Source organism: Phytophthora ramorum (assembly GCF_020800215.1).
Source record: "Phytophthora ramorum isolate Pr-102 chromosome Unknown Phyram_PR-102_s0001, whole genome shotgun sequence".
Taxonomy (NCBI): domain Eukaryota; phylum Oomycota; class Peronosporomycetes; order Peronosporales; family Peronosporaceae; genus Phytophthora; species Phytophthora ramorum.
Window position 1 is genome coordinate 208,937 of NW_027150647.1, and position 118,363 is coordinate 327,299.

Here is a 118,363-nt window from a genome sequence, read left to right on the forward strand (position 1 = left end):
CCTTTGTAGCGCTTGAACTTGTCGAGTTTCTCGTAGTCGGACCTTGTCACGATGACGTTGCTGTATATCCCCAGGCATTTTCGAACGTAGTCGGTAGACCTATCAGCCTGAGCCCACACTCTCAGGAGGACATCCATCTCTGCGTCCGTGCTGGGAGTGTAAGCCTTGTACCCACTATGGTAAACAGCGCCGTCGTATTTCCTAGCGTAGCGCGCGTAGATCTTCAGCGCGTCGCTCCCCTCGCGCTGAGTAGCAGACATTGTACCCAACCCCAGTTTGTTCCAGATTGTCGTCGGATTCAACTCATCAAGTGCCCAATTGTCCATCTTGACTCCTTGCGCCTTGTACAGATATTTCTGGTAGTATTTGTACTTGGGGCTGGCCTTCATCGCACCTTTTGTCAGTCCGTCCAACTTGAGCGTCTTCTTGACGAAATCGTCGGATTTCTGCATCTACGCCCAGTACGTCGTCTTCACCGCCATTTTGACACCCGTCAGGATTCCTCTCTCTTCTTCTGCGGGCGAATTGCTGACGCGAAGTTGCGTTGTGTTGTTCTCCTCGTGGACTTGCCTGGCGGTGATGTGGAGAAGGCGAAACTAACGTTTCCAGGTGGAGTACGAGCGTGGGCTCTCGCGAGGAGGAACATACGAAGTGGTGACTCGTGGGTGAAGACATGCAAAGCTAGAGTCGATCTCTTGATGTGCAAACTGTACCAACCAAGATGTAAATTCGATTTGTGCTGACATGGGACGGAGCCTTGAAAACTGGCTAAACGTTGCTGCGTGTCCTGTAATCGTCCCGTCACCGTATATATGTACTAAACGCACAGAGCCCAGCGTGGGTAGCATACTGACGACGAGAAGTCAGTTCACTGTGGCTCTTACTTTAACTGCTGGTTAGGACAGTTAAATGTACCGAGAGCAAGACGTACTGTATGTGGTGGCGAACGAATGCCTATGCAACCCCGCGGGTCAAGCCTGAGTAGGTTGCATACTGAGTAGACAGGGCGCCGAAGTGTGCGCCCGCGGCTTCGAGTCGAGTTTGGATCGTCGCGTCTGCGATATCAAGCGTGTACCACTTCGCGAACAATTGTCGGGAGTAAGTGATGTTCTTCGCCATCCTGTCCAGATAATATGTTTCTCCAAGCACGTTCTCTTGGTTCCAATCTTGCACCTCCATCATCTAAATAACTGGGATGGTAAAACGAGATCTGATGCCTCCGTCAACAGAATACCAGCCCCTCTTTGACTCGTTCTCAATCCCAGTATTGTAACAACCGAAGGAATTGTGCGTTTGGCATTGCCCATTAAAAGCACGCGACGCACGTCCGCATTTCCAGATGGGATAGAATGCTGGATCGGCGGGTGAGTAGTCACTTTCTTGGTCCCAAATACATACCTTACTTGGACTGGATTAGTGTCGCGAGCAGCTGCTGGTATTGTACTCCTCAGACTTTTTGGCCCTGCACGTGATATACTAACTATGTGTACATGTGCAAATCGTACTCGGTATTGTGCCGGTGGTCTCAATGTAGCGTGCGTTTGAACGTGCATGACAGCAGATCCTCGTCAACATTCTGGGACAACGCCAGAGAGAAGGCAATCTTAAATCCTCTCATCTTGACCCAGCATCCCTGGCCCCCACAGAGCACCCATGCACGTACTACAACTTCCTTTGCATCAGTACCGCTCGCTCAGCAACACCTACAACGCTCGCAAGCCTGTTCGCAAGCGTCCAACATCGATGCTCTGACCCAAGAAGATTCTACCATAAACTCGAGCACCTGTGTTACGCAATAACAACACGCACAGTACATGTAGTGCGCACACCGCAAGCGATGCGTCAACATGATCGCCGAGCGGTCCCCAATTACATGTGGGATCTGAACATCAGTGATTGTACACGTGCACTGTAATTTACATGCAGTGCAAGCACCCCCTTGCAAAGTTCGGGAACCATTGGTCTTTTATTCTTACGAGAACTGCCTGCTTTTGGTCGACTTTAATCTCATTCTTCAATTTGCTCTCCACCGCTCCAAGGTCCACTACTTATCAAGCCTCTGCCCGAGTCCAGGCGATCTACAATGCGTCTCTCTTACGTCCTGCTGGTGGCTACTGCGACCACCCTCCTCGCTAGCGGCAACGCGCTATCTGCAGCCACGAACGCCGACCAGACCGCGGACATCTCAGCGATGGGGTCACCGGACTTGGTTACCTCGCTCGAAATTGGGAATGGCGCTGGTGACGAAAAGAGGTTCCTGCGGAGCCACAGAGCGGAGGAGGACGATGACGACAGCAACGAGGGCGAGGATGACGAGGACGAGAACGAGAACGAGGAAGAAGAGAGGGCTGGCGGTGCTAATCTCTTCACGACTTCCAAGCTCAACGAGATGCTGAGCGGGGTTAAAACGTTCGACCGGTTCGCGAGATGGAAGCGCGATGGATGGATCCCCACTGCCATTTTCAACAAGTTCGGAACCAAGTCAAAGTACAAAGAACTCGCCTCCATGTACAACAGAAACTACGATACCATTCGAGTCAAACCCGTGAATGCTGGACGATAAAAAGGGTGGTGAAACAAACGTGGCGTTAATACATGTATTGCTGACAAGGGCACCCATCGGTCACGGGCATTGTATGGCGTTAGGTAGAGCTAACTGACGTTAATGTACCTCACTTCTACTTGGAAACTAGCATAGTTTTTGTTTTGTTTTCAGTGAGGTACATTGGTATGTATCACTTAGCTGCACTAACGATGTCCTATGTCCGTTCTAGCTACCACCCTGAAAACTAGCATTGCTAACAACAAATCTCACTAACGTCATTGAAAGTGAAACAACCTGTGCGTGCAGTTGATGGCTTCTGAACGACGACTATGCGAAGGGTTGGAAGCTGCTGAATCAAAACGCGGTGGTCGTGTCCAAGACCAAATACCACACGGAAGAGCTCAAGGACACAGTCTGGAAGCACACGCTGCAAACCATTGAAGACGTCATGAGGCAGTGAAGAAGAATGGCCACATGGTGACAATACATCATGACCTACGGCCTTCGAGCCCACTTGTATCTGGAATGTTGCCTCTCTCTCCGGCTTATTCGGCGATCGATTTCCCTCTTGCGTGTCCCCCCCCCCCCCCCCCCCCCCCCCCCCCCCCCCCAGTGCATCGGAATATCGTCGATGGTCTTGAGTGTACCATGCAGTCTTGCACTGGGTTGCGGGTAACTCCTGCTCGTTTTGGTCGAGTAACGTACAGCCGGTTGCGTAGTTGTCGTTGAGCAGTGCCTGCACCATGTGCTTGGCGCGCGCCTTGGAAGTGCGAACGAATACTGCTGCTGGTCGCATGAAGGAAGCGCTCGGCGAAAGCTCGAGCCATCAGGTCGCTGTACCATAGCAAACGACATGCTAACAGACGCTGTTCAAGTGGAGAAGTGACATTAGTCTACTTCGATTTCAGGAAAACAAACGTACGAGTATTGCATCGTAGCCAGCGCGCAGCGTTTGAGGTCGTCGACGTGGTGCACCACGATGACCCAACATGTCGTAGATCAGCACTTGCGAACTTGTTGCATCAACGACACGTCCAGTTTCTCGTGAACTACCTCCACGTTCGGGTCCTCCCTCTTGATCGTCTCCAACAGTGCCGCTGGGTACGACCTCGACCACAGTGTACGCTTGGCCACGAACAAGGACTTTTGCAACACCTAGACCAGTGCGGAAGATGCACCGTGTACTTGGCGGACAGGGGCCATTTCTTGCTGGAACTTAAGTTTGACTTGTGGCCTGGGTTTGGTGATGGAGTTAAAAATGAGAGAAGGGAATGCTTGCCGAGCAGCACTGCAAGTGCGCAAACAAGAACAATTTGCCTGACTGACATATGTGCGAGTGGAAAAGTCAATGCAAAGCAAAACCAAGGAGCCTTGCAGTGATTTCTCGACCGTTTCCAAAGAATATATACACCTGGCACAGATTGGACTGGCAAACACGCATACGCCCTAGAACCCTATAAAACCTATACAGGTTGCATGTCTTCCTGGACGCTGCGGGTTCTACAGGTTTTCACGGATATGGGTGTTGGAGCCTTCGGCCTTCATACTCGTCGTGTTCGTCATCTCGGCGGTGAGGTGCGATTGAGCGGTGCGAGAGTGGCCGAACCTCGGGTTTACTGCTACGAATCCGCTGCTGTTGTTTGTTTTTCAGTGAGGTACATTGATGTCACTTAGCTATGCCAACGACTTCCTATGTCCATCCTGGCTACCGTCCTATGTGCGATGGACCTTCATCGCTAACGGGAACGCAAGGAGTAATACAAGACACCGCGGACAACGTCGGCGGCGACCAATGTTAAGCCGCTATCGGAAGTCGATCAGCGACCAGGGGTATGATGGTGATCCGAGCAAATACCAACCCAACCTGGGACGACGAGGGAGTTTCTGATGTCAATTCCGTCTAGCCGGCATGTCATCACGCTCGAAACTCCGTCGATGCAGGGAGAGCCATTCATTCCGACGCACGCGAATTCTTAGACGTCAACAAACATGAATGTTGTTGACGTTCGTCAAGTACGTTTTTTTTGACAAGGTGGTTTCTCCATCCGCCATATCCAGCATTTTAACTTTAAAAACACCACTCAGCAGGAAACTTTGCCGATGGTGTATTCCTTTTGACATCTGAGGGGTGAATTTCTCTGCTGTGGTCACGGCCGTTGTTATTAATACATGTACCGGTAGGCACAAGGGACGGACTGAAGCGATTTCTAGAGCTGCCAGCGGTCCTGTACAGTGTGTCGGAAAATGTGTCCGCGAGACGGAGTTTTGGGTTTTGTGCTTCAGCGCGGGGGCAAACTTGTATGCATTGTCCTAGCCAAACAATCTCCGGACAGTGTGGAGTATTGCTCGCAAAGACAGTGTTTAATAAGCACGGGCCGGTTTTGAACTGCACGAATTCGCACGTCGACTAGCACACTTGGCAAAACGTGAGGGTGTACTCGCCGATCAATCAGCAAAAACAGTCCTTTTAGGAAAAATGTCTCTTATAATAGTAGAATTGTGTAGAGTACTGATTTGCCGTTTTAGAAACGATTTCTAAACGACTTACCCAATTACCAAAAATGGTTCGTCAGAGTAAGCGCTTGCAGGTGGCCGCCTCCAAGGCCGTGACGGCCGTGGCGGCGTCGTCCCCCGCCAAGAAGCGCAAGACCGTCGCTACCACTGTCAAAGCGTCCTCCGAGATCTCCGAGACATCCTCCAACGCGCCCAAGCCCAAGGCGAAACGAGCCAAAGTGTCGGACGCCAAAAGCGCATGGGGGGCCTTTTTCGCTGGCCAAAAGGGCACAAAGACCCAAAATGTGCGCCCGATGGCGGCAGCGCCCATTTCCGCCGAACTTCAAGCACGAATTGATGCGTTTCCATCTTTTGAGGACGTATCGAAACGGTCGGAGGACGCTGACATGAAAATCGTCGCGTGGAACGTGAATGGTCTCCGCGCTGTCCTCAAGCGGGACGAAAGTGTCCATCTCCGAGCATATGTGGCCCAGGAGGACCCCGACATTTTGTGTCTCAGCGAGACCAAAATCTGCCGCGACGAGCTGCAGAAGCTCGAGGACTTTCTGCCGCAGTACACGCACCAGTTCTGGTCCTGCGCCGTCAAGAAAGGGTACGCCAGCACGGCCATCTTCAGCAAGACCAAGCCGCTGAGTGTCAAGGACGAGATCGTGCTGGGCGTCCACGAGTCCAAAGGAGCGACCAAGGAGGGCAATGGCGGCAAGGACCAAGAAGGACGCTTTCTGGCGCTCGAGTTCCCCCAGTTCTGGCTCGTCCACACGTACGTCCCCAATGCTGGGGGCAAGCTGGAGCGTCTGGACTTCCGCACCAGCCAGTGGGACAAGGCCATGCTGCGCGAGATGAAGGAGATGGAGAAGACCAAGCCCGTGATCTGGTGCGGGGATCTGAACGTCGCCCATCAAGAGATCGACATCCACAACCCCAAGGGCAACCGCAAGAGCGCGGGCTTCACGGACCAAGAGCGAGAGAGCTTCGGTGAGATTCTGGACAGCGGGTATGTCGACACCTTCCGTCGATTGCACCCGGACAAGGTCGAGTACTCGTACTTTGGCTACCGCAACAACATGCGCGCGAAGAACAAGGGATGGCGGCTGGACTACTTTGTGGTGTCGGAGGCGCTCATGCCCAAAGTGGTACGTTGGTTGGACGCTTTTTTGGATGGAAGTGGTTACTTACAGTTTTGCTGACATTGGGATGGTGTTGCAGCGGTCCTCGTACATCCGCAGCAGTGTCATTGGGAGTGACCACTTACCCGTCGGTCTTGAGCTTGGAGGTCTTTGACCTGGGCAAAGCAGATTTGAAACGTGTGGAAGATGAAAGCCTCGAGATTTTGCTCTCTTGACTAGACTTGTCTTGGAATCTTGACAATGTTATGCTACTGTTTATCTCTCTAATCAGCAAGGGCAACTCATATTTATCCTTGCGTCACTGTACAGTGTATATACGACAGATTGTTGTGAAGTCGAGCGTGGATCTGATTCAAGTTTCAACCTCGTATTGGGCGATTCTGACGGGGCGAGCTTCTTTTCATTGATGGTGAGAGCATTTGGCTGGAGTTGTAGAGATGGCAGGCATGATGCAACAAACATGTTCGTGGGTGGAGGGAGCTGACAATGTTGCAAGTGGAAGGATTCACGATTCTCCGAAAAATAAAACTGGATGCCGAGAAACTCCAAAATCAAATTAGGGGATGCTTCTCACCACAGTTGACGGGGGGTGTTGTGGGGGTTGTTTGGCATGAATGGGTGTGGACTGGATCAAGGCTCTTGTCCTCGTTTTGTTGTTGAGCAAAAATTGAGTCGCTAGGACCCAAATAACGTATTACTTTAGCACCATGTACTCCGCCTGACCAATTTCTCGAATTATCTACGAATTGGCTTCAAAGCAAAAAAAACTGAACCTGTACAGTTGGTCAAGCACGTTTCCGATGCAAGGCGGACTACCCGTCTTCACTGTAGGCATACATGGAGTCGAACCAGTTGAATGGCAGCTCCAGGTTCGGGTTTTCAGTTGGCAGGTCATTGCAAATAACTTTGTCCTGCACGAGTTCAGGCGAGGTACTCGAGCAGTACGGCGTACCGTGCATGTAAATCTCTTTCAGGACGTGAGTCTGTGTCCACGCAGGTAGAGCCGTGATGTTTGTTCCTTGGAGGTATAATCTCTCGATAAAATACGACGGATCTAAGGTGTCTGGCAACTCGTGGAGCGGATTATCGTTCAACTCGAGACTATGAAGTGTCTGCCCCCGCAACATGTTGGACAAATCCGGTAAAGTCTCGAGGCGGTTGGCTCGTAGAGAAATCATGTACGATTGCAAGGACAAGAGCGACGCTGGGACGGTTGTCAGCTCATTGTAGTCAAACCCGACAATCGCCATGTTCTGGTGCAGCTTGATCGTGTCAGGGACTGCGGTGAGATTTGTGTCGCAGAACTGAGCAGCGTATAGTGATGCTGGCTTGAGAAGACCCTCCGCAGCTTCTGAAGACACAAGAGACCGAACGACCCCCAGTACCAGCAGGTATGGGTTCGAGCTGCCGCTCTCTTCGTTACCCCAAGAGACCACCGTCGAGTTGTACACATGCAGTAACACAAGGTTTCTGAACCGTAGCAGTGCTGGAGGCATGGACAACGCCGAGAACTGGATGAGTGAAAGCGTACTCAGAACGGAGCCATCAATCTGCTCGAAGATTGTTTCATTCACGGATGCCGAGCCCTGTTCATGGCAGTCGACAACCAAAGTGGAGCAAGCCATCCGACTCATGAGCCATGGACGTGTTGACGCTCGACACCCATTTACACCAGAATATTGCGATAGAAACTTGGCATGGAAATGGAGTGTAAGAATGACCACTCCCCACAGACAGAAAAACATTTTCATGGCGTTGCTGGCCGATCCAACGTGTGTAAGACCCTTGCTCGAGGAACCTTTGGGCACCTTTGTCCGGTGAGGTGCTTTTCCGGTTTCTTTGGGCAGTCTAACGGTGCTCTGGAGCGATACCGATGTTAATTTCTGTGAAGTCGGGCTTTTGTGGCACTTTCGAACCACAAGTCCGCTGATACTGACGAGGGACAGGTAGATTGCGCCGTGTGGGATAAGTTTCGCAATGAAATCCATCAAGCTCGTCGCCAGTATTAGCTTGGCATCTAGTATCAATACTGCCACGAAGGTCGGGTCATACAGCGAGACGGAGGAGTTGAATCTCTGGTGCGCCAAGTCGAAAGCTGCTACGTATCGTGCAAACAGCACGACTGGGACCCCAATAACCATGGCAATGCAGATGAACACGTCCACAAAGAGTGCCAGGACCCGCTCCAGCGCCGGGGATTTACGCAGAAAATGATGCACAGCCAGCGTCGACCAGCAATTGATGACCAGCAAGGCCACTGCGGCGTCGTTGAGCCACACTCGCGGTAAAAAGAGACTGAATCGATATGCTTGATACGTCTGTGTGGCCACTTTCACGATCTCTCGCACCAGGAAAATGGTAAGGAAGTGCCGACCTTGCGGTGCGTCGAACGAACTGTCAAAAAGCGACTGCTGTACTCCGTCAGCTTCATCTGATGATGTTTGTTCCGTAGCCGGCAGACAATACAGAGACGATGACAGCACGTTTCCAGACTACAGCCAGTATTGCAGCGCTAATTCTTTCTCCACTTGCTAGTGTGGCCACAACGTAAGTACCCATTTCAGAAGGTATCTAAGGAATTGCTAACTTTGTGATACGTTGTACGGGAAGGTGGGTGCGGTTGTATTACGTCCAGAGTATGACTCTCGTGCTGGTAGCACTTGCGGTGAGTTTACTGCAATTTTGGGGAAAGTGAGGTGTAAACTGACGAATGTACGTGCTGTCATTCTGCCCCTCAGTCGCTGCTCCTGTCGTTCTCGCTCACCTCCAGACCGATCCTGAGCATGGATATTTTTGCGTAAGCCATGCGTGGAAACTACCATTTTTTGGATCGGGGAGTATTGCATTAACAATCGTGCATGTGGCCCTATCCATTTGCGCAGCACTTCTCGTCCACATATTTTACCTGGTTGGGTGTGCGTACACGCAGACGATGCTCTATCTGACGCTAAAACGAGCTGGAGGCACGCCACAGAACGCGTTATCCTACAGTAATGCGACGTAATGTTTGTGCTTTCCAGTTTGGCTCACTCTTTTGTGTTATCATTGTAGACGTGAAGTACTCGACGAGTTTTGTGCGGCGCGTGTATCAATGGAACGGTTTGGCTACACAGTTGGGCGTTATGTCTGGAACTGCAATTGCATTTCCGCTGATTTTCTGGTGCGAAAGTTTGTTTACCGAGTAAGCTGCGTTGGCAAGCGACAAAAAACTCAATTCTGTAAATAATGCCACGTTTCATGTTGGAAGTCGGTTTTTCTTGAGGTTTGAAGGAACAGCCACTTCCCAAGCTCTTGCACTTGTTTCACAATAACTTTTCACTGAGATGGAAATTCTGGAAAGTGAAAGCACCCACGAAAAGAGCTCTTTTCTTTTACACTGTTCTGTATACTCTTTGGAGCCACGGCCGCGATTTGGCGTGAAGGACCAGTTTCCTGCTGTTCGGAACAGTAAGACCAATTTCCGACCCGGTGGGGTTATGGCATAATTAAAGCAAGTAATGATAACTTGTTACACCCATGACTCGCTGTTATGCTGTGGTCATGGTGGTGATACCTGTGAATCGGCCGATAGCAATGCATGAGTGGCATGTCCTATTTCACTCCGTGAAACGAGCAGCTGCACTGGGAAAGCGAGGCGTTTGGGTTTTATTGGGACAAAGTCCACCACGGGTGGCGTGGGTGGGCTTCTTACAAACTGAGCAAGAATTGCCAGGAGTTACAGTGACAGCACGGATGATATTAAGGGCAACCCGGTAGCTCAAGGAAGAGACTCTCCTGTCTACGGTAAGGCTTATTGTACAAGGGTCACAAGTAGACATAAAGCCTGCAAGAGCGAACCAGAGCATCGGAGCAATTGTGGCGGATACTGCATCGACTGTTTGGAAAACCACACACAAAACACTACAAAAAGCGGTCGCAGCATTACTCAAGTCGCAAAATATACGAAAGAGGTGCTCCGCCACGACAGCGTACCTACAACACTTCGGATCCGCATCCAAGACGAGCTGTTGAAAACTAGCAGCGACAATAAGCCACAGAAAGGATTATCAATAAAACAAAGCCTCCAGCGATACCAGGACTCTATAGTTTCTTAGCTAAACACAACTTGAGGACCTCTTAGCCCCCCCCCCCCCCCCCCCCAACTCTTCGTCGGGGTTTCGTTTTCACTATACTCACCAAACAACAACCATCAATTGATAAAACATAGACGACTCACGACAAGGTCGTTAAGTGACAATAATGCACCTCTAAACTATACGAAACGAATGTGGTGCCACAGCTGATCCAATGTCCCACACGCCACTTCCCTTGTTTGGTGCAAAATTTCAACTTCTTCACCAACTCGCCGGGTCCGCGGCATCTTAGATTGGGAGCTACGAAATTATCCCACAGCACACAAGCTCCAATTCACTGCCAGACGCTGCCACACTCTCTTGATTAGGTGAACTGAAAGTAGTAGCCACTAAATTGCGTCCTTTGTGCAGTGTGAAAACTTTGAACACCCGGTGTTCTTTTGCGTGAGACCTTTCGTCTTCTCCACGATTTTGTTCGTGATGGACACAGCTGAAAGACGAGTCCGGGATCCGAGGTAGTTCTTAACCGCTTTTTTAGTCCAGGAGAAGAGAACGCTGGAGAACACCCAAGCTCGCACGGGGGGGGGGGTTGAGAGCCTGTTGATAACCGGGAAGGATATGCGTCGTCTTAGTACTAAGCATAGCAGACTAACAGTTACTAATTGGCACACTACTATCACACCGTCATCAGAAATTCGCGAAGGAAGTACAAGCACATGCACTCAAACATCGAGTAAAAGGGGCACGCGATTCACAGCAGACTACATGGAATGAAATGATGTACATTATCGCGTAGCCAATTATGGATGGGCTAGGCTCAACTTTGCTACTCGGCGGCGTGTCCGTACATGTCGAGTCTCTCGATTCATGTGGCAGTGGCGTAATCGGAGGCAAAAGACGCTTCCACTGTCAATGGCGATCCGTCGTAGGTGCTCAACGTCTTGTCGAGTTGACAAGGCGGCGGGGGTAGCGGATGTTCAGCACGCTGCGGAGCTGGCGCTGGTGGAAGCTTTCGAGGCTGAGGAGTTCCGGAGTCGAGAGTACCCAGGTGCCGCAATTGTACAGGAGTGCAGGTAGCATCTAGCAGTTGTAGAGTCGGACAGTAGACTACATGTACCAGTATTAATAATCAGGCTGTATCTATGAGTCTACATGTTGTGTCTACTGGTGTTTAGTCACGCACTTCTATAGAAAACACATAAACATCAAATAGAAGGCCACTTACCGCAAAACTCTTATCAAAAGGCACCCCTTGCAGCACCAGGGATGCCGAATGCATGGGAAGAGGCATCTGCAAATAAATAACAGCTGCATCACTCGGAATTTATTTATCAAGGATATTTTCCTGAATAGATTACGGCCACCTCGCTGGTTCAGTTGGTGAAAGCGGCTGTCGGTACGCCCTCACGCCTCAGGTCCCTTATCCAAAAGGTTAGGTAGTCCTCCTCCGCCCGAGGAAGAATGCAGCCGACGCTAGATCGTTGTTTCTCTGCAGAGGTGCCCGTTGCCTTGGGCAACTTGTTTGGCGATGTCATCACGGGCTTCAAACCACTTGTGCAGTTGCCTCTTCTTCCGCTTTCGGGCTTCCTCTTGGAGAGAGGGATAGAAGCGTGTTACTGCTGCTGCCATGCCGTTCTGCTCGACGAAGCTATTAATAATATACTTGCGCTGGTAGCTGATAGCAGTGCGAAGGCACTGGCTTGGCGAAGCCTCGAAGCCTTTCACGCGTGGGCGGCTTCCTCGGGGCATTCTTGCAGACTGAGTAATGGCGAAGTACAGAGCTGATGAATGGCTAGCTCGCTGCGTAACCTATCGACTGGTGGTAATTTATCTCCGGGGTGCCTTTTGATATGTCATGATAGATGATCAAAATGGAGTAATCTGATAGGTTGATATTTTTCAACCGTCGCCTGCAAGGGGTGCCTTTTGATAAGAGTTTTGCGGTACCCCATGGTGTTTAGTCACGCTGGACAGAGTAAGTCCCATCAAAAGTTTCCTCGGACGAGCTATGTTAATGATTCTGTCCTTGCAGATCATCGTCACTATTCTAAGAATGACAAGTCAGTTGTTGTTGATATTTCTCTTCTCTCGATCGACTCCACTTCACAATTGTCCAAGTAACCCTCGCGTTGGCGCCTTACTGCAATGCGTTTCTGTCATGCCTTCCTGGCAAGTCTGTTGATCCTTCTCGCGATCACCGTGACCGCGGAAAAGTCTACCCGATCCAGCAGCATTCCTGACGTCGGATACAACCGAGGAAGGCTACTGCGGAAGGCTGACGCTGCTAAGGCAAGTGCCATCGACACCGAAGATAGGGGTGCCTGGTCGTCCATCAAGAATTGGGCGAAAATGGAGTATTGGATCACAACCAGCAAGTCTGACGATCAGGTCAAGAAGGCATTGAAGATGGAAGGGTTGACGGGTGCTGCTTTGAAGGACCACCCGAACTACAAGAAACTAGAGGAGTTCTGGTATAAGCTCGAAGGTCGTGGGATGGACATTTCGGTTCTGTTTGGAACCCCCACGTATAAGTTTTGGCACCAGTTTGGGCTGGGACGAATGAACGAGGCGCAACGCCAGAGTAGCAACAAATTCAGAATGTATGTGCGTTATGCAACCAAGTACGACAACGCGATGTGGAACCGCAGGAACAACATTTTCCATCCCCCGAAGATCTACGAAGTCGCCCCAGATGAGATGAGGGTGATAATACAGATTTGGGTCAAGGCGAAGCGGACGAATAGCTACGTGAAGAAAGTGCTGGGGCTGGACGGTTTGTCCAAAGCTGAGCGACAAGGGGATTTGAACAATAGGTACTTCCTGGAATTCTTGAAGTTGACGGAGCGGTCGGAAAGGTAAATGGCGCTCCTAGTCACTTTTGTGAGGAACAATCGCCATGACAACGAGCGGCTTGGGAATTATGGAGTGATCAGCTAGATTCGTGTTTCTAATAAAACGGGTTAAACACGGTTTTTGTCAGTTTGAAATGGCCAAAACGTTCTCTAGCCATTGCATCCAGTTGGAGTTCATGTACGCAACAGGTGCTACATAACGAATGAACAGCGAACACGACAAGCCTTTCAAGATGAATTCATCAAGGAGCTGCCACTGGACTAGCAGGCGGACCCAGGAGTCTCTTCCTCGCTCTGACTCCGCCAGCTTGGTACGCCCGTTGATCTACGTAAACGTTTTCCTTGTGAGTATGCCAAGTCGCTGGCGACCTTCGAGTACACGCGTAACAGCATATATGTGCTATTGCGCCTTGGCTTCACGTATGAAACAGCAGTGTTGTAAAACTTTCTTATCGATGGCACTCTTAGTGCATATCAGCGCAACCAACAGGTCAAACGATCGTATCAGATATTTGTATTAGTTTGAAACGCGAGAATCTGGAAATCACCATTCCTTATTTGGGAATGCACTTCAATCCTGGCCACGAATTTCGCTGTTGGCACCTGTCGACTCATTCTCACCTTGCTTTGGAATTCCAGGAGGTACGAGTCTACCCAGTAGGGTATAATGATGTTTAGTCACGCTGGACAGAGTAAGTCCCATCAAAAGTTTCCTCGGTCGAGCTATGTTAATGATTCTGTCCTTGCAGATCATCGTCACTATTCTAAGAATGACAAGTCAGTTGTTGTTGATATTTCTCTTCTCTCGATCGACTCCACTTCACAATTGTCCAAGTAACCCTCGCGTTGGCGCCTTACTGCAATGCGTTTCTGTCATGCCTTCCTGGCAAGTCTGTTGATCCTTCTCGCGATCACCGTGACCGCGGAAAAGTCTACCCGATCCAGCAGCATTCCTGACGTCGGATACAACCGAGGAAGGCTACTGCGGAAGGTTGACGCTGCTAAGGCAAATGCCATCGACACCGAAGATAGGGGTGCCTGGTCGTCCATCAAGAGTTGGGCGAAAATGGAGTATTGGCTCACAACCGGCAAGTCCGACGACGAAGTCAAGAAGAGTAGCGACGAACTCAGAGCGTATGTGCGTTGTGCAACCAAGCACGACAGCGAGTTTTGGAATGACAAGAACAGCATATTCCAGCCTCCGATTCACTGCGAAGCCAGCCCAGCGGAGATGAAGGTGAACGTACAGATTCGGGCCAAGGCGAAGCGAAGGAATGGGTATGTGAAGGGAATGCTGGGGATGGATGATTTGCCCGCAGCTAAGCGAAAAACGTATTGGAACAATACGTACTTCCTGGAATCCTTGGAGTTGACGGGACGATCAGAAAGGTAAATGGTGGTCCTAACCACTTTTGTGAGCAATGGTCACCATGACAACGAAGCGGCTTGAGATACACTTCAATCCTCGCCACTGAATATTGCTGCTGCAGGAATTTCTTCTACGTCTTTGCTTAAGCTCGCATCTTGAGTTGCATTGCTTGGTGTTATCCACTGCGGATCTCTCACCCTGTTACTAAACGTCCAACAGCATTAGGACACGCCCGTCTTTCTACTGTGACAACTACAACTCAAGCGGCAACGTGTGGCCACCTTTCTTAATTTCCTCATGCGCAAGTCGTTCGTGTATAGAGTTAAGTGACCTCACTGCAAACCGGAAAGGATCAGTGGATTCTGCCTACGAATATAGTCGGTCGCCTTCTTACCAAGCACCGATATTAACACAGAACCTGAATTCGTTCTTCTTGGTGCAGTGGGGAATACCAGCTGGATCAGCATTCAAGGCGGCGAAACCCATGGCAAAAGCAAACACAACAACCAGCTACAACATCCAGAGCACCGGTGGATCGACACCTAGCAACCATGTGTAAACATCACAGCAGCTTCTTCACCACAGACAAAGCGTCAGCAAAGCCTATAGGAGGATGTTTTGTTTTTCAATGAGGTACAGTGACGTCACTTAGCTATGCTAACGACAAAACCCAACGACGAATGACATACAAATACATCTCACTACATGTCAGGCTTCTATAGGACAATAATATAACACTCAAATAGAAGGTCACTTAACCACCACCGGGTGCCTTCTTACCAGGCGCCAGCGTGACGTCAAACTCCGATACGAAGATTGGACTCGATTTCCTCTCGTAAACGTCGAGCAGGACGGATTCGTCAGCAGAAACCTCGACTCTCGAAGCGAGTCCGACACGGCTGAAGCCTTTGCCAGTTTTTACCCGAGTCATCAGCCAAGCCGCCGCAAGGTATATACAACATGACGAACAAGCCGCTCCGCCTGGAAGAACAAGTTTTCAATGTGTAAGTTTTGTATTCCCATCACAAAATGAAATATATGCATGTACCGCTCATGATTTACGACCAAAATATGTGAAGTGGCATCCCTTCGACAGCCAACCTGCATCCTCAAAGTAAGCGTTAAGAAGGCACACACGTTCAACCACATTTGAGACACTTCATTGGGGATCATAAATGTGACGGGAGTCACACAACACCTTGCTTGAGGAAATATGTTTACAAACTCCAAGCGAACGGCAGTTCACTAACTCCTGGTCTTGGGGGAGCTATTCGTGTAAAAAGTGTAGATTTAAGGCTGCATATATTTATAGGTGGACCTTAAATTGGCCTGCAATTTCTAAGTCACCCATAGTTTAACCTATATAGTTTGTGCATTGAACCAATTGGATGGCTGTGAGAGGCGATAACGCAGCAGTTGTGTGTGGCATGCCACCACACCCGCCTAGAGTTGCAGAGAACTTATGGAATACGGTACGATGTGTTGATATGTATTCTGCCTTTCATCACAGATCCGGCAGTGAGTTCTTTGTGATAAGGGGTAGGTTGAAACATCCTTTCAATTCCGATGTATCGCGAATTATCCCACCACTAAATAATATTCAAATACGGTTCGTTTCGTTCTCAGTGGGGTATGTGGTGTTGTGATCCACAGAACACTTCGTTAGTGCGGCTTTCACGTAACAACACAACAATTCGCCGAGTCAGGTCGGCGTTGTTGGGCTTGCGCTGGATTCTGTTGGTTCCCTTGGCGGTTAGGCCCAGTCGGGTCCAGTCGAGGCTCCGCTCTCGCTGAGTACAAATCCAAAAAGCCCCAGAAGCTCGCCTGAGCGGGGCAGTTTCCGTTTCTCAAATCTTGTGATCTCCACCAACGGATGGACGTCGGCGTGCGAGCAGTTTTACAGGTCACCGAGCGCAGAATACGCTCAGCTAGAAGATTGCGGTGTCCTGTGTTGTGCAGACCCACCGACTCGTCGATTCGACGAGATTTGTCTTCGCTGGTAGCGAGAAGTACCTACCCCAGGCCGACCTTGATCTCTTGGCGCTACCAGTCGATTCCCCTACAAGCTATGCCTCTCGGGGGACGACGGCAGACATCATCCAGCCCACGCAGGGACTTACCAGAAAGCGTACGCTGTTCTTGAACTTAAAATATTCTGCTCTATTTTGATATATCGCTGTGTCTTCAGGGAGTCCCTTCGGGCTCCCTCCATTGGTCTCCTATCGATCGTATACAAATATCTAGTGAAATGGAGTCGTTACAGATCTCCCTGCGACTCTTCGCTCAGCTTCCTAATGTATCGTCGTCGAAATGGGTCGTTATGGATCTCCGCCGACCCTTCGCTCCGATCCCTGATTTATCCTCTCCCACTTGGAATAACTCACAAATGGTATACGCTCGCTGAGTCCTGCCGCTCGCTGAGTCTTGGTACTCGCCGAATCCGATCACTCACCGAGTTCGCCGCTTAAGTGCGAACTTCGATTAGGTACGATGTGCCCAACTGGGTCAGACTGGGTGGTCTACCCAAAATATGAGTTTCCCTACACCACAGGTACATGGATGTTATTTAGATGTGTTTCTGCTTCTAACGACTTCATGTGTCCGTTCCTTCGGCTGACTCTTAATCAGCCATCGGCTGAGGACCCCGTCGTCTTCCCATCTTTTTCGACAGTCTCCTTCGGCGCTCCCTACGGTTGGTCGTGTGCTTCTCCTGTCGAAGTCTCAATTCCATATTCGAGTAGCCAGTACCCTACATCACCATCCGCTGCTGCACTTGTCTCCATGTTCCCGCTTGTTCCCCACCTCTCTCCATATTGACCTGATTGCTTCTATTTGATTTCATGGACTAACTAGCAAGCCAGTTAGCCATTTTTGCTGAATTCCTGCAGGTGGTGTTTCCAGGACAGCACCACCACTTTTGCAATGGCTCGTTGACATTGCCAGTATAGCGGCTTCATGTGGACTGCTTTGGGCTGTTATGGTGGAGTGGATCTAAGATTTCTGGGGATCCGATGTTCATACACTGTGCCCAGACGCCGAGTAACGGAGGGGGTAACTCCGATAACCGCGTACTGCTGATAGGTTCATCTTGTGTATCCGTCGATAGACTGGATCTGCTCTCTTGTTGACGTGAGACGCACAGCCCCAATACTAATAACCAGTGTTTATACCTCCAATCAAAATCGGCGCTGCTTTATGCTATCATTTTACTCCCTCTGGTTCTATCTTTCCAGTCGGCAAGATATCGTCCTGCCTACTGGCCCTCACCCCTGCTTGATTACCCTAGCCTCTGCTTCAATCGGAGAGGTGGATCCGGCACTATACTGATCGGGTCCGGTACTACCTACTGTTAAATCTGCATGCGAAACTACAGGTTCGTGTCCCATCTTGGCCTACCGAAGTTTTGCTTGGATCTGCCTCAACTCACTGTCTGACCCGATGCTGCCTTATAAACATCGCACTGTAACCGACGGCATGCACTGGAGGGTAACCACGGTTTATACACACTATCAGTCCGGTGTACAACCCCGTATTCTCTGTCATGGTGTTGGCCATTGTCATCGCAGCATAAGACATGCTGCCGGTCCATAACAGTTAGTGTATGCCTGATGCATACGCTTACGGTACCCTGGCCCCCCAGGGTACCTCCGTAAAAAAAGAACAAGATATATGTTCTCCTAGCGCTCACTTCTGTCTTCAGAACCTGCGTCACCACCGACGACGCCGTACTCAGGCCCTCCGAATGCTTGGTCTTGGAAATGTGTTTGGTATCCGATCTGTAGTTGGTCAGCTGGTGCCTATGCGTGATGCTGTGCTGTAACATTGTTCAATTCATCAAAGTGCTGCACTCTCCACCTTCACGTTTCATGGAAGTACAGCGCCGCCCCAAGTTTCCAACAGTATTTGACTAGTTGGGTGATGAAGCCGTCGAGGCATATAGCGTCCTTCCATACCCCTGGTTCCCTGTCAGCCGCGAGATCTCACAATTCCCGTAGGGTCAGCGGTATCCGTAGGCCAAAGAATAATCATTTTCATGTGTGCGCGAAAATCGCCATCAGCTTGCAGCCCGCCAGTCAGGTGGTATACGTCCATATTTACCAAGTGGGCGCACTCCGCATGCGAGCAGCCTAACTTGCCATTCTGAATGTCGTACATGGAACAAGCCCAGGCCTCCATCCTATAGAAGAGTTGCTGGAAGCCGCACTTCAGCCGTGTCGTATCGTCGAGTTAAAAGCAGCGGGCAGTTCGTTATCATCGCAATGATGAGCGGTGCCAGATCTGGTCTGGTCCTTTGACTTCGGCTTCAAAGCTTGTTGTGAGCCGTCAACATTCCCTGACCCTCGAACCGCCACGTGCAGATGTCTGCGAGCAGTTGGTGTCTCGTGTCTGATCCCACCATCCAAGTAGACGCCGGCAGAAAACAGGCATCCGTGTGATATAAGTATAAGGCCCCAAGTTCCACCGCCTCTAGCCATTCCAGGCATTAGAGGCCGTCCGCGCTACCAGTCACCACCGTCATTTTCAGATAGAGCGATCTGAGCAAGCGTGACACTTCCACACGGTACTGATCTCACTCCTCCGTATTGATTACGCCTTCGAATGAGTCGGCCATAATCCACATGTCATTATTCATATCTGGGCGACCAGCATGAAGAATAGTACCTCTAACGCGCTAGAGTTACTTTCTTTCGACAAGTCACCCACATCATGTTTATGCTCCGGTATCCTGTCGATGGGTGAGATGGAGACAAAACGTTATGCATCACCTACATCTTCCTCACACTCGAACTGCCCGTAGCCGCGCTGAGAACATCGCCAATACTGTGCTGTGCCCAGGTGCCTTCGAAGGTCCGCTCAGTTACCACAACAGCGGGCATCACTAAGATTGCCACTCGCAGGTCTGGCATCTTCGAGCCCCATTGCGTCATCTCTAGGACCGCGAAGCCTGCATCTAACAATGCTCGTGCGCCGCCCGCCTCCTCTGAGAAAATACGTGGCAGATGTAATGCAGAGTTTTTTCTAAAGCTGTTGGTGATGCCTGTAGTTGGCCAGCCGTACTGAGCGATATATGTGAGTTTCAGCATGATGATCGTCGCCACAATCATACAGCGTTGGTCAGCGGTGGTGGTCTTTAAGCATGCCAACTTGAGTCGGACCCTTAGCTGTGAATCGGCCACCTCCTATAGTCACCCGTTCTCCTGCTGGATCCCAACCTGAAGGCCAAGGTATCACACAGCTACCTCATATGTTTGGTACTCGAGGGGATATGGAAGTGTCCCCTCTTTAGGTTTACCACAAAGTGCAATGACTATTGTTTTGCAATCCAGATGCCTTTCCAAATTGGCACGTGCTGTCTCGCAACAAACCCACCTCTGCTGGCGATCGGAGGTACACCACCGTGTCGTCGTCATAGCCTGCAACCCGTAGTTCCAGTTCACCCTCATTGTAATGGGTCTGCTTAGACCCACTACTTAAGCTTACACGTGTGCGCACGTGTATGAGGAAGCGTAGGAGTAATTTACTTAAGTTTAGTATACTTGTATCCACAAGTATACTGAAACCTAGATAAAGGAACCGAACGATAGCTTTGGTGCCAAATGAGAACTGTATTGATTGTAAATGGGGTTTCCTCCTAAAACTGATATTTCTAATGAGAGGTTCTGCCATTGGATGGCTGGCAGAACCCCTATCTATTGAATGACTCTCATTGGTAGAAAGGTGTTACTTTCTACCAGTCATATGCCTTTTGCTATGAATGTGGACCACCCTGTGGTGGTCACCTGAATGTATCCCTTAGTGCATGTTGCACTAAGGTAGGAGGTGAACCGAATGTGTAGCCCCGCTACAATAGGACTGTATATTGAGTGATCCGGAAGTGGTTTTCCTTTTGGATATATTTGAAAGTTATCTTCTGGAAGGAGTTATAAATCCTCCTTACTGGAAGTGGTGCGCAACAAGGGTGCATCTGGAAGTGACCAGTCTTCCAGGTGAAACACAAGTAGACTGGTGTACGGACCCACTGCTCAAGGGTCCAAAAGAATAAGTAGCAGCTGTATATTGTGTATAACTCTCTGTATTATTTGGTCATCTGGGAAGGCTTTGCTAGTGGTCTAACCCCAGCTGTACTAATTGCGTCGGGAAGTGAACGTACGCACTCTGTATTCTTGTATTCATTTTGATTGTGTAGGAACAACTCATCAGGTGGAGTCCGGTCTTCCGAAGACAAACGACACCTATAGGGATTACACAAGGTCACACGCCAAGCTACTTCCGGAGGTCCCGTACTTTTGGAGGTAGTCTGACCCCATTGGGCTTTCCGAAAGGCGAAGTTTAAGCTTCCTGATCGGCCGAGTCTTCTGGCGCGCGTGCGCTATACACCCTGGACGATAAAGGCGTTCACCCGCCTCGCCTCACTTACCCGTTATGTGGGTCTGTGTTCACTCAGTTGGGGTCCCTCGTGTTACTGTGCCACACCAGCGCACCATCGGTAGTATTCATCGTTACCGTCGTCCCTCATATTGTCGTGAGATATCTTTTGTCGATCTCTTGTTCTTGCTCGGAGCCATGTTCATCCGAGCACAGTTCTATCGTTACTATAGCTTTCCGCGTAGATCAGCTTGTACGAGATCGGCGCCTCCCCCGTGTAGTTGCCACCCGCTGTGCCGACAGCGGCCGTGTCGTCGATACTCGTCATACCTTCTGACATTGTACATGTGCCTCATCATTTCCTTGTACTTGTAGTATAGTTGCGTCCCGTATGCAACCCATTCTTCCTGCCGCTGTGTTTGTTGTCATCGATCATCCTCCGGTCATCGATCAGCCTTCAGATTTATATTGTACCCTTCCTTGAAGCCTGAACGGATGCGATCTTTGTTGTGACCCTTGGGAAGGATCGCTTGGATCCCCACCCGCCTTCCTTGGTGGACAAGGACGCAGCTAGTACTTGGTGTGGTCGCTATATCTCGGCGGATTTGGATGTACATCCTTATACCGTGCGGGTACCGGCCTTCCTTACTCTTGTCCATTGCCTTCCCGAGGGTCAGATTGTACACGACATCCGCCACTCCATGTGGGCGGCCAAGGGTGCCGCCACTTGATTCCCTCCTCGGACACCTGGCGGTTTCATGTGATGTAGTGATTTCAAGTTTCTGTCCACGCTGAGACCAGGGTAAGCCTGAGGTGTGCTCAACTGAGCCTTAGGACCAGAAGTTAAGTCTTCGGACTGGTGTTCCATGGGTACAAAACCGCTGCCCCGCACGAACTCGACAAATATGTCTTAGGAACAGTGTTACACGGTACGATATCAGTTCAAGACCCATAATCGTCTGGGTGTCATTATCCGGACAGCAACCGAGTCTAGAAGACGTTAACACAGTTGACGCGTCTCGTTAAGTGTAAAAGAAAATCTCGCCAAAATCGACGAGTCGGTGCTCCGAGGCCTGGATGCCGTGGCATTTCAGTCAAATAGGTTATGCCTCGACCATCGGTAAAGTTCTAGCGCGCCGTCAGCAATCCTTTGGTTGTGGGCACAAGATGACGTGAACGGCGCCAGCCAAGTTCGGTAAGTATTTGAAAGATTCGTTTTGACTGGCTTGGTTAGTCGATGCTCGACGGAAGCACGACATCTACATGTTGCGAAAGGGCGGAGCCGTGTGGGGATCAACCCAGCGCAAGCCAACAGCTTCGATTAACGCGGTAATTGTTGTGGCTGTGAGGAAGGGATCCACATCTGCCAATTCCCTATGTTATGCAACACCACATTCACTTCCGCACCTCCTGGTACTTGGGGGAATAGACCGCAGCACACACGCTCTTTGATTGGATAAAACTGGAGTATGTTGCTTCTTTGATTGGTTGTAATTTGAATATTATTGTCGAGACGGATGTCCAACAAACGCGTGGACAACACAATTAGGAAGCTGGACCCGGTGGAGGGGCTCGTGGGGTGCACGAGAAGGTGGACACATTAGCAGACGCCTGGAATCTCGTGCTACAACAATTGAGAGCGAAACCGACTGACAGTGAGGACGTGGTGGACTGAATAGACTCACCGGATCAACCCACACGTGACCAGAACGAGCTGGCGGGCCCGATCAAGGACGACGAAGGTAGTACTGTCATACAGATCAGCAAGACCACAGGACCTGATCGTCTGAAAACCGACTGGTATCTAAAGTATGTCGATAGTGTTGCCCCGATGCTCACGCTCCTATTGGTACAGCGGTACAAGGATGGTTGCTTCCCAGACTCATTCTTAAATGCCGGCATCTTTTGTCTCAAGAAGGGCAGCGGCCAGAGGGAACCGCCAATCGACAAGCCTCTAGCTTTGTTGAACACTGACTGCAAGGTGCTTACGCGCGCCTTAGACGACTCTACCGGACAGGATCCACCCAAAACGGACTCGGGGCGGTCGATCCACGAGACACTGTACCTATATGAAACCGTCCCGAAGATGGTGCTAGCCGATCCTAACCAGACAGAGGCATTAGCGCTGCTCCTTTACTTCAAGAAGGCATTTGACTCACTACACGCAAAAATACTACTGAAGCACGAGTACCCAGAACTGTTCACTCTGACCGTATTGGAATTGCACGGCGGGACTCAAGCGCGATTCCTCGGGAATGGTGGGGAATCACGCAAGGTAAGATCACGAGCGGCATCCGGCAGGGATGTCCACTCGCACTTATGCTGTCCATGTTAGCATTGGATCCCCTATATCAAAAAATTGACTGCCACTCTGGACTCAAGAGAGTTGTCATACAATTGGATGAGTGTAGCGGGGCTACACATTCGGTTCACCTCCTACCTTAGTGCAACATGCACTAAGGGATACATTCAGGTGACCACCACAGGGTGGTCCACATTCATAGCAAAAGGCATATGACTGGTAGAAAGTAACACCTTTCTACCAATGAGAGTCATTCAATAGATAGGGGTTCTGCCAGCCATCCAATGGCAGAACCTCTCATTAGAAATATCAGTTTTAGGAGGAAACCCCATTTACAATCAATACAGTTCTCATTTGGCACCAAAGCTATCGTTCGGTTCCTTTATCTAGGTTTCAGTATACTTGTGGATACAAGTATACTAAACTTAAGTAAATTACTCCTACGCTTCCTCATACACGTGCGCACACGTGTAAGCTTAAGTAGTGGGTCTAAGCAGACCCATTACACCTGGTAGCACTTTGTAGTCCGTCCAACGACTGACTAACACGTTCGTATGGAATACGAACGCGGGGCTGAGAACCTGCCCTCGGACAGTAACATGTCCGTGGGTAGCCCAAACACGTCTGCAACGCATGTTGCGCGTGCAGACTGCCCCCACCTGTCGGAACCAGAGTGGGAGGCCCTCTAACGACTGTCAACAGTCATTGGGGAAGCGGCGGTAGCAACGATGTTGCGAACGCTATCACCGACGGAGCAACACGGTGTTGCTCTGGGTTTCATCGTGAAGGAACAGCGTGAAACCGCTGCTCGAACTTCGGTGTCGCCATCGGCCACACCGCGCGTGGAGTCATTAAAACTCCACGTAAGCAGTTACGTTGGAAGAGAGGGCGAACCTCTCCTCCGTTGGCTTGTCGAGGTCGACACTGCCATTGCGGCTCGACGTATCGTCGACCCGTTGTCGAAGGTTGCGTTCGCCATGTCATGTCTTGGCGGACGAGCAAGGAGTTGGGCGTACGGACGCCGACTCACAGACCCTACGTGCTTTAGCACGTACGAGGATTTCAAGGAGGAGCTCAAACTAGCGTTTGAGCCCCCGCAGAACGAGTTCCGATCGAGGACGGAGTTCCTCAATCTGCAACAGGGCAAGCATGACGTGCATGCTTACGCCCAAAGAGCACGGTACTTGGTCTCGAACATCGTGACCAACCCGATTGACGAGGTGACAAAGGTCGTCACGTTCATGAAAGGCCTTAGAGATGGGCCTGTGAAGACCTATCTCTTCCGAGAATATCCCAATACTCTCGAAGCTGCAATTGCGCTCGCAATGCAAGAAGAGTTTAGCCTGCGGCAGGCTAAACTGCATGTGAACGCCCCGCGGCTGATGCCACGACCGGTGGTAAGGCCGTCGGGAGGTCCCGAACCAATGGACCTCTCGAGTGCGACCGCTGCTGGGAACCAGCAGCGTCGTGGATCAACGAATGTGCGTTGTTTCCGCTGCGGAAACATCGGTCACTACGCCCGCGAGTGCACAGCACCTGTGCACGCGGCGAGGAGCCGTCGTGGCGATACTGGGTATCGTCACGGGCAATAAAAAAACTAAAGGGACCAGCAGGCGCGGGGCGCCCTGCTGGTGATGCGATCGAGCGTGTCGACATCGGACACGCTGCAATGAAGATCGCTGCCCCCAGTGAGAGTCAATCTCACTGCAAGAAGCAAGATGACAAGCCGAACCTTGTCATCCTGAAGGTAAGCTCGAAGAGAGAGAAGTCTCTTCGTGCTCTAGTGGACTGTGGAGCGTCGAACAACTTTGTTCGACTGCAGAGCCTTCCAAGGCTTGACTTCGAGGAGGTGGAAACACCTCGAAGTCTATTGGAAGTGAGGCTAGCAACGGGTGTCGGTGTTAGAACCGAGAAGCGTATCGTACGCGTACGCTTCTCTTATCAAGAGAAGGAGTTCGTCGACGAGCTTATCGTCCTGGAACTGGACGATAAGTTCGATATGGTGTTGGGCATGCCGTGGCTTGCACGGCATGATCCGGTGATCGACTGGATGAAGCGCACGATCGTGCGCTTCGGGAGCAGCAGCAGCGCGACAGAGAGCGAAGGCCCTGTCGGCGCAGCACATGCACCACGTGGTGCATGCGGCCCTCCATCAGAGACAGCGCGGAATGCGGCTGTCTCCGGTCACCCGAAGCGAACGCCAACGACTGCGAGAGTCGTTGGGAGAAGATGCGGACCGAATCAGCAGGGCCTGGTTCAATCCGATTCGAGAGGGTCTCGAAGCGTCCGGGGCGACGCGGTAGTGTCGACAGGTAATGTCGACACACAATTGGTCGAAAGACACTCCGCCGTTAGGCGTAGAGGTAAAGAAGACGCGTCGGCTCTGGGAGCCGACGCTGCAAGCAGTGCGGACGGTTGCAAACGTCCCGCACCGGAAATGCTTGCGAGCTCGCGTGCAGCCGGGCTGCACGACGAAGCGGTGCGCGATCAAGCCGGGCTTGAACGCGTGCGCCCGCGGGTAGAACCGCCGGCGAATACAAGGAACAACTGTCCACGGCCGGGCCTGGACAAGAAGAAACTCGCGGAGCCGGGCTCCGCACGAGAAGTGAACGGCGCAAGCGAGAAAAGCTGCGCAAGTCTCGGTCAGGGACCGAGACGCTACAAGCAGTGTCTGCCGGGCAGACACAGGAGTTGGAGACGACCGTCGAGATATTGAGTGTCTTGACGCGTACGAGTATTGGTCTCCAATACAAGAAGATGAGGCTGAATAATCCTCCGACGTTAGCGTCGGAGTTGATGTCGCTCCCAGTCACAAGCTGGAAGCGTTTCGCTCGCGAACTGCACGATGGACGCATCGAGCAGATCTGCATCCTCTCGGACGTCGAGAGGATGACGTGTGAAGCAGAAGAGCTGAATCAGCTCATCTCTGAGGGCGCGGACGCCCTCAGCGCGAAGTCGAAGAAGGAACGCTTCGACGAGCAAAGCTGGGACTCGCTCAAAGCGAGCCCCTTTTACAAGGTCCTGCGTGAGTACAAGGATGTACTCCCGGACGACATTCCTGCGGAGTTACCGCAGGATAAGGGTGTTCAGCACGAGATTGATCTCGTGCCGGGAACGAAGTACTGCGTCACGCGACAGTGGCCACTGCCGCGTGAGCAAGTCAAGGCAATCGACGACTTCTTTGAAAGTCGTCGCAATGCAGGACAAGTGCGGGAATCGAAGTCCCCGCACAGCGCGCCTACGTTCTGTGTGAAGAAACCACAGGGCGGGTGGCGCATCGTTCATGCGTACAACAAGCTGAACGATGCGACGGTACCGGCGCAAACGCCGATACCTCGAAAAGATGTGATCATCGATTCGATGACCTCGAGTACTATCTTCAGTACTCTGGATCTGAGAGACGGGTTCTATCAGATCCTCATGCGTGAGAGTGATATCCCTCTCACGGCGGTAAGCACTCCGAGCGGCATGCTCTGGGAGTGGCTCGTGATGCCGCAGGGGCTGAAGAACGCCCCAGCGACGTTCAACAGGTGCGTCACGCACTTGTTGCGCTCGGTGCGCGACTTCGCACCGAGCTATTTCGACGACGTGTTCATTCACAGCCGGGCTGTGAATGGAAGAGCGGCTGTGGAGATGCATACAGAGCATCTCCGCAAGTTGCTTGAGCTCATGCGAAAGCACAAGCTCTATGCGAACCTGAAGAAGTGTATCTTCGGGGCGACCGAGATACCCGTACTTGGGTGTCTCGTGGGGAAGAACGGCGTACGCCCTGACCCAGGAAAGGTCAGAGTGATCAATGAATGGCCTACGCCTTCAAACGTAAAGGAACTGCGGCAGTTCCTTGGACTCGCCACGTACTTGTGCAAGTACGTGAGCAACTACGCGGGCAAGATTCGCCCGCTGTCGCAGCTCTTAAAGAAAGAGGCTGCATGGGAATGGACTGCTGATTGTCAGCAGGCCTTCAAAGCAGTCAAGCAGGGCTTGACTGAGGCGCCGATATTGGCGGTGGCCGACCAAGATCGCCCATTCCACGTTGTGTGCGATGCATCCGATTTCGCGATCGGATGCGCACTGATGCAACTCGATCACGAAGGTCGTGATCGTGTGGTTTACTACCAATCGCGCCAGCTGAAGCCAGCTGAGCGCAATTACCCGGTACATGACAAGGAACTCCTTGCCATGAAGTATGCACTCGCAAAGTTTCGAGTGTATCTACTTGGGAGTAGACCATTCGTGGTCTACACCGACCACGCATCGTTGCGTACGGCGATCAAGTCGCCGCACATATCACAAAGAATGGCACGGTGGCTGTCATTCTTTGCTGAATACAACTTCCAGGTTGAGTACAAACCTGGAAGGTTGAATGTCGTGGCCGACGCGCTTTCGCGTCGACCAGATTATGTGGTGCAAGAGGCCGACGCCAACGCAGTTGGCGTCGTCAGGACGACTACACCCTCGTCGTCCTTGCTGGACGAAGTGAAGGCCGCATACGCACATGATGCGGATGCGAAGCAGTTGTTGGAGTACTTCTCCACACCTTCTGACAAGTCTCGTCAGAAGCTGGCCAAACACCTTCGTGCCCGTGTACACCGTTATCGTGTACACAATGGTCTGCTGCTATACAGCGCAGTCGACGACAACGCAGATCGCATTGTCGTGCCGGATGATCATGAGCTGAAGCTCAAGATCACGTACGAGTACCACGATGCCCCGACATCGGGACATCCTGGCCGTGAGAAGACATACTTGCTTCTCACGCGTGACTTCTACTGGAGTCACCAGTACAAATGGGTAGGCAAGTACGCTCGTGCTTGCGAGGTATGCCAGCGCGTGAAGCCTGCGCCCAACTCGCAGGCTCCGCTTCAATCACTACCGACTCCGTCGGAGTGCTGGCAGTCCATTTCAATGGACTTTGTTTTTGGTCTTCCGCAAGACAACAAGCGGAGGACTGGTATTGTGGTCTTTGTTGACCGCTTCAGCAAGATGGTGCATCTTGCTGCAGTACCAGCCGAGGTGACAGCCAAACAGACGGCATGTCTGTTTGTTGACCTGGTGTTTAGACACCATGGTATGCCACTCGACATCGTGTCGGATCGGGATCCGCGCTTTACAGCGCGATTCTGGCAAGAAGTGTTTACACTTCTTGGGACGCAGTTGTCCATGTCGACTGCGGATCACCCGCAGACCGACGGACAAACCGAGCGTGTCAACCGCGTGCTGGTTGACACCATGAAGAGCTACGCGCACTCGTTCCATCAATGGAGCGACTGCTTGCCGATGGCGGAGTTCGCCATCAACAACTCGGTGCATGTCTCGACAGGACACACACCGTTCTACGTGAATGCCATGAGGCACCCACGCGTACCGAGCGTACTCGGTGCGGTAGCTCCTTCCTTAAGTGGGGGAGGGTATCCGGTTAATTCAAAACAACCGGATAAGCACGCTGATACGAGCAATGTATCAGCTGTGACGACTCGCGCACGTACTGCGCACAGTCATGACGACAACAAGACAGTGTCTACGACGGGCGTAGACACTTTAAACGACAACGAACATCACGCGCAGGCCGGGCCTGCTGCGAATAAGGAGCACGAACTGAACCAGGGGTTCAGCTCGGATGCAATGGACTTTGTCCAGCGTCGACAAGCCGTAATTCGGTTTGTCCAAGATGCAATAGCAGCTTCTGTCGATCGACAGAAGCTGAATGCCGATAACATCGGCAGGGGAAACACAAATGAATTCAAAGTTGGTTCATTAGTTCTGTTAGCTACGCAGAACCTAGCTAAACATGCAGTTTCCGATTTCGGAGCAAGCTTGCTTGCTCCGCGCTTCATTGGGCCATTCACCGTGTTGGCGAAGCATGGCAACGCGTACACACTGGACATACCGTCCAGCATGCGCCTGCACCCAACGTTTTACGATGGGCGACTGAAGCCGTACGTGCAGCACGAGTCACCTACGTCTGGTGACTCGCCAAAGCGCTCTCGAGCGCGGCGACGCGCTTCAAGGCGCCAGAGAGCCTCGTCCCGACCTCGACCTTTACGTTCGAGGTCGTCTGCGCAACCTCCGCGAGCTGAGCCTTCAACAAGCTCAGCTCCTGACGCAGAGCAGCGAACTGCGACGCTTGGAGACGCTCAACAGCCTCCAAGCGAGACTCAAGGTTTGGTTGACCAAACCCGGGGCGTCTTCCCCACCCCCGTTGCGAGACGCACGCGGGGCAACTCGCTGGATCGTCCAGCGAATTGGTGGTCATCGGAACCAGACCCGAGGTCCGGTTCATTTTCGTATTCGTTGGAGAGGATTTCCTCCCCAACACGATACGTGGGAATCACGGAATGTCCTGATGGAGGACATTCCGGAAATGGTGACGGCGTACGAAGGCCGCCACCGCCACCTCCGCCGAAGGGCGTAAAACTTGGGCGAGCGCTGTAGTCGCCTACAGCACTCGGATAAGTGCTGCGATTATCCGCAGCACTAGAGGACGCCTGCGCCTGAAAACTGGCGCGCAGGGTCTTGAGGTCGTCAGGTACACACATGGACGTGTACCCGTTGACGTCCCGCTCGGTGATGCGTACTGCTCCAGGGTAGCAGTACTCACAAGCAGTGTCATAAGGCACTGCGCAAGGAAATCCAATACCGACTGCACCATGGTGCAGTCGTTCAAGTTTACCACGCTTCGAGAACTTCTCGTAGCGCTCCCGCGCCTGGCTAATCCGGTCGCGATAGCCAGCGGGGTTCTTGTTGAAGTTTTCAACAAAGGCACTCCAACTTTGACAAAGTGCCTGCCACTCGGGCACTTTGCTTCTGCGAGAAGTCTTCTTGCTCGCAAACCATCGGAGCTCATGGAAGAGCCCGATGTAGTAGTCGCGCCTTTGATTCGTTAACGGATCAAAGTGTACTCGCTTCGCGACGTCATCGTCAACGATGGCGTTGCACGAGTACAGCGCGTACAAATTCGGTGGCGCGGTCGCACCGAATCGGCTGCCGATCTCAGACTGAGACGGCATCCACGGCTCGCGCACTGGCTCAGTGTGCGAGGCCGCAACAACAGCGGATGGAGCAGAGTCATCTCCATCCCGCGGAGTCGTCAAGGCTCCAGCGGCAGCGAGCGGTGTTCCACTGCCGCTGCGCGAACGCTTCGAGCTCGAAGCGTTCGAGTCGTCCTCGCGTGGACGACGTAGACCCACATTGGGGTCAGTGTGGCCCGGAGACAAGGTGTCCTTGTCTCCTTCGAGTTCCCCCTCCTCGACTTCGCTTCCGTAGTCGAGGGGAACTCCCTCTCCACCCGGAGAGTAGATGCCCACTCCGGTTTCGACAGCAATGATCTTGCCTGTCTTGTTTCGGATGGCATGTTTCTCATGCCATCTCGAGTGGTATCCAGCAACAGAGAGGCGACTCTCTGTTGCCGCGCTTGTCGGCATCGCCGTCGAGGCGATGCCAGTAGCGGTCGTGGCTGAGGCAGCGGCCGTCGTCGCCTTGGAGGCGACGACAGCACTTGCTGTTGCCGAAGCGGCCGGCGTCTTAGACGAAGACGTCGTTGGCGTGCTCATTGGGAATGAGCACGTGTTCTCCCGAAGAAAATCCGGATTGACGTGTCGAGACCGGCACGTCAAATCCTAACGGGGGGATGGTGTTGCCGGGCTACACAGTCGGTTCACCTCCTACCTTAGTGCAACATGCACTAATGGATACATTCAGGCTGACCACTCCACAGGGTGGTCCACATTCATAGCCCAAAGCGTATGACTGGTAGAAAGTAACATATTTCTACCAATGAGAGTCATTCAATAGATAGGGGTTCTGCCAGCCATCCAATGGCAGAACCTCTCATTAGAAATATCAGTTTTAGGAGGAACCCCCATTTACAATCAATACAGTTCTCATTTGGCACCAAAGCTATCGTTCGGTTCCTTTATCTAGGTTTCAGTATACTTGCGGATACAAGTATACTAAACTTAAGTAAATTACTCCTACGCTTCCTCATACACGTGCGCACACGTGTAAGCTTAAGTAGTGGGTCTAAGCAGACCCATTACACCTATCACACAGCAGTCTATTCGATCAAATTCCGGGGGGTGACTACTAACAACCTCCTGAAACGGCAATTACTATGAAATGGGGGGGTCTAGAGGACACACTCCCAACTGAAATATGAAATAGGACAGATCACGTACGAATGCGCGTCACTCGGTCATCGCCTAATTTGGTCTTGAGCCTTTCGGAGTGTTCCACGGCGGTCTTCGCGATCACGACGCGTCCAAACGCAGGCTGGGTGAACCCGGGTCCCCGGAAATACATGGCGGCTTGTCCGGCGTTATCCCAGCGTGCTTCTAGGCCAACTGATAAGGGCCCTGGAAAACACTTGCGCCCTTGGTGGCAAAACGAACTCTCTGTTATTTTTAGTCTCTGCTAGAAGTCTTCTGTCAAGGTCTCTGCTGGAAGTCTTCCACATGCACATTTGTCTTGGTTTCACTATAGGGTTCTTTGGCGTAATCAGCATCCGGGAGGCTGACACATCCTGGTCGCAAGCCGGCTCTTCGTGCATAACATATCCGGCTGGTCGTCTTGGTCGGTCGCTAATATATTGGGCTTTGTATACTGGAAAATTGGAAAGGTCTTGGTGGGTACAAATCAGGAGCGTCTGGTCAACCTCCGCACCCACAACGTCTGGGTCATCTGCGAGTCACATCAGGAAGGAACTTTCGGAAGGCACACGTGACTTCCGGAAGTAACTCGACATTGGGAGGACTTCTGGAAGTCACTTGGTCTCAGTATGCTGTGGGAACTTGTACCAGTTCTCCGTTCGTCCTCGGTTTTCCCTGTCGCGCGCACTTCTGGACCAATCATCACTGCGAGTGCTTCCATGGGAAAATGGGAAACGACGCTCGGACATTTTACGTCCAGTCGCCACGTGTCATAAGTGTGAAAACAACGCACTAGAAATATGAAAGCAAGATGTACCACATGGATAATCAAACACATACGAAAACGAGGCCACAACCGACGACAGCACGCACATGACTGTTGCGCATGCGAGTATGAGAACCCAGGGAACACCTCAAACCGTATCCATGAGTTGCTTTGAAAGAGAAAAGGTACGTTTGAACCGCTAGGAGCTTCTGCACAGACCACGTGTATACACGATCCTGACAGACGGCTATCTGTACGATTTCCCGTCATCTGGGCGACCACTGAACGCAACCGCATTGGCATCGGTGAATAAATGAGCGAGAATCCGACATAACTAGGGTAATTTGCCGATAGATATGAAGAGCATAACAACAAGATTAACATTGGCTACAGACACTGGTAGTGAACACGCAGACGACAACCGCCCCCTCCCTCGGTTGACTGAATGACACACATGGATATTATAGCACCGCACGGTGTGCGGAAGACTAAGATTGTGACTATGAATGAAGAGTGAATGATTGGGACAAGTGGAACATTTTAGTAAGTGCACCAAGGCGACAAAAGATGAAGTCATTGAACTGACACATGGGATTGTTGCTCACATTAGATCAGCTGCATAGACACAAGTGAGCTGTGAGCGGCTCTGCAGACGCTACAGGTTGTGCATAACAATCTTCCATTTATCATGGGCAAGTGGGAGGAATCTTGGATTTTGTTGGCTGCTGTCACTAAATGCAAATTTGTAGCTGTAGTCAACCGCAGGTCGATCACGCACTCGGTCATTGAGCTCTTTGTTTTCCCCAAACGGAAGTTGACTCGCTTTATCACTGATAGCCGACTCCCAGGTATCAAGCGTTTGGTGATGGTCGCTGACTTCTGGGCCCCCAAAAAAACAGGCACACAATTCCTTGAGATGCGTGTATACTTCATTACTGTTGAATAGGAACTTTTTTCAGTTCTCTTGGATATTAGACATTTCCAACCGTTATATGGCGAGCGCGAGAGCAGCATTTGAGGCCCTGTCAAGCGCTAGATCGTTCAAATGTTCAGTGACTTTGGGCTAACGGTTGTCAATTTATTTGGTTAAACTACTGATGGGGCCCTAACGTCCAGTACATGATGAAACCCAACTTGACGTTTTCGTGGGAATGATACATACATGTTGTGCTTTGTCCGAGTTTCGGAGCTTCGAGCTCGGAAACACAAGCAGTTCTCGATCGCGTAGCTCTCTAGTGTTATTTCAAACTCGTCCCAACTGTCAAGCACTTTTTGAGGTAGCTCCGGCACATAGTTTCTGACTGGTAAATGGGATTTCTTCATCTTCTCACGGGCTTCCCAAGGTTTTGCTCGACTTGTTGACTTTCGGACACATTGGCACGTGTTGTTGCTTTTGTGTGGCATCTTCGCCATTCGGGTATCAATATCCGTCTCGTCGAGCAACGCTCTCGTTCTTTTTTCTGTGACGGTTTTGAGCACACTGATCCTTTGTCTCGTTTTAATCCAGTTCCTAGTGCTATAGAAAGAACCAACCAACGAGACAGCAAAATAATCAACAGCATAATCAAGCAACATACGCAAGCAATATAATAATAGTAAAATGAGTTACGGGAAACGGTACCCTCCGTAGCAGCACCACTCGTATCTTCATGATGGGCATCCGCCGCAGCAAGCAGCATCACCATTCGGGTTTTCGTTATCGAAGCAAACAACACAAACACACAACATAAGCAATAATACAGTCAAGCAACATAACCAAATCAAAGAAACTTACGGGAACTGGTCCCTCTGCAGCACCTTGCCCTCGGTTGTCTACGATACCAACCGCAGTGTCCACGGTAGCGTCGTCAATCAGTTTATCGTGAGCGTTGTGGGCAGCCGTAGCGCTCACGATAGCGTCATCATCTAGTCCACCATCCAGTTTATGCTAGTAGTCGTCGTCGCTTTCAGTGTCCTTGACGAACCCATGAGCAGCGGAAACGTAGTCGGTCGGTTTTTACACTCGAAGTGACTTGCGTCACGCTGCAGCAAACATTATCAGCATTAATCTCAATAATGATAGGCGCGTTAGTGCTCATAATGTACCAGCTCCTCCCTCGACCTTGACTTCTTCCGAAGGTGTGTTCACATGCGCCTTCTTCGTCGTTCTCGGTATCTTCTTCGCACCCTGGTTCCTGTGCTGGGTTCTGTGGGCGTGCGGCTCACGCGCGCCTTTTTCGGCGTGCTCGGCATCTTCTCCCCTCTCCCTTGGGTCTCGTGGGCGTGCGCGAAGCGGGTGTCCCTTTCCTCGGTATCCTAGCTGCTTCGCTCCCGGTTCAGGCAAAACAAAATGGGGGGGGGGGGGGGGGTCGTTTTTAGTTAAATTTTAAAATCCCACAAAATTTCGAGATTGAGTGAGAATTTATTATAAAATAAGGTGGAAATTAAAGTGGAATAAAATACCCAGTAACACAAATTATTACTTGTTGTCCTGCTGCATCAATGTTGCAGGAACGACTTCGACCTTGATCATACCCAGCGGAAAGTCCTTGCGATGGTCCTTATTTAATCGAGCCTTGCAATGAGCAGTGTACTGATGAGACTCTGCAGCAACATTCGCCATGTAGATCGTCTCAAAAACCTGCTTCTGTGTCATAAAGGGAGAGAATAAACTGTGATCCCTCCGGGCGAAGGAACTGGTAGAAAAGAGAATGGGAAGCCCCGTGATACTTACAGGAAGATAACGAAAAATTCCGAGGTGGTACTGCTAAAGGAACTGGGGGGTCATCGCGAAGCAAAATCGTTCGGAAGAACTACGAGGTCTGTGACGTAGAATTGAATGCTGATTAGTGAGACTGGTAATGTTTGTAACAGGCAGCGCCACGATGGATGTTGGATGCAATCCAACGGAATTGTAGGCAACCACGCCAATGGCAAAGCGTGGAGGGTGCGCTGGAACCGCGATGGCGCTCGGTCCATTCCAGTCCCCAAGAAAGGAATGTACACATGCAAATTCTTCAAATGTCTAAAACATTGAGGAGTTGTCGGCATTTGCAGTGTTGGACTATAAGCGAGCGTAAGTATACATGTAGTCAACGCTGGATCAAAGTTGGCCAAAGTTATTCACTCCATATTGAGAGCGTGATGGCGAGTGTCTGCTGAAAGACTAATTTATTCGCTTGAATAGATCGATAGACGAGCTGTAATATTCGAAGAGCTCCATCAATCGCAGAAACTGCCGCTACATGTATTGATAGTGGTCGAGCGCTCACCAGTCGTAGCTTTCCTATTCCAGTTGACCAAAAGTCAACATGTTGCGGTACCGAAGGTGCTGAAGGCGCTGAGTCGACAACTTCAGGTCGAAGCCACGACTCAAGCATTTGAACTGCTGTAGGCAATCACTTCATGTGTGTGGGAACGTTATAAACGAAGTTGAAGCGGGATTGAGTTGCAGTGCACGCAGGGGGCCAATCATGGACCGTGTGGCACGTGCAAGACGCGTGCTCAGGTCCCCCCATCATATTTGACCCTTCGGTTAATGTCCGCACGATAGAAATAAATCTTTAGTGTGCGGACTTATCCGAAGTGCGTCAACAAGCTCGCCATCCGTTTACTCGACTCGGAATGGAACGGATTTCGATCTCTCACCGTCTCACTGCAGAGCTCTCCGTCGACTGCCAAGAGCTAAGCAGCAGCCTTCGAGTGGCAGTCGGTTGCTACACGATGGCGTCGGACGCCTACGAACCAGAATCAGAGCCGAATGTCCGTCGCAAGCGTCGACAGTCGTGGAATCTGTGGCGAGTCGCACTCTCCACTGCGTTGACAGCGCTCGTGGTTGTTTGTTTCGTGGTTTCCATTGCAGGCCAAGCTGCGTACGTGACTCCGTTGTACCGGAACCACTTGCAGTCGATGGTGGCGACGTGGTGGGGGGCTCATGAAGAGATGGTCGATCCGTCCTATCTACTTTTGGTTGGGGTGACACCCACGCTGCTGTGTGCCGTTGTGCTGCAATGGCTACGTCGGCTCCGTACGCAACGCGGAGTGTGGAGTGTTGCAAAGTTTCTGCGTCGGAGACCGTCAGTCCACTGGCTCAGCTACGGCGAGCTGCTGTTCCTCCTGGTGTTGGTCGGCGGCAACGCGCTCGTGTTCTGGTACAAATTCACTCAGCCCCACGGCCACAGGCCACACTTTACGGGCGATTGGCCGCTTCCAGAGCCACCAGGGCCGCAACCAGGTCCTCAGTACATCAAGATGATTGGCAACGCGTTGGGGTTTAACTGCGTCTTCAACTTGGCTCTGCTCTTCTTGCCGGCTACGCGTCATAGTGTCTGGATGGACTTCATGGGCATTTCGTACGCGAACGGCATCAAGTATCATCGATGGATGGGGGTGGCTGCGGTGCTCACGGGCTTCGTCCATTGCGGTTGCTACTACTGGTGCTGGTTCCAGGACGGGCGGTGGGCCCAGATGGCGCTCCCGTGCTGGGACTGCTCGCTTCGTGAACGCACGGGGCGGAGGATTTGGATCAACGTGTTCGGTGAGCTCGCGCTGCTGTGCTTCCTGCTGATCGGCGTCACGTCCATCCCGTGGGTCCGGCGAAACCTGTACAACGTGTTCTACAACGTGCACCAGCTCCTGTTCGTGGCCGTGGTCTTCACGGCGCTGCATTGGGCTCGAGCGCTGTGGTTCCTGCTCCCGACGTTTGTCGCCTACCTCGTGAGCCGCGTGCTCTCGCACTGCAATGGTGCTACAGCCGCGAAAGTCGTGCACTTCTCGGCGCTGTCTGCTACACTCTGCAAACTTGTAATTACCCATGCATCAAGCGAACGCGGACGCTACCAAGTGGGTCAGTTCGTCTACGTGAACGTGCCGGCAGTGTCGCGCCTGGAGTGGCATGCCTTCACCATCGCTTCATCGCCGCGGGCGGCGCTTTACGACGAATCCTCGTGCAACACCATGACGATACTCGTCAAGGTGCTGGGAGATTGGACGGGAGCGTTGATGCTGTACGAACAAGCGTGCAGACGCGACTCTGTCGAGCCTGAAGTGCACGTCGACGGCTACTACGGTGCGTCTCTGGCTGACGTTTACTTGGCCTACAACACGGTGGTCTTGGTTGGCGGTGGAGTTGGTATGACACCGATGCTTGGTGTGCTGGAGGATGTCTGTGTCGCAGCAGAGAACCGTCAAGCCCAAGGGCGGAGTCCTTTTCCTAGACGAGTGGCTGCTATCTTCGCGATGCGAGAAGTAGAGCTGTTGAAGGAGGTTTACCCGTTGCTGGCGCGTGTCCGCGACTTGGACCCTCAAGGGCGCTACCTTTCTGTGCACTTAGCGTTGACAAGCGCACCTCGCCCCGACGAATTGGACTCGCCGCTTTACCCCAGCACGAAATGGTCGGCAACGACGCTGGCGTCTTACAATTCCTATCAAACGCGAGCTGTTAGGCACACAGCAAGCAAAGGCTGTCCGTTCGGGGCCACGTTCGACCGAAGTGGCATGTGCATGGTTCAGTTCGCCACCTTTGCCGTCGTTGTGGGCCTCGTGGCGGTCTTTCAGTTTGGCAACGGCGAGTTGGTCGACGGCTTACAAGACAGTATCTGGGTGGTGCAGACTGCGGTGAAGGTTTGTGCACTATTTGCTGCGGGGATCTGCGTTTACAGTGGCGTCCTTGTGATGAAGTGGACACGCAACGCCCACGAGAGCTACAAGCTGTGGAGAACGCGATACTCTGTCGAGGAGCAGAGTCTCAAACAAAACCTGCTACCGCCAAAGGGAAAGCATAGCTTCAGTGCTGGCGTATCGACATATCGTGACTTAGTTAGCGAGCTCCGGGTCAGCGTTGGCCAACGGCCAGACCTGGCAGCGCTTCTACGCAGTCTGCACGCAGGACACCATCAAAGATGCTCTGGCGATGGATCTGTCATTGGCGTGCTGGTGTCCGGCCCAGAAAGCCTGAAGACTGCGACGTCCAAAGCTGTTGCTTCCATTGGAGCGAGCGACTTTGACATTCACGCAGAAGAGTTTGAATTATGAACGAAGATGACCTACACTTCCTACGCCTCAAAGCTCGAACTCCTCCTCAAAGACGTCGAAGTGGCTCGTGCCGATGTCTGTGATCGCGTTTTCCATTGCATGTTTCAGCGGCGCAGGTCCAGAGAAGAAGACGACCACCGAGTTGCCGGCAGTGGCAGAAGCCGGGTGCTCCTTGGTGAACTCTTGGTGGCCGTCGAATACCTTGTGCATGAGCTCCGAGATGTTCGCTCGGTGGCCAACCGCCACGTCGTACTCTGAAATGAGGTCCTGGAAGCTGTGGACGTCCGCAGGAAGCGCAGATCGAGCTCGGGGCGTCGCACTCGACTCAAACGGACGACTGGGGATCGAACTCTGGCTGCTGTTCTTACTGTCCAGCTTGGCGCACGCGTACACCGTCAGCGTGGCCACGACAATGAGCAGCGCGATCTCCACCAGGTTCTGGATCGGCCACAGGTTCTCGTCGTCGACCTGCACCTTGTTGCCGTATTTGACGAGCGTCACGACGATGAGCGTCACCAAGAACGACGCGCCGTACATGGCGATCCTGCTCGAGCCAGAACGCAGCGGCTCAGTAAACGGTCGAGGCACCTTGGACGTGACGGCCGTGTCATAACGGGTGGCCGAGACGTGGGCCTTTCCAGCGAGCCGTTCGTGGTCGATAGGCTGGTCGAGCTGCTCGTCGGTCGGAGCACGCGTGAGGCTGAAGTGTAGGCTGAAGTAGTGCTGCTGCGGGTCCAGCTCCTTGATCTGCATGAGCAGAGGGTGGATCTCCTCCAGCAGCGACAGCTCACGGAACGTGAAGATGAAGAACACCTTCTGACGCAGCGACCCACCGTGTTGCAGCTTGGCCACGATGTCTTCCAGGATCGCGAAGAGCGGAGTGACACCGATGCCGCCCCCCACAAGGCACACGGTCGAGTACTCGTCGTACATCTCGAGGGAGCCGCCGTAGTAGCCGTCCATGTACATGGTCGGCAACACGTTGTTCTTCTTGCAGTCCTCCGAGTACCGGACGAGGTCGTCGGTCCAGTCTCCGAGCGACTTGAGGAGGATCGTGAGCGTGTCCGGACTGGTCCGTGGCGACGAGGCAATGGTGAAGGCGTGCCACTGCAGCTTGGAGATGGCCGGCACGTTGAGGTACACGAACTGGCCGACCTTGTAGTTGCCGGCGGGGGCGGTGGAGCGCGACATGACCACCTTGACGACGTCGTGCGAGAGCGTCGTGAATTCACGCACCGCCACGGGGTGGAACCCGTTGGAGGTGGAGATGGCGCGACCGATGAAGTACAGCATGACGGAGGGGAAGATCCACGCGAGGATGGGGTTGTAGTGCATGACGGCGAAGACGGTCCCGACCAAGAAGAGGTGGTGCACGTTGTAGAACGTGTTGTACATTTTGCGGCGCACCCACGGGATGGAAGTGAGTCCGATCGCCAGGAAGGCGAGCAGCGCGATCTCGCCAAAGAAGTTCATCCACGGGTCGTGGCCATCGTCTCCGCCGACGGCGCAGTCGAAGCACGGGAGCGCATTGTCGGCCCATTCGTCCTGTCGGATCCACGACCAGTAGTAGCCGAGGCAGTGGAACAGTGCCGTCAGGACGGTGACCACACCGACCCAGCGGTGATACTTGATCCCGTTGGCGTACGAGATGTTGAGGAACTCCATCCAGACGCAGTTCCGCGTGGCCGGCAGGAAGAGGAACGCCATGTTGTAGATGCAGACGAAGCCCAGGGTGAGCGCGATCATCTCGAGGTACAGCTCGAAGTTGAACTCCCGCCCGCGCTTCCTCATCTTTTCCACTCGGTTGACGTAGTAGTAGTGGAACACGTACACGTTGCCACCGACAAGGAAAAGCAGGAACAAGAGCTCGCCGAGGCTGACTGGTGCCACCCACCCGAAGACGCGGGGCTTGCGGCGCAGGAAGCGGGTGAAGCTGAGGATGTAGCTGGACGTGATCCGACGGACGTTGAAGTGCTTGAGCAGCTCGAGGAAGAGCAAGGACGCCGCAATGGGGAGGAACCCGAACAGGAAGAAGTACATCGGCCGCACCATCTCGGAGTGGCCAGAGGTATCGTGCTTGTCCGCGTTAACCGGAACGCCAAACCACGTGCCGATTGTCGTGCTGAGGTCGCTGTACGTGTCGGTGAAGTAGAAGAGCTGGCCGTACGCGTACGTGACGATGGCGGCTGCAACCAAGACTTGCAGCAGGTTCCCGAAGAGCGGGAGGCGAGCGGTCCACGAGGCGGTGGCGGCCCGAGGTTCACCCACGAGGCTGTTGCGCTTGTCATCGACTTCCGGGGTCTTGAGCGAAGAGAAGACGGCCTCGACACGAGGAGTGGTGGTGGAGTCGACGTTGCTAGGCGCCATGGTCGCGTGTTCGAGTTAGGAGTGAGACCGATAGACTTGCGCAGTCGAAAGCAACTTGCGGAATGGTCGAGTGGTGAAAACTTGGGCGAGCTGTTGCTGGGGCTGCCATCGCTAAGCTGGTATGGATAGGACGAAGGTGGTGGTGGGGCTGAAGCAATTGTAGAAGCGACGGGTACAGTACAGGTTCAGGTATAGCAGACGAACGCAGAAGCTGGACCGTCAGTATTAAGGCACGCGCGCCAAGCCAATGGTAACATCGTATTTCGCGTGGCAAGCAGGACGTGTTGTTGACGGGTGGAGCCGTCTCACGGGCAAAGCATCAAGCGGTGATCATCCCAAGCAGTCAGTGGTACTTTGCGTGGAGCGGCGTTATCCCTCTGGCCTGCTGGCCAAGTGATCCAGGATACCTTGCCACTGTGAAACGAAGCAGAGCATTTCCGAGAATACCCTCGCCTCTGCGGCTCAAGGGCTCACAGGAGACGTCTCCGATCTTGGAGAAGTGGGTGATTTTCTAACTGTCAGCTTGCAAGACACGGCCATGGCCTCAAGGTCTGGATGTCTTCACAGCGAAACCGTGTTTCTTGTCAAATCTCGAGGGCGACTCAGATATGCGTCTGCAGCCCTCGTGCCGCCCGCCAATAGCGTTGCCATTTACGCGCGGTAGATTGCGGTCCCCAGACTCGCAAGGCTAATCAGCGTGGACAGACTGGCTGGTCGGCTCCGGTCGTGCCGAGCCGGTTTTAATAGCGCACCCACTGTCGGATAAACGTCTTGGTGCACTTTCCAAAGCTCGATCAAAGTCTCAATTTGGCTCGATTAAACTGTGTTAATCCAAATTAACGCTAAGCGTCAATCCTTTAGCTCTTACGCTGCTAACCGTGCGTGCATACATGTATAGCTTGCGAATGCAACAGCCTCCGTCGCCTTCCGGGATAACTTCGAGTGGTGTTGGCACTTTTGGGTCACAGCGCACACTAAATTTCGGGGCGTGGTACTCTACTGACCTTTGTTTGGGTGACGCAATGGCACATGTAGTCAGGTTTGTACACGCGCCCTCGTCTCAAGGTTGAGCTGCTAAATCTATTCATCGTCGAGGCAGGGCTCATTCGCCGTACTTGATGGACACCCTGAAGGAGTTGGAGCCTTACTTAGTGGTGTAGCTTCACGCAGTGTGGTGATTTTCGACAGATTTCATTCAAGTTAGCCATCTGAACCAGATACGACAAATCTTTACCTCCAACAGTTCATGTACCTTTCCATATTAGTACATCTTGCACGATCGTATTGTATTATCGCCATACAAACCCACTATCAAATCTTTTAACCTTGGATTATGAATGCGATCATTCTGTCTTGGTAATGCCGCGGCTTTGCTGTTCGAAGTCCACGGACCAGCCATCCGAACGTTTGTCCGACGCCGAGGCTCACAATCCCGACCCTATCATCAGATTCCTTATTGGTGAAAGCCACACGTCCAGATGCCAATCTTCAGTGATCGTACAGAAACCGCGACCGACCTTGTGTGAATTTACGGCTCTCGCCGTTGAAATGGCACGCGCCGTGCAAGACACGCAAGTGTTGATGGTGGTGTACGAATTTCCTGTTGCCCTATCGGAAGGTCAGGCGTTCTGGGCACTGTAACTTCTGCGAGACGAGCATGCTGGCCAATTCTAAGACGCTTACCATTAATTAATTTCTTCACCTGACTACAGATTACTACGACTTCCATGTCTCTATCTAGCTCACGTTCAGCTTCGCGTTGACATCCAAGTGGCCACCTTCGGTCGCTCGAGGTACCCAGAGCTTGAGCGAGCCACCGCCGGTACCAGGCAGACCCAGGAACCCAGGCCGCCATCGATCCAGATACAGCGTCTTGCCGCCCAGCTCCTTCACGGTTGATGTCCAGGTCACGGTTTTCCCTGCCGGCACGTCCGTCTCGTCGAACTTGTCGCCGCCGGAGAGGATATTGACGGTCACGTCCTTCGTGTCGGTGCTCACGAAGGTGAGTTCGACCACGCCGTCGCCTTGCCGCTTCCAGGCCATGGTGCTGTTCTCGAAGGCGTCTCCGACCGCCTTCATCCCGAGCGTGTTGGGGTCTGTGCCGTCGTCGACCTCGCCGATGAGCTGCGTGGGGCCACAGATCGTCTGGATGTACTCGGACAGCGCGCCCGAGATGCGCGTGAGGTCGACGTAGAAGAGCGTGGCGATCGTCATGAGCACCTTGTCGGCTACAACGCGCGTGTACTGCTTGGCAGTGAGGGAGGTGCCGTTGTCACTCCGTCCTTTGCTGATCAGGTCGTCCACGATCACTCCGTAGGTTTTCCGGAGGGTGTCGCGCGTCTTGTAGGCGGTGGCCTCGTCCGACTCGGTGATCATTTGATCCATGCAGTTGTTGGTCACGGTCGGGATATCGTGCAGCATGAGGTCGGACTTGTACATTGCCACTCGAAGCTGCTCCGTGGACACGTCGGGGTCTTCCTCCTTCATCTCGGCGACGGTTCTCCACGTGCGGTCGGTGAGACGCTGGAGTTCGTAGCCACAGCTCGAGTTGGACTCCATGCCAGTCTTCAAGGACGAGATCTCCGTCTCGTTCAGGTCATTCACGGCGTACGTGAAGTTGGAGTGGGTCAGGAACGCTTTGAACTTGCCCCAGGACTTGATGATCCCGTCCTGCCGCGCCAGGATCTCACCTAGCATCACTTGCACAGTTCCCATGAGCACACTAGCAGGGTCCAGGACTTCCCACGGGTACGATCTACCCATACACATGACGATACTCACCGGCAAGTCGATGGTGATGTAGCTCGTCTGGTACAGCGCCAGCATGACCTTGTCCATGGACGTCTGCGGGTCCGACACCTTGAGCGCGCGCACGTAGTTGACAATTGCACGGATGGTGCCAAACATGGCTCGCGCGCACTTGATGCCGACTCGCACCGTCTTGGAGAGCTTGGCGAACTGCCCGAAGACGCCCAGGATCTGCACCGAGAAGAAGGCGTTGGCCACACTCACGAACTTGGCGTACACTTCGGACCCGCAGTCGTCGCTCTGTCTCAAGCATTCGAAGCCGCACTCGACCGGATACGCCATCGGACACTCGGCCCAGCACATTTTCGCGCTGTAGTCGTAGCCGTACGGGCAAGTGTCCATGATGTGCGCTTTCCGCCAGCAGGCCTTGTCGAAGGCGGGGTCCGACGGCTTGCCGATGCTGGGGCCGACCCAGTTGCGGTACGTCGACACGATCGTGTCGGTGGTGTTGGCCATGGAGCCGATCTTGAAGGTGTCGGGCACGGGCACCAGTGCCGACGACCCCGAGGACGAGGACGCGTCGTCGTCCGAATCAGAATAGTCGTCCGAGTCGCTGTCGGCTGAAGAGGAGTAGGAGGTATCGTCGTCCGAGTCGATATCGTCCGAGGAAGACGCCACCGTCGGTGTGAGCGTCGCCGGTGTGTACGTCCGACCGATCACGACGGACGTCGCTGCGTCGGCCGCCCGGGGGCTCACAACAACCGCTGCAGCCAGTGCCAGCAGCTTGATCCATTTCGCCATGTTGGTGTGGGAGGACGACCGCAAAAACGAGAATGGGATGCTCGACTGGCAGCATGTCTCGGTAGTGGATTCGGGCTCAGTTCACGCCTGTCACTCACCGCCAGCGTGCATCCGCTCCTCCCCCCTTTACACATCCGATAGTCTAGCATTGCAGCTTTGCAATGCAAGAAAATTGCGATCGCGCACCTCCGGCAGCGTGAGAGCCGATTCGATTCGCTGGGGCGACACGGGATCTTCTCCGTTTGCGCTGTGTACGGGGGCTCGAGGGCTCAGCCGAAAAGCAGCAGCGATGTGCTCTCACGCAGCTTTGTGTGCATGTTCAAGCCTCCTTCCCTCCCTCGGGTCGCGATTGCTGGCCGTGGACTCACTGCGGTAATCCAGGCCACCAATGCAAATTAACCTCGCCTGGTCTTTGAGACGGACAGTTGGTCGTACAAAATGACAACCATAAGAAATCGGGCCTGCTGCTGCGCGTTGGTCCGGTGGGGACTTTTCAGAACGGCGGGTATCGTGCCTCAGGCCAATGGGACTCGGCGGCGCTCCAGCTGGGATAACGCAAACTGTCGACGAATGCCGAGGACAGGCCGGTGGTCTTGGCTTTTGACGGTAGGCTAACGAAACCCGCTAGCTGTACATGCAGTTGAGCCGACACCTTGGCGAGTGCTGTCGCACGACCGGGTCTTGGTCGCGTGCATGGTGTGGGTGCTTATGAACGGCGCCATGCTCCATCATCGCGTGCACGCCTTATGCGCGACCAGACAGCCAGCCAGCTTCACGCCTTTCGGACATCCTTGTTGTTGACAAGCGGGTCGCCGTCGGAGATCGTGGTTGAAATGGCGATTGAGACATGGAGAGAGAGCAGTAGCTGGCGAGCACGCATGCTGCCGGTACCGGGACCAGCCGTCACGTATACTACCACATGTGGCGGCATTTTCGTGAGCTTTCCCGTGAAACGAAAGAGCGGACCAAGGTGCTGGTATCTTTCCTAAGCTGCCCAGGATGTGTGTTTCGCTAATTGCTTTAACAAGTTCGTCTCTTCTCAACCAACCGATACCGCGGTTTGACTGTACCACCGAGTTGTATGCGCACGAGGGGACACCACTTGTCCGACGGCGACTTTTACTGTTAAAAAGGTTGTACACTACGTGTGGCGAATCGTAAGCTGGTGAGCGAGTACATGTACTATTAATAGTACACGTTATCCGACGGCGACAGACCACGATCGGTTGGACAGCATGGGCAGCTTGTCGAAGTCCAAACAACGATGTTGTGCTGTTCGAACGGTCTCAAAAGTCCAAGGTATCCTTCCGACATTCTGTGTCGTGTTGTTGTCTGAGGGCTCCAGCACACGCGTGGTTAGTTCCGATTTCGTGAAGCGACATTGCTGCTAGCCATACGCAACTTCCTGGTCAGAGGCACGTGTCTTCTGCCTTCATTTCCAGCTCCAAACGGTCATTCCTCCGTTAGCACTAGGACAGCTTGTAAGAACTTGCGGTGCGTGCACCGGTTCTGGTGGCACGGGCAGCCAGCAAGCAGTCAGGTCTCGATTGATTGCTTTATCCAAGCGTGCCAAACCGATCAGCTGATGCCTTCACCTTGTAGATGAATATCGGCGGGGGTGCTGCACTTACAGTCTGATACTTGGACAAGTAACGGCGCTGATGCATTACTGTCGTAGGATTTACGCGTTTTCACCCTGCCACCCTTGGTAAGGCGGTGTTGCTGAACCCTCGCATCAGCTGAGACCGCCCATGCTTTTGACAGTCGAGTCGCCATCGTTAGCCAATGGCACTTGCCGGGGATGAATTGACGCGCAATGGGGCCTACAGACGAGTCTGAGGCCAGCTCCGGCCTCCTAATCGACAGTGGAGAACTACATCGATATTAGAAAATATTGAGATCTATGGAGTCCAAGACCTACGTTTGGCAAAGATACGAGTTTGCACAAGCCCGGCTCAGTGTGTCGGGCGCCCACCAAGCTCAAGCCTGGACAACAGCGTAGCCGCCTCCATTCCTTAGCTACTGTATCCCGGCGGTCTTCAGGATCGCAGAGACTACATCAAACTACGTACTACTCTCCACGAACGAGGGTCCTGCAGCTTATTGGGACGTGCCACGCGCTCGCAAGTCAAAAGTCTCAGGCTGAAGTTGCCGAGTCGACGCAAATTCAAGTTCAGTTTGGCACCGCACGGTTCCAAACTTGTCTGCCGCAACTCCACTCCCGGGGGATCGTGCTGGCTGTTAATTCCCGAAAACGAAGTTGCCCCCCCCCATACTGTATGCCTCTCATTCAGTGTTCGAGCCACGGCGAGTTGGTACTGTAGTAACAGCAAACGCTTGCAAGTCCATATAGTACTGGGTGACGGCCAGAAGTTAGCCTTCTTCACGTCATACGCTCTGGCCAGACAACACTCGCAATTATTGGCGAGGGCAATCGCCCGATAGTTGAGACTCTTGTCATTGGCCCGAGGGCGCACGCTCCGACGGCTCTGGACGGCTCAGTAATAAAGCGTTTGCTCGAAAGACGCGCGCGTTTAACGGCCTTAGAGTACAAGCTCGACGACACCACCAAGTTTCAGAAGTGCGCGTTGCAAACCGCAGGTCTACCCCTTTTATCCCGAGAGGTGTGGATCTGCACGTTGGTCTTCACGACAAGTCAAAGTAAATGCATCCTTTCGTTGCTGCCGTTGAACTGACCATCGCCTCACGAATCGCTTCCGGCCGAACACTCCAGCGACTCGAAAGCTGCTCACAATCGTCTCATTCTCCAATCTCCTCTCGACTACAGAACTCGAGTGAGCATCAGCTGCATCGACTCCTGTCTTTTGGCCGTGTGAAACACCGGTCGACCATGGCGCCGCACAACTCGATGACCCCCCACCCGGACCTGGAGTTCACCCATATCAAGACTCCTGCGGATAATCTCCAGGACAAGCGTGGCAGCCTCAGCTCTCCTCGCCAATTCGGACCATCTCCGTGGGCCGACAACTTCGCTTTCCTTGGGAACCTGGCCCAAGTCGTGATTCTCGCTTCCATGGTCGTGTACGCCTACGGGCAGCTCTTCTACTTCTCGGACGCGTACAGCAACACTGTGAGCTCGAACATCGGAACGTGGTTTGGTGTCCCCGTTGGAGGAGGCAAAAACGCCGGGGGCCACTCGGAAATGGTGCGCCCCATGTTCTTCTTCTTGTTCTGCTTCGTCCCGATGGCTGTGGCCATTCTGCTGCTTGAGTTCCTCCGCCACTTCAACGTGCGTCGCATCTCATCCAGCTTCGTCCTGAACCTCGCCCGCTTCCTCCGACTCAAGCCGCGCATCTTGGGCCGTGTGATCAACAGAAGCCTCGGCGACCTCCTCTTCCTCGCGTTCCTCATCGGTGGCAACATCTACGTCTTCCAGTACTACTACAGGGCGCGTGTGGAGCGCATGAAGACCCGCAGCCCGAACTTGGACTTCTCCATGTATCTCGAGATGATCGCGCTCACCTTCGGGTTCGTCTGTGTGTTCAACATGGCGTTCCTCTTCCTGCCGGCCACGCGGAACTGCGTCTGGATGGAATTCCTCAACATCTCGTACGCCAACGGGATCAAGTACCACCGCTGGGTCGGTGTGGTCACCGTTGTCACGGCTTTCCTGCACTGCCTTGGCTACTACTGGTCCTGGATCAGGGAAGGCACCTGGGTCAAGGAGGCTCTGCCGTGTTTCAACTGCGAGGTCGGAGGAGAGGGCAAGGATCCGTGGATGAACTTCTTCGGTCTCATCGCTCTACTGTCCTTCCTGTCCATCGGCTTCACCTCGATATCGTGGGTGCGACGCAAAATGTACAACACGTTCTACAGCGTGCACCACCTCTTCATCCTCGGGACGATTTTCGCGGTGCTACACTGGAACCCGATCCTCGCGTGGATCTTCCCTTCCGTCATGCTGTACGTCATCTGCCGCGCCATCTCCAGCTCCAACGGATTTACCCCAGTGACGGTGCGTGAATTCACGACCATCTCGCACGACGTCGTCAAGGTGGTGCTGTCGCGCTCCACCGCTCCCGCCGGCAACTACAAGGCTGGACAGTTCGTGTACCTCAACGTGCCGGCCATCTCCAAGCTGCAGTGGCACGCCTTCACCATTGCCTCGTCGCCACGGACCAGTCCGGACACGCTCACGATCCTCCTCAAGTCGCTCGGAGACTGGACCGACGACCTCGTCCGGTACTCGGAGGACTGCAAGAAGAACAACGTGCTGCCGACCATGTACATGGACGGCTACTACGGCGGCTCCCTCGAGATGTACGACGAGTACTCGACCGTGTGCCTTGTGGGAGGCGGCATCGGTGTCACTCCGCTCTTCGCGATCCTGGAAGACATCGTGGCCAAGCTGCAACACGGCGGGTCGCTGCGTCAGAAGGTGTTCTTCATCTTCACGTTCCGTGAGCTGTCGCTGCTGGAGGAGATCCACCCTCTGCTCATGCAGATCAAGGAGCTGGACCCGCAGCAGCACTACTTCAGCCTACACTTCAGCCTCACGCGTGCTCCGACCAACGAGCAGCTCGACCAGCCTATCGACCACGATCGACTCACTGGAAATCCGCACGTCTCGGCTACCCGTTATGACACGGCCGTCACATCCAAGGCGCCTCGACCGTTTGCTGAGCCGCTGCGTTCTCGCACGAGCAGGGTTGTCATGTTCACTGTGGTGTTCTTCCTGACTTTCCTCATCTGGATCATCGTCAAGTACGGCAGCAAGGTGCAGGCAGGCAACGACAATCTCTGGCCACTTCAGAATTTCGTGGAAATCACGTTGGTTATTGTCGTCGCCATGCTGGGAGTCTACGCATTTACGTTTGTCGATGATAAGAGGAACAAGGGGTCTACCGGCTTCTCTGGATCCTTGCTGACTCCCGGTGGTGTGCAGCCGTACGCCAGTGACGCCCACACCCTCCGCGACCTCGTCACGGACTACCGTGTCGCGGTCGGTCAGCGCCCGAACATGGCTCAACTCATGCAGAAGGTGCACAACAGCCACAAGCAGTTCTCGTCCACGCACCCAGACGCTGGGTCCAATGGGAATTCCACCGTGGGCGTCTTCATCTCCGGACCGGGGGCTCTCAAGAACGCGACTGAGAACGCCATTTCGGCCATCGGTGTCCGCCACTTTGACGTCCACGAGGAGGAGTTTGAACTTTGATGTGATGAAGACCCACCAGGTAATGTGAAGCCCAGTGAGTGAGTGACCCACATTTCCATTCACGTTGTAGGGAGCAGACCGCCGTAGGAACCCGCTACGATTTCTTGTTTTCGCCCGTCATACTTTCATATCAGTTCTGCATACGACTGCAATGAAGACCGTAACGTTACCCTTTCTTCCTTGCCGACCAGACACTTCTTTGCACAGTAGATAGCAACGTTGACAGGCGAACAACGGTTCTTCAGAGTCAAAAGCTGCGGCTGTGCCTCCGTACTCAGCGGCTCCCACATACAGCATACGATCGTATCCTGTGGCATGGTCCACCTCCACGATCAGGGTGTCGCTCCCTCCGCCGAGTGCGAACATGGAGACTCGCGTGTCGCCCTGGTAAACGTGGTAATATAACCGCTATATGTATCCTCCATAGTAAGCCGGTGGCTGCATTTACATTCCCGCCGTATTTAATTCGTATTTAATCGCTATTTAACTGCGGGAAACGCAATTTACATTTATTATGTGAAGTATTTAACCAACTAAATACTGTAACAACTCTATTCACGAGCTTGGTTGAACGCCTCTACACGTATTGTAGTTGGGGACAGTGAACTGGTCGTGCGACGTACGCTTCCCGTAAGCCTCCTCGAGTGAAGCATATGCACTGCATAATGCAGGGTGTACTGTACATATATAGGAAAACACGACGCATGACGGCTGCAATCACGGTGCTCAATTGGAAAGTACAACTACAACCAAACTACAAAGGTCCCTCTCAATAAGCGCAGGGGGCCACCGAATCGATTTCGGAGGGATTAGCGATGTGCAAGCTGATCTGTGCTGGCTGATTTTGCCAGAAATACCGGGATATCGAAACGACGAGGTGCGCTTATTGAGATGGACCTCTGTACTTGTACTCATGCACTTGCGCGGATTGCAGGGACCGCACGCGTGCCAGACAAACGGAACGCAGACACTCAGCCTGGCCAGAGGCAGACGTGGGCAGCGGACTTTCACAAGGCGGCGATGGATGTGCTGCACTGGATTGCAGACACTCAAGTAGATGACCGCTCGTCGTCAAGGATGGGCACGTGTAACCTTTAGGGAGTGGTGGACTTCACCCAGCGCTTGTGCGTGAAGAAGATCGCAAAGTCGACTCACTAAGGGTACTGGTTGGACACGGATATTGGATGGCGTTTGAAGGTCCTAAATGACATTAAATGTACGAAAGCGTGTGAAGTTTCGCGTGCTACATGTATTCGGAGCTGGGCTTAACTCAAAGTTCAGCAGTGCGGCAGCCGTGCGATTTCGACCAGAAGACGTGTAGGCTTAGGATAATACTCCCTACATAAGTGCAGTGTACTGCATTATAAGTGCAATGCTGCAAGTGCATGCTGTGCACTTGCATGTGTCCCACCTTGGGATCATGTTGCTACCACCGAAAATAGGCCTCAGTTTCGAGGATGGGCTCCAACCCTGAAAATGCAGTGCAGAGAGAATCAAAAACTCTAGGTTGGCCCAACGAGGGCGTTTGAGGCATGTACGAGCTCGTTAGCAAGCTCTAGTCTGCCGGAGTATACCCAGGGAACTGAAAGAGAGCGCGTTGGGCGAGGTCTCCAGAAATTTCAAGCGAAATCATCCCCTCCCTTTAACCCTAGCCTCCCTTCAGTTTTGATGTACATGTATTAATAAATTTGAATGATTATACCGACAACACCGAAACTGAGGCCTGTTTCCGGACTCGCCCAAGTTGGCGCGAGTAATGGTGTTTTGGATTCTTGCGAGTATAAAGTAGGGGGCTTGCGAATATGTCACCGACACGCAGCAGTAGTTGGGTCAAACGCCAGTGACGCAAAGTGCGTCATCTCACCTCACACCTCACCTCACGGATGACTTTCGTCCCTGCAACCGGAATTCGAGTTGACGACACCGATGTGTAGAGCAATTTGAGCAACGGAGGAGCGTTTAAATCACTCTAAGAATTGATACCAGCTGATTTTGGCAAGACAGTAGAGGACGGGTGTCATGCCTGTCAGAATGCGCAAAGTCTCAAGTACTCTACAGAAAGTTGCCTTACACTACGACGGCTAACCTCTAGGACATCTGTTTAATGCTGCACAATTAACAAGGTTCCAGGAATCACTTCACATATATGTCAGTTTCCAGCACCACGCGTTCACGGCAAGATGCTAGGCATGCCTCGGGCTGTGAGCGTCAACCGCCTTCACCCCCTCCACTTGCAGGAGCGAGGTGCCTCGCGTATAGAGAACACATCTTGTGATGACATCTCCGGCTCTTCCTTAGTCGGGAACACACGGTTGTTAAATAGCGATCACAATCCTCAGTTAAAGTCACTGGATTATGGACATTCCTTCCCATCTGCAATTGTCGAGATGCACGTACCGGTATTGTGTCTTTCTGGCAAAACGCTCTCCGTTTTAAGGTCCTACGTAGGGGCGCAAGTTATTCGTAGGCACTCCTAAACCTTATCCTCGAGGATAGTAATTCCTAGCTGGGACCGAGTATTGCCCTCAGACGGAACAGTGATGCGGTCACTGCAGCACGGACAGAAATGTACTTGCTTCGTATCTACAAACTGTTGTCTAGTTCGCGTCGGTTCCGTATGACAGGTAGCACACGGAAATACAGTGGTTAAGGCACGTGCAAAAAGGAAAAAAAAAATATGTATGCTAGGTTGTACTCATACGTATACTAAGAGAAAATGGCCGTCGAAAAGTGACCCTTTCGGACTTTAATCATGAGAAGGGTGCCCTGTAGGCAAAATCAGAGCTCTTACGAACAGGTCTCATAATTCGTTGCTAGCCCAGCAGCAAATCCTACGTAGAACCCTACTCCGTCTTCTTACCGTTTGGAAAGTACAACGATCCATCTCATTCTCGCTTTTGCCAAATTCCCATCAACCAGCATTCGATTTCCAGCACCGATTCGAGTTTATCATGCGGGGGTGGATGAAACCTCTGGTTTTGATTGCACTGATCACCAGTGCGTTTTGTCCAGTAACCACACCGACTAGGACGGTGGTGATCAGCCCAACAGAACCGCCTACAAAAGAAGCCACTGCATCGCTTTCAATCTCACGCGATCGCTCCTCAGACGCCAGTGATTCCGAAGACACTCTTATCTCGTCCTCTTCTTCGTTTTCGAGCGCGTTCGACTCGAGTTACCAAGATAGTGAAGATGAAGGTGTTTCGTCAACGCTCGTAGCTGGTAAACTCGAGATCGGAGCACACGTCAAAACAGTCGACAAAGTTCAATCGACCTACAGGAATTGGGTGGGGCCTACCATCGGCAAACCTGACCGTGGAGATGCTGCTTGCTACCGCAAGGCGCACGTCATGGAGACTTGCCCCGTTGGGTTTAACCACAAGCGGAAGACATGCTGGGCCCAGTGTCCGCTGTCGTATCCTCTTCAATGCGGCTGGGAATGCATCCGTCAGAGCGATGATTGTGTACTGGAAGTGGTGGTGAAGGCGGCCTACGTGTTGCAATCTGCGATATCGCTTGCTACGATGGGTCTGTTTGGCGAACTCACAGCTGCGACGAAGACCATCGTTTCGGCCGCCAAGTGCATCCGATCCATCATTGGCACCGTCAAGATGCTGCTCAAGTACATTCGCACCATCAAGGTGACCGATCCACAGACCTCCCACGACAAGATCATGAGCCTTGTGTACCAAACAAGTTACGCGACCATCGATTTCCCCGTCACGATTGCGATGTGTTTGGGCCTTCCGTATCCCGAAATTCTCGATCCTGGTAGCTGGATGATGGACACGGCCCAACTTCTGTTGGCAGAGGTCGTCGACCATGGAGACAAGATCGTCAGAGGCTGGGACCGATTCAAGGCTTTTCTCCATCGCGCCAATTTTACCCAACCTTTGTCAGAGCTGAACGAGACCGAAATTTCGTCGCTCAAGACCGGGCTGGCCTCCAATTCCACCTGTGGGTATGAGCTGAAGCGGCTTACAGACCGAACGTGGCTGACAGTGGCCCAAATGAAGAAAGATAACCCGAGTATCACCCAGGACGAGCTTCGTGTGGCGATCTACGAGTCCGATCTAATGGTTCGTGACATCCCCACGGTAACCAACAACTGCATGGACCAAATGATCGCTGAATCCACCGAGGCTACTGCGTATCAAACTCGAGACACATTGCGCAAAACCCTCGGACTGATTGCGGACGATTTGATCGACAAAGGGACGAGTGACAACGGGACTTCATTGACTGCCACGGAATACACGCGTGTCGTGGCAGACAAAGTGGCCATGACCATCTTCGTTCTTTTCGTCGACATGACGCGAATCATTGGTGTCGTCACCGAGTTCATCCAGCCAATCTGCGGGCCCACACAGTTCATCGGCGAGATTGACGACGGCACGGAGCCGTACACTCTTGGGCTCAACGCAGTCGGCAAAGCTTTCAAAGGCAGTAGTCTCGCCTGGAAGAGAAAGGGTGACGGCGTCGTCACTCTCGCCTTCAACAGTGAAGACACCAAAGCTGTCACTGTGAACATATTCTCCGGCGGCGACAAGATCGGCGAGAAAAAAGTCCCAGCAGGGGTCAACACAACATGGACATCCAATATCACAGCACTAGGAGGCAAGTCGCTTTACCTAGACCGATGGCGACCAGGAGTTTTTGGCTTGCCCGGCTCTGGTGGCGGCTCCTTGAAGCTCTGGGTACCGAAGGCAAGCCAAGGTGGCCATTTGGATCTCACCGTGAAACTCAACGTTAGCTAGTTCACAAGCCATCTAGACACAAATATTAGGACCAAATAGAGTCCCTGCATCCCGATCAAACGCCGCTTTTCACGTCTTGTAGCAAGCGGAACTCTTCTTCGCGCACCCACCGCTTCAGCGTAAACGTGTCGACCACCAACTCATTTGAGCTGCAATCGTGACCAATGTGGTCGATCAAATCTCTGCGCAGACCGAACCGACGACCACAGCTGCCACAACGAAACACACCGGAAAACAAACCGGCTACACGCTCTCGATCGATCTCCCGATGCAAAATCTCACGCCTAGCGCTCTCCGTTGCACGACGCACCATGAGCTTTTTGACAAACTTTCGCTCCAGCTGCTGCTTGCGTCCTAGCAGCCAGAAGAGCAGGCCGTGACTTTGAAGCAGCAGTCCGTCCAGACCTCGAGACAGGAAGTTTGTCGAAGCGGAGGTCGACAGCGTTGCTCGCCCGTGCTCTCTTTGCCACCAGCTTTCAAACTCGCCGCACGTGATCCCTCCATTGCCATCGCAATCTAGCTCAGCAAACAGGCTGCGCGTTTGAGCTTGGGTAAGTTTGGGCGGCTGCTGAGTTGGCCTGTTACCACTCACGCTACCTCGATTGGGCTGTGTTTGCTTCTTGCCACGTAGATACGAGAGCAGGAGCTGGAATTCGTCCAGATCGAGCGTCCCAGAGCCGTCGAGATCGAAGATTTGGAAACACTGTCGCAGTCGTACGATAGCTGGCTCCTCATCCGTCTTAATGGAGGTCAAGTTTACCAGTGAACTTGGCGTCGCTTCTTGAGACGTTCTCTTCTGAGTCCCAATGCGCCACAAAGCGAGTTCTTTCTTCAGCATACCTTTGGCGAGAGGAGAGGCGAAAATGGCGGTGTACTGGAGACTCACAGCGTGATCACTCGCCTCGAGAGCTGCAAGCTCCTGCTTCATGCCGTCCACGTTGACGACACGCTTACGACGGAACCAGCAATCTGTCCACGTCTGGTGAACAAACAGGCTAACGCGCGTCTTGGCAACCCATCGACGCAGATGTGCTGCGCGTCGAGCTGCTTCCTCCCACCTCGCTCTCCGGGCTAGATACAAGGCAGTGAGTAAGCGCGCAATTACAACGCGCGCTGCTGCCAGCACTAGCGCTTGTCGAACCCAGACTGCAATGTTCCTGCAAACGAGTGGCCGTAGGAACTCCGCGCGCCAACGCAGGAACCGCCTATAGCGTCGCTGAATTCGAATGGCGGCACGTCGACGGCGTCGAAAGCCTCGCACAAGCAAAGGAACACCCCGACGACGCAAGACTCGAATAGCTATGGCGAGGACCCTCACTCGCACTTTCAATGCGACTCGAAAACAGGCTTTCAACCTGCAGCGGCGGATGCAATTGACAGACTCGTGCGCTTCCATCGAGAACGGGAATCTCGGGGGTCTGGGTAACTCGGAGGTTTGGCGTGGTCCCAAAGCTTTTGGCGGCTCTGATTCGGTAGTCTGGTCTGGCGTTGTAGACGCAAATTGAGCAGCAGCCAGTGGGTGCCGAAGTTGCTCATTCCTGCTGCAAAAGGTTGAGGCGCTGAGTGGTCTAGCGAGCCGAGAGCGGATCTCGTTCTCCCAAATTGAGCCCTTGATCTTCTCTTCCAAGTGAGCTTGCAGCTTCGTCCGCATCTGCATCCTCCCAAACATTAGAATGCACAGTATACTCACAAACACGTTAGCTCTGGTGTTGCACGCACCTCATCGGACAGGAGCGGCTCGATCGAGAGGTTTGCTGTCTTCTTCCTCTTCTTAGGTTTCGTCACGTGCCATCTCCACTGCTGGGTAGTGTCTGCGGTTGGCGAATACTTCATTGTAAAAGTTCCTGTCATTGGGCTTGGAAGCGCAGTGGCGTGGGCATCAATCAGCGTCGTAAGCCGCTCATCTGTGCGCGCCAGCTCTGGGTTTAGGACGAGCTGTAGTCCTTCATTCGCTGCTTGAGCCAAACTCTCGCTCGAAGTGGTTGCCAGAAACACGGACGCAGACGCATTGAGCTCTTGCGCCTCGTGCATCCACTGCTTCCATTGCTGGGGTGACAAACGATCAGGCACTGGGCTCAGCCCCGACAGCCTAGGATTGCGCGGAGCTGGCTTGCGCTTTCTTGGTGGTGAAGCTACAGTGTCGAGAGCCTGCAACTTTCCCGGCGATGTCAAGTAGACAGTCTGCAACTGAAGCAGCTTACCAGGCGACGGCATTTTACTGCAAGCCGTGGACAAGAGCTTCAACGCCGGTCGGAAATAGTGATCAGGAGGCCAATCAGAGACGCATCGAAAAGACTGCACTACTATAATATGGTGTGACCCACACTACCTATCAGAGATGGCTACGAGCGCACCGAAAAGATTGCTGTAGTTTCATTTGGGGTATCCTACACAACCTCGTGTCTGAGCTCCGAAAATGCGCAACCTGCGGCCGCTGCGCCGCGCGAGTCTGCGGTCCGTGCTGTTGCTGCTGGTCTTGTGCTTCGTGGCGGTGCCGCTGATCGTGTACCACTTCTTCACCTTCGACTTCCAGCGCGTGGCGTCGCTCGAGCGGCGCGTGCGGTCCGCGTTCCCGTCCACGGCCTCGTTACCGCCGTGTCTGGGCGTGTCCAGCCAGGAATTCCTGGCCTCAGACGCGCTACAGAAGCTGCAGACGCTCTGTGGGGCACAGAACACTAGAAATCGGTCTTCAATCACTAGTAACCTTCGTCTTGTGCACTTTGTCAACGTCGCAGTGGACGCCGTGCCGCCGCTGCCAGGCGAGCAAGCGGTCGACAGGGAACAGTTCACGTACTTGCAGTTCGCGGCGCTGCAGGCTGCGAGGCGCGCGCTCCGGCCCGACATGATGATGCTGCACTACCTGGAGACCCCGCGCGGCGTGTGGTTCACCCAGTGCCAGCGGCATCTGGGGCTGCACCAGGTGCTGCCGCCCGTGTCGTTCGACGCGATACAGCCGCCTCTGAGTCGACAGGAGCGACGACGCATCATCGAGATGCTGGTCCTGCTGCGCGCGCTCAAGAAACACGGCGGCGTGGCGTTCTCAGACTTTAACACGGTCTTGATGAGAGCCACGCGTGTGGACATGGACACGGACCTCGTGGTGGCCGCCCAGTCGCACAGGAGCAAGACGTTCGGGTTGGCGCTGCACATGATGCAGGCGCCGCCCGGACATCCGTTCGTGGAGTTTCTGGAGCACAAGATTGTCGAAATGGTCGAAGCAAATGACCCCAAGCTGCACCGGCTGCCGCTGGACGAAGTGGTGGGACAGATTGTGCTGCAGAAATACCAGGAAGAGCGTGGAGATCAAGTGGGAGGAGGTGGTAACGGGACGTTAGGGGGAAGAAGCAGCATCATGGACGGCGTTACGATCGGGTTGTCCAAGTTGTTGGAGTTTGATGCACTGCACGAGCTGCTGACGGCCAAGATGGGCCCGGCGCTCACTGGAAAGTTCAGAGGGGTAGCAGGGTTCCACGTAGATAGGTATGACTTTGCAGAGCAGAGCGCAGACACAGAAGACCTCCGCGAGATCGCGCGCATGCAAACGGAGCTCACATTGGCGGACGAGTGGCAGAATTTAGACACGCTGCTTGGCGCGGTGGTGAGACTAGCGGTGAGTGCCAACACGTCCGCCGAGCTGGAACCGCTCTTCACGTGATTTTGATACCATCAGCAGACGCAGTAGAAGCGTATTGCGGTGATGTTAACTGATCGACACGTTGCTGCTGCGTTACGGTGTTGGGCTTGTGAGCCGGGCTACCCTGTCTGTTGTTGAAGCGGGGTACAACTTGCAGACGAACGTCTCAACGTAGTCACCACCGGCTGGGATTGGTGAAGTTTCTCCTGACTCACTTGCGCTCATGCGAGCGAACGACGGTCGGCTCAGCTCATTTGGCTGGTCGCAAGTCTCGCTATCGAAATGCAAATTAAACGATCGCTGGTACTGCCACTCCACTGCTGAAACGCGGCTTGGTCATTTCTCCATCGGCGTGGAGGGCTCCACGTCGAGTTTCGCCTTTCAACACTAGCAACTCGTCTCGGCGACGACCATGCACGCGATATGTCAAGAGCGGGCTGTCGCCGTGAGTCTGTAGAGGTATCACCACTCCTTCGTCATGGTGCTCGTCAGGACGCCTGCAGATGGCGATGCCGATGCGCTCCTCCCTGGGTGACCAAGTGCTCGACAGATCGCGGTAATGGAGTTGTTGAGGTATTCCGCTGTCTGCAGGCTTTAGATGGAGATGCTGTGGCTAACATCCCGGCACGTGAGCTGCCGTTGATGTGCAAGGAACTGGTATGGCGCACTCCAGTCGATGCCTGGGACCACGATTGAGTCCGCTTTCAGTAGCTGTGCCGAGTTCATTCCGGAATTTCCTCTGTGTGAGTCAAGCCTCATCCTCCCCTCTCTTTGCCATGAAGTTCTTCGCCCCCGTCCTCGCCGCTGCCGCTGTGGTGTTTGCTGCTGTCAGCGGCACCCCCATGATCCGCCAGGAAGCCGAGTCCAGTAGCTGTACGTTGTCGGGCACCTACACGAGCGGAGCCGACGTGTCCTCGTGCAGTACTGTTACGATCAAGTCGCTGACGGTCCCTGCCGGTGTCACGCTGGACTTGAGCGACCTCAAATCTGGCGCCAACGTTGTGTTCTCGGGTACTACCACGTTTGGAGAGAAGGTCAGCCTGAAGCTTTTGATCCATGGTTGTGACTACGTGTCTAACTTGCAGTGTTTATCAACAGAAATGGTCGGGTCCCCTCGTTCTCCTGACGGGTACCAAGCTGACGGTTAGTGGCACGGGGACCCTCGACGGTCAGGGTGCCTGGTACTGGAAGCAGGGCACCTCCATCACCCGTCCGGTCTTCTTCCGCATGAGCAAGGTCATCTCTTCCACCGTCAAGGGCTTCACTATCAAGAACTCGCCTTACCGCACGTTCAGCATTCTCAGCTCAGAGTCCACTACCATTAGCGGTCTGACGCTCGACTCGAGCGACGGTGACGGCACGGCCAAGAACACGGACGGCTTCGACCTCAGCAAGAACACGGACGTCACCATCACGGGCTGCAAGATCTACAACCAGGACGACTGTCTCGCCATGCAGTCCAGCACCAACACGGTCTTCTCCAGCAACACGTGCAGCGGTGGCCACGGTATCTCCATCGGTTCCATTGGTGGCTCCTCCATCAGCTCTTCGGACACGGTGTCCGGTCTAACGGTCAAGAACAACAAGATCGTCGACAGTGTCAACGGCATCCGCATCAAGACCATCATCAGTCTCACGGGCAAGGTGACGGACGTGACGTACACGGACAACACGCTCTCGAACGTGGAGAACGCCATTGTGATCCACGGCGACTACAGCAAGTCCAAGGGCGGATACACGGGCACGGCGAGCAGCAAGGTCTACATCACGGACATCACCATCGACGGTCTCACGGGCTCGGCCGACCAGGTGTACGACATCCTGGTGAACTCCAAGTACGTGTCCGGTTGGACGTTCTCGGGCATCGATGTGTCGGGCTCCACGGGCAGCTGCAGCGGCGAACCGAGCAGCGTCGACTGCTAAGTGGGTTGCACTCGTCCCGCACGTTCATTTGTCTGCGGAGGAAGTGCCGTGTTCAGCTACTTCGTATCTGGACAATAGATGTCTGTCTCTTAAGAATCAATGCGTTTGCTCCATTTACTACATGCACAGGACGAGCTAAGAATGGTCTGGTACGCGTGGAAGCTTTCTTGAAGCGATACACATGGTAGGTCTCATCTTATTCACGAGCAAAATGTCTGCTACCCGGTCCGACAGGAACCGAGTTCCTCCGCTGTTTGCCAGCCTGGAAGCCTGCAAGCAGCAACACCAGTGGTACAGTATGCCAAGGAATCGGAGCCGCCCCAGGGAAGCTCTCGCTATCCTGGATCGTCATGTCGTGTCATCAAGATGTGCTGACTACAGACAAGAGAGGCGGCATGTCGCCACGTAGCACTTTGCCCGCCTATCGAAATCGCCTTTCCAGCGTGGGTCGCTCTCGCGGGCCGACTGGTGAGGTTCACTGCCGTGGACTGGAGCGACCTTCTTCGCGTCCGCAAAGGATGAGAAACTCTCTCTCTCTCTGTGCAGGCTCAATCGACAAATCGGAGCCGAGACGCTACGAGCTCCTGTATAGATGAGATGCAATCCCTTCATCGGCCCGGACGATATAGAAGCGACCCGATCTTCGTGGCTGGAAGGCTGTCGCCATGAATTTTGAGGTGGCCCACGACGGTAAAAACATTCTTCTCCGCGTCGACTTTGTCCAGATGGATCGACCGACCCGTGCGTAGGTGACTCTGCTCCGAGCAGATCGATATCAGGACCGGCTGAAAGTTTACCGACGTCTTCGTGTCGTTGTTGGTGGAGTGTCCGTTGTCGACTCGGACGCATCCGCTGAGAACGGACACCGGTGCGTCTTCAACCTGTTTGACGGTCAAGTAGTTGACTGCATTGGTGACTCTCGATTTGCCCCGACGCCAAAGCCCATGCCAGAATTTCCTCGAGTCCGCTCAAGCTCCTGAATAACCATGAAGTTCTTCTCTCCTGTGCTCACATCCGCCGCGCTTGTCATTGCTGCTGTTTGCGGTTCGCCCATGATGCGCCAAGAGGAGGAATCCAGTAGCTGTACGCTATCGGGTACCTACACGAGCGGCACCGATGTGTCCTCGTGCAGCACCGTCACCATCAAGTCGCTCAAGGTCCCTGCCGGTGTTACGCTCGATCTGACCGACGTCAAGTCGGGTGCGAGTATCGTCTTCTCCGGCACCACCGCCTTCGGCGAGAAGGTTGGTCTCTGAAACTCAGCCTGCAAAAAGTACTTTATTATTTTCATGTTGTCAATAGAAATGGTCGGGTCCTCTCGTTCTCCTTACGGGTACGGACCTCACCGTGAGCGGCACGGGGACCCTCGACGGTCAGAGTGCCTGGTACTGGAAGCAGGGCACCTCCATCACCCGCCCGGTCTTCTTCCGCATGAGCAAGGTCATTTCGTCCACAGTGTCCGCCTTCACGATTAAGAACTCGCCCTACCGCATGTTTAGCATTCTTAGCTCCTCCATCAGCTCTTCGGACACGGCGTCCGGTCTAACGGTCAAGAACAACAAGATCGTCGACAGCGTCAACGGCATCCGCATCAAGACCATCATTGACGACTACGGCGAGGTGACGGACGTGACGTACACGGACAACACGCTCTCGAACGTGGAGAACGCCATTGTGATCCACGGCGACTACAGCAAGTCGGAAGGAGGGTACACGGGCTCTGCCACGAGCAAGGTGACAATCACGGACATCACTATTGACGGCCTCACCGGTTCAGCCGACCAAGTGTACGACATTCTCGTTGACTCTGACGTGGTATCCGGCTGGACGTTCTCGGGCATCGATGTGTCGGGTGACACTGGCAGGTGTAGCGGCGAACCGAGCGGCGTGCCCTGCTAAATAGCCGAACCCTTCCGTGAGTGGCGCATTCCTCGTTGGTGTGGGGGCCGAACTTGCCTCTCACCGTAACATCAATGTGATGTTTGAGTATCTAGATCAACTCAAGCCGCTATGTTTCGAGGTTGGCGTTCTCTTAATACACTGAGCAAGACTTGTTTCTTTTTCACAAAATACCCCAGCGATTTTCCTTTTGCGTGTTGCTGGTCACGAGAAAGCATGACGTTGGCTCAGAGTTCGGGTGCAACCCCAACAATAGTTGCGCGCTTCATCTGAAGGTGACTATTATAGTGATGAGCGACTACGTCGTAGCGTCTTCGGTACCGACCTCAGTGGGCCAGTGGTAACACCTTGACGCTGAGACCGGGAGGTATATCGATCGATACCCGCTGAGTGCGGTCGATCCACTAATGCTGGAGACAGGCAAACTCGTCACTCAGTGATCCGTCACCCTGTCAACCCGCACTCAAAGTGGTGTGTTATACTTGGGTGGGCTGGAGCCCCGCGTGCCGAAAATCCCCAAAGCACCATAAAGGGTACTTGAACCCGGTCCCCATAGGGACGGTTAGCTACTAGCACCTGCGCCAGAAGGTGGACTTGAGCCCTGTCGTGCGGGTTCCGGTAGCTTAAATCTCTCTTCGGTGGCAAAGTCCGTGAATCGCATGGACATCAAGTTTTCCTGTGAAAAAGTCACATTATTGAAGAGGCATCGGCTGCTAGTGCAGAATTCCCCGAGCTCGTGGAGCTCGTGGATGAAAGGGTGCAGGAGGGCTCATGTCGGTGTCGCGTTGAACAAATATGACGAAGAGGGTCATGCCGAGCCGATCGTCGGCAACGCCATTCGATAGTCGTACGCAGCATCATATATCACAATAGGAAGGCCTTTGACCTTTATTTCGCGCCGTCTTTCGAGCCATTTGCTATTTGAAGCGATTTCAAGTAACCAGCTATCGCAGTCTTTTATGGCCCTATAAAGGTTCAACCTGCGTAGGCGAGACCATAGACGTCAACTCGACTTTGAAGTGATTATCCGCTGCTGAGACCGGACCCCAACTCGAAACAGCTTCTACCGATGTCTGCAAGGCGTCACTTCACTTGCCATTCCCAACCTCATTCCGGAATTTGCTTCCAACCGCCTCCTCCACTTCACGCACCAACCATGAAGGTCTTCAGCCCCATCCTCGCCACGATCGCCCTCGTCGCCTCCGCCGTCACCGCGTCGCCCATGATCCGCCAAGTGAACGAGTCGTCCAGCAGCTGTACGCTCTCAGGCACCTACACCAGCGGCACCGACGTGTCCTCGTGCAGCACCATCACCATCGGGTCGCTGACGGTACCCGCTGGTGTCACGCTGGACTTGAGCGACGTCGCGGACGGCGCCACCATCGAGTTCACGGGCACCACGACTTTTGAGACTTCCAAGTGGGAAGGTCCGCTTATCCTGCTCACGGGTACGGATCTCACTGTTGGCGGTACGGGTACCCTCGACGGGCAGGGAGACTGGTACTGGGAGCAAGGCACGTCTATTGACCGCCCCGTGTTCTTCCGCATGAGTAAGGTCATCTCTTCCACAGTGTCCGACTTCACGATTAAGAACTCGCCCTACCGCACGTTCAGCATTCTCAGCTGCGAGTCCACCACTATCAGTGGTCTGACGCTCGACTCGAGCGACGGTGACGATGTCGCCAAGAACACGGACGGCTTCGACCTCAGCAAGAACACGGACGTCACCATCTCTGGCAACACCATCTACAACCAGGACGACTGTCTCGCCATGCAGTCCAGCACCAACACGGTCTTCTCCAGCAACACGTGCAGCGGTGGTCACGGTATCTCGATTGGCTCAATTGGCGGCTCGTCGGTGAGCTCATCCGACACGGTGTCCGGTCTAACGGTCAAGAACAACAAGATCGTCGACAGCGTCAACGGCATCCGCATCAAGACCATCATTGACGACTACGGCGAGGTGACGGACGTGACGTACACGGACAACACGCTCTCGAACGTGGAGAACGCCATTGTGATCCACGGCGACTACAGCAAGTCGGAAGGAGGGTACACGGGCTCTGCCACGAGCAAGGTGACAATCACGGACATCACTATTGACGGCCTCACCGGTTCAGCCGACCAAGTGTACGACATTCTCGTTGACTCTGACGTGGTATCCGGCTGGACGTTCTCAGGCATCGATGTGTCGGGTGACACTGGCAGCTGCAGCGGCGAACCAAGCAGTGTCAGCTGCTAGACGCTTTGGCTGAATTGTCGCTCCGTGTCTTTTGTCGTGCAACATGTCAAGCGAGTAAGAGGCCCTCTCGTCGCAGTGATTCGTTGGCCAAAGCTTAGAGGGAATCACAGAACTAACAAATACATTTGATGTTTATCGTGAAAGCGCGTTGATCATTTCGAACTGAACAACCGCGACTGTAAGCACATTGAAAAAGTGTATTGAACTGAGAAAACGGCATTACCAGAGAAGACCTATCTACCACGGTCTCCTCAATCGACGCACTATGTAATATATGCCAGGAGACACTCATGCTCACCGACGTATTGTCTCGACAGGTGCGACGGCAACGAATCCATCACGCACGCCGGTACGTCCTATGGCTTAGCACTTGACGGTGCTGGGCTGACCGCTGCACGTGCCCGTCTTGGAGGCCTTGACCGTGATGCCCGAGAACTTCCAGTTGGACACGACCTTCGAGTTGGCCACGATGTCGTACAGATTGGTGGCCGTTCCCGAGAGACCCGAGACGGTGACGCCCTTGATGGTGACGGCGCTCGTGGCCTTGCCCGTGTATCCGCCCTTGGACTTGCTGTAGTCCGAGTGGATCACGATGGCGTTCTTGACGTTCGAGAGCTTGTTGTTCGTGTAGGTGACGTCCGAGACGAGGCCCTTGAGGTCCACGATGGTCTTGATGCGGATGCCGTTGACGCTGTTGACGATGGTGTTGCCCTTGACGGCGAGGCCCGAGACGGTGTCGGCCGAGCTGACGGTGTCGCCGCCCAGCGATCCGATGGAGATGCCGTGGCCGCCGCTGCAGTAGTTGTTGCTGAAGACGGTGTTGGTGCTGGACTGCATGGCGAGACAGTCGTCCTGGTTGTAGATCTTGTTGCCCGTGATGGTGACGTAGTTGTTCTTGCTGAGGTCGAAGCCGTCCGTGTTCTTGGCCGTGCCGTCGCCGGCGCTGGAGTCGAGCGTGAGGCCGCTGATGGTGGTCTTCTCCGAGTTGAGGATGCTGAAGGTGCGGTAGGGCGAGTTCTTGATCTTGAAGCCCGAGAGCGTGGAGCCCGTGACGCCGTGCAGACGGAAGAAGACGGGGCGACTGATGGACGTGCCCTGCTTCCAGTACCAGGCGCCCTGGCCGTCCAGCGTGCCGGCGCCGCTGACCGTGAGGTCGCTGCCGCCGAGCAGCACGAGCGGACCGGCCCACTTCTTCTCGCCGAAGGTGACGGTGCCGGAGATCTTGATGGTGGCGCCCGTCTTGGCCTTGCTCAAGTCCAGCGTGACGCCCGCGGGTACGGTGAGCGTGCCGATGGTGAGCGTGCTGCAGGACGAGATGTCGGTGCCGGACTTGTACGTGCCGGAGAGGGTGCAGCTGGAGGCCTCTTCCTCCTGGCGCATCATGGGCGAGCCGTTGACCGCGGCGACGATGAGTGCGAGTGCGGCGAGACCAGTGGAGAGGAGCTTCATGGTTGGGTTGTAGCTTGTGGAGGGTGTTTGGGGTTGTTGGTGAGTGAGTCCGAGAAGGCAAAACGATGAATGAGCTTATGATCGAATTCCTATACGGTAAGTTGTTGTGAAGGAGCATTCGCGTGGACGGCGTTATGAGATTTACCGATTGTTGCAGTGCGTGTGTCAAGTCGTAGTCACGAGTACATGCACCTCTCTGTCTGGGGTGGGGCGCGCAGACTTTCGCTGGGAGTGGCAGTCGTTGCCAATCGCTGTCCAGAATCTCTCTGCTACGAGCGCTTGAAGGCCAACTACGTGCAAATGGTATTCAAATGACGCACGATTTGCCGCTTTTTTCAGCCGTGGGTTCTTCCCGAGCAGGTGGGGTGAGTGCGTGGCTGGTCTCAAGCTTTTCTTTGCTTGTTTCTTGCAGATTTCCATCCCTGCGCATGTGTAAACATGGTCTGGCGCCCTTACAAGGCAAAACCAAGCAGTTTGCGTGAAGTGGACGGCCGCTTTCTACACGGTACGACTATCAAATCGCTCTCGCTAGTCGGCCCGTGGCGATGATCTGACGGGAAGCCCGTTTCAAATCTCCCCGAACAGCGGACAGGGCATCCGAGCGTACGAAATCATTTACCTACGAGTGACACGCGATTTCATATGCGAAACCAAGTGATCCGGAGAGTCTGAGACGCCAGATTCTCCTTAGAATGCGTAAATCCGCTAATCTGCCATCACAATCCTTGATTTTCGCTGGTTCGTTCGTGCAGCCCGGGCGGTGTGCATGGTACACGTAGCCGGTCATGTATGGCAACAGTCCTGTTTGAATGCAAAAGCCACATACTGTTCCGGCAGCCAGGACGCCCATTGCAATCGTTGGCCTACACAGCGCAGCCGATGTGCGCGAGAGAGACTAAAACTTTAGTCCGACAAACACTAAATAACACTGCCATCTTGGCGAGACAACCACCAAATCCAACAGGGGAATAACCGCTGGTGAAATGGTCAAGCTCCACGTGGTCGAGATCATTTTGGAGCAGCGAGTGATATAATAGTTCAACCAAACGATGGCGCCAAGCCGGACGCAACGCTCACAGCCTTGGTCCGGTCGCGGGAAAATGGTTCGAGACGAGATCCGTTTTGAACGCAGGATGGTCTCGATCGAGCGCTGCATTGCCACATGGGGTGGGACTTGGGCTTACGTGGGCGGCCATGCTGTACAAATCCAAGTGTCGAACAGCTCAACGACAGGGACGCACCAAAAACAGCAAAATGAATCCCACGGTACCTGACACCACCGAGCCTTTACGGTGCCAGAGCTCAGCTCAGCTCAACTCGAGCGACGCAGATGTAGACGTCAGCATATCATTGGCACTGCCGGCAGTGAGTCAGTCCTTGATGTCACCGTTTCGAGCTCCTGGCTCATTCATCGTTTTGCCTTCTCGGACTCACTCACCAACAACCCCAAACACCCTCCACAAGCTACAACCCAACCATGAAGCTCCTCTCCACTGGTCTCGCCGCACTCGCACTCATCGTCGCCGCGGTCAACGGCTCGCCCATGCTGCGCCAGGAGGAAGAGGCCTCCAGCTGCACCCTCTCCGGCACGTACAAGTCCGGCACCGACATCTCGTCCTGCAGCACGCTCACCATCGGCACGCTCACCGTACCCGCGGGCGTCACGCTGGACTTGAGCAAGGCCAAGACGGGCGCCACCATCAAGATCTCCGGCACCGTCACCTTCGGCGAGAAGAAGTGGGCCGGTCCGCTCGTGCTGCTCGGCGGCAGCGACCTCACGGTCAGCGGCGCCGGCACGCTGGACGGCCAGGGCGCCTGGTACTGGAAGCAGGGCACGTCCATCAGTCGCCCCGTCTTCTTCCGTCTGCACGGCGTCACGGGCTCCACGCTCTCGGGCTTCAAGATCAAGAACTCGCCCTACCGCACCTTCAGCATCCTCAACTCGGAGAAGACCACCATCAGCGGCCTCACGCTCGACTCCAGCGCCGGCGACGGCACGGCCAAGAACACGGACGGCTTCGACCTCAGCAAGAACAACTACGTCACCATCACGGGCAACAAGATCTACAACCAGGACGACTGTCTCGCCATGCAGTCCAGCACCAACACCGTCTTCAGCAACAACTACTGCAGCGGCGGCCACGGCATCTCCATCGGATCGCTGGGCGGCGACACCGTCAGCTCGGCCGACACCGTCTCGGGCCTCGCCGTCAAGGGCAACACCATCGTCAACAGCGTCAACGGCATCCGCATCAAGACCATCGTGGACCTCAAGGGCCTCGTCTCGGACGTCACCTACACGAACAACAAGCTCTCGAACGTCAAGAACGCCATCGTGATCCACTCGGACTACAGCAAGTCCAAGGGCGGATACACGGGCAAGGCCACGAGCGCCGTCACCATCAAGGGCGTCACCGTCTCGGGTCTCTCGGGAACGGCCACCAATCTGTACGACATCGTGGCCAACTCGAAGGTCGTGTCCAACTGGAAGTTCTCGGGCATCACGGTCAAGGCCTCCAAGACGGGCACGTGCAGCGGTCAGCCCAGCACCGTCAAGTGCTAAGCCATAGGACGTACCGGCGTGCGTGATGGATTCGTTGCCGTCGCACCTGTCGAGACAATACGTCGGTGAGCATGAGTGTCTCCTGGCATATATTACAAAGTGCGTCGATTGAGGAGACCGTGGTAGATAGGTCTTCTCTGGTAATGCCGTTTTCTCAGTTCAATACACTTTTTCAATGTGCTTAGCGTGGTGGCTGTCCTAGTTAGAGGTTGTTTCTTCTTGAAAACCAAGGGTATGATACCTTTGAACGTTACAATCGTATATTCCTCTTTCTTCGGCAATTGTCTGTTAGTCCTGACGAAGCTTCTTGCGCAGGCTCTCAAAGGACTTTCAGTTCAAAAGTCCTTAGCAGGTGATGCCACTAGGCTGGCCCTTGCAAGTGCCCTTCGCACCCGTGACGGTGATACCCTTGAACGTCCATCCCGACACCACGTCCGGGTTCACCACAATGTCGTAAATCTGGTCCGCAGTGCCCGTGAGACCGTCCACCGTGATGTCCGAGATCGTCACTTGACTGGTGGCGGCTCCCGTGTAGGCGCCCGCCGATCTACTGTAGTCCGAGTGGATCGCGATGGCATTCTCCACGTTCTGGAGCTGGTTGTTGATGTACTTCACGTTGGTTACGAGTCCCTTCATGCCGATCAGAGTCTTGATGCGGAGACCGTTGTCGCTGTTTTGGATCGTGTTACCCTGGACAGTGAGACCCGAGACCGTTGTCGTTTGGTCCACGGTGGTGCCACCGAGCGAACCCACAGAGATACCATGGCTGCCGCTGCAGAGGTTGTTGCTGAAGATCGTGTTGGTACTGGACTGCATGGCGAGGCAGTCGTCCTGGTTGTAGATCGTGTTGCCTGTGATCGCCACGTGGTCGTTCTTGGTCAGGTCGAAGCCGTCCGTGTTTTGGGCGAGTCCGTTGCCAGCCCTAGAGTCGAGCGTGAGACCACTGAGTGTCGTTTGAACGGAGGTGACAATGCTGAACGTGCGGAACGGGGAGTTCTTGATCGTGAAGCCCGACAGATTCGACCCGATGACACTTTGCACCTTGAAGAAAACAGGGCGAGTGATCGACTCTCCCTGCTTCCAGTACCAATCGCCTTGGCCATCTAGTGTACCGGAGCCCTTAACCGTGAGGGAGTTGCCAGTAAGCGCCACGAGCGGGCCAGCCCACTTCGCGTTGCCGAAGGTGGTAGTGCCCGTGAACACGATGGTAGCTCCGTTCTTCGCCTTGGTCAGATCAAGCGTGACCCCAGCAGGAACAGTCAAAGGACCGATTGAGACAGTGCTGCAGGACGAGATGTCGGTGCCCGCCTGGTAGGTGCCGGTGAGGTTGCAGGGATCGCCAGCCTCAGTTTCTTGGCGCATCATGGGTGAGCCGTTGACGGCAGCGACGACGAGTGCCAAGGTAGCGAACGCGCTAGTGAAGAGCTTCATGAGTGCGTTGGGTCTTGGAGAGAAGGATGTCGGTTCGTAGTGCTGCACTGCTGGCAGATTAGAAAGTGGGAGTTGGAGAGCTGAGTCAACTTTGTGAGTCAACCGCGCTACGTTCACTTGAACACACACCAGGTGAGTCCGATTCAAGCACCGACGTATGATGTGTTCCTCTGTCGCAGTTCGCGCAGCTCATCGGTCCCGGCGTCTTGTGTCCCGTGCCCGGTACAATGATCTGCACTCACATAACGTGCGTGTGCAAATCTTGGTCCACCTCGTAAGGTGTTGAACCGGTGCATCTCGTGTGCTCGTACGGACAAAACAACTTACCCTTCAACATCCGTCCACAACAAGTGGTTTTACCGAACGAGTTTTCATATCGTCCCAGCGGAAGTTGCTTGAGTACAAGTCCAAACATTTGGATTCCTTTGATGACAAGGTAGCACAGTATTAGCCCCTTTACCCTCGCGCCATCCTCTCCGGTTGCGACGCGCTGCACTTTCAGTTTCGCTATCCGCTAGAATCAGTGCACCTTTCACGTGGATTCCAACTTGTTTAAATGCTGTCGCGTTTGACTTGTCCGAATGTGCGACTCGCCTGGACGGCTGTTGGATGCTTGTAACTACTTCAAGTAGTATTTTGACGGCTTACAAGTTCTTTTTTTAATAAAAGCGCCAACAATTCTGGAGATCATTCAAATCGAGGCACCAGTGCGCGGAAATCCTGGTAGAAAACGCACCACCCTGTTTTGTGGTGCTTTGTATTTCATTTATGGTTTCCGTGTTGCTACGCTACGACTCTCAAACTTCTATCTTTTGCACTTTAACGACACACAAAGAGAGCGGCCCATGGATGGAACCGCGGTTCCCACACCCTTAGCAGCCAATGTCACCTGGATGGCCCTGGCAGGTACCCTTCGCACCCGTCGCAGTGATACCGGAGAACTTCCAGTTCGAAACCACATTCGGGTTCACCACAATGTCGAAGATATTTCCAGCCGTGCCCGTGAGGCCGTCCACCGTGATGTCCGAGATCGTCACTTGACTAGTGGCAGCTCCCGTGTAGGCCCCCTTAGACCTGCTGTAGTCCGAGTGGATCGCGATAGCGTTCTCCACGTTGTCCAGCTTGTTGTTGATGTACTTGACACTGGAGACCAGTCCTTTCAGGCCAATGACGGTCTTGATGCGGAGACCATTGTCACTGTTGGAGATAGTGTTGCCTTCGACGGTGAGGCCAGAGACGGTGGTTGATTCGTCGACGGCGTCGCCACCGAGCGAGCCGATGGAGATGCCGTGACTACCGATGCACTTGTTGTTGGTGAAAAACGTGTTGGTGCTGGACTGCATCGCAAGGCAATCGTCCTGGTTGTAGATGATGTTCCCCGTGATGGTCACGTGGTCGTTCTTGGTGAGACCGAAGCCGTCCGTGTTCTTAGCGAGTCCGTCACCGGCCCTAGAGTCGATAGTAAGACCAGTGAGGGTCGTGTCCTTGCACGTCACGATGCTGAACGTGCGGAACGGCATGTTCTTGATGGTGAAGCCAGACACCGTTGAGCTGATGACGTTCTGCAGCTTGAAGAAGACCGGACGAGTGATCGACTGACCCTGCTTCCAGTACCAGGCACCCTGGCCGTCAAGGGTGCCGGAACCCTTCACCGTGAGGTCACTGCCGCTCACGCGTACGAGAGGACCTTCCCACTTCTGCGTTCCGAAGGTGGTGATCCCCTTGAACTCGATGGTGGCGCCCGTCTTAGCGAGGCTCAGGTCGAGCGTGACGCCGGCCGGGACAGTCAACGAGTCGACCGTGATGGTGCTGCAGGCCGAGATGTCGGTCCCCTTCTTGTATGTGCCAGTGAGGCTGCAGGGGTCACCAGCCTGAGCTTCCTGTCGCATCATCGGTGATGCATTCGCTGCTGCCGCAAGAAGAGCAATAGTAGCGAGGGCAGGAGAGAAAAGCTTCATATTTGATTCTTGGTAATGTTGGGTGTGCTACGCTGGCAGAAAACTTGAAAGTGAGCTCAAGTGGTGGCTGAATCGAAACGGAGAAGTTTAGCGGCTTCGCGTGTCCTTAATTGAACCGTTGAGTACATGTAATCGCGCACGCCACTAGTCTGTTAGATGTTCGCACGGGGCAAGGCTGTGCCGCTTTGGGTGTCTGACCTACCGATTTGGGCCCGATCGCGATCGCGTTGTACCCAAGCGTCTAGTTTTAACGCTGTGAGCGAGAAGGCAGCGCCACAAGCGGGCAAATCAAGTGATCTAAGGTCCGCCTAGCTGCGACCAGGCAGTGTGTTGAACCGGTCCAAATCGTTCGTACGTGCAGACATTTCGCCTGAATGTTCGCCTATCCTACACGTCCGACTGCAACAAACGATTTCACGGAACCCAGCTGAACTTGCGTGGCTTCATGCTTGACCTGGAGACTTGTCGATAGAAGGTTAACAAGCGCCTTCCCCAGCAACTTTATCATTGCTAACCTCCTACCACAGCAGTTCGCTTCCTGTACATGTAAATAGTATCCCGACTCGTGGAGCTTCCTCCTTTTTTTGCTGGTCGCTAGCATGATGAACTCGCTTTATCACGTACGTGCGGTTTTAGTCGCTTAGTCGCTTAATCGCTTAGTCGACATCGCGTTCGTGTCGCCCAAACGCACCCTAAAGAACTCCTGTACACCCGCGTTGGCTGCTGTCCTTGCGCGGGTAAGCCACAACACGGGTGCCCTTACGCAGACGCTGTATAATACTAAATAGCAGGTTGATATTATGCACTTCGTTCAAAAATCGTTCTCGTCCTGAACTGCGTTCAAGCGGGTAGTTTCCCAGCAAATAGGTGAGTTTACCAAGTGCCTGGTCGGTCGCGATAGTCGGGTAATTTTAGGAATGCCGCAACTGTACTTTCGCCTGACGGACGAGTATTCGGTTCCTGTAGGGAGTCGTGCCTGGGTTGAGTCGCGCGATGCCGTTGAACACTAGCAGCGACAATGAGCCACAGAAAGGATTATCAATAAGGCAAAGCCTCCAGCGATATCAGGACTCTCTATAGTTTCTTAGCTAAACACAAATAGAGGACCTCTTAAACCCCCCCCCCCTGAGTCGCGCGATATTCATTTTCGTTTTTCAGTACATTCATGTCACGTAGAGTTCTACCGACGTCTGACGTCCGTTCTAGCAAGTGCCCCTATGTCAAGTGCTGGCTTTCTCCCGGTCCAGGCTTGCGCCTCTCCGTCACACGCCGGCCTCCTTTGTGGCTGTCGGCCACGGCGTCCGCTTGAGCCGTGTCTTTCATTTTTCCAAGCCAAAGCAACATGTCTGTCCCCACATTCCTAAGCACTGTCTCCCAGAGTTGATCTGCTCTCTTCCCTCCGAGTAGGGTCCATTGCATACTGATCCTTGTCGTCATTACCTGCCGTGCCAATGTGCCCACCATGGCGTTGTTATGTAGATGCCACTCGCGAGTCGCCACTCGTTTCGAGAGTCTACGACACCGCCAGTACGCTGGAATCAGGTGCCGCGCCTTTCGTGGTTTCCTTCTTCGATGCTGAGCTATCACCTGTTCATTGTCCCCAATAACGTGAAGCGAGGAGTACCTCTTCCGCGCACATTCTGCCAGTCCCGTGAGTAGGCCGAAACCAGTCGCGTTCTGTGTGGTAACGTTTTGAGCCCCATTGGACATTGTACTTAGCCAGCATGCTTTTGGTGTCCGGGTAGTCCCGCCAATGTGGAGTACTATCGCTCCGCTTGCCGCCCTCTGCGTCTTGCCACTTGTGCCCCCCCCCCCAAAGAAGAGTAGGTACTGATGATCCATTGTCGCCGGAAGCTGTGTGTATCTTACCATCCCGCTTCGTCCTAATGCTCTCTTGATGATGTCCGCCGCTGTAAGCCCTACCTCCTGTGTATAATTGACCTGCACATATATGTGTACTGTGCTGTAGCCATGTCGCAATTTGTTGGTCAGTGCCGCTGTATGGTGGGTGACCTGCCGTGAGATTGTTGAGAGGGTCAAAATGGTTGACCCTCCAGAGTCGCCCGATATTAGACAGCTTCACGCGTCCCCCTCGTCGGGTATCACTGCTAAACGCATACAGTGTCTGGTCTTGCGTTATGGTAGCTGCAGCGGAATATTTCCCTCATGAGGAACAGGACGAGCTTGTAGCGAGCCATTTGCTGTGTCCCTGACTCATGCAGTAAATCACTCCAAACCGCTCACCATTGCCAGTACCTGTACGTCGCAACGCCCACTTGAACTCAATATTTCCCTCTCTGTGGCAGCATCTGGGGACACGAGTTGAATTAGGTCACAGCTAAACACCTTGTCTTTGTTTTTCAGTGAGGTACATTGGTGTCACTTAGGTATCCTAACGACGTCCTATCCTACGAAACACCTTGGCGTTGGTGATACTGTTTCTGAAGCATGCACCCAACGGGCTCATTTAACGGAATTCTATCGAGGCTATGGCCATAGTTTTGGGGGCTAAATTGATCAAGACAAACTTGAATGAACTTTTACATTGATTTCATCTTGTGGCCTTCAATCGACCATTAAAACGCTAATTCACTACCACTACAAGGACCATCACCTGATCCTTAAATGTCAATGCTGTTGGGCAGGCCAGTCAGCTTTCCCTTAACCGACGCACTAACGGTCACACCGGAGAACTCCCAGCCGGAGACTACCTTCGAATTCGCCACGATGTCGTACAGGTTCGTGGCCGAGCCCGTAAGACCCGACACCGTCACACCCGTGATCTGCACCTGGCTGGTCGCCGAGCCCGTGTATCCGCCCTTGGACTTGCTGTAGTCCGAGTGCATGACGATGGCGTTCTTGACGTTCGAGAGTTTGTTGTTGGTGTACTTCACATCGGAGACGAGGCCCTTGAGTCCGATGATGGTCTTGATACGGATGCCGTTGTCACTGTTTTCAATCGTGTTGCCTTCGACGGTGAGGCCCTGGACAGTGGTGGACTGGTCGACAGCGTTACCGCCTAGCGAACCGATGGAGATACCGTGACCACCGCAGCAGTAATTGTTGCTAAAGACGGTGTTGGTGCTGGACTGCATGGCGAGGCAATCGTCCTGGTTGTAGATCCAGTTGCCCGTGATGGTCACGTGGTCGTTCTTGGTCAGGTCAAAGCCATCGGTGTTCTTAGCGAGTCCGTTGCCGGCCCTAGAGTCGATAGTAAGACCAGTGAGGGTCGTGTCCTTGCACGTCACGATGCTGAACGTGCGGAACGGCATGTTCTTGATGGTGAAGCCAGACACCGTCGAGCTGATGACGTTCTGCAGCTTGAAGAAGACCGGACGAGTGATCGACTGACCCTGCTTCCAGTACCAGGCGCCCTGGCCGTCAAGGGTGCCGGAGCCCTTCACCGTGAGGTCACTGCCGCTCACGCGTACGAGAGGACCTTCCCACTTCTGCGTTCCGAAGGTGGTGATCCCCTTGAACTCGATGGTGGCGCCCGTCTTAGCGAGGCTCAGGTCGAGCGTGACGCCGGCCGGGACAGTCAATGAGTCGACCGTGATGGTGCTGCAGGCCGAGATGTCGGTCCCCTTCTTGTACGTGCCAGTGAGGTTGCAGCTTTTGCCGCTGGTGGTGGTGGTCTGCTGCGTCTGCTGCTGCGTCTGCTGCTGCTCCTGCTGCACTTGTTCTTGAGGCTGCGGGGTCTTCTTGCTCTTGCCCATGGCCTCTTGACGGAGCATGGGGGAACCGTTGGCGGTAGCAGCGAGGAGCGCGAAGGCGGTGAATGCAGCGGAGATGAACTTCATGGTTGAACGTGCTTTGTGGTAGCTCGGTGGTGCTTTTGGTGGTAGGTGCTTGACCGGAGGCAAATTGGGAAGTGAGGTCAATGATTCTGTTCGATTGAGTGCCCCTTAATCTACGGTGTAAACGACCACCTGAGAAGGGGGCTGTTAGTTCGCAGTGCTGTTCGAACGGCTCGTAGGTGTAGCTAGCTCTGCCGCATAGATCTAGCGGCGTCACGCATCTGGAGAGAGTGTGCTCTCTCTGACAGCGCACCCCACCAGATGGATCGAACTCGGCTCGATCGGACACCGAATGTCGGGTTCTGGACCAGTGGTCGGGGCGTTGACGCTCGAAATTGACCAGCACGCCACGAGCCAGCAAATCGAGCCGATTCATGGTCCGCCTTCAGTAGTGGTAACCGGTACGTCTCGTGTCTGGAGTGCACAAGAGACTTGAGACGGTGTCAACTTGTCAGCTTGTGGTCGCAGCAAGTGTTTTTGTCGAATGAGGCAGCTGGCAGCGCCGCTGGAGCCTTATGGTAGCAAAATGCCCGCAACATCGCCATGAGGGACGCGCATCTTGCAGCATGTTCGGTGCACTGTACCACCAGCTGAGGATCGGTTAGTTGATCTCGTACTTGTAGTCGCCACTATAATACCGACCTCGTTTTCAAAAGCAACACCGTCGTGCGGTCACCGACTCGTTGTCGTTAATATTTCGGCGGTATACTCTATAAGAGCACACGCAGCGTTCTCGTTGAGACGATCGTGGCAGGCTGTTGCCTTGTTCTCTGTACCGCCAAGCAACCAGGCGGCACTCGCAACTGCACGACGGCAATTCCGGATCACAGCGTCCTCCGTTCATAACTGACATGGCAGAAAACAGCAATGCGCAGCTATTATAGTAGTCCAGCCTTCCGAGCAAGCGAGCACGAGCTTTGCGACGGCTATGCACTGACATCCGCCACGCATAAAACGCAATTACGGATTTTTGCTGTCTGCACGACTAGCCATGTGGGCGACGACTTCGCGAAATGTGCACGATTGACTCGGCACCTTTTGCCATCGGGTTATCAAGAACCAGGCGTCAGTGGCCCCCAACGATGAGTGGAGCATGTTGCCTGGACTCGAAGGATTGGGGACTGGAGTCACAGCATGGTGGAGTGGTCGACTGGATTTGAATTGGCGTCGTCCTGCTGTACCGTTGCAGCTTGAGATCTCGGATGGTATCGTACTTCGCCGAAAGCAACTTCAACTTAAGCAGCGATCTTCCTACATTTTGCCGACTATGCTTTACCAGGGCCACATTCGAGAGTCTAAAACGGTACACAACTTCTTCGTGTTGAGAAAGTTTAGATGGGGGGGGGGGGGGGTCGAAACAAGGTGAAGGTGGTAGCACAAAGACTTCACTCACTGTGTCATTCGTAGATCTTTGAAGTATACATGTATGTGGGCTGGGCTCCGGGTAATCTATTGCCAGCGAGGTTGACGCCGTTCAAATACATGTACCACAAACTTGACTCACTGTGGGTACTGACAGTGTCGCTGTTTGAATCGGCTGGGCGTGACGAATGTGGTCGACGTTACCAATTTGTGAATGCCTGCTCGACACGACACCGCCAAGAGTGGTCGTGTTAGAACGTTGAAGACAGACATATTGGAGAAATTCAAACCAACATCAAGGTAAGGTAACATCGAATTTATTCTGTTGGTTTCATGTCCTCACTCTCTATCGGTCTCATGTCGACCATGGAGGTACCAATCGTACATGACAAGGAAATCGAGGCCTCAAGGTTAAATGCTAACCGGCGCGCCGTTCACCGTGCCCTTCATTGCTGCATTTACTTGGATGCCCGAGAACTTCCAGCCAGACACCGCCTTCGGATTCACAACAATGTCGTACAGGTTTGTGGCAGTGCCAGTGAGACCCGACACGGTCACACCCGTGATTTGAGCCTGGCTGGTGGCCGCACCCGTGTAGCCGCCCTTAGACTTGCTGTAGTCCGAGTGCATGACGATGGCGTTCCTCACATTCGAGAGTTTGTTGTCGATGAACTTCACGTTCGACACTAGACCCTTGAGGCCAATGATGGTCTTGATGCGGAGGCCGTTATCGCTGTTTTCGATGTGGTTGCCCTGGACGGTGAGGCCCTGGACCGTGGTCGTCCGGTCTACCATGTTACCTCCCAGCGACCCCACCGAGATCCCGTGACTCCCGTGGCAGTAGTTGTTGCTGAAGATGGTGTTGGTACTCGACTGCATCGCAAGGCAGTCGTCCTGGTTGTAAATCGTGTTACCGGTGATGGTAATGTGGTCGTTGCAGCTCAGATCGAACCCGTCCGTGTTTGTCGCGACGCCATTGCCAGCGCGAGAGTCCAGCGTGAGGCCGCTGATGGTTGTGTAGGCGGAGTCCACGATGCTGAAGGTGCGGTAAGGTGCATTCATAATGGTGAAACCCGACACCGTCGAGGAGATGACCTTGTGCATACGGAAGAACACGGGGCGGGTAATTTGCTGCCCCTGCTTCCAGTACCAGGCGCCCTGGCCGTCCAGCTTGCCGCTACCCTTGACCGTGAGATCGGTGCCGCTGAGCGCCACAAGGGGTCCATCCCACTTCAGCGTTCCGAAGGTTGTGGTGCCCGTGAACTGGATCGTGGCGCCATTCTTGGCCCTGCTCAAGTCCAGAGTCACACCAGCAGGCACACTCAGCGACCCGATCGTGATGGTGCTGCAGGACGAGATGTCGGTGCCCTTCTTGTACGTTCCCGTGAGGTTGCACGTGCTCGAACCGCTGCTTTGCTGTTGCTGCTGTACTTGGTTAGCGCCTTCGGCTTCCATGCGCAGCATGGCTGACCCATTGACTGCTGCAGCGAGGAGGGTAAAGGCGGTGAACGCGGTTGAAAGGAGCTTCATGGCGTGGATAGCGCTTGTAGCTCAGTCGGTGGCTGTGTTGGTGGAAGCAAATTGAAGAGTGAGGTATTCGATCGAGTGGCGCTGAGCCCCCCCCCCCACCTCAGTTCACTGGGTCAACGTTGAATTGAGGCAGGCACGAGTGCACATTGTGCTGTTCGAACGATGTGTGCCGCCTCAAGAGTCGAGCAGATGACGGCCTGACGAACCGAATGCAAACCTTCGACAAGACCACGATCTTCGTTTGGGCTTTGGGCGGTGCGGTAAAAGGATCACTACTCGTACAACGCTGTGCAGGACACTGTTGAGAAAGTGCGCGTTGCTCATGCTCACAAGTCTGTGAGCCCTTATTACAGTAACTAATTCACGCCAGCACAGCATACTTTTTTTTACAGCACGTGATGGTGCTCTCGATTGGACGGGTGCATTAGTTGCACCGTATACATCGTCGGATAAAGCAATGCAACTACCAAACTTCGGCTTTGAAAGCTGGATAACAATTATACAGTGTACAGGCCGGCAATGTATTTTTTTTTTAGAAGAGGAAACGTGTATGCATTGTATGTGCCTGGTCACCAATCCCGAGTATTACGCCCGCTTGTTCGCGCTAATTGTGGCCACCGACGCATGGGAACGGTATCGTGCCGTACTTGCTACGTACTTGCTGCGGGTGAAGCAACGATGGCTCTCTAATACGCCACAGCACACCGAATAAAAGCATGCATACATCAATTTTATTGTGTTGGTTATCGACCACTCGGACTCCAATCTACAAGACAGGAAATCATGCTTTCTGACTCTAAATGTCAAGGCTGTTCGGTTGACCGAGCAGCTTGCCCGTCGTGGACGCGCTCACGTCGATGTCGGAGAAGACCCAGTCGGAGACCACATTCGGGTTAGTATTAATGTCGTACAGGTTCTTCGCCGAGCCTGTCAAGCCTGAGACAGTAACGCCCTTGATCTGCACTTGACTGGTCGCCGAGCCCGTGTAGCCACCCTTCGCCTTACTGTAGTCTGAGCGGATCACGATGGCGTTCTTCACGTTGGAGAGTTCGTTGTTCAGGTACTTGACATTAGAAACCAGCCCCTTCAGTCCGATGATGGTCTTGATGCGGAGACCATTGTCACTGTCGACGATGGTGTTGCCCTGAACAGTGAGGCCCTGGACAGTGGTGGACTGGTCGACAGCGTTACCGCCTAGGGATCCAACCGAGATACCATGGCTGCCGTAGCACTTGTTGTTGGTGAAAAACGTGTTGGTGCTCGACTGCATCGCAAGGCAATCGTCCTGGTTGTAGATGATGTTGCCCGTGATAGTCACATGGTCGTTCTTGGTGAGGCCAAATCCATCCGTGTTCTTAGCGAGTCCGTTGCCGGCCCTAGAGTCGATCGTAAGACCAGTGAGGGTCGTGTCCTTGCACGTCACGATGCTGAACGTGCGGAACGGCATGTTCTTGATGGTGAAGCCAGACACCGTCGAGCTGATGACGTTCTGCAGCTTGAAGAAGACCGGACGAGTGATCGACTGACCCTGCTTCCAGTACCAGGCGCCCTGGCCGTCAAGGGTGCCGGAACCCTTCACCGTGAGGTCACTGCCGCTCACGCGTACGAGAGGACCTTCCCACTTCTGCGTTCCGAAGGTGGTGATCCCCTTGAACTCGATGGTGGCGCCCGTCTTGGCGAGGCTCAGGTCGAGCGTGACGCCGGCCGGGACAGTCAATGAGTCGACCGTGATGGTGCTGCAGGCCGAGATGTCGGTCCCCTTCTTGTACGTGCCAGTGAGGTTGCAGCTTTTGCCGCTGGTGGTGGTGGTCTGCTGCGTCTGCTGCTGCGTCTGCTGCTGCTCCTGCTGCACTTGTTCTTGGGGCTGCGGGGTCTTCTTGCTCTTACTCATGGCCTCTTGACGGAGCATGGGGGAACCGTTGGCGGTAGCAGCGAGGAGCGCGAAGGCGGTGAATGCAGCGGAGATGAACTTCATGGTTGAACGTGCCTTGTGGTAGCTCGGTGGTGCTTTTGGTGGTAGGTGCTTGACCGGAGACAAATTGGGAAGTGAGTTCAATGATTCTGGACATGTAACGCTACGAGTGCCCCCTTAGTCCTGGAGTAAACCCGTGGACTTGAGTCAGCCGCCATTAGTTCGCTGCAGAGCTTACATACGAAGACAAGGTGGGTCTCCTCCCTCTGAACCATATGCAGAAGCGTACAGTTCTATGGTCGTCGTTTTAATACGTTTTAATCGAGCCATTGATGCCTCGTCAATGAACCAACAATCTCCGTCACTGATGGAGCAGCAAGTGTTTTAGCCGAATCGAGCGGCTGGTAGCGCCGCGAAGAGCTGGTGGTGGTCAAGTGCCCGCAGCGCCGGTCCAAAGCAAACGGTTGTGGGGGTCGTTCGACGTATGGACGGGTGTACAGTGTACCGGTTGCTACTTCTTGCTTTGCTAACTGCTGTAAATAAGTGTACCGGCACCGCGTAGTATCAGAAACATAGCACTGCAGTAGACCTGTGTCGTACATGTATGAGCTCGAGCCGACTGATTACAGTACAATAGCCACCGGCGTCCCCACCCCATTCGTGTCGTCGACGCCGCGTCGGTAGGCAGTGCATACTATGCACTGACATCCGTCAAACATAAAACGCCATCGCGGATTTTTGCTGTGTGAAGTCCAGACTCTGGACAACTAGCCACGACTTCACGAAATGTGCACGAGTGATCTGCCATCGGGCTATCGAGAACCAGGTGTCGGCGACCATCGACACGTTCGCCGCACGGCGTTTGCCTTTCATTTAAGTGGTCCACCCCCGAAGGGCCCATTCAAGAAGTGCTGAGCCACGAGTATCTGTTCGAGATTGCAGGATGGTGGAGTAGTCGACTGGATTTGAAAGCGATCGCCGTTGAGCGAGGCGAGCTCGTGAGTTTGTGGTCTACGACTCCAACTCGAGCCTCGAAGACGCCAGGTCCTGAAAAATCAGGCTGGAACTCGCGCTTGACGACCGAAGTTCCATTGGTGAATGAAAGCATCGAACTTGCCACCATTCAGGTGCTGCAGCCACTATCTCGCAGCATCGCGTTGAAAACTCACAAAGACGCAGACATATATGCACTGTGGTAACCTTTGGGATTTAAGAGGTCCTCTATTTGCGTTTAGTACACTGTGATAACCGCAGAATGGTCAAGGCTTCACTGGGTCCTATTGATTGGGGCAACTTTAGACGTGGACGTGGTCCATGTAGCGGTAGCGGTGGTGTGCGTAAAAAAAATATTCTTGAATGGCAGCTTCAACAAGCAAAACAGCTCATGGCACGGATAGTTCATGCGTCGACACAAAGCGCTGGCGCAACGAGCGTTTCGTTGTCCGAGCTATGGTTGCAGAGGCTGGGGGCGAAATGAGGTGGCGGCTTAACCAGAGCGCTGTGGGGAGCGAATGTCAAGGCGATCCCTTGGTCTCTCGAAGGAAGAAACGGTCGCGATCCATGTTGCATCGTTGGGGTGTTTGTTCAAGATACTGAAGGCGTCTGCTCGAAGTTGTGCCACTGGTCATTGGCTGTTCTCCGTGTTGTTCGTGCGGTTAACGCCTTGCGCCTGACATAATGTACATGTGCATTGATTGAGCCGACTGGCGTTGCTGAAGATTTGGCGTTTTGAAGGTCGGTTTGGCAGTACGAGGGCGACGAGCGCTGCCGTACAGTGTCTACGCTCCGGTTCAACATTTTGACGGAGGGTCACGCAAACTTGGAGTCCACATCTGGCTGATAGGACCGCCTGAGTCAGGTTTTGGCGGTCTGGTGCTAATAAACGGTGAGGGTGGAGCACTATTGAGTCAGCGTTTGAATTCCTTGAGGTGCATCCCCACCGAGATGTGTCTTGCCGCCTGAGATTCTAGATGCACACTCGAACTCATACAACGTAGACGCAATCAAAAGAACGGGACGTAAGGAGCGCAAGTTCACAGCGGGAAGAATTCAAAACGAGCTTACATCAATTTTATCGTATTGGCTAGCTGTCCCCAGACTCTATTGGCCTTCTGTCGACCTGGGACGCCAATTCACAAGACAAGAAACCACCGTTTCTGACTCTACACGTCGATGCTGTTGGGCTGGCCGACCGCATTGCCCGCCTTGGACGCGCTCACTTCGATGCCCGAGAACGTCCAGTCCGACACCACCTTGGGGTTCGCCACGATGTCGTACAGGTTCGTGGCCGAGCCCGTGAGGCCCGACACCGTCACGCCCGTGATCTGCACCTGGCTGGTCGCCGAGCCCGTGTAGCCGCCCTTGGACTTGCTGTAGTCCGAGTGCATGACGATGGCGTTCTTGACGTTCGAGAGTTTGTTGTTGGTGTACTTCACATCGGAGACAAGGCCCTTGAGTCCGATGATGGTCTTGATACGGATACCGTTGTCGCTGTTTTGGATCGTGTTACCCTGGACGGTGAGACCCTGGACCGTGGAGGACTGGTCCACAGCGTTACCACCGAGCGAGCCAATCGACACACCGTGACCGCCGCTGCAGAGGTTGTTGCTGAAGACGGTGTTGGTGCTGGACTGCATGGCGAGACAATCGTCCTGGTTGTAGATCTTGCAGCCCGTGATGGTGATGTGGTCGTTCTTGGTCAGGTCAAAGCCATCCGTGTTCTTGGCGAGTCCGTTGCCGGCGCTCGAGTCAAGCGTGAGGCCGCTGAGGGTCGTTTGCTGGCATGTCACGATGCTGAACGTGCGGAACGGGGAGTTCTTCAGTGTGAAGCCTGAGAGGGTGGAGCTAGCGACGTTCTGCAGACGGAAGAAGACCGGGCGAGTGATCGACTGGCCCTGCTTCCAGTACCAGGCACCCTGGCCGTCCAGAGTGCCAGAGCCCTTGACCGTGAGGTCGTTACCACCAAGCAACACGAGCGGACCGGCCCACTTGGCCGTGCCGAAGGTGGTAATGCCCGTGAACTCGATAGTAGCACCGCTCTTGGTCTTGCTCAAGTCGAGCGTGACGCCGGCCGGAACTGTGAGTGAGCCGATGGTGATCGAGCTGCACGACGAGATATCGGTGCCCTTCGAGTAGGTGCCAGTGAGGTTGCATCCACTGCTGGTGCTGCTTTGCTGCTGCTGCTGCACCTGCTCCTGGCCGGTTTTGGTCTTGCTCTTGCCCTCAGCTTCCATTCGCAGCATGGATGAACCGTCGACGGTGGCGACGAAGAGCGCGAAAGCAGCGAGAGCGGTCGAGAGGAGCTTCATCGTCGATGTGGTTTCGTAGCTTGGTGTCGAGTTGGTTGGGTGGAGGTGCTCGATCGGAGGCGAATTGGAAAGTGAGGTCAGTGATCAAGCTCGAACCTGTTGGGTGTACGAGTGCCCCCTGGTAGGCGCTGCCTTTGAGCCAGGGACCGTTAGTTCGTGATTCGCTGTTCGGACAGTAAACAACAGAGGTGGGAGGTCTGGCTCAAGCAACAAAGGGGTCGTTGTACCAGCTGGAGGAAGCTGCTGCTGTTTGCCAGCCTCGATCCGACGCAGTCGCCAGCTTTTTTGAAGCGGCGAGCCACGAGCCAGCAAATCAAAGCGGTCGTAGACTCGCTCCGAAGCAGCCACCTCAGGTGTTGAACCGGTGCATTGGAGGCGAAAGTTGCCTGTGGATCAACTTCCGGTCGCAACAAGTGTTTTCGCCGAAGGAAGCAACGGAGTTTTACGTGGAAACGTAATGCGTGTACATGTACCCCCTCAGGGCCGAGTCTAGGTGGTCGCTGTTGTCGAAAAGACCCTCGATACTTGAAGTGGAGGTGCGGACTTGCCTCGATGGCTTGAAGGAGGCAAGATATATAGGTGCCTTCAGCTCGTGCATCTTTCTGGTCGCCACTGCCGCCCCACATACAACACGGCAACAACGCGGTAGTCGAGCTCATGAGCGCACACGCCGTATAATAGTTCCGGTCTCGTCAGTGCGAGCATGCCTCGAGATCTGCAAACACAAACGGCAGGCCTGGATCGCCAAGTACATGTCGTGGGTCAGCAGGCGCTCTCAACAGGACAATGTTACGTAACTCACGCGACGTAGGGCGTTTGTTGGCCGGCTTGGTCGTGTGCTGCATGATCCTGAGAGCACCGTGCTGGTATAATAGGTAGAACGGGGAGCACATTCATGGACTCGCCACCATCTCCATCGAGCCTGCCCTTGACTCATGCGCGCGAGATCACTGTGCACTATGCACATATGGAGTCACACATAAAAGTTGGCGATGGCCTTTTTTGCTGTACGGTCGACTAGCCGTGTGGCGCGATCTCACGAAATGCTCACCAGTGACTCGACAACCTCTGCCCATCGGGTAATCGAGAACCAGGCGTCAGTGGCCATCGACACGGCGGACATATTGTGCATCGAGTGGTCCTCCCCATGGCCTATGGAGGATTGCCTGAGCTCTGCCACGAGCACCTGTTCGGGTTTGCAGCATGGTGGACTCCACCAGGTGGAATAGTCGACTCGATTCGCTGCGGAGGTCGTGACCTTCGGCTCGGAGACATCATTTCATATCTACGTGAACGGAAACATCGACCTGTGCACATGCTAAGAACATCGATTCTACTATTACTTGATACGCCTACATGTACCTGCAAGCAGCCACTCCATTCGTGACTTCTGCTTGTCTTCCGACGACAAGAAACAACTTACCACAAACTAGGTTGCTTTCCTCAACGACATGAGAACCTTAGCACGCAATATTGCTGGGCTGTCCGCTGCACGAGCCCGTCTTGGAAGCGCTCACCGTGATGCCTGAGAACGACCAGCTCGATACCACCTTCGAGTTCGCCACGATGTCGTACAAGTTCGTGGCCGTGCCCGAGAGACCCGAGATCGTCACGTCCTGGATGGTCACGGCGCTAGTGGGAGAACCCGTGTAGCCGCCCTTGGACTTGCTGTAGTCCGAGTGGATCACGATGGCGTTGTCGACGTTCGAGAGCTTGTTGTTGGTGTACTTGGCGTTGGAGACGAGGCCCTTGAGTCCGATGATGGTCTTGATGCGGATGCCGTTGACGCTGTTGACGATGGTGTTGCCGTTCACCGTGAGGCCAGACACCGTGTCGGTCGAGCTCACGGTGTCGCCGCCCAGCGATCCGATGGAGATGCCGTGGCCGCCGCTGCAGTAGTTGTTGCTGAAGACGGTGTTGGTGCTGGACTGCATGGCGAGGCAGTCATCCTGGTTGTAGATCTTGTTGCCAGTGATGCTCACGCCGTCGTTGCTGCTGAGGTCGAAGCCGTCCGTGTTCTTGGCGACACCGTTGCCGGCGCTTGCATCAAGGGTGAGGCCGCTGATGGTGGTCTTCTGAGAGTTGAGGATGCTGAATGTGCGGTACGGCATGTTCTTGAGCGTGAACCCGGACACGGTCGACGACAGCACCTTGTTCATACGGAAGAAGACAGGGCGTGTAATCGACTGGCCCTGCTTCCAGTACCACGAGCCTTGGCCGTCCAGCGTGCCGGAGCCCTTGACGGTAAGGCCGCTGCCGCTAAGCAGTACGAGCGGGCCATCCCATTTCTGCGTGCCGAACGTGGTGGTGCCCGTGAACTGGATGGTGGCGCCGCTCTTGGCCTTGCTCAGGTCCAACGTGACGCCGGCCGGCACGGAGAGCGACCCGATGGTGACGGTGCTGCAGGACGAGATGTCGGTGCCGGACTTGTATGTGCCGGAGAGAGTGCAGCTACTGCTGCCTTCTCCTTCTTGGCGGAGCATGGTGGCACCGTTTACAGTGGCGGCGAGGATCGCGAGAGCGGCGAAGGCAGTGGAGAAGAGCTTCATTGTCGTCGGCAGTTGAGGTGATGCTGGTAGTGGTTGGTGGTTGGAAGGTGCTTTGTGGAAAGCAAATTGCAGAATGAGTTTGGTGGCGAGATGTCGAAGAGGAACCAGAGAATTGGAGCGCTAATACTGTAGAGACCTTGGTTTCCGGCTTGGTGTTCGGCTGATCGATACGCGGCACCATTTGCCAGGATAGTTTGAGCATGGTTCGACACATGGTTAGGGAGGAGTCCTTAGTAAGGATACGTGGGACACGTCTTGCAGTTATAATGCCCGGCACACGGGCGTATGTGGACAAGTTTTTGCTGCCCGACGTAGGTTCTTGGTCGACAGATGCATTCGTGCGACGTGTTGAAATCGTGTCAGTAGCACAGCTGCCGATAGCTACGGAAGCAGGCCCACCGCTGATAGCACCGGGTCGCCAGGCGGTTGGACGACCAGTGCTACTGGCAAGTGAAAAGCCCCCATTAGAGCCGCATAAAATCCTCAGTTCTGTGGCAAAAGCTACCTTGTAAAGCTTGAGCTAGTAGAAGGCCGCGAGTGAAGGTAGTCCGCGATGTGGAAGCGTGTAGGTGGTTAGACGCAAATTGCAAAGTGATATTAGTTGGTTAAGGCCCTGTGGCCGGCCGTCTGGGCAGTGCCCAAGGCGGTGCTAAAATGAATGAATTTGATTGGTCAATCCACTTCAAGTTGAAGTGGGTTGACGTGCGCTATACAAAAGTAAATGTGCACGACAGAGATCATGCACCACAGTGCATGGTCTTTACTTACCCACTTGTCTTTGCGTAATAGTGGATGTTGTAGTTTGGATATGCGGGCCTTGACGTGCTCGTCACGTCTCGGTCCTTACATCCTCCCGGGTTTGACTTCACGTTGACGGCGCTTGAAGTCGTCGACGAGAACTTTCCAGTGAGAGACGTGCTTGATGTCTTTCTCGAGTTCCCACGAAGATTCGTGGTCTGGGAGACCATGCCACTTGACAAGCCACTCAGTCTTGCGATTGAACTGACGCTTGCGTAGAAGTTTCTCGATAATGTGGAGGTCTTCTCCAGTGACTTCATTCGTGATGATGCGAGATGCTTTCGGAAGAACACGAGTCTCAAACTTGTCCGGGTTGGAGACGTAATGGCTGAGAACGTCTACGTTGAAAGTAGGGTTCAGCGACTTCATACTGCGTGGCAAAATCAGACGAGCAGCGTTGTCGTTGATCATGCGCTTGATAACGAACGGACCAACTTTACGAGCAGCTAACTTTGCACGTTTGACGTCAATGTCTTTCGCAGCATGCTTGAGTGGAATACGGCGTGTATCCAGCATAACCAAATCTCCTTCCTTGAATTGCACATTGCTACGGTGTTGATCGTAGTACTTCTTTTGCGATGCTTGAGCCTTGAGTAGGTGCTCCTTGGCTTTGACAATAATCTTGTCACGTTCATCCTTGAAGCGGTTTGCATACTCAGACAGTCCTTGTTGTACTTGAACTGTGGTAGACAGCGTAGGAAAAGTTCCGAAGGGATTGCGTTCCTTACGCCCTGTGTCTACTTCAAATGGCGAAAGTCCTGTAGAGGCACTGACTAGCGTGGCATGAGCATACTCAATCGTTCCCAACTTGGCAGCCCAGTCATCACCATGATACGAGACCATGCAACGAAGTGCGTCTTCTAGTACCAGGTTTTGACGTTCAGTTTGGCCGTCAGCTTGAGCGCGGTACGACGTTGTCATATTCAATTGTATACCCATGACCTGCGCGAGAGATTTCCAAAATCGCGATGTGAATTTGGGATCACGATCACTGATGACCACTGCAGGCACTCCATGATGCCGAACGACGTTGTCGAAGAAATAATGAGCGATTTCTTTGGCATCATCGGTAGTGTGAACGGGACAGTAGATCGGACGCTTGGATAACTTGTCCACGATGGTCATGATAGCATCATAGCCATCTGATTCTGGCAATCCAGTAACGAAATCCATGGAGACGACTTCCCAACATTCCTTAGGAATCGGAATTGGAATCAGCTTGCCATTCTTCTTGGCGTTGCTGTGCTTCCAACGTGTGCATGTTTCACAACTTTGCACGTAATCAGAAACGTCTTCATGAAGCGACGCCCAATAGTACCATTGCTTGATACGGAGGTACGTACGACGAATTCCTGGGTGCGCGGCAATACTGGAATCATGAAATTGCTCAATAATCTTCGTCCTTAGATGATTGCGCTGCGATTTCGGGACACAAAGTCTCATCACTTTGGACTCCTTGTTGTCCGTGAATTGCACATAAAGCAATTGATCCTTGAGTATGTATGGATCATGCGGACTACGACACTTGTCACGAAATCCGGGATCAGTGCGGTAGGCTTTGATGAACTCTTCTTTGAGATTCGAAGTCCATCCTAGCGAACTTGCATGTTGCATTTGCACAACTGATGTGGCAATTTCTGCATCTTGAACAGGAGTGTAGAGATAACCATCGGAAAGATCATGTAAGGCGATGTGACCAGTAGAAACATCCGCCATCTCCTCCCCCGAAAATTCAACAGGCGAGAGAGCTGCAGATATCATGGTCGTATTCACCTTCTGGGAGTCTCTATCATGTTGCTGTGCACGGTAGCGTGATCCAAAACTGGCACACTGCGGTGTACACGTATGAAAGCTGATCGTATTGATAGCGGAACGCGCAACACTCTGTGAGGCTGGAGTCGATAGCGAAGCATTGACTGTGTGTAGATTGCTAATTACGCGAAAACTCGATGTCAGTTTATCACTTTCAGACTCACAATGATGAAAACTGATTGTGCAGACAAGAGGCGGAGCCAATTGTGGTGATATCAACGCAGTCGGAGTTGAATCCATTGGAGGACGGGACAGTGCATCAGCTACGACATTCATCGATCCTTTCAGGTGATGCAGGGTGAAGTCGAACTGAGCAAAGAAGGTCAAGAAGCGTGCAAGCTTCGAAGAAACCTTCGGGTGGTGTAACAACCACTGACATGCACTGTTGTCCGTGTAGATGTCGAAATGACGACCATAGAGGTAATGACGCCATTTTTCCAGCGACAGCTTAATTGCATAGAGTTCCTTCTCGTGGGTAGGCCAATTTTGTTCATGCAAACCCAACTTCTTGGAGAGGAAAGCTAACGGATGATCGTGTCCGTTGTGCTTTTGCGAAAGTACTCCACCCACACAATATCCTGAAGCATCGGTTGTCACGATGAACGGAAGAGAGAAATTCGGTAAAGTCAGGACTGGGGCGGATTGCAATGCTGATTTTAGCTTGCTGAAGGCGGTATCATGCTCTTCATTCCAATTCCAGGTATGGTCCTTCTTGACTAGAGGTCCAAACGGTAAGGCGATTGTCGCGTAGTTGTAAATGAAGCGACGGTAGTAGCCTGCTAGACCCAAAAAGCTTTGCAATTGCTTTTGGTTCATGGGAATTGGCCAATTGGTGATCACTTCAGTTTTCTTGGAATCCACCGCGATACCTTGACTTGACACGGTGTGACCCAGGAACTGCACTTGATTCTGCCCAAAATGACACTTCGAACGATGACAGTACAGCTTCTCTCTGCGTAACACTTCGAAGAGCGTGCGGAGATGCTGCAGATGCTCCTTCATGTTCTTGGAAAATACACAAATGTCATCCAGATACACCACGATAAACGGATATTTGCCTAGTAGGACACGCATAAGACGTGACCAGACACCTGGCATTCCAGCAAGACCCATTGGCGCAACACACCACTGATAGGTCTCAGAATGAGTGCGGAACGCTGTGTACTGACGACTTTTCAAGGCAATCCTCATCTGATGGTAACCTTGCGCGAGATCCAAGACTGAGAAGATGATGCATCCATACATCTTGTCAAATGTTTCGTCAACTCTTGGGAGTGGAATTCTGGCGATGATCGTTTGCGAGTTGAGCCAACGATAATCAATCACCCAACGAATCGGTAACGTAGCATTTCCCGACCGTAGCCACTCAGCTCGAGAAAGTTGTTTCCCTGATTTCGGGTCTTTCTTCGGGATACCAAAGATGTTGGAGACCCAAGGTGAATCGGATAGTTCGATCCAACCTTTCTTCAACTTTTCTTCGACAAACAGATCAAGGGCATCTTGTTCTGTCTTCGAGAGCCGAAAAGGTGCGCGTGTGCTTGGCATAGCATCTGACTTCATGTTGAGCTCGAATTCCACGCGTCGATGAGGAGGTAACCCATCGGGTAAAACGTCTGGAAACACGTCAGCAAACTCATCAAGGAGAGGCACAATTTCTTGTGGTTCCTCCGTGACGGGTGGAGCTGGAGTAATTTTGACGCGGTAAATCTCATCGTAGTCATGGCGCTTGGCTTTGGCTTTGAACTCAGCACCAGATACTTCCACCTTGCGCAACACTGGCTTCATTCCTTGCGGTTTGAACTGCAGGTGATGAGTACGCCAATCAATAATTGGTTGGTACTTGGTAAACCAAGGTTTTCCGAGAATGACATCGTGTTCAGGACTCATAGACCATTCCAGGACCTCTAAGTCTCTGAATCGATAGCCATCCATCTCAATAGTGACCTTGCCCTTGTGAACGGCACGTTTTTTCGTTGTGCTTCCGTCAAATAAGGTGACTTGAGAGATCATGGTGTCAGGAATAGTATCCACCAATCCAGGACGAATGACATTGCATGTGGCTCCCGTGTCTAACATAATGGTAACACGTTTGCCTTCACACAGACCTGGCTTCCGAATCAACTCATTCGGAGCTGGTAGTGACTGGATGGTAGCAGCGTTGAGATCATTTATCTCAACAACTTCAACGGACTCTGGCTTTTCAGTGGCCAAAGTGTGAACAGCGAACTGACCACGCTTAGTGTTAGACGGAAAGCTGTTGTTCGCTCCATGATTCTGTCGATTTTGAAGCTTGAAGCACTGTTCAATCGTGTGACCAGGCTTCTTACAGTACCGACACTTCTTCGGGTTGCCACTGTTGCGGTTATTGTTCTGAACAGGGCGACGATAATTGTCACGGCGGGGGTTATGCACATGACCAGTGTCGATTTCCATAGGCTCAGGTTCATTGTCAGCAGGACGCTGTGGAGCCGTGTTGGAACGAGCGAATGACGTGGAGTTGGAACGTCCAAAAGATCTTGGAGGTGTCCAACGATTCTTCTGAAACGGACCAGCACGAAAGTGTGATCTGTCATACTCGAGTGCAATTGAGAGAGCCTCAGATACCGTCGTGCAACGACGATACTGAACTTCTTCTTTCGTGGGGCTAACAAGACCTCGAATGAAGTACGTGATCTTGTCAAGCTCACTCATGTCCTTGACTTGCATGATAGCAACGCGGAACCGAGAGATGTAGTCCTCCAAGCTAGAACAACGTTTTTGCTTGAGACTGTACAATCGATCTCGAAGACGCTCCTGAAGATCCGGAGGAACAAATTCCTTCGTGAGCTTCTGGATCAAGTCTTGGACGTCACTAATGGAATCCCTGCAAAGCATGTACCATGCAGCAGCATTTCCCCTGAAATTGGCAGTCATCATGGCAATGATGCGCTTACTCTGATTCTCATCTTGCCAATTAATGTTCTTCGCCTCAAAGTAATGAATAACTTGGTCGAAGTACAATTCAACCGAGTCACCCATGTTTCCATAGAAGCGAGGTAGGCTTATACCTTCAACTTTGACTTCCTTGCGTTGCGAAGTCAAAACGTCGATTAGTGCTTGTTGTTTCTGCACCATTTCGACCACAGACTGTGTCAGACGGTCAGCAGACCATCCGCTAGGATTTAACGAAGTCATGATAGTGTAACTTGAGCTAAAAGCTGATTAAAGTTACGCTACGAATGTACAGCTGCTAGCTACTAGAACTAGAGCTATAACGACACTGTCAACAGCTACTCGAAACGGGCGCGCTTGATGCTGATAACGCGATCAACAAAAGCACGAACTTCGGTGTCGATGCGGTTGACGCAGGTGTTCAAGTTGTCGACGGTCTCGTAGAGAAACAGTCCAAACTCAGTCTCGATAACACGGTCGAGGTGAGTTTCGAAAAACGGAAAGAAAACTTCACGGAGATGTTCCGTCAAGCAAGTAACCTCGTACTGCAAATGGATAGCAGCACGAACTGTGAAAGCGCGTTGAACGGCTTGTTCAATGGTGAGAATGCGACGATGTTGCTGATCTTCTTCCCACTCACGAGCAGTACGCTTAGGCATAGACTGGAAAAATACCCGAAGCTTACGCCAAAGCTTACTCGAAAATTACGCGAAAATTCAGGAAACGACTGAAAATTACGCGGATTCTCAAATTCGGAATTATACGGGTGCTGGGGTTTAGGCAACTACTGATTGGCTGAGCCAAAGTGCAATTACACTAAAACAATGCGAAAAAGTTTAAAACAACACTTAAACAACGCTACTTAGCGCTAATTCAAGCGTTGGCGCTTTGCCTTGTAATTGGATTTCTTCTGGCAGAAACCCTGAACAAGTAGCTCTTCCTTTTGAGCCTCTTCAAGTGCTCTTTTACGCGAGCTCTCCTTAAGTTCACGGTCGAATACAGTAGTGAGTGTGTTATGAATACGCACCACTTGTAAACTTAGGATACGGCAAGCTTCTCGATAAAGTATACGCTCGGACTTGGAGTGAAAACTCTTCTCCTGGTCTTGTAAGTGGTGAGTTAAGCTTGCAAGGCGATTAACTGAGTTTAATCCCTTAATACGAAGTCGATCTACTGCTTGTAGATTAGGGTCTGGGTTTGAGTTGAGGTTTTTACTTTTTTGGTTGTTCACCTTGGTCATACAAGGCCAAAGGTTTCCGCAATATACTAGGCTTACGTGCGGGAAGGTGACTAGTGAAGCGAAAAGCGTTAAACTAGTACAAATCCTTCGGATAACTAACCGTTAGCAAAAAGCGTGAGGCTAGTTAGCGTAATCGACTAGCGAAAAGCGTTAATGTCGATTATGCAAGACTTTATACGGCTAGCGAAAAGCGTTAATGCCGCTAAGTCAGAGAACACGTAGAGTAGCAGTATATGCGAAAGCAATAACCCTAACCCGGATACTGTAGCAGTAGTCGAGCTGAAAGCCGAAGTAGCGAGTCGAGTCGGTCGATTGAAGATCTTCTGACTACTTGCCCGGCGAAAATGACCGTAAGTGCTACCAGATGTAAAGCTTGAGCTAGTAGAAGGCCGCGAGTGAAGGTAGTCCGCGATGTGGAAGCGTGTAGGTGGTTAGACGCAAATTGCAAAGTGATATTAGTTGGTTAAGGCCCTGTGGCCGGCCGTCTGGGCAGTGCCCAAGGCGGTGCTAAAATGAATGAATTTGATTGGTCAATCCACTTCAAGTTGAAGTGGGTTGACGTGCGCTATACAAAAGTAAATGTGCACGACAGAGATCATGCACCACAGTGCATGGTCTTTACTTACCCACTTGTCTTTGCGTAATAGTGGATGTTGTAGTTTGGATATGCGGGCCTTGACGTGCTCGTCACGTCTCGGTCCTTACATACCTCTTGGAAGGCTTGACTACCTACGACTGCTTGTTGAGATGGGGACTGCAGTTGTGAATAAGTGACCATTTCCATCAGGTTTACCGGCGAGCCATGTGCCGCGTGCATGTAGCACAGCCGAGGATAGCATATCCCGGCAGGGCAAACCACCTTTACAAGCTTTGAGACTGCAACTTGTATCGGTCAAAGAGTCGCTTGCGCCGGGGACTCAAACCCTTGGTACCCTCCAGCGGCCCGCCATTTCCGCTCCGATTGGCGAATTTGCGGCAGCCTTCGATCTTCAACATCTTCATCAGAGCACTTGCAAATCCAATTCGCGGTAGTCAGGATCTTCTTTGGGATTAATTACTGTCGCCTTGGCGGTCTATTGCCGTGACGAATCGGCACTGACGATGCACGTCCTGACACCAAAAAACATCGGCGCCACGAATTGTTGTGTCTTGCTAGACGGATTCAGACATGTACTCTGTTTCGTCCAAAGTCCCAAAGAACCACCACCCATAGAATCTCTTAAGAAATTTGACTTCGAATTGGAAAAAGAGGTCAGCCGGCACCTTGCAACTATCTCCTCAAAGTGATGTGCCAAGCAGCCGAGGTGTCGTAAGCCAGCTCAAATCCAGCGGAGACCGCTGACAGCCCACAACGAAGTGCAGTGCGACAGCAAATCTGCGTCGAGCCGGCCACGATTGATCGGCCGTTATGGCAAGCGCGAGAGATTTGCTCTCTCCTTTTTCTCTTTAAGCGAGTGCGCGTCTAGAAAAACAGTCCATGGCACGGCCATTTGTGGCTAATCGACACGGTCGATAAATAATTCTCAGACTCACGACGATGGGTCTCCAAGGAGGGGATCCTGCAGTTGAGCTCAATTGCAGGCAACCTTCCTTTGCATTTGCCGTCGTGTATGGCGCGACCGATCCTGCGAACCTCACAAGGAATGTCGGACTGCGTTGCGGTGGTCAACATGACTTGGTAAACAGGCAAGAGCAGCCGTTCAACGTTTGGTGTGAGAACATACGCCGCGCCGCAGCTCCTGCGTTCCAGGCGGTGTATGTCATACGCAGCATCGTCCAGCTGTAATGATTGTGAATTTCTTGACGCCACCCCAGACGCTGTGGCACGGTCTCACCGTTTGTAAGGATCGGCAGTTCGTCATGTTCAATGCTTTACTGGGCGGGCTCCCTGGCGTCCCTGGGAGTGGCTTCATATGCTCGCAGAGAAATAGACCGGCACGACGACGAGCAGCAAAACCGAAGCGCTCATTGGCGAGACTAGAGATCCAACCAAGTCTGGCGTGTGCCGGGCGCGAAGCACGCCGCACTATCGAGTAATCGCCACCATTCAACTTGCATGTCGATGGTGCAGTGTATCTGTTCGCACTAACGACATGCTGCATATGGGCCTACTCACTCAGGTGTGTTGTCGTGCCACGACGTCATAGACTGCACCCCACAGGGACGCTCTCCGCCGCACCTCTGTCAAGCCTGCAGCACGAACTCGCCTCGAATGATCTCTTCGGTTCCAGTTCATTCTGCAATTTGCTTTCCACAAAGCACCTTCCAACCACCAACCACTACCAGCATCACCTCAACTGCCGACGACAATGAAGCTCTTCTCCACTGCCTTCGCCGCTCTCGCGATCCTCGCCGCCACTGTAAACGGTGCCACCATGCTCCGCCAAGAAGGAGAAGGCAGCAGTAGCTGCACTCTCTCCGGCACATACAAGTCCGGCACCGACATCTCGTCCTGCAGCACCGTCACCATCGGGTCGCTCTCCGTGCCGGCCGGCGTCACGTTGGACCTGAGCAAGGCCAAGAGCGGCGCCACCATCCAGTTCACGGGCACCACCACGTTCGGCACGCAGAAATGGGATGGCCCGCTCGTACTGCTTAGCGGCAGCGGCCTTACCGTCAAGGGCTCCGGCACGCTGGACGGCCAAGGCTCGTGGTACTGGAAGCAGGGCCAGTCGATTACACGCCCTGTCTTCTTCCGTATGAACAAGGTGCTGTCGTCGACCGTGTCCGGGTTCACGCTCAAGAACATGCCGTACCGCACATTCAGCATCCTCAACTCTCAGAAGACCACCATCAGCGGCCTCACCCTTGATGCAAGCGCCGGCAACGGTGTCGCCAAGAACACGGACGGCTTCGACCTCAGCAGCAACGACGGCGTGAGCATCACTGGCAACAAGATCTACAACCAGGATGACTGCCTCGCCATGCAGTCCAGCACCAACACCGTCTTCAGCAACAACTACTGCAGCGGCGGCCACGGCATCTCCATCGGATCGCTGGGCGGCGACACCGTGAGCTCGACCGACACGGTGTCTGGCCTCACGGTGAACGGCAACACCATCGTCAACAGCGTCAACGGCATCCGCATCAAGACCATCATCGGACTCAAGGGCCTCGTCTCCAACGCCAAGTACACCAACAACAAGCTCTCGAACGTCGACAACGCCATCGTGATCCACTCGGACTACAGCAAGTCCAAGGGCGGCTACACGGGTTCTCCCACTAGCGCCGTGACCATCCAGGACGTGACGATCTCGGGCCTCTCGGGCACGGCCACGAACTTGTACGACATCGTGGCGAACTCGAAGGTGGTATCGAGCTGGTCGTTCTCAGGCATCACGGTGAGCGCTTCCAAGACGGGCTCGTGCAGCGGACAGCCCAGCAACGTCAAGTGCTAAATGTGCAGGTAGTATGCGCTTTCACTGTGAGCCAGATACCCTTTTTCATGGCGAGTTTCATGTCGTCCGTCTGCAGCAAGCTAGTAGCCGCTCGCAGTTTAGAGAATAAGATTAATGTATGCGTTGTTTCCCCCTCTTTTTTTTAGCGCGTTGCCTTTTTTTTGCTGGGAGATTATTTGAAAATGGTTTTTGTACATGCATTACGTGGTATGGACTATAGTATTCCAATAACGTTAAATGTAGTAATACTACGTTATATTGCAAGCCTGCCATCGTTTTGAGCCTCTATTAAATCTACTTCAACTGTATGGATATATTATATGTATATTATAATATCTTACCCCAATAAAGATGTGTATGTTGTTTAAAAAAGGTGTAATGTTAACATTGACATTTCGAGGAAACCATACCACTTTTCGTAACAGGTCCAAAATTATGATTTCCCCTGTAAGTATCAATTGATTTTGCCCAAGTGTAATGGATCATTGTGCATGTTAAACAAACAGTGGACACACTTAGCGTGCCTAGTGTTTTATCTGCAATGAGAGAAGAGGATCGTAGTAACCGGACCCCGCAAAAAGAAAAAGAAAAATTGCCTATTTGGCTTCATGGTTTATGCAAAAGCTGAAGGAGGCACTACACATTTAAAAAGTACATGACCAGTAAGCGAAAACATTTGTCTTCAGCTATACAACAACATTAAGTAGAATAATACATGCTGAAAGCAACAACAAAGCTTGCGAAATCGTCGTTTAACTGCTGAAGTTGCCTCAACTGACAACATTGGGATCTTATTGGTTGATAAAATGTAAGGGCATATACCATGGACAATAGTTACCAATTTGAGGATTTGTGTCGAAGCCAAATCAGTTTGTGATACCCAAATTCATGTCTTAAACTTGTCATATCTTGGCAACCAAGACGATTTAGGGAGCTGTACCACTACCACTTATAATGTACTCCTCGCATCTATAACGAGACTATTTTCGTGAGTTTCTGACTTGTTTTCATTGTCTCGACTTTTGGGAATGTTCCGAAAAGAGGGCCTTTTCGATAACGGTTTCCCTAAATGCTAAAACCATTTTCAAATAATCTCCCAGCAAAAAAAAGGCAACGCGCTAAAAAAAAAAGAGGGGGAAACAACGCATACATTAATCTTATTCTCTAAACTGCGAGCGGCTACTAGCTTGCTGCAGACGGACGACATGAAACTCGCCATGAAAAAGGGTATCTGGCTCACAGTGAAAGCGCATACTACCTGCACATTTAGCACTTGACGTTGCTGGGCTGTCCGCTGCACGAGCCCGTCTTGGAAGCGCTCACCGTGATGCCTGAGAACGACCAGCTCGATACCACCTTCGAGTTCGCCACGATGTCGTACAAGTTCGTGGCCGTGCCCGAGAGGCCCGAGATCGTCACGTCCTGGATGGTCACGGCGCTAGTGGGAGAACCCGTGTAGCCGCCCTTGGACTTGCTGTAGTCCGAGTGGATCACGATGGCGTTGTCGACGTTCGAGAGCTTGTTGTTGGTGTACTTGGCGTTGGAGACGAGGCCCTTGAGTCCGATGATGGTCTTGATGCGGATGCCGTTGACGCTGTTGACGATGGTGTTGCCGTTCACCGTGAGGCCAGACACCGTGTCGGTCGAGCTCACGGTGTCGCCGCCCAGCGATCCGATGGAGATGCCGTGGCCGCCGCTGCAGTAGTTGTTGCTGAAGACGGTGTTGGTGCTGGACTGCATGGCGAGGCAGTCATCCTGGTTGTAGATCTTGTTGCCAGTGATGCTCACGCCGTCGTTGCTGCTGAGGTCGAAGCCGTCCGTGTTCTTGGCGACACCGTTGCCGGCGCTTGCATCAAGGGTGAGGCCGCTGATGGTGGTCTTCTGAGAGTTGAGGATGCTGAATGTGCGGTACGGCATGTTCTTGAGCGTGAACCCGGACACGGTCGACGACAGCACCTTGTTCATACGGAAGAAGACAGGGCGTGTAATCGACTGGCCCTGCTTCCAGTACCACGAGCCTTGGCCGTCCAGCGTGCCGGAGCCCTTGACGGTAAGGCCGCTGCCGCTAAGCAGTACGAGCGGGCCATCCCATTTCTGCGTGCCGAACGTGGTGGTGCCCGTGAACTGGATGGTGGCGCCGCTCTTGGCCTTGCTCAGGTCCAACGTGACGCCGGCCGGCACGGAGAGCGACCCGATGGTGACGGTGCTGCAGGACGAGATGTCGGTGCCGGACTTGTATGTGCCGGAGAGAGTGCAGCTACTGCTGCCTTCTCCTTCTTGGCGGAGCATGGTGGCACCGTTTACAGTGGCGGCGAGGATCGCGAGAGCGGCGAAGGCAGTGGAGAAGAGCTTCATTGTCGTCGGCAGTTGAGGTGATGCTGGTAGTGGTTGGTGGTTGGAAGGTGCTTTGTGGAAAGCAAATTGCAGAATGAACTGGAACCGAAGAGATCATTCGAGGCGAGTTCGTGCTGCAGGCTTGACAGAGGTGCGGCGGAGAGCGTCCCTGTGGGGTGCAGTCTATGACGTCGTGGCACGACAACACACCTGAGTGAGTAGGCCCATATGCAGCATGTCGTTAGTGCGAACAGATACACTGCACCATCGACATGCAAGTTGAATGGTGGCGATTACTCGATAGTGCGGCGTGCTTCGCGCCCGGCACACGCCAGACTTGGTTGGATCTCTAGTCTCGCCAATGAGCGCTTCGGTTTTGCTGCTCGTCGTCGTGCCGGTCTATTTCTCTGCGAGCATATGAAGCCACTCCCAGGGACGCCAGGGAGCCCGCCCAGTAAAGCATTGAACATGACGAACTGCCGATCCTTACAAACGGTGAGACCGTGCCACAGCGTCTGGGGTGGCGTCAAGAAATTCGCAATCATTACAGCTGGACGATGCTGCGTATGACATACACCGCCTGGAACGCAGGAGCTGCGGCGCGGCGTATGTTCTCACACCAAACGTTGAACGGCTGCTCTTGCCTGTTTACCAAGTCATGTTGACCACCGCAACGCAGTCCGACATTCCTTGTGAGGTTCGCAGGATCGGTCGCGCCATACACGACGGCAAATGCAAAGGAAGGTTGCCTGCAATTGAGCTCAACTGCAGGATCCCCTCCTTGGAGACCCATCGTCGTGAGTCTGAGAATTATTTATCGACCGTGTCGATTAGCCACAAATGGCCGTGCCATGGACTGTTTTTCTAGACGCGCACTCACTTAAAGAGAAAAAGGAGAGAGCAAATCTCTCGCGCTTGCCATAACGGCCGATCAATCGTGGCCGGCTCGACGCAGATTTGCTGTCGCACTGCGCTTCGTTGTGGGCTGCCAGCGGTCTCCGCTGGATTTGAGCTGGCTTACGACCCAAACGCTGTTAGGCTTTGGATCAACAACAAACATTACACTTTGAGAGAGTATAGTCGACGTCAAACATCCTAAGTGAAACTTCACATCATATTATATGGGTGTGATGGTCCTTGGGGACGGAGCGGAGTATATGAATGCGTCAATCAATACACATTTGGTTCGAGAGATGTATCCATGACGACAATCGACCGTCAAGGTTAATTGCACGTAAAGAAATCCTAGTGTGCATGTACATATGTATGTACCTTGTACCTTGATTACCGCGGGATTGTGTTGAAGATGTCGAAAGAAGCTAAGACTGCCGCAAGTTCGTCAATCGGAGAGAAAATGATGAGCCACTGGAGGGTATCCGGATACATGCACCAGTGGCCAGTGACCCCAATCCCGGTGCATGCGACTATTTGGCCGCTACAAGTTGCATTGTAAAGGTGGTGTGCACTTCTGGACATGTTGACTTCGGCTGTCTGCTGACTCACAGCTGTAGTCCCCATCTCAACAGGCAGTCGCTGCTGCTATTAAGTTAATAGGTACATGTAGTCGCCAAGAGCTAGCTTTAGCCACAGGACTAAGCAATATCATGGATGCTCAAAATTGACTTGCACCGATAATTTGTACGGGGCTTTTTACCTGCCGGTCGAGTAGACCCACCACCGCTGCTAGCACTGGTCGCCCAACAGCAGTGGTAGCAGGCCTACTTTCGTAGCTACCGGTATCGGGGGCTGTGCTACGGACGCAATCTCAACACGATGCATGAACGCATATGTCGATCAAAAACATACGTGCGCTGACAAAAACTTGTCTACATACCGGGTATTAACTGCAAGACGTGTCCTTACTGAATGACCAAACTATCCTGGTAAATGTCCCCGTGTGTCAACCAGCTGAGCACCAAGTAGATGCCAAGACCTCTACAGTACTACAGCGCCAATTCTCTTCTTCCGCTTTCGGCAACCTCTCAGCAAACTCATTCTGCAATTTGCTTTCCACAAGCACCAACCACAACTAGCACCACCTCAACTGCCGACGACAATGAAGTTCTTCTCCACTGCCTTCACCTCTCTCGCAATCCTCGCCGCCGCCGCCAACGGTGCCACCATGCTCCGCCAAGAAGGAGAAGGCAGCAGTAGCTGCACTCTCTCCGGCACATACAAGTCCGGCACCGACATCTCGTCCTGCAGCACCGTCACCATCGGGTCGCTCTCCGTGCCGGCCGGCGTCACGTTGGACCTGAGCAAGGCCAAGAGCGGCGCCACCATCCAGTTCACGGGAACCACCACGTTTGGCACGCAGACATGGGATGGCCCCCTTGTGCTTCTTGGTGGCAGCGACCTCACCGTCCAGGGCTCCGGCACGCTGGACGGCCAAGGCTCGTGGTACTGGAAGCAGGGCACGTCCATCAGCCGCCCTGTCTTCTTTCGCCTGCACGGCGTCGCGAGCTCGACGCTCTCGGGCTTCACCCTCAAGAACTCTCCTTTCCGCACTTTTAGCATCCTCAACTCTCAGAAGACCACCATCAGCGGCCTCACGCTCGACTCCAGCGCCGGTGATGCCACTGCCAAGAACACGGACGGTTTTGACCTAACAAAGAATGACGGCATCACCATCACGGGCAACAAGATCTACAACCAGGACGACTGCCTCGCCATGCAGTCCAGCACCAACACCGTCTTCAGCAACAACTACTGCAGCGGCGGCCACGGCATCTCCATCGGATCGCTGGGTGGCGACACGGTTGATGTGTCCGACACGGTGTCTGGCCTTACGGTGAATGACAACACCATCGTCAACAGCGTCAACGGCATCCGCATCAAGACCATCATCGGACTCAAGGGCCTCGTCTCCAACGCCAAGTACACCAACAACAAGCTCTCGAACGTCAAGAACGCCATCGTGATCCACTCGGACTACAGCAAGTCCAAGGGCGGCTACACGGGTTCTCCCACTAGCGCCGTGACCATCCAGGACGTGACGATCTCGGGCCTCTCGGGCACGGCCACGAACTTGTACGACATCGTGGCGAACCCGAACGTTGTGTCGGGCTGGTCGTTCTCAGGCATCACGGTGAGTGCTTCCAAGACGGGCTCATGCAGCGGGCAGCCGAGCAGCGTTCAATGCTAAGCCGGGTAGATATGTTTTCTCTCTTGCCGGGACTGTTTCAACTGAATAAATTTGACGTTTGCGTTGTTTTCATAGTTTGTGTTCTCCCAATCTAGATGCACAAATTGAAAATGCTGTTTCGCCTTCCATTTGCAAGGTGATCTTCAATACAGGTTATGAGGACATTTTTCAGTTAGAGTGTCCATCTCTGGGAAAGTACAGACCGAAAGAATTCATCATTACTAGTAGTTATTTACAATAACTTAATAGCAAAGTCACTTCTGGTATGCACATGTACAGTACTATTTAATAGTAGACGGAGTGCAAATCAGCGATGACGCCCTGTAGCGATTTGCGCTGTCCGTAGCGGCGTTGTGCGAGGCGCAGTAGCATCTGTTAACGTGTGGACTCATCGGTGCAGAGTGTCGTGGATGAAAGGTTTGGAATGGCATCAACCATTGTGTCCACCAAACAAGGCGACGACAGCTTATTGAGACGGTGCAAAGTTCAACCAATATCATTCCCAGCCGTCCGTCACCGACACTAGGGCCACAAGCTTAATGCGATTTGCTGTATGCCATGTGGTAACAAGGCGACTGGCGTTGGCGCGAGTGGTCTCGGCATGCTTCCTCCCACTCGACCACTGCAGTGCAACGTGAGACGGTGGCAGGTTTGACCTATTGATGTGCCTCCCGATAGCTCAACTACTCGGGCACCTGTTCTCAGCGGCTCATTTGTGGAATCATTCCTCAATTTGCTTCCCAGCGAACAACCAATACCTCAGCAACCGCCAAGCATGAAGATCTTCACGCAGACTCTCGCCGTCCTCGCCGTCCTCGTCGCCGCTGCCAACGGATACGACGTGGTGACCCAGAACGACGTAACCCAAGAGTCTGAGTCAAGTCAAGTGGGTCAAGTGTCTCCGGCGGGCGATGACTCCGCTGCTAGCCAAGTGGACCAAGCGGAGCAGGAGGGTCCTTGCACTTTGACTGGCAATTACACCGAGGGCACCGATATCTCGCACTGCGGCACTGTCGTCATCGACTCGTTGTCTGTGCCTGCGGGTGTGACTCTGGACCTGACCAACATCACGCAGGGCGCTAACATCAAGTTCGAGGGTGTCACCACTTTTGGCCAAAAGGTAAGAAAGAATACGCGATCATCTACCCTGGATCCCGCCTAATGTTGTGCCTATTGTTACAGTTGTGGGATGGCCCGCTTCTGAAGCTGAAGGGAACCAACCTCTCCGTTGGTGGCACCGGTACTCTCGATGGCCAAGGAGCCTGGTATTGGCCTCAAGGTCAGAGTGTCACCAAGCCTGTCTTCTTCAAGCTGAACCGGGTTATCAACTCGACGCTTTCGGGTTTTAACCTTGTGAATGTTCCTTACCGGACTTTCAGTATCGGCAACTCGAACTATACAACGATCACTGGTGTCACGCTCAACTCCACCGCTGGCAACGGCGTCGCCAAGAACACCGACGGCTTCGATCTCAGCAAGAATGACCACTTCACGATCACGGGCAACCGGATTTACAACCAAGACGACTGCCTTGCCATGCAGTCCAGCACCAACACTGTTTTCAGCAACAATTACTGCAGCGGTGGTCACGGTATCTCCATCGGTTCTCTTGGTGGCGAACAACAAGACGCCTCGACGACTGTCGCCGGCCTCTTGGTGAGCGGTAACACCATCGTGAACAGTGACAATGGTATCCGAATCAAGACTATCACTGGCATGAAGGGGCTGGTTACGGACGCCACGTACATCAACAACAAGCTCGTGAATGTCAAGAATGCGATTGTTTTGCACTCGGACTACAACAAAACCAAGGGCGGATACTCTGGTATTCCGGACAGCCTGGCGAACATCACCAACATCAAGATCGAGAATCTGTCGGGGTCGGCCACGAACCTGTACGACATTGTGGCAAACCCAGACGTGGTGGCGAATTGGGTGTTCTCCAACATCGCAGTGAACGCCACGAACATCGGTCAGTGCAAGGGTGAGCCGAGCACTGTGCAGTGCTAAAAAAACATCTTACTGTCATCGATCTAGATTGAATACCGTTGTGGCCTCTTGAGTGGCGGAGAAGGCTCTCGAAGGTGTAAAGAATGAAAAAAATAGATGTTTGCAATGTTACCCAAGCATGGGCCAAATACCCTGGCGTCTTTAGGACGTACCTACTCTTTGCAGGGGGGGGGGGGGGGGGGGTCACGAGGTGCGAGCTATCGTGTTGGGCATCAAAAACAACGGTGACTGCCGGCTGGGCCACATATCTTATGGCACAAACGCCCAAGACGCGGCAGACTGCCGACTACATGGAAATCCTCATGTGATTAACGATTGATGACACACTGAGCCTAGAAGGTCAATGGGGCATGTACTTCGCCACAAGACGTCGGGCATATAACCCTGGATTGAGAACATGGAGAGCGCTACCCAAGAGGAGGTAGTGGCCGACAGCCAATAAGGACGCCCGTACGAAGCGAGGAAGTGCAAAAGCTTGGACCGCAGAGAATAAGCTAGAGATCGGCATAGGGACGGCATCTAGGACGGACATAGGAAGACGTTAGCATAGCTAAGTGACATCAATGTACCTCACTGAAAAAGAATAGAAACATCCTGGCATCTTTAAATGGTTACGGTCATCACCGCGTGGTCTCCGTTGCCTTCGTGTAAATACGAAGCCACTGGCGAGATCACGCCGTGTAGAGTTGTCCGTCCTCTTGTTCGGCACGAAACGCATCCATTGATCGCGGCCGTCGTCATCTCGTGAAGACGCAGTTCGAGCTTCAAGCGTTGACCCCCTTCAGACCGAAATTCGGTCTGCGTTATATCCAACGTGAGAAGGGCGCCAATACTCGCCTGACAGAAGAGCAGGCATACACAACATCATGAACGGGAAAATACAAAAGAGGGTGCAAGTTGCGCCGTGCAACCAAAACTTGCTTCTCGCCGACCAGTCGAGCTATTTGCATAAGGTCGAAGTTCCGACAGAGGGCCGGCAGAATTGTACTTCGAAGTATTGTACACACAAAAGTACAACAGACAAGAGGTGCACGCAGCTTTGCGGCAGTCGGCAACTACTTTTAGATCGGCCCTTGTATTAAGCCATTTCTCGACGGAAGAAGTCCCGGTTGGCTAACGATCTGCCATAGCGATGTATCCGTGTTACCCGACCAAATTCGACGAAGTAGAGGCCCCCGGAAGGAAGTCAGCTCTTGAGTACCGAGGCCATATGAATTAAATGGGCTAATAGTGTTGCGTGCATTCATGAGTGGTGGTGTTGAACGTATGCAAACCTGAGGCCGCAAATCTTTATGTTGACGCCCCGAAACGCCAAGCTTTTGGTGGTTAATGTGCCCACCCAATGTATAATTGAATCCGGGATGCATTAACGCGCACTTGTGAAATATGAATCAACCGACTTCTGGGGATTTTAATGTTGAATTATCCGGATGTGTAGATTTTGATCTATAAAACGTACGAGGCGGGTACAATAGACAGGCTACTGTGTACACCCAGTTGGGCACAGTAGTAAATGCACCATCTCTTTTTGTTTTCACTCCTAAAGGTGTCCTGGTCTCCATTATAACCCGCGGACGGGCTCCGCAGCCACAGCTTTGGCTGTACATGTATGCCATGTGGAAAGCATACAGCGTGCGACGGGTCGGTAGGAAACAACTATGATGTGCCGGGCGTAGTGCCACCGCCACCTCTACTGAGTACATGCAGTCACAGTCGTAACCTTGTCATTCTCCAATTTACGGCCTTCTGGTATTGCAAGACGCACCTCCAACCATGAAACTCTTCGCGTCCACCCTCACTGTTCTCGCCCTGCTCGCTGCGATTGCGACCGGATCCGATGTGGCGACCCAAAACCAGGTGACGCAGGAATCTGAGGCAAATCAGGCGGACCAGGTATCCCCCGCGACTCAAGTGGACCAAGTGGACCAAGTGGATCAAGAAGATATCTGCACGCTGTCCGGTAACTACACGCAGGGCACCGATGTCTCGCAATGCGGCACAATTGTCGTCGACTCGTTGTCTGTTCCTGCTGGGGTCATGCTTGACCTGACAAACGTCACGGACGGTGCCAACATCAAGTTCCAGGGCACCACCACCTTCGGTCAAATGGTAAGTGACCGGTCTGCGATTCTTTCTGTGCCGTTCTCGCTTCTAACGTTTGCTGTAGAAATGGGATGGCCCTCTTGTGAAGCTCAAGGGAAACCACCTCACGGTCACCGGCCCCGGCACTCTGGACGGCCAGGGCGCGTGGTACTGGCCGCAAGGCCAGAATATCACCCGTCCGGTGTTCTTCCGCTTGACCAAAGTTGTCAACTCGACGCTGTCGGGCTTCACCATTCAAAACATGCCTTACCGCACCTTTAGCGTCCTCAACTCCAACTACACGACCATCTCTGGTCTCACACTCAACTCGAGCGCTGGAAACGGCATTGCCAAGAACACGGACGGCTTCGACTTGAGCAGAAACAACCACGTGACCATCACAGGCAACCGAATCTACAACCAGGATGATTGCCTTGCCATGCAGTCCAGCAACAATACGGTCTTCAGCTACAACTACTGCAGTGGTACCCACGGCATCTCCATCGGCTCGCTGGGTGGCGCTGCGCAGAATGAAAACACTACTGTCGCTGGTCTCCTGGTGAAGGGCAACACCATTGTCAACAGCGACAACGGCATCCGCATCAAGACCATCATCGGGCTGAGGGGACTCGTCACCAACGTCTCGTACGTGGACAACCGACTGTCGAACGTCACGCACGCCATCGTCATGCACTCGGACTACAACAAAACCAAGGGTGGGTACTCAGGCCAACCCACCAGTCTTGTGAACATCACCAACATCAAGATCGACAACCTCTCGGGCACGGCTACAAACCTGTACGACATCTTGGCGAACCCGGACGTGGTGTCGAACTGGTCCTTTACCAACATCGCCGTGAACGCCACGAACGTCGGCCAATGCCAGGGAGGCCCGAGCAACGTCCAGTGCTAAGTGCCGTCACTAAACCAGTCAAAGTATACTCCATTCTCGCTGTTAGTCATGAGGCTGCAGGTACCAACGAAGCAATACAAACTTGCACGAATGAAGGTTTGCGTGTGATTAGAGTCAAAGGATCAACGGAAGATGGAGCCACTGGAAGACGACGACGATGACGGGCGTAATGCTCGAGGCAGATAGCCTTGCAACACGTCGGCGTGCTCGCGCAGTAGTCGCTGCTTGGCTGCCTCCACGACTTGGCGTCTGTAGTTCTCGTCCTGTTCCTGGCGCTCCCTCTCGCGCCGTTCGCGCTGTAACTCGGCGTACACCATCTCTTGCTTGAGCGCGCGGTGTCGCGAGATCTCTTCCACGAACTTCTCGCTCTGCTTTCGTCGGAAAGCCGCCAGCTCCATTTCGCGGCGCTCCTCGGAGCGGAACCTCTCCTTGAGCATCTCGTTGAAGGCCTCCTCGTCGGCGCGCTGGCGCGTCAGCAGTTCCTGCTTGAGCTGCATCTGCATCTCGTTGCTGCGCATCATCTCGTCCTTGGCGACCTGCTTGGCCGCAATCTTCTCCTCTTCCTGCGCGCGCTTCTTCTGCAGCAGCTCTTCCTCCCAAAGCTCGTCGCGTAGTCGTTCGATCTCTTCGTCCTCGCGCATTTTGGCCTGGATCTCGGCCTCCACCGCGCGGAACATGGCATCTTCGTGGGCCTTCTTGACCTCCGACGCGGCTTTGGTGTCTGCCTCGCGAGTCTCCACGCGGCGTCGGTACTCTGCAATCGCTTCGTCTTCACGCCGAGCAGCTTCAACTTGCTGCTGCTTCATCCTATTGCGCTCCAAGTGAGTCTGCTCGATCATCTCTCGAGTTTGTTCACGAGACGTCTGTCGTCGTGCAAGCTCGGCGGCATCTTCCTCTTCCACCTGCTGCATGAGCCGCTCGATCTTGGCTCGCTCGTAGTCCGCCTCCATCTGCGCCTCACGGCGCAGCTCGTGTCGCTGCATCATCTGAGACTGGAGCACCTGCTTGCCCTGTTCAGCTTCGCTGCGCTTCCTCAACTCGTGGTTCTGCATCTCAATGAGTGCACGCTGACGGTCGTACTCCATTTGCTGCTCGATCGCCACCTCTCGTTGACGGTCCAGAGTGGTTAGTGTTTCACGCTCGAGCTGCTGCGTCGCGCGCTCCTTGTTCATATAGGCCGTTTTCAGGAACACTTCGAGCTCGCGCAGTTCCTCGCTGGCCTCGCAGATGCGCTGCACCTCGCGTTCCTGCTGCTCTTGGGCCTTTTTGCTCGTCTCGAGCACATGAGCCAGCGCCTCATTCTGCTGCCGTTCTCGAGACGCCCGCTGCCGCTGGCTGATCTTGCGCGTCGTGGCTTCTTCCAGCATCCGCTCGGCCGTGAGCTGCGCCATGTGGTTGGAGCGGCGCCGAGACGCCACATTGGCGTCCGACTGGTTCTGCAGCGCCTGCAGCTGGTTGCCCTGCGCGAACTTGGACAGCGCCGAGTGCTCCGCCTCCTGCCGCCGACGCTCGAGCTGGATCTTGTCGACGTTGTACGTTGTCATGCGCGTGTTCACCGGGTACGGGAACGCCATGACACGAGAGGAGATCGGAGAGATAATGGATGTTGGTGCTGTACGAGGCGTGGGTTTCAAGGCTAATGCTGGAGCATGCGACCTTAACACAGCGGGGGTTACACAAAGTTGTCGTCTCCATTTGAATTGGTCTGGCCCGCTACCTATTGTCACTAATATAAGCCGGGTACTACGGGAGACCCGAGTGCTTGGAGGGCTCACTTACTGAGCTGGATGTGGACTTACTCCGCCGTGTACTGCCCTTGCGCGATGTTCGAGGACTGCGATTTGGTGGCATTGACGCGCTGTGCTGGTAGTAGATGATGGAGGCTTGCGTGCGGTCTCTATCTTTCACGGTCTCTTCCTCCTTGTTGTCGGCGAAGAAGCTCAGGGTGTACCCTATGAGTGTCAGCATGCAGCCGAGCTGTGCCAGCGCTCGAACTTGGTGCACCGCAATGTCTTTCTCTGCGGTGGCAATCGCATCGTCATCGTATCAGTGATGTTTGCATGAAAAGCACCAACCTTTCGTTGCGTCAAGCCTTACCATAGTCCCAGAGTTTCGTGTACACGTTGTCGAGCCGCATGGTGGAGCTGCAGTAGTTCTCTCCTAGATTTAGTGAAATGCACTGCGCCACAACATCCGAAGTCAGCGTATTGTCCCGCTCTCAGCCACCTGCACTTGCTCCATACCTCTGCGATCGTGAGGTGCGGTGCCTCCGAGCCATCGTAAAGCACAGGTAGATAGACAATCACACACATGGTGAAGAGCGCCACGCACGCGAGTTCAATGAGGAAGCCGCGCTTGACCGCGTGCAGTTCACTCAGCTTGATCCTCGAGACGCTGCGTGGTCCATACCGATCCGTGATGAACACGCCGGCATCCATCTCGGCGCGCTTCACCAGGAAAATCTGATAGTTTAGGTACGTCTACAGGCAGCACAAGAAGGTTTAGCAACAGCTCAGTCATCGTCGTCAACTGAACAGCAGCATCTCCTTCCTCCTTACGTTGGTGAACATGGCCACCGTCTCGCAGAGCAAGAATCCAAAGGCCGAGTTGTTGTGCACCGTCGGTGAGGCATCGAAGGAGGCGAATACCGGCAGGCCGAACGCCCCTACAACGCCGAAGATGCAGCTCACGTACGACAGCGAGCACACAAGCCGCGAAACCTGGCCGTTCTCGAGGCTTTTCTGCAGGAATTGGTGCTTGTACTCGTGGTTAAAGGCCCACGTGAGGCCCAACAGTACAGCCACGACGTTGAGCCCGAAGAAAAGTACATACGAGCCGGGCGGGTCTGTCAACAATGGAGTGAGTCAGCAAGATTAAAAGCAGGTACTGTATCTACATGTAGTCGCACCGCGCCCCAAATCCGAGATGAATGGCCAAGCTAGCCCGCCCACGTACACGCGGTTGGCCCTGGCGATGGCGAACGCGACGACCACCGTCAGCACCGCCGTGGAAGCTGTGGCCAGCGCAGCGACCGCGCGCAGGCGACTCATGTCAAACTCAGATCCGCAGCGCCCCTTCAAGATCCGTTGCTGGCCCACCACACATTTGCAAGACAAGATACACGCTGGAGTCGCCTTCATTTGCTTTTTGTTAGCCAGTGCTATCGTTAGTCCGCGCACTATAACTTCGAGAAAGGCAGCGGCATCTCACCTATTTTCACCTTAGCGGCAGCCTCATGCTCTTGTGTATTGGTCTCACCGTCTTGCAGGTTGCCTCGGGGGTAGTCAAAGAGCTCCGGGTTGGCTGTCGAGCTCTCTGGCTGCGTCCTAATTGCTGCTCACCTATCTGTAGATCTTGAGCGAGCGGTCCATAGACGTGGAAGCGAGGAAACTCGAGTCGGGCGCGAACTGGGCGCCAGTGACAGCGGCCTTGTGGTCACTTAGGGTCTTGACCACCTCCCACTGGTTCTTGCTCACCTCTTTCAGCACCTGAACAGTCTGCGCGCTCGCCACGGCAAGGTGCGAGCCGCTGGCGTCGAAGTTGACCGAGTGGATGGCGCCTAGTTTCAGCTTCGGCTGCTCCTTCTTCAGGTCTAGCTCGAAGAAGCTCGTGGCCTTGCGCAGATCCCAAAGCTTCACCACGCCATCTTCGCTTCCTGACGCGAGGTGGTAGCCGTTTTCCGAGAAGCCCAGTGCAGTCACGGGCGCAGCGTGGCCCTCGAATGTCACGACGTTAGACAGCGAGTTTACGGCCCACATCTGCACCAATTTGCTCTTGGCCGCCGTGCCGAAGATGCCTCCGTCCGGGTGGAAACGTGCACAGCGCGCCTCATTCGCAGCCTTCTTGGGCTTACCCGACGTCACTTCTGGCATGGCCAACTCGCCGTTGAGTGTGTAGCGAGACAGCAGTTGGCCACGACGCACGTCATGAATAGCCCACGTGGCATCGAGCGAGCCCGAGAGCACATAGTTGCCCGTCGGGTGGATCGACGCGCTGGCCACGGCGTCGTCAAAGCCGTCGAGCGTGTAGCCCACGCTGTATCCTTCGTCCTGCGGGGTCCAGAGCTTCAGCGTCTTGTCGTGCGAGGCCGTGAGCACCATGTCGGCCGTCGGGTGGAACTCGACGTGGCTGAGCTTCTTGGCGTGGCCCGTCAGCGTGGCCACGAGCTGCTGCTTGTCCGTGTCGAAGACCTTGGCGTGCTTGTCCACTCCGCCTGTGGCCACGAGCGTCGGGCGCTTGCAGTCCACGGCCACACACGTGACGCCAGGTTTGTCTGAGTCATGCAGCGTGTGGCTCGAGGCCACCTTCCACGTGTCCAGGCCGCTGAGGCGTGCAGCACGCAGCGGCGCGTCTTTCTTCTTGAACTCCTTGCGCTTCTTGGCCAGCTCCTTCTGCTTGGCCTCGACGGTGGCAAGCACCTCGGGTGCGAGCGCGGCGCCGTCCTGGCCGGCACCCATATCCACGTCGTCCTGCTCGGGTGCTACAGCCCGCTCCTTGAGCGTGGCGTTCTCAGCGTTGAGCCGCGCGATGACGCGGCACGCCGCATCGTGCTGATACAGCGCGTGGCTGAGCTCCTGGCGCGTCTGCTCCAGGTGCTGCTTGAGTGTGAACGTCTCGAGCATGACGGCGTCCCACTCGTTCTGGAAGGCCGACAGAAGCTGTGGGATGCTGGCCGCCTCGGGAGCCACGGTCGACGCGCCGGCTTGAGCTTTGGTGGCCGACGGCGTCGGCCGCAGCGCCAAGAGGTCCTTGTCAGCGTCCAGCTGCTCGCCCGTGACGGGGCAGCGCTGCTGGTTCTGCGCCAGGTACTTGAGCAGCAAACGCTTCTCGAACACGAGGCCCGACTTGAGCGACGCCACGGGCTCCATGGGCACTTGGCCGCTCAGACTGCACAGCATCATGTCGGGGGGATCCGGTGGCCGCCGCGCACTTTCTTGAATGAGCTCCGATGGGAAGCCGTCTTTTCGATACAGTGAACTTGTTTTGTGTAGTACCTCTGCTAAGTACGTAACTGGGCCGAAGAGCTGGCAGTGCAGCATGAAAGGAAAGTGCAGCGCCAGCACCAGAGGATCTGACAGAGCTACCCACGGAGGTTGCTGAGCAAGTGCAGCGTAGCGGAGGATTCATCCACGCGTGCCCAGTAGTATTGAGTCAATACCGGTAGTTTGCTGAGTGGGCAGGCCACTTGACGGGTTCGAGTGGACGGGGATTCGCGAGGGCTCCGGCGACAAGAGGGTGGAAGTATGCGGGACGATCTTGGAGTAAAAGTCTGCAAAGTTTGATGAAGGCACGTGCTGGAGCTGAGTACCAAGGTCGTCGTGAAGGCTGGGTGATAGGCCATGCAGCCAGAAGCGCACACATCCACACGTTTAATGACAGTGCCAAGATGCTGCCTTTCTCCGAAGAAAGTACTCCACATCCAAGTGGCCACCAACAGCGAGTTGATTCAGACTTTCGGGAGCAAGACGCTGGATCGGTACGCTGTCGACGCGCGCTACGATTGGGTTCGTAGTGGCCAGGCGTTCACGACTCGCCTCTCTCGAAGTGACCGATACTCGAGTTACATGGCTGCATACAGCTCATATTCTTGGCCACGGTCAGTGCGCGACCAGTTGGACATGATCACGCTTGAGCGGTGCCGGAATGTGACTGCAGTCATTCCCTGGGAAGCGACAGCACAGACCAAGTGAGCCCCAACAACGAGCATCAAGGCCGATCGACACGCAACATCGCTGGAGCGGATGCTGCGCCAGCCACGACTATGCGATACATGGCGGGGCGTTGGTCAAGTCAATGGTGCTGAGTGTTGAGGCAGCATATAATACCCCCAGGTCTCGTCAATACAGGTTGCTGCCTACATGTACCTGGTCGACATCTGCGTCGTACTTAGTGGAAGCATTATCGCACTCTTCCATCGACGCTCGTCATTCCGCGAAACGCCGCGATCTTGACGAGCGGCTGCGAGGACGAGAGAGCAGAGCGACCTACTACAAAGCAGAAGCACGTCATGGCGTCTGGCAGGGCGTTCCGGGCGCAACGGGCACGCGCTCTAGCGCGTCTCCTAACGCTGGTCCTGATGTTGATAAGCGTGATTTACGGCGAGGTTCGAGTGAAGGCAGAGGACTCGACACAGGGAACCAGGATACCGGTCCAACTTCAGGCGGATGTTTTTACGACGCAGACTATGCCACTATCGCCAAGGCAGGCGGTGTCTGTGGCGCTGAGTCGCGCGTCTGCTTTGCTGACTGGCGCTCGGCTGGGTGTCCAGGGCGTGAGCATGGCGGTGCCTCGCTGGAGCGACTTCGCGCTGCTGCACCGCGTGGACAGCGGTCGCGAGTGGGTGGTGTCTGGCGAGCTGCAGTCAAGCGACGTGAGCTGGCTGAAGGCGGCCGAGGTGGTGCTGGCGCCGCGCACGGCCAAGTCGCAGACCGTGACGGTGTCCACGAACGTGACGTTGGTGGACTCGGTGTCGTCTCGGTCTGTGGTGGTGGAGGTGTCGCACGTGGTTCGGAGTATCCCGGACCCTCGGTCTCTGGTTTCGGCGGCGATGCTGGAGCCGGTGGTGGTGGAGAGCACGGAGGACGAGGCGGCGCTGGTGTCCATGGGCGCGTTGGACGTGTTTGGCGAGTCGCTGGACAGCGCTGCGGTGTGGTTGGAATACTGGTCTGTGGACGTGGAAGTTCGCGGGCGCGACCTTGGCGCCTCCGTGAGTGGCTTGGTGTTCGACAGCAAGTTCGCAGAAGTTCAGGAGCGTGCTGGCGGCACGGCGGCGAACGTGTCAAATGTGTCCGCGGCGACGCTGGCATCAAACGGGTCGTGTGATTCTTCGGCGTGCGTGCTGGAGGTGTTGCCGGTGGCGTCATTCGCCGGCCGGTTCCGTGGCTCTCTGGTGCTGGTGTTCCGCGACAAGCGGAATGCGGCGCAGAAGGTGGAGGTGGTGCGTCCGTTGTCGATTTCGTGGCGGCGTGGCGACTTGGACGTGTCGGTGGAGCTGCACACGATGGTGTTCGTGAACGAGACAGTGTCGATGCCGCCGAGGCAGGCGGTGTCTGTGGCGCTGAGTCGCGCGTCTGCTTTGCTGACTGGCGCTCGGCTGGGTGTCCAGGGCGTGAGCATGGCGGTGCCTCGCTGGAGCGACTTCGTGCTGCTGCACCGCGTGGACAGCGGTCGCGAGTGGGTGGTGTCTGGCGAGCTGCAGTCAAGCGACGTGAGCTGGCTGAAGGCGGCCGAGGTGGTGCTGGCGCCGCGCACGGCCAAGTCGCAGACCGTGACGGTGTCCACGAACGTGACGTTGGTGGACTCGGTGTCGTCTCGGTCTGTGGTGGTGGAGGTGTCGCACGTGGTTCGGAGTATCCCGGACCCTCGGTCTCTGGTTTCGGCGGCGATGCTGGAGCCGGTGGTGGTGGAGAGCACGGAGGACGAGGCGGCGCTGGTGTCCATGGGCGCGTTGGACGTGTTTGGCGAGTCGCTGGACAGCGCTGCGGTGTGGTTGGAATACTGGTCTGTGGACGTGGAAGTTCGCGGGCGCGACCTTGGCGCCTCCGTGAGTGGCTTGGTGTTCGACAGCAAGTTCGCAGAAGTTCAGGAGCGTGCTGGCGGCACGGCGGCGAACGTGTCAAATGTGTCCGCGGCGACGCTGGCATCAAACGGGTCGTGTGATTCTTCGGCGTGCGTGCTGGAGGTGTTGCCGGTGGCGTCATTCGCCGGCCGGTTCCGTGGCTCTCTGGTGCTGGTGTTCCGCGACAAGCGGAATGCGGCGCAGAAGGTGGAGGTGGTGCGTCCGTTGTCGATTTCGTGGCGGCGTGGCGACTTGGACGTGTCGGTGGAGCTGCACACGATGGTGTTCGTGAACGAGACAGTGTCGATGCCGCCGAGGCAGGCGGTGTCTGTGGCGCTGAGTCGCGCGTCTGGTTTGCTGACTGGCGCTCGGCTGGGTGTCCAGGGCGTGAGCATGGCGGTGCCTCGCTGGAGCGACTTCGCGCTGCTGCACCGCGTGGACAGCGGTCGCGAGTGGGTGGTGTCTGGCGAGCTGCAGTCAAGCGACGTGAGCTGGCTGAAGGCGGCCGAGGTGGTGCTGGCGCCGCGCACGGCCAAGTCGCAGACCGTGACGGTGTCCACGAACGTGACGTTGGTGGACTCGGTGTCGTCTCGGTCTGTGGTGGTGGAGGTGTCGCACGTGGTTCGGAGTATCCCGGACCCTCGGTCTCTGGTTTCGGCGGCGATGCTGGAGCCGGTGGTGGTGGAGAGCACGGAGGACGAGGCGGCGCTGGTGTCCATGGGCGCGTTGGACGTGTTTGGCGAGTCGCTGGACAGCGCTGCGGTGTGGTTGGAATACTGGTCTGTGGACGTGGAAGTTCGCGGGCGCGACCTTGGCGCCTCCGTGAGTGGCTTGGTGTTCGACAGCAAGTTCGCAGAAGTTCAGGAGCGTGCTGGCGGCACGGCGGCGAACGTGTCAAATGTGTCCGCGGCGACGCTGGCATCAAACGGGTCGTGTGATTCTTCGGCGTGCGTGCTGGAGGTGTTGCCGGTGGCGTCATTCGCCGGCCGGTTCCGTGGCTCTCTGGTGCTGGTGTTCCGCGACAAGCGGAATGCGGCGCAGAAGGTGGAGGTGGTGCGTCCGTTGTCGATTTCGTGGCGGCGTGGCGACTTGGACCTGTCGGTGGAGCTGCACACGATGGTGTTCGTGAACGAGACAGTGTCGATGCCGCCGAGGCAGGCGGTGTCTGTGGCGCTGAGTCGCGCGTCTGGTTTGCTGACTGGCGCTCGGCTGGGTGTCCAGGGCGTGAGCATGGCGGTGCCTCGCTGGAGCGACTTCGCGCTGCTGCACCGCGTGGACAGCGGTCGCGAGTGGGTGGTGTCTGGCGAGCTGCAGTCAAGCGACGTGAGCTGGCTGAAGGCGGCCGAGGTGGTGCTGGCGCCGCGCACGGCCAAGTCGCAGACCGTGACGGTGTCCACGAACGTGACGTTGGTGGACTCGGTGTCGTCTCGGTCTGTGGTGGTGGAGGTGTCGCACGTGGTTCGGAGTATCCCGGACCCTCGGTCTCTGGTTTCGGCGGCGATGCTGGAGCCGGTGGTGGTGGAGAGCACGGAGGACGAGGCGGCGCTGGTGTCCATGGGCGCGTTGGACGTGTTTGGCGAGTCGCTGGACAGCGCTGCGGTGTGGTTGGAATACTGGTCTGTGGACGTGGAAGTTCGCGGGCGCGACCTTGGCGCCTCCGTGAGTGGCTTGGTGTTCGACAGCAAGTTCGCAGAAGTTCAGGAGCGTGCTGGCGGCACGGCGGCGAACGTGTCAAATGTGTCCGCGGCGACGCTGGCATCAAACGGGTCGTGTGATTCTTCGGCGTGCGTGCTGGAGGTGTTGCCGGTGGCGTCATTCGCCGGCCGGTTCCGTGGCTCTCTGGTGCTGGTGTTCCGCGACAAGCGGAATGCGGCGCAGAAGGTGGAGGTGGTGCGTCCGTTGTCGATTTCGTGGCGGCGTGGCGACTTGGACGTGTCGGTGGAGCTGCACACGATGGTGTTCGTGAACGAGACAGTGTCGATGCCGCCGAGGCAGGCGGTGTCTGTGGCGCTGAGTCGCGCGTCTGGTTTGCTGACTGGCGCTCGGCTGGGTGTCCAGGGCGTGAGCATGGCGGTGCCTCGCTGGAGCGACTTCGCGCTGCTGCACCGCGTGGACAGCGGTCGCGAGTGGGTGGTGTCTGGCGAGCTGCAGTCAAGCGACGTGAGCTGGCTGAAGGCGGCCGAGGTGGTGCTGGCGCCGCGCACGGCCAAGTCGCAGACCGTGACGGTGTCCACGAACGTGACGTTGGTGGACTCGGTGTCGTCTCGGTCTGTGGTGGTGGAGGTGTCGCACGTGGTTCGGAGTATCCCGGACCCTCGGTCTCTGGTTTCGGCGGCGATGCTGGAGCCGGTGGTGGTGGAGAGCACGGAGGACGAGGCGGCGCTGGTGTCCATGGGCGCGTTGGACGTGTTTGGCGAGTCGCTGGACAGCGCTGCGGTGTGGTTGGAATACTGGTCTGTGGACGTGGAAGTTCGCGGGCGCGACCTTGGCGCCTCCGTGAGTGGCTTGGTGTTCGACAGCAAGTTCGCAGAAGTTCAGGAGCGTGCTGGCGGCACGGCGGCGAACGTGTCAAATGTGTCCGCGGCGACGCTGGCATCAAACGGGTCGTGTGATTCTTCGGCGTGCGTGCTGGAGGTGTTGCCGGTGGCGTCATTCGCCGGCCGGTTCCGTGGCTCTCTGGTGCTGGTGTTCCGCGACAAGCGGAATGCGGCGCAGAAGGTGGAGGTGGTGCGTCCGTTGTCGATTTCGTGGCGGCGTGGCGACTTGGACGTGTCGGTGGAGCTGCACACGATGGTGTTCGTGAACGAGACAGTGTCGATGCCGCCGAGGCAGGCGGTGTCTGTGGCGCTGAGTCGCGCGTCTGGTTTGCTGACTGGCGCTCGGCTGGGTGTCCAGGGCGTGAGCATGGCGGTGCCTCGCTGGAGCGACTTCGCGCTGCTGCACCGCGTGGACAGCGGTCGCGAGTGGGTGGTGTCTGGCGAGCTGCAGTCAAGCGACGTGAGCTGGCTGAAGGCGGCCGAGGTGGTGCTGGCGCCGCGCACGGCCAAGTCGCAGACCGTGACGGTGTCCACGAACGTGACGTTGGTGGACTCGGTGTCGTCTCGGTCTGTGGTGGTGGAGGTGTCGCACGTGGTTCGGAGTATCCCGGACCCTCGGTCTCTGGTTTCGGCGGCGATGCTGGAGCCGGTGGTGGTGGAGAGCACGGAGGACGAGGCGGCGCTGGTGTCCATGGGCGCGTTGGACGTGTTTGGCGAGTCGCTGGACAGCGCTGCGGTGTGGTTGGAATACTGGTCTGTGGACGTGGAAGTTCGCGGGCGCGACCTTGGCGCCTCCGTGAGTGGCTTGGTGTTCGACAGCAAGTTCGCAGAAGTTCAGGAGCGTGCTGGCGGCACGGCGGCGAACGTGTCAAATGTGTCCGCGGCGACGCTGGCATCAAACGGGTCGTGTGATTCTTCGGCGTGCGTGCTGGAGGTGTTGCCGGTGGCGTCATTCGCCGGCCGGTTCCGTGGCTCTCTGGTGCTGGTGTTCCGCGACAAGCGGAATGCGGCGCAGAAGGTGGAGGTGGTGCGTCCGTTGTCGATTTCGTGGCGGCGTGGCGACTTGGACGTGTCGGTGGAGCTGCACACGATGGTGTTCGTGAACGAGACAGTGTCGATGCCGCCGAGGCAGGCGGTGTCTGTGGCGCTGAGTCGCGCGTCTGGTTTGCTGACTGGCGCTCGGCTGGGTGTCCAGGGCGTGAGCATGGCGGTGCCTCGCTGGAGCGACTTCGCGCTGCTGCACCGCGTGGACAGCGGTCGCGAGTGGGTGGTGTCTGGCGAGCTGCAGTCAAGCGACGTGAGCTGGCTGAAGGCGGCCGAGGTGGTGCTGGCGCCGCGCACGGCCAAGTCGCAGACCGTGACGGTGTCCACGAACGTGACGTTGGTGGACTCGGTGTCGTCTCGGTCTGTGGTGGTGGAGGTGTCGCACGTGGTTCGGAGTATCCCGGACCCTCGGTCTCTGGTTTCGGCGGCGATGCTGGAGCCGGTGGTGGTGGAGAGCACGGAGGACGAGGCGGCGCTGGTGTCCATGGGCGCGTTGGACGTGTTTGGCGAGTCGCTGGACAGCGCTGCGGTGTGGTTGGAATACTGGTCTGTGGACGTGGAAGTTCGCGGGCGCGACCTTGGCGCCTCCGTGAGTGGCTTGGTGTTCGACAGCAAGTTCGCAGAAGTTCAGGAGCGTGCTGGCGGCACGGCGGCGAACGTGTCAAATGTGTCCGCGGCGACGCTGGCATCAAACGGGTCGTGTGATTCTTCGGCGTGCGTGCTGGAGGTGTTGCCGGTGGCGTCATTCGCCGGCCGGTTCCGTGGCTCTCTGGTGCTGGTGTTCCGCGACAAGCGGAATGCGGCGCAGAAGGTGGAGGTGGTGCGTCCGTTGTCGATTTCGTGGCGGCGTGGCGACTTGGACGTGTCGGTGGAGCTGCACACGATGGTGTTCGTGAACGAGACAGTGTCGATGCCGCCGAGGCAGGCGGTGTCTGTGGCGCTGAGTCGCGCGTCTGGTTTGCTGACTGGCGCTCGGCTGGGTGTCCAGGGCGTGAGCATGGCGGTGCCTCGCTGGAGCGACTTCGCGCTGCTGCACCGCGTGGACAGCGGTCGCGAGTGGGTGGTGTCTGGCGAGCTGCAGT

At 54.2% G+C, this 118,363-nt stretch overlaps 32 protein-coding genes across 32 annotated transcripts in view; 16 read left to right on the top strand and 16 right to left on the bottom strand.

Moving 5' to 3' along the window:
• Positions 1-452, bottom strand: part of KRP23_21 (Secreted RxLR effector protein) — a gene marked incomplete at both ends in the record, with an annotated part of 477 nt that extends 25 nt beyond the window's left edge. The window contains one exon of the mRNA XM_067886743.1: positions 1-452. This exon is cut by the window's left edge and continues 25 nt beyond it. Within this exon, the coding sequence (XP_067750575.1) occupies positions 1-452 (452 nt within the window).
• A 1,631-nt stretch (positions 453-2,083) lies between these two features.
• On the top strand, positions 2,084-2,563 carry KRP23_22 (RxLR effector protein Avh6; the record flags this gene model as incomplete). Its single annotated transcript, XM_067896025.1, has 1 exon — positions 2,084-2,563. The coding sequence occupies one exon, from the start codon at positions 2,084-2,086 to the stop codon at positions 2,561-2,563; it is 480 nt and encodes a 159-aa protein (XP_067750576.1).
• Positions 2,564-5,106: 2,543 nt separating this feature from the next.
• KRP23_23 (DNA-(apurinic or apyrimidinic site) endonuclease, chloroplastic) lies at positions 5,107-6,340 on the top strand (the record flags this gene model as incomplete). Its single annotated transcript, XM_067886856.1, has 2 exons — positions 5,107-6,192; positions 6,266-6,340. The coding sequence occupies 2 exons, from the start codon at positions 5,107-5,109 to the stop codon at positions 6,338-6,340; spliced, it is 1,161 nt and encodes a 386-aa protein (XP_067750577.1).
• Positions 6,341-6,998: 658 nt separating this feature from the next.
• KRP23_24 (uncharacterized protein) lies at positions 6,999-7,820 on the bottom strand (the record flags this gene model as incomplete). Its single annotated transcript, XM_067886971.1, has 1 exon — positions 6,999-7,820. One exon carries the CDS (start codon positions 7,818-7,820, stop codon positions 6,999-7,001), a length of 822 nt encoding a protein of 273 aa, XP_067750578.1.
• A 721-nt stretch (positions 7,821-8,541) lies between these two features.
• On the top strand, positions 8,542-9,180 carry KRP23_25 (uncharacterized protein; the record flags this gene model as incomplete). The annotated part of the gene is made up of 5 exons (XM_067887085.1): positions 8,542-8,544; positions 8,639-8,733; positions 8,797-8,851; positions 8,925-8,983; positions 9,069-9,180. 5 exons carry the CDS (start codon positions 8,542-8,544, stop codon positions 9,178-9,180), a joined length of 324 nt encoding a protein of 107 aa, XP_067750579.1.
• Positions 9,181-12,404: 3,224 nt separating this feature from the next.
• KRP23_26 (Secreted RxLR effector protein) lies at positions 12,405-13,118 on the top strand (the record flags this gene model as incomplete). The annotated part of the gene is made up of 1 exon (XM_067887199.1): positions 12,405-13,118. One exon carries the CDS (start codon positions 12,405-12,407, stop codon positions 13,116-13,118), a length of 714 nt encoding a protein of 237 aa, XP_067750580.1.
• An 855-nt stretch (positions 13,119-13,973) lies between these two features.
• KRP23_27 (Secreted RxLR effector protein) lies at positions 13,974-14,504 on the top strand (the record flags this gene model as incomplete). The annotated part of the gene is made up of 1 exon (XM_067887312.1): positions 13,974-14,504. One exon carries the CDS (start codon positions 13,974-13,976, stop codon positions 14,502-14,504), a length of 531 nt encoding a protein of 176 aa, XP_067750581.1.
• Positions 14,505-35,760: 21,256 nt separating this feature from the next.
• On the top strand, positions 35,761-38,070 carry KRP23_28 (Ferric reduction oxidase 6; the record flags this gene model as incomplete). Its single annotated transcript, XM_067887424.1, has 1 exon — positions 35,761-38,070. One exon carries the CDS (start codon positions 35,761-35,763, stop codon positions 38,068-38,070), a length of 2,310 nt encoding a protein of 769 aa, XP_067750582.1.
• A 27-nt stretch (positions 38,071-38,097) lies between these two features.
• KRP23_29 (putative ferric reduction oxidase 1) lies at positions 38,098-40,437 on the bottom strand (the record flags this gene model as incomplete). Its single annotated transcript, XM_067887537.1, has 1 exon — positions 38,098-40,437. The coding sequence occupies one exon, from the start codon at positions 40,435-40,437 to the stop codon at positions 38,098-38,100; it is 2,340 nt and encodes a 779-aa protein (XP_067750583.1).
• Positions 40,438-46,837: 6,400 nt separating this feature from the next.
• Positions 46,838-49,165, top strand: KRP23_30 (Ferric reduction oxidase 8, mitochondrial; the record flags this gene model as incomplete). The annotated part of the gene is made up of 1 exon (XM_067887649.1): positions 46,838-49,165. The coding sequence occupies one exon, from the start codon at positions 46,838-46,840 to the stop codon at positions 49,163-49,165; it is 2,328 nt and encodes a 775-aa protein (XP_067750584.1).
• Positions 49,166-53,977: 4,812 nt separating this feature from the next.
• KRP23_31 (uncharacterized protein) lies at positions 53,978-56,136 on the bottom strand (the record flags this gene model as incomplete). Its single annotated transcript, XM_067887763.1, has 2 exons — positions 53,978-55,573; positions 55,642-56,136. 2 exons carry the CDS (start codon positions 56,134-56,136, stop codon positions 53,978-53,980), a joined length of 2,091 nt encoding a protein of 696 aa, XP_067750585.1.
• A 202-nt stretch (positions 56,137-56,338) lies between these two features.
• KRP23_32 (uncharacterized protein) lies at positions 56,339-57,577 on the top strand (the record flags this gene model as incomplete). Its single annotated transcript, XM_067887875.1, has 1 exon — positions 56,339-57,577. One exon carries the CDS (start codon positions 56,339-56,341, stop codon positions 57,575-57,577), a length of 1,239 nt encoding a protein of 412 aa, XP_067750586.1.
• A 755-nt stretch (positions 57,578-58,332) lies between these two features.
• On the top strand, positions 58,333-59,479 carry KRP23_33 (Polygalacturonase 2; the record flags this gene model as incomplete). The annotated part of the gene is made up of 2 exons (XM_067887988.1): positions 58,333-58,590; positions 58,655-59,479. The coding sequence occupies 2 exons, from the start codon at positions 58,333-58,335 to the stop codon at positions 59,477-59,479; spliced, it is 1,083 nt and encodes a 360-aa protein (XP_067750587.1).
• A 986-nt stretch (positions 59,480-60,465) lies between these two features.
• Positions 60,466-61,378, top strand: KRP23_34 (Polygalacturonase; the record flags this gene model as incomplete). The annotated part of the gene is made up of 2 exons (XM_067888104.1): positions 60,466-60,723; positions 60,782-61,378. 2 exons carry the CDS (start codon positions 60,466-60,468, stop codon positions 61,376-61,378), a joined length of 855 nt encoding a protein of 284 aa, XP_067750588.1.
• A 1,156-nt stretch (positions 61,379-62,534) lies between these two features.
• KRP23_35 (Polygalacturonase 2) lies at positions 62,535-63,620 on the top strand (the record flags this gene model as incomplete). The annotated part of the gene is made up of 1 exon (XM_067888215.1): positions 62,535-63,620. One exon carries the CDS (start codon positions 62,535-62,537, stop codon positions 63,618-63,620), a length of 1,086 nt encoding a protein of 361 aa, XP_067750589.1.
• Positions 63,621-63,983: 363 nt separating this feature from the next.
• KRP23_36 (Endopolygalacturonase B) lies at positions 63,984-65,069 on the bottom strand (the record flags this gene model as incomplete). The annotated part of the gene is made up of 1 exon (XM_067888330.1): positions 63,984-65,069. One exon carries the CDS (start codon positions 65,067-65,069, stop codon positions 63,984-63,986), a length of 1,086 nt encoding a protein of 361 aa, XP_067750590.1.
• Positions 65,070-66,546: 1,477 nt separating this feature from the next.
• On the top strand, positions 66,547-67,632 carry KRP23_37 (Endopolygalacturonase B; the record flags this gene model as incomplete). Its single annotated transcript, XM_067888443.1, has 1 exon — positions 66,547-67,632. The coding sequence occupies one exon, from the start codon at positions 66,547-66,549 to the stop codon at positions 67,630-67,632; it is 1,086 nt and encodes a 361-aa protein (XP_067750591.1).
• Positions 67,633-67,977: 345 nt separating this feature from the next.
• KRP23_38 (Polygalacturonase) lies at positions 67,978-69,063 on the bottom strand (the record flags this gene model as incomplete). The annotated part of the gene is made up of 1 exon (XM_067888557.1): positions 67,978-69,063. One exon carries the CDS (start codon positions 69,061-69,063, stop codon positions 67,978-67,980), a length of 1,086 nt encoding a protein of 361 aa, XP_067750592.1.
• An 872-nt stretch (positions 69,064-69,935) lies between these two features.
• On the bottom strand, positions 69,936-71,021 carry KRP23_39 (Polygalacturonase; the record flags this gene model as incomplete). Its single annotated transcript, XM_067888673.1, has 1 exon — positions 69,936-71,021. One exon carries the CDS (start codon positions 71,019-71,021, stop codon positions 69,936-69,938), a length of 1,086 nt encoding a protein of 361 aa, XP_067750593.1.
• A 2,621-nt stretch (positions 71,022-73,642) lies between these two features.
• KRP23_40 (Polygalacturonase) lies at positions 73,643-74,821 on the bottom strand (the record flags this gene model as incomplete). Its single annotated transcript, XM_067888786.1, has 1 exon — positions 73,643-74,821. The coding sequence occupies one exon, from the start codon at positions 74,819-74,821 to the stop codon at positions 73,643-73,645; it is 1,179 nt and encodes a 392-aa protein (XP_067750594.1).
• A 1,770-nt stretch (positions 74,822-76,591) lies between these two features.
• Positions 76,592-77,710, bottom strand: KRP23_41 (putative endopolygalacturonase A; the record flags this gene model as incomplete). Its single annotated transcript, XM_067888897.1, has 1 exon — positions 76,592-77,710. The coding sequence occupies one exon, from the start codon at positions 77,708-77,710 to the stop codon at positions 76,592-76,594; it is 1,119 nt and encodes a 372-aa protein (XP_067750595.1).
• A 796-nt stretch (positions 77,711-78,506) lies between these two features.
• KRP23_42 (Polygalacturonase) lies at positions 78,507-79,685 on the bottom strand (the record flags this gene model as incomplete). Its single annotated transcript, XM_067889008.1, has 1 exon — positions 78,507-79,685. The coding sequence occupies one exon, from the start codon at positions 79,683-79,685 to the stop codon at positions 78,507-78,509; it is 1,179 nt and encodes a 392-aa protein (XP_067750596.1).
• Positions 79,686-81,784: 2,099 nt separating this feature from the next.
• Positions 81,785-82,930, bottom strand: KRP23_43 (Polygalacturonase; the record flags this gene model as incomplete). The annotated part of the gene is made up of 1 exon (XM_067889119.1): positions 81,785-82,930. The coding sequence occupies one exon, from the start codon at positions 82,928-82,930 to the stop codon at positions 81,785-81,787; it is 1,146 nt and encodes a 381-aa protein (XP_067750597.1).
• A 1,460-nt stretch (positions 82,931-84,390) lies between these two features.
• Positions 84,391-85,479, bottom strand: KRP23_44 (putative endopolygalacturonase A; the record flags this gene model as incomplete). Its single annotated transcript, XM_067889230.1, has 1 exon — positions 84,391-85,479. The coding sequence occupies one exon, from the start codon at positions 85,477-85,479 to the stop codon at positions 84,391-84,393; it is 1,089 nt and encodes a 362-aa protein (XP_067750598.1).
• Positions 85,480-94,569: 9,090 nt separating this feature from the next.
• KRP23_45 (putative endopolygalacturonase A) lies at positions 94,570-95,658 on the top strand (the record flags this gene model as incomplete). Its single annotated transcript, XM_067889342.1, has 1 exon — positions 94,570-95,658. One exon carries the CDS (start codon positions 94,570-94,572, stop codon positions 95,656-95,658), a length of 1,089 nt encoding a protein of 362 aa, XP_067750599.1.
• A 1,266-nt stretch (positions 95,659-96,924) lies between these two features.
• Positions 96,925-98,013, bottom strand: KRP23_46 (putative endopolygalacturonase A; the record flags this gene model as incomplete). The annotated part of the gene is made up of 1 exon (XM_067889455.1): positions 96,925-98,013. One exon carries the CDS (start codon positions 98,011-98,013, stop codon positions 96,925-96,927), a length of 1,089 nt encoding a protein of 362 aa, XP_067750600.1.
• A 2,035-nt stretch (positions 98,014-100,048) lies between these two features.
• Positions 100,049-101,137, top strand: KRP23_47 (Endopolygalacturonase B; the record flags this gene model as incomplete). The annotated part of the gene is made up of 1 exon (XM_067889572.1): positions 100,049-101,137. The coding sequence occupies one exon, from the start codon at positions 100,049-100,051 to the stop codon at positions 101,135-101,137; it is 1,089 nt and encodes a 362-aa protein (XP_067750601.1).
• A 775-nt stretch (positions 101,138-101,912) lies between these two features.
• On the top strand, positions 101,913-103,147 carry KRP23_48 (Polygalacturonase; the record flags this gene model as incomplete). The annotated part of the gene is made up of 2 exons (XM_067889685.1): positions 101,913-102,257; positions 102,320-103,147. 2 exons carry the CDS (start codon positions 101,913-101,915, stop codon positions 103,145-103,147), a joined length of 1,173 nt encoding a protein of 390 aa, XP_067750602.1.
• Positions 103,148-104,920: 1,773 nt separating this feature from the next.
• KRP23_49 (putative endopolygalacturonase E) lies at positions 104,921-106,142 on the top strand (the record flags this gene model as incomplete). Its single annotated transcript, XM_067889798.1, has 2 exons — positions 104,921-105,256; positions 105,315-106,142. The coding sequence occupies 2 exons, from the start codon at positions 104,921-104,923 to the stop codon at positions 106,140-106,142; spliced, it is 1,164 nt and encodes a 387-aa protein (XP_067750603.1).
• Positions 106,143-106,264: 122 nt separating this feature from the next.
• Positions 106,265-107,716, bottom strand: KRP23_50 (Meiosis-specific nuclear structural protein 1; the record flags this gene model as incomplete). Its single annotated transcript, XM_067889909.1, has 1 exon — positions 106,265-107,716. The coding sequence occupies one exon, from the start codon at positions 107,714-107,716 to the stop codon at positions 106,265-106,267; it is 1,452 nt and encodes a 483-aa protein (XP_067750604.1).
• A 169-nt stretch (positions 107,717-107,885) lies between these two features.
• On the bottom strand, positions 107,886-109,192 carry KRP23_51 (uncharacterized protein; the record flags this gene model as incomplete). Its single annotated transcript, XM_067890019.1, has 5 exons — positions 107,886-108,160; positions 108,240-108,321; positions 108,386-108,622; positions 108,701-108,987; positions 109,051-109,192. 5 exons carry the CDS (start codon positions 109,190-109,192, stop codon positions 107,886-107,888), a joined length of 1,023 nt encoding a protein of 340 aa, XP_067750605.1.
• Positions 109,193-109,483: 291 nt separating this feature from the next.
• Positions 109,484-111,043, bottom strand: KRP23_52 (Pre-mRNA-processing factor 19-like protein 2; the record flags this gene model as incomplete). Its single annotated transcript, XM_067890132.1, has 1 exon — positions 109,484-111,043. The coding sequence occupies one exon, from the start codon at positions 111,041-111,043 to the stop codon at positions 109,484-109,486; it is 1,560 nt and encodes a 519-aa protein (XP_067750606.1).
• Between the last annotated feature and the right edge of the window lie 7,320 nt (positions 111,044-118,363).